The sequence below is a fragment of the Aedes aegypti genome, chromosome 1 (genome assembly GCF_002204515.2).
Source record: "Aedes aegypti strain LVP_AGWG chromosome 1, AaegL5.0 Primary Assembly, whole genome shotgun sequence".
Taxonomy (NCBI): domain Eukaryota; kingdom Metazoa; phylum Arthropoda; class Insecta; order Diptera; family Culicidae; genus Aedes; species Aedes aegypti.
Window position 1 is genome coordinate 145,046,719 of NC_035107.1, and position 144,179 is coordinate 145,190,897.

The 144,179-nt window shown below is 37.8% G+C and overlaps 4 protein-coding genes across 4 annotated transcripts in view; 1 reads left to right on the top strand and 3 right to left on the bottom strand.

The window, feature by feature from the left end:
* Nucleotides 1–1,968, bottom strand: part of LOC5565038 — a 3,067-nt gene extending 1,099 nt beyond the window's left edge. The window contains exons 1-3 of the mRNA XM_001649337.2: nucleotides 1,209–1,968; nucleotides 470–535; nucleotides 28–74 (exon numbers count right to left, since the gene is read on the bottom strand). Of these exons, the coding sequence (XP_001649387.2) occupies nucleotides 28–74; nucleotides 470–535; nucleotides 1,209–1,535 (440 nt within the window). The 5' untranslated portion in view covers nucleotides 1,536–1,968. The remainder of the gene's footprint in view (nucleotides 1–27; nucleotides 75–469; nucleotides 536–1,208) is intronic.
* Nucleotides 1,969–6,511: 4,543 nt separating this feature from the next.
* On the bottom strand, nucleotides 6,512–21,131 carry LOC5565072 (putative inositol monophosphatase 3). Its single transcript, XM_001649336.2, has 4 exons — nucleotides 20,441–21,131; nucleotides 8,744–8,892; nucleotides 8,514–8,631; nucleotides 6,512–7,036 (listed from the first exon to the last, which is right to left on the bottom strand). Exons 1-4 carry the CDS (start codon nucleotides 20,949–20,951, stop codon nucleotides 6,777–6,779), a joined length of 1,038 nt encoding a protein of 345 aa, XP_001649386.2. The 5' UTR covers nucleotides 20,952–21,131; the 3' UTR covers nucleotides 6,512–6,776.
* Nucleotides 21,132–27,610: 6,479 nt separating this feature from the next.
* On the top strand, nucleotides 27,611–35,023 carry LOC5565047 (putative zinc metalloproteinase C607.06c). The gene is made up of 2 exons (XM_001649335.2): nucleotides 27,611–28,685; nucleotides 34,136–35,023. The coding sequence occupies exons 1-2, from the start codon at nucleotides 27,841–27,843 to the stop codon at nucleotides 34,713–34,715; spliced, it is 1,425 nt and encodes a 474-aa protein (XP_001649385.2). The 5' UTR covers nucleotides 27,611–27,840; the 3' UTR covers nucleotides 34,716–35,023.
* Nucleotides 35,024–53,968: 18,945 nt separating this feature from the next.
* On the bottom strand, nucleotides 53,969–107,655 carry LOC5565049 (trypsin-1). The gene is made up of 3 exons (XM_021838569.1): nucleotides 107,649–107,655; nucleotides 107,374–107,548; nucleotides 53,969–54,688 (listed from the first exon to the last, which is right to left on the bottom strand). The coding sequence occupies exons 1-3, from the start codon at nucleotides 107,653–107,655 to the stop codon at nucleotides 54,064–54,066; spliced, it is 807 nt and encodes a 268-aa protein (XP_021694261.1). The 3' UTR covers nucleotides 53,969–54,063.
* Between the last annotated feature and the right edge of the window lie 36,524 nt (nucleotides 107,656–144,179).

Sequence of the window (144,179 nt, forward strand, 5' to 3'; positions counted from 1 at the left end):
TTGTTATTGAACTGTTTCAATACTTACTTTATACCACTATCCTCAACAAATGACGAATAAGCATGAGTTATTTCCTAAGAAATAAAAAAAATAAATGATTTAATTATTACTTTTTCTCTTTTAAACAACATTGCTTTGGTAGTGGTCTTATTTTCGGCATCCATCGAGACTACCCAGAAATATCTACAGTAAAACAATAAGTATTTTCCAATGTTGATGATGATTGTCTTTATGCCGCGAAGCATGTATTAATGAATCATATATTAGAGTGAAATTGATCAATTTCAATGAATTTTTTAAATATATAAACATCAGAGTATAGCTCGGTCAATAAATCAAAATTTTGTAACTTATTGATCGATTTCACCCAGAACATCTTTGAAAGAAATATGCCAAAAGAATTATAGAGGAATGTTGGGTTGGATGCGAAAATATGCGATGCTGTTGATGATATTCATATCATATTTACCATATCAGTCAGAGAATAATCGTCTGTTTCAATCCACGAATCGTCGTAGTACATATCGTTCATATTCTGAAATTGTAAATAATCTATGTTAATACGTTGAATATGTTATTAATTTAAAAAAGTAATGTATCTTAAAACTACATTATTATATAATTATATAGTTTATAATTGGTAAAAGCAATTCCTATCCCTACCTCCTCGGAGTACGAACAACCTTGGGTAAGATCTTTCATAGGTACATAATAGTGAAATGGTGGCCGTGCAAGTTGAGAGGATCGAAGGCCGGTTGAAGAACCTTAGCGTAATTTGCTATAACATGCTACGAGGGGGAAGGGTGTGAAAATCAATGAAAAATGCTACGTCATTTATGGATGATCCTTTTCGTAAAAGATTCTGTTCCACCCGGGAATCAAACGCAGCTCTAGTTTTTTAGTCACAACGGTAACCGCAAGAAGGCTAGAGAAAGATCTTAGGTAGCATTCATTTGTTACGAGAATTACTTAAATTGGCAATCTGTGACAACCTTCCCCCTTCTGTGACGCTTTTTGTGTGAAAATTTTCAAACATTGTATTAATCAAATCCTCCTTCCCTTCTAGCGTTTCGTAATTCGTGGAAGCCGCTTTATGAACGGTTCGATTCTTTTTTCACAGCTTGTGTTTCATCAACCATGTATAGCTAAGTGATTGGATTTAACGGTCAATGGAAGCAATATTCGTAATAACTGGTGCGGGAACTTACCTCTTCTTTTTCGTCGTCTAATATCTCATCTTCACTGTCCTGGTCTGCATCGCCACAGGACACTTCTGGCAGTTCATCTCGGGTGTGATAACTTCTCTTTAGATTACAACGTTGCACTGTTTCCAAAACCATTAGATACTGCCATAGAGCACCTCGAAACAAATTGTAGCAGATGTAGCAAAGGAATCGGAAGATCATCAACAGAAGATCAGCTCGTCGAGAGCAGTTGCAAGTGCGAGCACTATTATCGAGATCATCTAACGGAAATTTAATACCTTCAAAAACCAAATTATTAACAGTTGATCTTAGCACTTTTGTCGTCGACATAATTGGTTTTCAATTATTCTTTTCGATAAAAGACAAAAAACTAGCCGTTGTTATCTTATCGCTAGTCCGATGAGAACTGATCTCTTCTGCATCCGGCAAGCTATATTGTTTGGACCTTTTCCCTTTCTGCAGATTATCTTTTTGTTCCTTTTCAAAGCAGTTGGGGTGGTGTGTGGAGCAGGTACTGTAGGTAAGTTGTTGGTTTAACTCAGGAGCGATCGCGCCTACAACCACCACGCACGTGCTGTGTATAACAAGCAAGCTTTTTTTCATAATGCTTGTACTAAGGACACGATCTGTCCGGTCTTCGATTCAAAAATACAGATTCTTCCCTGGTGGCGCATATTACCTGCTTCCTGCAACATAGAAGCAGCACGTCAGAAAGTGATAGTAGGGGAAAGTGGTTCAAAATGCTACTTCAAGGATTTGATCCGGTTTCTCTTAATAAAATCCACATTATTTTTCTTGGCATTACTTCCCCACTGCGAAAGAACATGCTTATCAGCTCAGTGTTCTTATAAGCACCTACACGGTCAATAACTGACAGCTTTCTTTGTCTAAAGTGCCATTTGTGCATTCGTGTATCGTGTGGCAAGTACGATAATACTTTATTCGAGGGAATTCAAGGAAATACCCATTACGAAAAGATCTTGGACCGATAGAGAATCAAACCCTAGACGCTTCAGAATGGCTTTGCTCTGTAACTGCGAACGTTACCTCTAGGATAGAAGGAAAGCCCCACAATTCCTATTTGACTGGTGTAAATTTCGAACTTTCCCCTACGCTAAATTGATTGTCTATTATGGTAATTATCATCTTCCCAAAGCTTGACATCATTTGGAGGATATTTGGCTGAGCTCTGTAATGGAAACATTATGCTAAAGATTATGCCAGCATTTTAAAAATTCCTTTTTTGACAGGTGTTCTAACGATTCCTTAGATGTTCCTTGGCGAACTATTGGCGGAATTGAAGAAGTTCAAAACTCTTCACTGTTTCTATTATTGGCGGAATTTGAACCTCAACAAAAATATTTTGTCAATTCACTCGGTTCATGGCCGCTTCTCTCCATCCTCAACTCGACCCCACGCTATTCATGTCCATGTAGTGCACCTGGTCAATCCTCCTAGCTCGCTGCGCCCCACGCCTTCTTATTACGACTGGATTTATAGCAAACACCAACTTTACAGGGCTGTTATCCGGCATTCTTGCAACATGCCCTGTCCAGCGTAGCCTTTCAGCTTCAGCTACCTTAATGGTACTGGGTTCGCCGTAGAGTTGAGCGAGCTCGTGATTCATCCTTCGCCGCCATACGCTGTTCTCTTGCATGATGCCGAAGATCGTCCTTAGCACGTGGCGTTCGAAAACCCCAAGAGCTTGCAAGTCCTCTTCGAGCACAGTCCACGTCAACATGCCCGTAGAGGACTACCGGTCTTATGAGCGTTTTGTACATCGTGCATTTGGTGAGGGGGTGATTCTTTCTTGAATGCAGTTTCTTCTGGAGCCCATAGTAGGCACGACTTCCATTGATGATGCGCCTTCGTATTTCCCGACTAACGTTGTTGTCAGCCGTCAACAAGGATCTGAGATAGACGAACTCGTCCACCACCTCGAAGATATCCCCGTCTATCGTAACACTGCTTCCTAGGCGGGCCCTGTCGCGCTCAGTTCCGCCTACCAGCATGTACTTTGTTTTCGACGCATTCACTATTAGCCCGACTCTTGTTGCTTCGCGTTGTAAATTTTCTCCCAATAATATCCATGTCGTCCGCGAAGCAAACCGGATCTCGTGCAAATCGTGCCTCGACTGTTAAGTCCGGTTCTCCGCATGATACCTTCAAGCACAATATTGAACAACAGGCACGAAAGTCCATCGCCCTGTCGTAGTCTTCGCCCAGACTCGAACGAACTGGAGTGTTCGCCCGAAATCTTCACGCAGTTTTGTACACCGTCCATCGTTGCTCTGATCAATCTGGTGAGCTTCCCGGGAAATCTGTTCTCGTCCATGATCTTCCATAGCTCTACACGGCTAATACTGTCATATGCCGCCTTAAAATCGATGAGTGAATGGTGCGTAGGGACCTGCTACTCACGGCATTTCTGGAGGATTTGCCGCACGAAAAAGATGTAGTCCGTTGTCGTGCGGCCTTTGATGAAACCTGCTTGATAACTTCCCCCGAACTCGTAGGCGGCGTTTAGGATAGTGCTTGCTCGATAATATTCACAGTCCAGTTTGTCGCCTCTTTTGTAGATAGGGCATATAACGTCTTGAGCTGTTGAATGGCATCCTTAACTTCCCCCACCGTGGGAGGAGCTAGTTTGTTTCCACTGCCCGACGTAGTCATCGCTTTCTCTGTCCTGACCTTCTGTGCCTGTATTCTCTGCGCCATTCAGGTGTTCATCGTAGTGCTGCTTCCACCTTTCGATCACCTCACGTCCGTCCGTCAAGATGCTCTCATACTTATCCCGGCACATCTCAGCTCACTGCACGAAGCCTTTGCGGGATGTGTTGAGCTTCTGATAAAACTTCCGCGTTTTTTAAGAACGGTACAGCAACTCCATCTCTCGGCATTCCTCCTCTTCCAGGCGGTGCTTTTTGTCCCGGAATAGGCGGGTTTGCTGTTTCCGCTTCAGTCTGTATCGCTCCACGTTTTACCGCGTACCATGCTTAGCATTGCAGCCCGCGCTGCATTCTTCTCCTCTAAAACCTTCTGGCAATCCTCGTCGAACCAATCGTTTCTTGAGCTCCGTTCCACATATCCGACAACGCTTTCGGCAGCGTCGTTAATGGCTGCTTTGACTGTCCTCCAGCAGTCTTAAAGAGGGGCCCTATCAAGCTCGCCCTCATCCGGCAACGCTGCCTCAAGATGCTGCGCGTACGCATTGGTGAAATCCGGTTGTTTCAGCAGCTCGAGATTGTACCGGGGCGGGCGTCGCTACCGCACATCATTGATGGCGGATAGTTTTCTGCGCAGTTTCACCACCACCAGGTAGTGGTCGGAGTCAATGTTAGCGTCACGATAGGTTTTGACGTCGGTTATGTCGGAGAAGTGCCGTCCATCGATCAAAACGTGGTCGATTTGCGATTCTGTTAGCTGATGTGAACTCCAGATGTACCGATTCGGGAGGCTGTGCTGGAAATAGGTGCTACGAATGGCCATGTTCTTGAAGGCGGCAAAATCTATCAGTCGTAGGCCGTTTTCGTTCGTCAGCCGGTGGGCGCTGAACTTTCCAATCATCGGTCTGAACTCCTCCTCCTGGCCAACCTGAGCGTTTAGATCTCCTATGATGATTTTGACGTCGTGGCTTGGGCAGCGGTCGTACTCGCGTTCGAGCTGCTCGTAAAATGCGTCCTTGTCAGTGCTTCCGGAGTGAGGGCTACGCACATTTATGATGCTAAAGTTGAAGAACCGGCCTTTGAGTTTCAACTTGCACATTCTCTCATTGATCGGCCACCACCAGATCAAGCGCCTCTGCATATCTTCTTCTTCTTTCTGGCGTTACGTCCCCACTGGAACAGAGCCTGCTTCTCAGCTTAGTGTTCTTATGGGCACTTCCACAGTTATTAAACTGAGAGCTTACTATGCCAATGACCATTTTTGCATGTGTATATCATGTGGCAGGTACGAAGATACTCTATGCCCTGGGAAGTCGAGAAAACTTCCAACCCGAAAAGATCCTCGGGATTCGAACCCACGACCCTCAGCTTGGTCTTGCTGAATATCTGTGCGTTTATCGCTACGGCTATCTGGGCCCTCTGCATATCACCCATGACAATAAAAGCTGTTCCCAGCTCATGTATGTTGCCGCTGCTCTGGTAGGATGGTATGGTCACCTCTAAACGTTCTCCCGATGGAGTTGAGAGATTTACAGCTCCATGTACCGAGCTTCCAATCGCTAGTCCCTTCACGTCGCTGTGGTCTTCACCGATTGTCCCGGTTCGTATTATTTCGTTGATTATTCGTTGCTTGATTTTTTTACGGCAGGCTTGCAGGGCCTGACACCAACCCCCTAGATTTCCGGAAGACCATTCCCCCTAAATGCTCGGAGGACCATAGTGCACAGTTTAGCCTGGAGTCCTTCTCTGGCACTCGGACGATGATCAGCCGCCTCTGGCATGGGGAACAGACGCTGTTGTGAGTTACTCCTAACATGGGGTACAGACGCTCAAGGTTTGCAGAAGCAAAAGCTAACTCCTCTTCCCTGTCAGCATACGACCAAAGTTCCCACCGGGATTGGTTACCCGATCTTCCCTAAGGTCCCAACTAGCGATTCAGAGCCACAAAAAAGCATGCATGTTTAATTATTGTTCAATAATGGTAATGACAGCTGAATAAAAATATTGCTCTATAAAGACCCTCCTTTATCCATATGATGTTGTTTCCCCTGGAAATTCATGCACTTGGCCCTGTTATGGTTTATGTCCGTTGGAGCCTATAGAATATATATTCATATCGTATATATATTCATAGGTATCGAGTTATAGAACACAAAACCAGTGCAACTGCGATCCAAGGGACCATCGAGTTAGCCATGAAAACCAACTTTTACTATGGTTCTCTAACTCGATATCGAGTAAGGGAGAGATAACTGTATATCCTTCCTCTATACGATGCCACTAAGTTTGCTATATGTTCAAAGGGAAAACCGGGACGACCACCCTTTAGTTTAACGATGGGTGCCGATGGCGGCCTGGTTTCAGTGAGAATTGCTAATCGTGCATATTGGACCATGCTCCCCTACTTTACCCAGATGCGATGTCGGAGTGAAACGACCTTGTTAGTGAAAAAAGCATGTGCCATATGCTAGTATTTGTTGATGCAATATAATAGAGTTCAATGCAATAAGTATAAGTAGTAAACTAATGTTAAGTAAGTAAAGCGATTTGTTTTCAACCTTTTCAACAATTTGCGATTTTTATAATAACTACTTCTAAAACTGCTTTCAGGAAATTTCGGACTCCATCAAAACTATTCAATTTAAATGTAATAATTGTTGAGAAATTTTATTCGATTTCAGGAATTATATCAATCACAATCTTACCATACATACAGTCAAACTACTATCTAATTCTGAATTAAAATTAAACTCGAGGAACTCGAAGGCGTGATCACAAATAAATCAGAACAAATACTAGGTAAGTTATATGTTATGAGTCTCACAGAAATCTTTCTAACCTGAACGCGCAATCCTTCTCTCGAACCAGTACGCGCGTGTGATGTATTTTGAGGAGTGATCGACCGTTAACGACTCATTTTCTGATGGTCAATCAGCTTTTTGATGTACATCTCGTGTATGCTCTCAACGGCCGTCGCCAAAAGGCCATTCTCGTTGAGGAACGAATCCTTATCACTGTAGGAAATATCCTCATTTTTCTGCGTCGTCATTTTGCCTCCAATGGCAGCGAGAATTGCATTCCCAGCGCAGATGTCCCACTTTTTGATGGCCGTTGAGTGGAGGTACGCCGTTGCATTGTTGTGCAGTACCTGCAAGACCTTGTATCCTGATGGTTTGGAATGAGAAGTAGAGAAAAAAGTGTGATTTTTAAAGAACAGGACACAACAAGAGATCCGTTACTGCGCAGGTACAATAGTTTTGTCGCAGTCAATCGGAAGAAACAATCAGAGATGTCAGTATCTCCCAACCTATATCCAATTTTAATTTTATAAAGCATAAAATGTTAGGGTTACATAATTGTAATAAATCGAATCATTTAGCATTAGTAGTTTACGCAACAAGTTGCAGAATGATGGTGACGAGTGCTGTAAAAATTGGGTTCTGCAACGAGTTGCGTACAACATTGTTTTTGCAATTTTGTAAAAGGCCGCTTGAGGGTATTAGAAATCATCACATCTCGGATCACCAAAATCCAAAAATTGTTGTGTTATGAATCATTACGCAACTTTGAATAGCTACGTAACGAAAAAGCGTTGAATAATGGTCATTATGAAAACTGCAAGCAGTTACGTAATTAATCTTACGACACAGCATAATTCAGTACAGGAAATGAAAAACAGACTATTACTATAAGAAATCGCAAAATAAATAGTAGTTTACGCAACAGGTACGGAAAGACGATTTTTACAGCACGAGTCGTAAATTTATCAAACGAGGATTGCCAAGTTGAATAATTACGACGAGACCTTTAAAAATCGAGTTCTGCAACGAGTTGCGTACAAAATTTATTGCAATTTCGTAGAAGACCACTGGAGGGTTTCAGAAATCGTATCGGTATGCACTCACCACTATTTTGCAATTTATGAAAATTGTTGGGTTATGATTCATTACGCAACAAAAACAGTTGTGTTATAAAAAAAGCGTTGCGTAATGACTATTGCAACACTGTATAATTCAGTGCAGCATAGTAGGCCGTTTCATAACAGATTGATGTGATGAAAAACAGCCTATTACGATGAGAAATTGCAAAAAGATATTTCTTTAAACCATGAAGAGGAAAATGGATTCAGCATTCCAACAAGCACTTTTGAACATTCTGCAAAATCAGCAGTGGATTCTTGATAAACTCATGACGGCAGACGGCTCCTCTGCGGACGGAAGTGAAAATAGCAGTGGAAATTGTTTACCATCAGCGACTCCCAGAAGCTCCAGGCGACAGCACCAAAGCAGTGATTTTATTATCGAATCTCTTTCAAACGGAAACAACAAATTTCTGTATAACCCGAATGATATATCATGGTTACAAATAATTTCTCATTGTTGCTAATATAATGTGAAATACTTGTTGACTTTATGTCGACACATTTTACAATAGTTTTCTCTGCGTGTAAATTATTCCAACTCATAAAATTGCTTGATTTGAACCTCAATGTTTCTGAGAATGTTACAAATTTTCTTTACATTCCTCATAGGATCCACCTTGGATGATCAGAGTAATCTAAAATGTTATGCGTTATTCGTTCGCCCATTATGGTTTAAGCGTCATTTGATAAAAAGCTGCTTTTGGGAACTGCTGAACTAACCTGCTCCTCCTGCTGGGATAATATGCAGATTTTCTCCAAACACCTCCTTGGCGAGGTTCTTCACATCACCACTGTGGGACCGGGAGACAATAACGACAGGATGCTTGACGTCTTCGTCCTACAGGTAACCGAAAGAAAAAAAATATGATCATAAAACAGAAACCCAATTTGAATAGCGCCCATTTTTCTAAATATTTAGCTTACCGCCCTAATCATTTTTGGACACCTACCCTCTTGATATAACTCAGTGGTTCCGAGACGGCCTTGTTCGTCCAGGCCCAAACGGTTTTCTTCGTGAATGGGTTGTGAATTACTCCGATCGTCGGAACGCCCTTTATCGCCACGCACACCATAGTTGTCACATACTGGAACAGGTTCTCTGCAAATTGAAACAAGAGGTGACAAAGTTAGAATGGGTGCACTCAACCGATTTTACCTGTATGGTGTAAAAGTATTGATGAACTAGTTTAAATCAAATATCGTTATAGACTGGAACCTAAATTAACTAACTAGATCGTGGGAGACACTTTGATTCGAATTCCGGACAGCTCATTTAATTTATAAATATAAAAGTTAAATTACACAGCGTAACAAAAATGACATTATTGCGTGTCTCAAGAATCAAATTATGTGTCTCTAGTAGATTCGGGGTTGCTGAATCTGGTGCCATTCTCAGAAATGTTCCAGCACGTCACAATTTTTAGCTACAGGTCGCCAAAGTTGTATAAAAAACTGGTTTTGTTAATGTTTACATGAAATTTAAAGTACAATTTATCATACTTTTATGTAATCTAATCCACCAAACATGCCAAATAGAACTTGAACTTTCATATCAGACATAATTTGATTGAAATTGCGCGATTAAATTTCGATTAAACCGATTTTTTCAACATTCTTGCAGTCTCCATACAAAATTCTTCGTTTATTCTATATGGCAAAATACAACAATTCTCTAAACCATCAAAAAATAACTTTTCCGTATCGAAAGTAATACAAACTTCGATGATAAGTATTGTTATACATATAAAGTTTGAATTCTGTGGCAAATTAAGCCAATATATTACCTTACAAGCTGGCAAACTTGCATGCAAGTTGGCTGAAATAGTCATTTTTTGCATTTTCAACAGTCAATATCTCAAAAACTAGACGTGCTATGATATTTCTAAAAACGGCAATGGATTCAGCAACCCTTAATTGAGTGAATAGCGGTATTTTGGTGCTGGAGACAAAAACGTGTTCCGCAGTGTTATCAGTTGAAATCGTCAGATCACTAAAGTAACGTCTAATGCAGCTAAGCATCATATATTTTTTATAGATTTTCATGGAAAATGTTTATTAAAACGAGTCTCAAAAGTGAGAACTTTTGAATGGCAAAAATTGAAACATTTCGTGTGAAATGTTTTCCATTCAAAGTAGAGTATCCGGAATTCGAAGCTGTTCGTAATATGAATCAAAACGGTATTTCAGCTCAAAAAAAATATTTTTTTTTTGAAATACCTTAGGAAATAAGTAGGTATTTACAGGAAATCATACATTAATGCGTCATGAGATTTCCTCAGAAAATTGTCAAGTGAACCCTACATGAATTCTTCGACGGATTTCATCGAAAATCCTTTCAGAGAGTTTCTTCAGGAGTGAATATTCTGTACATGTGGATTAATTCAAAATTGATTACAGGAATTTCACCAGGACTTTTTCCAAAGATATAGTTCTTCTAAGGTTTCTCGAGGAATTTCGTAAGGTTCTATGGTCAAACCTCCATGAGTCGATATTGAAGGGACCATCGACTCATGGAGATATCGAGTCAGCTTTTCTTTGCTGTTTGAAGGGACCATCATAATAACCATAATTTTCTGTTTTTAGTATGGTTCCATGAGTCGATATCAAGTAATGGAACATCGACTCAAGGAGGGTTGACTGTATTTTTGGCGGTTCACCCAAGACTTCCTTAAACGTATGCTCCAAAAAATGTAAGTATTTGTAAAGGAATTTCTGCAGAAGCTACGCCAAACATTGTTCTATGAATTCCTCCGAGTTTCTATCCAGCATTTTTTTTCCAAGATGCTTGCTCCGATATGTTTTGTTACGATTCCTTCAACGGTTTCTTCATGAATTGCTCCAATAATATTTTGAAGAATTCTTCAGAGCGTTTCTCCAGAAAATCAAGGGTTTTTAAGTACTCCACCGCGAATTTTTCAAGGAATTCCTAATGAAATTGCTTCAGTTTTTTCTGGGATTCATGGATTATTATTGATATTCCTTCGTGTATTCTTGCGAAAATTTCCTACGAAACATTGCACAAATAATTCCTGAAAACGAAACAAACATGCATTAACTTTTCCAAAAACTCTCCAGGGATTTCTTCAAAAATATCTTTAGGATTTTCTGTATGTAATTATCCAATAACCACTCTGAGAGCTTCTCCAGATATTATTTCATACGTGCCTCTAGAGGTTCATCTAGAAGTCAAAGAATTCATCTTGATATTCCTTCAGAGATATTTTCAGTGGTTATGCCAAGGAAAACATCACTTCAATATTTGATACTTGAATTTCTTTAAGAAATTTACAGTCAGTGACATAAGTTAGTAACCAAATGCTGTTTTTCCATACAAAATGCCCATGTTTGGGGTGCTGTATCTCAGCTTCAAATTTTTGTGACTTCTGAAATTGAACAACTTTGTAGAACAGACCAACTTTCCACGACTTACCGTTTTCGAATTAAATTAAAAAGTCTCTCGGTTACTTACTTTTGTCTTTGAACAACCCTCTGAAACTCTGTGTGAAATGACTGCAATGTAATAATTCCCTTACAGGCAAAATTTCAAGTTATTTTTAGTTCGTCATCCAAATTTCAGCCAATTCGGACCACCAGAAGCTGAGATACAGCACCCCAAACTTGAGCATTTTGTATGGAAAAACAGCATTTGGTTACTAACTTATGACACTGACTGTATGTAGAAAAAAATCCTCGTTTAGCAATCTTCAGAAATTCCCCAAAAGATTATTCCAAAAGTTTCTTCACGGATACTAACAAATATTTCTTCAGGGATATCTCTAAGAAACAGTTAAAGTATTCGTTGGAATATTTCCGAGGATACCTCTTTGGCTCCCTCTTTGGTATCCCTCAGACACACACAACTTGTGTTTGGGCTATCGTGTGTACTTAATGTGTGCATGATTAATGGTTGAAGCTTTTAAGTAAATTTGGACTGAAATATTTCATCACAAATCAATTGTATTTGTGAGTTTGCAACCTGATGTGGGACTTTGATGGCATTTCGATTTGAGATGACCGTTCTTTTCATTTAAGACATCACCGATAGCTGATCGTACTACTATCAACCGCATCGTCATCATCGCTGATCAATACGACGGTACTACTGGTAGTTTGGAACAGCAGACTGGAGTTTCTTCAATCGCATCCTCCGGAAGAATCAGTTGGCGAAACTCAGAAAGCTGGAAATGACTTACCAAACGTAGGTACAATGTACAATCGTCTGCATCTGCTAAAAATGGAAATTCCGGGTCTGTCGGTAAAGGGAAAAAATTACCTTGAAAACTAGCGAAAGAAGCATAACCGCAAGGTGGCTGCATCTGTTAATAAATTAACCTATGATTCGACTTTCATTACGCTTGCAATAAATAAGACACGACAACGTATTGAAGGCCGAACTATTAAGGGACTTAAACATCATCCTTTATCAGACGCTTGCAAACTCTTTCATACCTTCTTTCTTCGTCTTCGGACTCAGGTTTAGCAGGATCTGGTTTTCGCCTGAAAACCAGGAAAGCCATGACTGGTTGAAGAACCAAAACCAAGATGGCATCAAAATCCAAGATGGCCGCCAGATTTTATCAAAAATAATGTTTGCATTGATTGCACTCGCCATATACGTCAAAATCATGGGACATGATACAGAAAATAGTTCATTTCATAGGGTAGATACCATTGCTCGCCTAGTTTTTGTAGCCTATCTTCAGGTATCAGGTATCATGTATCAGAAGGCTGGCTCCAAAGGCACGTTCCCATTAGTTGGGAGATTTGTGCCATCGCCATATTTGAGCCTATTTCATCATCTACCCGATGGGAGAGGAAAGGGAAGGGAAAGATGGGAGGAAATAGGAGTGTGGTCCCTTGAAGAGGAAACATCGCATAAGCGAAATGAGAGCATGTAGCTCCATACCATAATGGGTTCAGACAGCGCCCTAAGAAGGGCACTGCAAAACGCCTGAGTGTAAATAGAGCCTATAGCTCATTACCACAGCGGGTTAAGAATAACAGAATGTCCTGAAGATTCAGGCTTCTGCATTCAGTTTCACTTAATAACCCAAGTAACCACTAAGCCGTAAAAACTGGCACCAACTCGGTTCTATAGCCGAATAAAAGGCATAGGTAGCCAACAGGGCTAACAGGAACTATATCATAATTAAGGGCTGTTAAAAAGCCACTTTTGGCGAATTATTCGGCTGATAAACATCCTATCATACCGAGTCACTGAAATGAGAGATGTCAAAATTTTATAGCAAGCAGCAAAAAAGAAAAATAAGTTTTGTTTATCGTTTATTGTTTTTTTTTTCCTTTTCTCATGCTCTCTTCTGTGATACCGTCGTTGGGGGTGACAATGGGTCAAAAAGGGATATGTGCGATTTATTTTTTGAATAACTATAGTAATTTAACTCAAATAGACTTCAAATTTGGTGTGTATGTACTTTGATGGTACATTAACAACTGTTCAAAAAATTAAAGACAAATATTTATTCACAACGGCACCACAAGTGAATGAAAAATGACCCAATCTCACCCCATAGGGGGTTGACATTGGGTCACTATAATTGAAATAACTAGTTTTTGAGAATATGATTTCAAAACCATTCACAACTGAAAAATATTGACAAAAAACGATGCAAACAAGACAAAAAGATAACTAAGATGTTTCACAAGTATGATAAACCCACTTAAAAGAAAGATTATACTGAAAATTGAAGAGCTATGAGAAAAAATATGTAAACCCAACATTTATCGTCAAGTTTACATAAATTTTCCCTCAAATTGTCTTCAAAGTCTCATCCCCATTGCTATAAAGCCCATTCAGTTTCCCCAAAGATGTACTGAAACAGTGATTAGTTTAAACCTTCACAAATAGTTAAATTTCGGTGCGACATTCCACGATCAACAAATTTCAGGCAGAAGTTGACGTCATAATCCCAGTATTTCAGCGATCCAACTCATTTGTACTTCCGTGAGATGTTTCTTTAATACGGAAACACTGATAAATAATCAAATTTAGAGAAAAAAAACATCCTTTTGATAAAAATTTACGATGTTGCTGCGCACGAAACACAGTTGCTGGTTTGAGAAGTTGTCAAAGAGCGTTGTATTGTTATTCAATGCACGGAATACTCAAGTAGACTTGTTTGATGTTTCAGAGATGCTGTGTTTAGAAAGAATAAACACATCTTAATGAAAAAAAGAGAACACCCGGCACCGTAAAATGTCAAAAAAGTGGACTTGGAATTTCATTTACTATCGTTCTTGCTTGACCCAATCTCACCCCCATTTTCAATGTTTTAGACATCGTACCGTAAAAAATGATTTTTTGTGGGAAAATCAAACAGATTCCGGAAAATACCTGTAATGTGTAATGAAAAGACTTTCAACATTCTACTAATACGGGACGGACCTGGTGTAGTGGTTAGAACACTCGCCTCTCACGCCGAGGACCTGGGATCGAATCCCATCCCCGACATAGTCACTTATGACGTAAAAAGTTATAGTGACGACTTCCTTCGGAAGGGAAGTAAAGCCGTTAGTCCCGAGATGAACTAGCCCAGGGCTAAAAATCTCGTTAATAAAGTCAAATCAATCAATCAATTCTACTAATACAACGATAGAGGCTAGAGTACATGCGTGATACTTTATACAGGAGAAATTTTATGTTGTAAATTTTATCTAGTTTCAACATGCAAGTTTATTGATGTAGTACACAAAAACTACTATTTCTAAAAATTTATATTGTTCTGAATTATGTGTAATAATATGTTCCCTAACATATGAATTATATATTTTAGTAATATCAGCGTTATTAGCTGAAATATTTCACAAAACATATTTTTCCATTTTGACCCAATCTCACCCCCTAGACCCATTGTCACCCCCATCGACGGTATTGTTTTTTTTGCTGCGTGATCCAGGCTCAAACTGCAGTTGTCGGTGTTTTTATCGATAATGCTCGTCGTTTTCCCATCTGCTCCATTGCTGCACAAGTGGATTAGTAGGTTTAACATCGTATTTGAAAGAGATAATTTTGCAGCGGCATGTGTATATTTTCCCAGCTAAATCATGAGCAATGCTGGTTTTGCCGGCGAGGTTCTGATGGAATGTGTCTAGAGATATTTATTACCACATAGCAGCGCAGCGAAAGCAAAATCCACAGAAAAACTAACCGCTTATCAACCAACACTCCCCCCTTCCCCTTTCCAAACCTTTACAATCGATTTAGTATATATTTTGTTTCATAACTAAAAATCTCCAGCATCATAAAAGTGCAGCAATGCAGCATATATCGAAGCATTCATGGCAACGTCTTCCGCCGCAGATTCGTTCTGAAAGATTTTCGGGACTTCGAAGGTCTTGATACATTCGAGGATACATTATTTGCATTGGGTGTGCGAAAAAGAGGCAGATAAATGTGTTTCACTTTATTCTCTCATGCGTTGTCAGTTGCTTACGATATTTTTCGTAGGTGCAAGCGTGATATGAAATCTCTTTTGGCTGCAAAAGGCAAACGTCATGACACGAGGCCGTTGAACAGCATTGACGGCCGATGTGAACTGCTTATTGGCACAGGGCTTACAAGCACTAAAATAAAGCGTTATATACCCATATAGGGCTAATATCAGTGCCTGAGGGTCACAGTGCCTATTAACATTTGAAAATGTTCTATGTAGCTAGTAGGCACTGAAAAGCCGTTAAATGGCTCATATGCCGCTTATAACAGTACTTAATGGTTACCTGGGAAGTGTTTACCAAATAAAGTTAGATAATTATTCATCATCTGAAACTTGTGACTGATTCTGTTCGAGCAGAGCATTCTGTCCAAAACTTATTCTCTAGCAGATTCCATGAAGGTTGGGCGATTGCCTGTAATAAGTAATCCAAGATATGTACTACTTAAGTATTCGATCAGACTGGATTGATTCTCAAATTGAGCTGATCCAGGTGATATGATGAGACGACAACTCGTTTGAAATCATCCGTTGGGGATGGTTCATCATGTGATGAATACACCGAACCTGGGGGGTGCGGACATTTAGGTCGTTCAAATTGAACACAACTTTTTCCACGAGTGTTAACCGCTGTTTGTTTGTTTGTCTCGCAGGAAACCACATACAAAGTGCACACTTAAATTACTTCATACAAAGCTTCATCAGTTCAATGCAGGCAATTAACCTAATAAAAATAATAATACAGGCCAGACTCGATTATCCGGTGATTCGATTATCCGGGACTCGATTATCCGAAATTTTAGACTTGATTATACGGAATATATTTTTTGATATTCTTGTTTTTAGTTTTTATGCATAATTTTGAGATAATATAGCATTGTAATAGAGAATATGAATGGTTTAGAGGTTTGGACGTACGGAGGTTCAAAGAGGGGTTTTTTTGTGTATGCCGGTCAAAAAATTATTATTCTTCTCAAGACCCCCAATGTTCCCCTAGAAATAATTTCTGGCTACGCCACTGCATCATATAAATAAAACAACAAAAAAAAAGATAATGTTTAAGTTCTTTTACAGATTTTAATTTTTATTTTAGTGATTCGATTATCCGGAGGATTCGATTATCCGGAGTGAAAAAAAATCGATAGACCGGATAATCGAGTAACACCTACACACTTAGATTTTATTTCGTTGTTCGGTAAAATTTGTTACCGAAAACGAACTGTAAATGAATATTTAACTGATGTTTCGGTATTCCAAACAACCTGTACCGAAAAAACGTACACAATTAGGAAAATTCAACGAATATTTGTTTGTTTTCACCGAAATCGTCAATTCATTTACCGAAGAACTTGTGAACCGTTCAGAATCACCGTAGCCAGTAAAAGTTTACCGTACACTTCGGTACCTAGTGCTACAGTGCTTTACCGAACAAATGGTAATTTGAGATTTTTACACCGCCATATTTATTTGTGCAAGCAAGAACTGCTAGAAGGGAAAATGCACTGTCGAGAATCGTTCAAGGTAAAATAATCGAATAACTGGTCCCACAGAATAATCCAAATCGTTATTTTTCTAGACGGAAGTTGACCCATCCAAGACGGAATCGGCGGCACCAACTTTGTCCACTATAATGGGCGACTAGCTGCAAACGTCCAGCTGGGATGTTTCATTAGGTGGGTGTTCAATGGCGCTGAACTTGCAGCTTGCTTTTAGTTTGATGGTGGCCTCCAGTGAAATTATATTGACATAAAAATTAAACATGTCAAACCGAATAAATAAAGTTCTCGAAATAAATTAGATTATTTCATTAAACATCAGAAAGAACTGTCATTCTTATTTTGTTTATAATCATCCTATCTCATTCTGACGGCCTGCAAATATGAACAATGCGTTCGGTAATAATTTTAACAAATCGTTCGGTAACCATTCACGAACGATTTGTAATATTTTGACAGCTGCGCTTTGATTCAAATTACGGATTGTTCGGTTATTCTTAACTTTACCGGAAGCATTACCGAGCGCTCAGCGGTTTATATTTCGGTAAAAAAATTACCGGAGTCGGTGATATTTTCTAAGTGTGTATAGACATCTTTTCTTTAAAAATTGATGGTCCTTGTGTTACATAAATTATTTAACATTTTTTTTAACGTGACGAAATCATGACCGTACATTTCTAGGCATACTCAGACTATTTTTAGGAAAATTTCAGTTTGACAGTAGCCTGGCTGCTTCTTCTTCTTCTTCTTGACATAACGTCCTCACTGAGACAGAGCCTGCTTCTCAGCTTAGTGTTCTTATGAGCACTTCCACAGTTATTAACTGAGAGCTTTCTTTGCCAAAATTGCCATTTCGCATTCGTATATCGTGTGGCAGGTACGATTATACACTATGCCCAGGGAAGTCAAGGAAATTACCATTACGAAAAGATCCTGGACCGACCGGGATTCGAACCCAGACACCTTCAGCATGGCTTTGCATTGTAGCCGCGGACTCTAACCACTCGGCTAAGGAAGGTTGATTTTCAATTCACATCCCCCAGCACCTAACAATAGACGTATTTCCTATTGAGGTCATCAACAGGAACATCAATTGTGACATCACATACATTTCTGGTTATTAGATCAGAAATGAGTGTAGCAAGGATTGCTACACTCAACAAGCACGTATGCTCGAGGTATGACACGCGAGTTCGTAATTTCATGTTTACTGAAAGTAGCTGAAACTGTGTCCACAAGGTTACCAAAATAGAGTCACAAGGTTACCAAAATATGAGTCTGCAAAGATTGATCGTTGCTGTTCCTTTTTTTTCTGAAGATTGATCTGAGCTATTGTAACCGTAGCCACTACCCAAACTACAAACTAGGCAGGATTAAGCTTTTTGCAATCTCGACGGGAACAAGACCAGCAGCGGAAAACCAGATCGGTATCTCTTAAAAAGCACTGAATATACACTGTGTCGAACGCATAATGCAAATCCATAAGGATGAAATTCAAAGTAAATTACAACATTTATAAAATCCCACCCTTTTTTTTTAATTTCGGAACATAAACCACTGCGACCAATATTTGATCTATTGTAGTATATCCCGTGTCCTTTGTGTAGTGCATGTCGTTTTACTTTGTCACTATCGAGAAGTGATAAAGCATTCGGTTTTCTTACAAATGTAATTCCTAACTGGATTCTAACTGAAAGGTTCCTACCCTTCGAAGAGTGTGGTGCATGCACCCTCCACAGGCGCGCCCCTTTATCAGGCAAAAGCGGATCCCTCAATAAAGCCAAGAAATTACACCGATATTGTCCATGCATCAGAATCCTAGTCCTTACTTCTTCAAACTAGAGAACGAAATAAATAAAAGATTAGAAAACAAATTGTTGAATTCGACTCATTTTTTTTCCTTGTCTCAAGATCATTCTCGGCAACTGGGAAAACCGAGACTTGTCACTTTCAACAAGGTTTAAAATATAACAAGGACTAAAAGTGTTCCTTTGATTACTATAACATTCTGTTCTCTTCGTTTGAAGCAGTCAGGACTGTTAGATCTTTACCCCATAACGCACCACGAAATGGTGATCTACCCGTGTTATGCACACTCCGAAAAAATCACGCGATTTTACGTCTTTTGGATGCACATAAAAGAAGCGAGACAAATGACATGTGAATGAATTTGTGACACATTTTAAATACGATGGTGTCTGATTCGGGAAATGCCAATCATATTGGCATCGTTGTCATGTCCTTCGTCATGTAAAATTACATTTTTCTTCCAATACATCTTTCAGAACCCATTTTTACGTCATTTAATCACTTACATCATGTGTCATTCAGTCATAATGTGAATTACGTCCGGAGTGATTTTCATTATTTTTAAGAGTGTGGGTAATCCCACCCTTAGTTAGCCTCAGGATTGATACTGAAGATGGGCAGACGATTATCTCGGAGAAACACAAGGCCACCTGCACAATACTGTGGAGGGAGCCCTGGTACTCCACAGGCTCCGTTGGCGGTAAAATTACATTTAGACCCCCCTAACCATTCATTTAATAGGCACGATAAGCTAGAATCTGCATGAATTAGGGGTCACCTGTGAGGTGGACTTTTACCACCGGAACAGGCAGTGCGTAGTGTTAATTGGGTTGTTTAGTGATGAAAAATTCCCAGTTTTTTGTAGTTTGATCGAAAGAATACATTTTCCTATATGTTACACGACTTTATTGCGATTTAAGATCTTAATTTTGATATTGTAAATGATTGAAAAAGATTTCATTCCGTCGACTCAATGGCATTTCATTTTACATAATGACAGCTCGTCCTGATGAAAAATTTGCCGAGGGGAGATTCAAACGCGATTTCCATACTTAATTGAAACGTGTTTAAAAAATAGTTCCAGAGCACAGAAAAATATGAAACTTTGGTTTCTGGCTCAGTTTTGAACGTAGAATTAGAATATGTATAAAACAGAATACCCCTAAACAAGCCAATTCTCAGCCAATTGAAACTATCGCTACCGACACTACGCGGATATCTAGGCTGCTCGGGAAAAGGAGGCTAATATTGATGATTAACTCCTGACGTGCCCAAGCATCCTGCAAAACATGAAGTTTTTATCCCACCTGACATATTTTTGGAATCATAGTCTAGATAAACCTTTTTCATCACCATTAAGATGTTCATCAAAGTGCAGCTTCCACCTTCCTATCGCATCACCTTTACTAGCTGTTAGCTTTACTGTAAATGTGTGGTTTCAATTACGAAAAAGAAGATGAAATATTTTCTCCGTTTTCAAAGTAAAAATGTCTACAAGTTTCATCATATTCTGAAAATTTTTAATAATTTAGGTGAAACGAGCTCACCAACTATTTTATCCACGTCTTGTGCGCCATTCTCTGAAGTGGGCCATCAGTGAAGTGGACTTAACATACTCATTCAAAAGAGAAAACATTCCCTCAATGCGTAAATTAAAACTACTGCAACATCGTGGACTATATTTGATTGTGTTAATTAACGTAACCGATCAGCTAGACCAAAAACCACTAATGAATAAAATCATTCTTACTGACGTTATGTTTTGCTAGGGTTGCTGTTACTTATTACTATCAATTTTGGGTAAACGAATTCGTTTGATCTTTCAATTAGCTTTAAGAAAAATACGCCATAAAATTTAGTTTTATTCTAGGAATACAGTTTAATGTCAACTTACCAGTGTACTCCTGTGTTGCATCCAGTGGATCGATCCACACTGTGACATCTTCAATTCCTACAATTTCATCCGGCACGTTGGAATTTTCGTGTATCACCGTAGGATCCAGATCGAACAGCTTCGAATCCGGACAGGGTTTATTCCCCCCGTCCTCTTCGGAGATGATTTTCAGCTTTGGAAAAATTCGGTGCAGCCCGCTGGCCATGACACAATGTGAGCGAAAGTCCGCATCCGTCACCGGATCGTTGGCCCCTTCTTTGGTTTTGCCCTTGCTGTGAACATTGAAGTCGGGACTTTTGGAAACCTCTACCACCTCGAAGCCTCCACGCTGGGCGGCCTGTATCGACCCGATCAAAAGTTTCCGCAGGTTCACTTCATTGGGATTTTTGTTCAATGCGTAGTTTGAGCTTCGAGACTTTCCGGTCGATATGTAGTAAACCAGAAAGACCAACAGTATTGCGATTATGAGAACGCCAAATTTATTGATTCGAATTGAGCCACCTAAATTCATGTTGCACTACTTGGTTCTTAAATCAAATCTAAAACAATGGATCATTTCATTCAAGATGAATCAAATTTGTTACTAATTGATAAGATTTCCTATTGCGTTTATCTTCTGAGAACTACTCCAACGTAGACATTTTTCACAAGGTTTGTTTTCATAACTCCTATCCTGTGGCTGACATTCGTACATATTATAATAAAGCAAACGGGACGATGTGTAATCAGTAATGGAGGTACAGCCACATTGTAGCGAGAGGATGATAGTATGTACTTTCCCATGAAGTGCTATGAACATAAATCCGATTGGAATCGAAGCATGGCATTGTCGCACAAATGAGTCTGATTCAAATAAGAAATATGATTCTATGCTACATAAACTAGCATGGTCAAATGTCGTATCGGGAAATATGATTGCTTTTAAATTCTTCAAGGTTCTAGAAACTACATCATACAAAATGATTAAATTTGGAGCACTTGATCTAAGTTATTCTTCAATTATCTTTATATAAATAAAAATGGAATGGTGTTTGCATGTCACGAATTGGCTTGAGAATGGGTTATTGGATTTGCCTAATTCTTTCACACTTGCATTCGTCCAGGATTCCGACGTGTTTGTTAGTAGAGAAACTTTGGAAAAGACTGGAAAAATCGGAAAAACAAGAGTAAACTAATCTGTCATTTTGTATGGGAGAATACATGTCCTTTTTCGACAGACTACTTGATGTCAAGACTAAGTTTGTGAGGACCACTAGTTTTGAATCAAGTTTAAAAATACTGTGAGTTCTAAACGGGTTTAATTTCGAAAAAGTTTCAAAACATAAAAATATAAAAGAACATCTATCCCACAGGAATTTCGGAAAGATTTTTGAATTATATGAACACCTATCTGCTCTGTGTATATAAATTTGACATTATTTTCGACAAATATATTCAAAAAGCGTCTTTCAAGGCATCCATCAAGGATTTTACAATGAATCTAGTCAAGAACTAAACAGAAATCTGCCCAAGAATATTTAAAGGACCTATAATCTCGCTTTTTCTTCAAAGACGTTACCATGAACTCATAAATGATCTTACAAGTAATTTGATGGGAATCATTGGAAAAGTTCGCTGTAATTCCTTAGGGGCCTCATAAGGACTAGTCAAACTATTCCCAAGACAATTATTAGGTAAGATTTTGACTAATTTCGACTTTATTTTATAAAACACTTGATTCTTCAATGAAAATATATGCTACTTTGGTTCAACAAGCAGCTTAATTTCAGGCTTAAATTGCGAATATTCAGTACTCAATTGACGTCATTTTTGATTTGAAGCCAACTCTCACAATACAAGGTAATTAAATTGAAAATTGTTATCTTCTCAAAATTGTATGACTTTTGCTTTTAGTTTGAACAACAGAGTGGGTGTTTGATAGTTAAATATTCAAATAATTTTGTCTATAAATTACAAAAATCTGTGTTCTATCATCCATATCCATAATGATGTGACAAACATCTTAAGGAAAAAATTAATTCAATTACCCTTCAGGGTTTCAAATAACAAATCCAGATAACTCAACAGAATTGAAAATTCGATTAATTATCCACTGTTAACGATTTTCCAGTGTGCATAATTTTGTTCTAAAGATAAGTGTTCTTAAACATTCAGTGAGCAAGACGTTGATATTAGCGTTGGGCGATTTTGAATCGATGTTGCGAAAATCGATGTTTGCTTTCCGATTAATCTATTTTTTGAATCGATGTTTGGAGCACCTTAAATCGAGTGAATCGTTTCTCTTCATTCGATTCTTTGATTCGATTCATTTTGTTGAAATAGTTAAAGATTTCTTAATGAGTTTGTGGAATAGAAACCATATTTTGAACTAATCTTGATGTAGTAAATTTGTTCGATTGATTTTCGAAACTGATTTGATTGAAAGCTGTTGAAATCGAATGCAAATGCATTTGGTGTCACTTCAAGCTTCATGAATGTCAATTTTTATCCGATTCAAATCAATTCGAAAACATCGATTCAAAGGATTCGATGAAATCGGTGAATCGATTCGGCAGTTCAGATGTGAATCGATTCAGTAACATCGATGTTCTAGACAAATTTGCCCAACGCTAGTTGATATGCGAAACGCTGATTTAGGGAATTAAAAAAAATCAAAAAAGCATTTTCCAGCCCCAAAAAAATTAAAAACGCACACTTCGGTAGGAAAAACGTAGCGTTCATTTAAGATGTTTATCAGAAAAGTTCGTACTGGTTGTTCCATCAGGAAGTTCCTCCGGAAGTTCTTCCGTTTAGTTTCTCCAGCAGTTTCTTCTAGTTGTGTATCCATGAAATTCCTCCAAAAGCTCTTAAAGGAAATTCATCCTGGAAGTTTTTGCAGGAAGTTCCATCTGAAAGTTCTTTCGATATGTTCCTTCGGAATTGTGACTTCCTTTGCGATTTCATTCGGAGTTCCCTGTGGAATTCCTTCCGGAGTTTCCTTTTAGACATTCGTTCGGAATTCCCTGTGGAATTAATTTCAGAATTTCATTTGGAATTCCATTCGAAATATCCTTTGAAACTTTCTTCGGAGTTTCCTTAAGAATTTTCTTCGGAATTGCCTTAAGAATTTTCTTTGAAATTTCCTCAGAATTTTCATTGGAATTTCCTTCAGGAATTTTCTTGGAGTTGCCTTAACAATTTTGTTTTTTTTTAGTTTACTTCAGAATTCGGAATTCCTTGTGGATTTTTTTTTCAGAATTGTCTTTGGATATGCCTTTGGAATTTTCAGTCGGATTTTCCTTCTGCATTTGCATTGTAATTTCCACTGAACATTTTGTTGAATTAGGGATTTCCTTCTGAATTTGTTCTGATTTTCCTTTGGAATTTCCTTCGGAATTTAGTTTGCCTTTGGAATTTTCTTTGTAGTTTCCTTCAGAATTCAGAATTCCCTGATTTTACTTCGGCATTTCCATTGGATTTTCCTTTCCTTTGCATTCGAAATTTTTAACCTAAATTTCCTTCTGAATTTTCTATGGAGCTTCTTTGGCCTTTGGAATTGCCTTCGGAACTTCCTTCTGAATTTCCTTTAGAATTTTCTTTGAAATATCCTTTGGAACTGACATAGGAAATTCATTCTATTTTTTTTTTAATTTTCTTCAGAATTTTCTTTGATATTTGTTTTGGGATTTCCTTCGGCATTTCAATCGAAATTCTATAGGAATATCCATGGACAATTTCATCGGAATTACCTTTGAAATTTTCTCCGGATTTCCCTTCGGTATTTTTAACGGAATTTTCTTTTTTTTATGAATATCCTTTGGATTTTCCTTCGGCATTTCCATCTGAATTTCCTTTGGAACATCCTTCACAATTTCATTTGGAATTTTCTTCAGAATTTGCTTAGGCATTTCCATCGGAATTTACATAGAAACATTTTTGGGCATTTCCTTTTAAATTTTCCTCGGAGTTTCTTTTGGAATATTCTTCGGAATTTCCTTTCTATTTTCCTTCACCATTTCCATCAGAATTTCTTTGGAACTTCCTTCAGAATTAAAATTTCTTTTTCCTTTGGAACATCCTGTGGAATTTCTTTCGGAATTTTCTTCGGAATTTTCTTTGGATATTCCTTCGGCATTTCCATTAAAATTTCTGTCGTGATTAATAACTTCTTTGCAACTTCCATCGGAACTCCCATGATTTCCTTCGGAAATTTCTTTGAATTTCCCTTTGAAATTTCTATAAGTTTTTTTTTTCGTAATTAGGAATATCATTTAGAGTTTCTCGAAGGTACTTTCTTTGGAAATTTTCTTGGAAGATTTTCCAAAACGGTTGAAAAAATTCACTGCGATATTCTAGGAGATGTTCTTGGAGGAATTCCCTGTGAAAATCCTGGAGAAGTATTTACGGAGCGATTCGTAGTGGATTTTTTGAGGAATTACTAAGGTATTCTTGGAGGAATTTCCGGAATAATTCCTGTAGAAATTCTTTGAAGAATGGCGGAGGGATTTCTGGAGGAAAGTTGAAAGGAATCCCTAGAGTAATTCATGAAACAATTTACGCAAGAACCCATGAAAAAATATCTGGAGAAAATCCTAAGCATTTTCCTAGAACATTCAGATAAATTTGTGGAGGAACTTCAAGTGGAATGCCATGAGTGGATATCCCGAATAAATTCTGAAGGAATACCAGAAAAATTCCTGAATTTGAAGGAACTTCCTTAATGGACTCTCTGGAGGAACTTCCGAAAGAAACTACAAAGGAAATTACGAAAAAAAATCCAAACAAGGTTCCTAAATAAATTCTAATAGAAATTCCAGAGTAAATTTTGAATGAAAATTTGAAAGCAAATTTCAAAAGGGAGCTTCGAATGCAATTCCAAAGTAACTTCCGAACTAAAATTCCGATGGATCCGATGGAAATTAAAAAAAAAACCAAACGAAATTTCAAAGGAAATTCCTTTGTTAATTTCAAAGGAAATTCCACAATAAATTCTGAACGAAATTTCAAAGGATATTCCGAACAAAATAGAAGAAATACCTAAGGAAATTTCAATGGAAATTCAAAAGGAATACCAACCAATACCAATTCCAAAGGAATACCAACATTCCAAGAAATTCCGAAGGTAAGAGATATCCTCAAAAAAAATTCCAAAGAAAATTCCGAACGAAATTCCACACGAATTTTCGAAGGAAATTCCTATGTTAATTTCAAAGGAAATTCAAGAGAAAATTCTGAAATAAATTCCAGACCAAATTCCAGTAGAAAAAAAAACAAAAGGAAATTCAGAGGGCAATTTCAAAGGAAATTCCGAAAGAAAGCCCAAAGGAAATTTCCAAAAAGTTAAAGGAAATTCGTAAGAAAATCCAAAAGAAATTCCGAAGGAAATTCTGAAGAGAATTACAAAGAAAGTTCCAAGGTAACTATCGAAGCAAATTTCAAAGGAAATTCCGAATAAAGCTCTAAAAAGGAAATCCAAAGAAAATTCCGAAGGAATTTTTGAGGGTAATTCCAAAATATTCCGATGAAAATTCCAAATGAAATTCCATATGAAATTCCGAACGAAATTTCAAAGTAATTTCCGAACAAAATTTCAAAGGAATTTCCGAACAAAATTTCAAAGGAAATTTCCATATTTATTTCAAAGGAAACTTCGAAAGAAATTCCAGAGAAAATTCCGGAGGAAATTCCAGAAGGAAATTCAGGAGGAAATTTCAAGGGAAATTCCAAAAGGAAATTTCAATGGAAATTCGTAAGAAAATTCCTCAGGAAATTTAAATGGGAATTCTCCAGGAATTAGCTAGCTTAGCTTAGCTTAGACTGACTACACACATCAATGGTTGCTATTCCGTAATTGACCGAAGTCAGTGAAAATGCACAAAGAATCAACTAGAAGTTCGGCTGGGATTGGCCACAATCTTCTTCAGTTTGCATAATTCAGTGCCTCTATTTATACATGGTTAATAACGGCGCCGGCCACGTCCTTGCAGTCAGATGGGATTGGGGGAAGGAATGTTAGTGTGTAACCTTTGCTATTTGGAGACCGTGTTTGCTCTGTGATCGTAAACGATTGCATTGCTTTGATTTAGTGTTGGTTGATGTTTGAATGTTGAAGAATGTTTATTGATGTTCATAAATCATAATTCAAATTGAAAAAAAATATTAGGACAAAAAAAAAGTTACGTTATATCGAGGTTACGTTACATCGAGGTATGACTGTATTACAAAATGCAAAAATAAAATAAATAAAAAATATATTACCGTTTTGATTCATATTATGGACATTTAAGGCTTCAAAAAAAAAATACAACTAAATAAAGAAAAACAAATAAATTCAACCGTTCTGTATGAAACCTTAGCATAATCAAGCCTTGCAAACACTTAATTTTCGATATAATTTTCCACATCTTGAATCCAGATTAATAAACATAAATGTTCAGCCTCTGCATGATTCTTATTCTGGACACAACCACACTTTTGCCTCACATTCCGAAAAGCTCTTGAAAAACACAATTATAATAGTCAAATCAATAATTAAACACACTAAACCATTAGAAAGACGTGAAAGTTAGTTTAGTACTGTAAATTTCCATGGATTGCTATAGAAAAGATTCATTAAAATCATCTTTCAAATTGGGAACATTTTACCGCAAATTTTGAATGAAGAATAATAAATAAACAAACTTCAGTTCAAGTTTCCAAATCCTAGTAACCTTTGATGATGTTCATATCGACATGTAGAGGGAAAGTTGGAAACAAAAAATCAACAGGCATACATCGAGATATGGAGATATCGAGATAAGGAGGATATCGAGATATGGAGAGAAAAATCGTATGCAGAATGAAGGGACCGAAGCAATCATCGACATAGAGAGAGATATCGAGATGTAGAACATCGAGATGTGGAGAGTCGGCTGTAGTACCACCCACTAATCTCCCACCGCATTTTCTCAGTTATATTGGATCATTAACTCCAATTTTCACGCAGTTAGGGGCTAGATAGCATGAGAAAACGACTGAGATACGGCGGTGGGAGCTACAGTCCTACATAAAAGGATAGCTGTAATAAAAAAATGTCATGCCTTTCATGCGATACATTAGTCCATTTGCAACGTGACATCTTTTGTTGCACGTCTGCTTCAATTCTACGGAGCATCACTTTCTGGCAGGCTGGTCCAACATATGATTTTGACATTCTTCTTCTTGCGATTTTATGCTACCTACCCACCTGCTTGTTGTGCTCAGAAGTGGGTGGTGGCACAGGATTCAATTCCATGTAATACGCAGGCCGATCAAACCCTTCATTCAGTTACATTCCACCCACGGTCAGCAGCAATTTGGTGTTCAATTGAGTAAAAATTAAGTACGAAAAACCGGCTGTTAATACCCATATCAAGGTCCATACACAGTTTAGCCTGCCGAAAATGTGCAACTTGAGCCATTCCATCGAGTCGATTAACGTTACGGACAACGAAAAATTCACGTATCCAATTGTACTGTTAAAGGGTGTGATAGTCAATCGATGTCCGGAAGGAGAGCTGAAATTGCAAATCGATAATTGCGACTGGCCAGCATCCAAAGATGTAAGATTCATCAATGACAAACGAGGTCAATTTAAAGTGATATTTAGGTTGAAGCATGGAGAAAATCGTGTTTTAATTGAGTACTGCAATCATTCGATGGAAGTTCACTTGTTCTACGAAGGCTCCGAGAACCCATATTCCATTACACCCCTCTACATAATATGCAGCGGTCACGATGGACGTTACCAGTCGGACACGGATGAAAATGATATTGGAAACGCGTGTCATAAAATTTCCCTTGGGATTGAATTGGTGCAAAGTCTTTACGCGGAAAAGCTTTCAGAGAAAGGTTGGGGAAGAAAGACGTTCACCATCAGCGGGAGATGCGTACCTTTTCATAGCTCTTTGCCGGTTGAAGACTCGAAACGCATGTCGGATCAGCAATTGTGGAACTTCTTCGCCAAGGAAATACTCCAGTCGGACTTCTTCTTAACAGACAAACAAAAATTCATAGGCTTCATCAGCAGTACATACTACGAAGGAATATCGGACAACGACTTCTCGTACGAGAATATCAAACGAAGAACCACGGGAAATGCTGCTCTCGGTGGAGGTGGACTGGCACTTTTCGGAACAGGGTGTCTTTATACGTGGCCCAACAGATTGGAAGACATTGTACCTGCTTTTTTGAACATCAAACAAGTCGATCGCGCTCTGATGATGGACGACAGTAATTATAGATACACGTAAGTGAACTAATTCGTATCAAATGGTTTTCTCGATTATGTTTTGAATTGTTCTTATTCCTTATGGCATTATGTCCCCATGGGGACAAAGTCTGCTTCTCAGCTTAGTGTGCAATGCGCACCTGCACAGTTATTAACTGAGAGCTTTCTTTGCCAAAGTTGCCATTTTCGCATTCGTCTATCGTGTGGCAGGTACGATGATACTTTATGTCCAGGGAAATCAAGGAAATTTCCATTGCGAAAAGATCCTGAACCAACCGGGAATCGAACCCAGACACCTTCAGCATGGCTTTGCTTTGTAGCCGTGGACTCTAACCGGACTGTATTGAATGCTATTAAGGCTCAGATAAGATTTAGGATTAACCTTGGGGTGCTTTATTCTGTAAATTTACAATCTTTATTAATGTTGCTTGCGCATTTATTGAAAAAGGTAATTGTATATACGAAAAATATTTCTTTTTTAAACACAAATTTACAGGATTGTGAATGGCATTACCGAGGATTTATGAGTCCCATGGAAACAATGAAGTTATTATTTTCGTAAAAATGGATTAGCTGAAAAGATTCTACAGTCATGATGTTTATGCTCTGTACGTGTTGTACAGCATACACACTAGACTGGTCCTTAAACAAAAGAGTTGTAAAACTCAACGGGGCACCCCTAGATATATGCCTTAGGTTTAGAAAAAAGCTCTCTTAAAATTTCAACTCGATTAGACTCCACCAGCTGGCGCATTTAATTTGAAGTTTGTATGGGATATACGTTTCAAATATATTGAAAATTGACCGTATGTCACTGTTTCGTTATGTGTACTAGTTGATCGCGTTCAATTGAACCCTGAATGACAAATACGCTAGTTGATACCCTAATGAACATAATTGCAGAAGGTTGTATCTAGATTTAAGCTCATTTTAGATAACATTCTAGTTGTTGAAAGTTAAGCTTAGATTAGCACTCCGTACAACTAGATATGTGCATGCGCCTTGTGTAGCAGCTCGCCTAACGTCATAGTTGGCTATGATGCGCTCAGTGACTATGTTGAAGAAATACAAAGCAGTAGGGGAAGTGGTGGTAAATTGAACAGGGGTGGTAAAATAAACACCGTGCCTTTTGAAGAGAAAAAAACAAATTTCAATGAATTTTTATCACGTACGAATGACCTAGAGTGTAAATCGGAGTGTTCGGGTCGATACGGAGGTCAATTGAAGTGGAAATATCAACGAAAACTAAAATTTTAGAAAATTACTTTCGAAAATTAGAACTGACGTAACTTTTGGCTCGTAGGTCTTGAAGTTTTTTAGTGAGGTGAATATCGTTATGATATAATGTCAAATCTGATACATTCAAATTTCTTTTTGAATGGGTTACAATCATTATGGATATATTTTCGGGAACGCAATGAAAATTTTTCAAAAATATTTGTTTTGCTCACGTTTTTTGCATGATGTTCATTTTACCACCAACAGCTGTTCATTTTACCCACATAGTGCAGGTAAAATTAACATTTCCATCGCTTTTGCTCGCGATAAAAATATGAGAAAATTTAGCTATTTCAGTCTGAATTCGTGTCGCTGCTTTAGATAATATCCTTGTTTTTGATTATGTGTGACAGAACTATACAAATTCCTTGTTTTTCTATCAGAAACAAGATGATATCCTTAAGGTGTTCATTTAACCACCCCTTCCCCTATTACATGAGCATAAAAAATCTGCTGCAGTGCCGTCGGGATGCAGTAACAACATAATGCTCATCTTGTAGATCCCTTGCGAAGACATCAATTTCATATAGCTTATTTCCTATTTAGCCTATTTCTTCGCTTTCTGATCTGGGAAATAGGCTACATGACAACCACAGGGATTAAGTCGAAATCTAGAAACGTAGCTCAATCTTGAGCAATTCCACATACCCGAAGATTGGCAGCTTTTCAGATCAGCCGATAATGAGGCTTTTTGATGCTGCGATTATCACGAAGAGCTCTTACTAGCTCGAAAGTTTAAATGAAATGATCCGAACCAGTTGAAAGTAGTATGTTTTACACAATTTGAATAGCAGGCGATGTTCCTCCCTTTCGTATTCTTCGCCTTCTTCTGATCGACCAATCTGGGACATAAGGTATATGAAGTTGATGTCTTGGTTAGGGATTTACAAATCTTTGAAAATTCGTGGACGCGTTCGGATGGACAATAAAACATTATTTCAACAGTTTACAATAAATGAAAAAATACGAATGTTTTGCCTTCGAGCAAATTTTAAATATTTCTGATCAATGTGCCTAAAAGTTAAGGAAATCGGAATTCGGGACCCAGTACAAGCGTTAATATGAATGCTCTGCTTTATATAATGTGACATTTGCAATGGATTTCTTCATTGAAACTAACATGTAGAAAAATTTCAGAACAATAGGTGCTTATTACAACTGGTCAAGAAACAGTTTAGTGAACAGTATTTAAAATCTGTTGCAATTTTAATACATTTAATACATAATGCATGCTGTTAAAAATGCCATACAATGCTGAGTATAATGATGTTATTACGGTCCGACGGCGCTGCAGCGGCGTCAACGAGTAAATTAAGTTTTGTACAATACGGCTAGATTAAGATCATGATAGATAAATCAGGAAATATAATTCCATAAACCCTTTTAAGAACGTTTGATGGCCCTCAAAAGGGCCGATTGAGCTTGTATGCTGTCACAGATGAATAGTACTACGAGATGTTATCAGTTGATTGACATTGTTAAACAGGGAAACCCCATCGAAAGTGTATATGTGAATTAGTTCTCTTCATACGACAAACCAGCTGAATATTCCATGGTGCACAACGTAGCGGATCACAGGGATTTATTTGAAATCTGGAAACGTTGCTCAATCTTGAAATCTAGAGCGATTTCACAACCAGACGCTCGATAAGCAGCTCCTCGGATCAGCCACTCAGGGGGCTCTGGTATTGGTGCCTAGCGGGCTTGTTTCTTGACTGCACTACCGATGCTGAGTTTATCACGAGTCGAAATCTTGAGCGATTTCGCAAACCAGATGCTGGATTGACAACTTTAAGATTAACAGCTCAGCAGGTTTCTAGCAGCAAGGTACTTCTCGCTAAGCAAGTTCGGAGGAGCTCTTACCAGCTCGAAGGCGGAAATGGAATGAAACTGAATCCAACGAAGGAAGCATGTTTTATAACCTTAGAATAGCAAATGATGCTCCTCTCTTTTGTGCTTTTCGCTTTCTGATCGACCAATCTGGGAAATGGGTATGTGCCAATAATATGTTGGGCTTAGAATTACTTGAAAATTGCGGAGAATGCTAATGCGTGAGAAATTGGTCGAACATGAATTGTTGGAAGGGTTGACATAAACTAAACATTCAATACGAGCTATTGATAATCAATAGTTTTCTTTATTATGAAGGTAAATTTCTTATTCATGGGTGCCAAAATGATTACAATTGTTCAATGAGAATATCTTTTCAAAAGCATTCTAAATATGTCGCAATTTTGTTACATGTGATAATTTTCCTAATCAAAGTGTTCCCAATAAAATATGGAACATCAAAGACGCTGTTGGAAATGCCACTCTATTTTACAATCGTTGTGAAATGCTGAGCACTCACCCCGACGACACTGCAGCAGCGTCCGCAAATACAGTCTCAAATTGTTAAGTCATAAATTATTCATGACAAATTAAATTTTGTATGAAGCTGTGAAATTGATTTACGAATATAAGAAGTCATAAATAAAGTCGGAAATATTTCTCTTTTAACTCTATTCCACTAATTTGATGGCCCTGAAAAGGGCCGATGGCTTTGTTGGTTTTGATGCTCTTACAGATAAATAACACTGCGGGATGTTATCAGTTGATTGCCATGGTGAAACTGGAAAGGGAATCCTTAACTCAAATGTATGAATTTGAGCAAGTTATTTGCTTATACGTCAAACCAGCTGAATGTTTCGTGGCGTGGATGGCTCACAACAGCAACGGGTAGTGGATCACTGGGCTTAAGTCGAAATCTGGAAACGTTGCTCTCTCTTGAAATCTTGAGCGATTTCACAACGCTCGATTAGCAGCTCCTCGCACCAGCTACTCAGGGGGCTTCTGGTATTTGTTCCTCCAATGCTGATTTTATCACGAGTCGAAATCTTGAAGCGCGGGTCAACAGCTCCTCGGCCGATGACGATGGTTGGGTGAACGCAAACAAGCGGTGAACCGCAAAGCGAGAATGACTCGCCCGACCGTGTTCACAGTTCGACCGCCAATTCTTCTGTGGACTGCTTCCTCTTCTTCTTCTTCTTCTTCATGGCGGCGGCAGCGGTGATGGCTTTGGCTTCGGACTACATCTTCTCTCGCTCGCATGACAGTTTGATTTGAGCGAAGCAAGACAAACGGGGGGAGTCCTTCGCTATCGATGTCTGTGCCTGAGAAGCACGCCCGGTCAGAGCAAGCCGACCTGTTGCCTGCTGAGAAGCGATCCAATCGGAGAATGAAAAGCAAATGACGTCAACTTTTCTCTAGCACCCCTATTTATAGATTTGCTTGAAATCAACGTTCTCTTTTAAAACAGTTTTTAAACTTTTTGGATGAGTATGTGGGATTCAGTAAGTGAACGACATGAATCTCTGATGACTTGTCTATCGATTGAGCTGCTAATCAAGGAATTTCGTTAAACCAGCAAAAAGTTACAAACGTTTAAAATATGTCATGCCAACGTAACGCTCTTGGTCTTGAAATTCCAATTTCACTCCTGTATAGAGAAGAACGACGTAGTTCTACGTCAAAAGTAAATCTACTCTGAACGCTATCCAGTCGGTCGTTCAGACAGCTAAGGTGGCAATCGAGCATAAAAGGAGCGGCATCCGTTACTGCGCGCACTCTGGATGTTAATAATGAATTCAACAGCGCAAGCTGAGAAGCGTTCAGGAGTTTACAGGGCACTCTTGAAACCCATTGTTATATGGAGCTGCATGCTCTCATTTTTCTTATGTGATTTTTCTCTTTTCCTCAGTCTACTTTATGTGATTTTTTACATTTCCCTCAATTATCTTATGATTAAAGATTATGTAAGCTTAAATCGAAAACATCAAAAAAGTTTTGATTTTTTTTATGTAGTTGAATTATATTAAGTACTAGTGGGCCCGGCAAACTTCGTCTTGCCATCAAGTAGGCTGTTGTTAACGCTATGGATCGTCCCATACAAAATGACAGTTCCATGCACTCTCGTTTTTCAACTTTCCCGGTGAATATCCTGGGATTTTTATACACATAAACACGTCGGAGCCCTTGACGAACAAATCGGAGAAAGAACCATTCAAATCCATTGACCCGTTCGTAAGCCATTTCGTGACATACAAACACCATTCCATTTTTATTTATATAGATAGACTAGGAGATGAAGTTGCTTTTATATGAACCGCACCTTTTCCATTAAAATAATATGATATCCCGTCTTATTTCAGCTATGGGGGTTGTTACGCCACCACCATCGGATCAGTTTGCCACGAAATGGGCCATATTTTCGATCTTGGTCATACGAAGGACGGCATCATGGGCCCAGACTTGGATCACATCAACCGTGTATTCACACTGATCTCCAACACCGAAGATCTTCCGGATCGGATCGTTGGTCGTCACGCGCCGGATCGAAAACCGCTAAACAGAAAACTGACTCAAATCAAGCGTCCGGGCGAATTTCTGCGAAAGTATCAACAGCAGAAGGAAAGTGACGTGACGTTTTTCGCGGATAATTGTGCTATAACTTTACAATTGCACAAATGGTTCAATTATGGGCTCAGCACTAACGAAAATAATTGTGATACTAGGCTAAGCTTCAACTTCGTAACGCGACACGTGACTAGTGTTAATTCGACACTGAAACTGATTGAACTTCGTGATAGAGAGGACGGGATGCTAAGAAATTATTGGTCATTTTTAGACAGTGATACCGAATGCTTTCAGGTTCCAGACCAAATCCGTCTGGAGGGACTGACTTTGTTTGTGATCGACAATTTCGGCAACATTTTGAAGCAGGACCTTTAAAGAACAAAACAAATGAAAACTTGTTCTCGGTACCTACCAGAATCTCATAGAAATAGTTTTAGAAAACCAGACCAAAAATAAAATTGTATTGCTAGAACGTTGCGAAGCAATCTGAAATTAGAATAGTCATCGGTTTATATATATTTGAGAGCTCCTTTAGAAAAGGCATTCCAAAATAAGTGTGTTCCAAAACCTGCTTCAATGATCAAATCGGTCTAGTCTTAGTAGATAACAAAAATATCCATTTAGTTGGATTGTATTTACTCTCGTTTTTTGCATGAATAATAAACGAATAGAACAGCATTGAACAAATATGTTTCATTATATGATTTCAAAAGTATGGGCTCAACCCCCAAAAACATACAAAAATGTTTTGTCATATCAATGAGTTTATACGTTGTCTTTTTGGCTCACTTGAGAGGCAAGCTTCATTTTATCACTACAAAAAAAATATTCAAACAGTGATATTTTTTTAGTTTTTCGATGTTTTTGCACCATTTTTTCACAAGCTCTCAAAAAACTCTTCTATTTTGAGAATCCGTGTCGGTATTGATCATTGGTCATCTGGGTGCAGGTCGTTAGGCCGAAAGGGTCGTTAGGTCGAAATGACATTTGATTATTTACTACTATGTCAAATGACTAACACATTCATCAGTGTTTTTTCCTTCTTTTAATCGAAGGCTGTTCTTTCTAGTTGTATTTCGCAGCGGTTGTTGTGGGCTTCTAGGTTCATTAGAACTATCGGCCATTTTCGGCTAAACGATCCTTTCGGCCTAACGACCCTTTCGGCCTAACGGCATTCGGTCTAACGGCATTCGGCCTAACAGGATAGAATCCAGAATCTTACAGAATGTTTATCATGATCGATCACTCGCTTTTCGAAACAATACTTTAATGAGAGTCTGTTGTGAAAAAATGAATCAAATTGGTGGCACCGTTTTGGAGTAATGAAAATGTATAAATCTGATACCTACCTGGCCGTATGAAGATCTGAAAAACTTCAAAAAACATAATTTTGTAATTGTCAGATTTCTTGAAGACAACTCAACCGATTTACATGATTCTTTCAGAGAAGCTCCTTTTAACCTGACATTGTATAGCTCACATTTTAGGTTTTTCATAAATTGACTAAAAACAAAACGACGGCCAATGAATTTTTGTAAGGGAAATGTCGGTACTCGAAGGAACATCTAAATATCTTCAAAACCATGTGACCGATGATCAAGATTGACGCAGATTCTTAAAATAGAAGAGGCGATGTCAATAACATTTTTTTTAAGGAATTGATGTTTATCTTCATCCGGGAATTCCAGGAATTGATTTTTTTTAACGAAATGCATTTAAACTATTCTTGTAAAATTTCTATAATTTGAAATGAACGATTTTAGGGGACTCTACGTTATTTATCAGGAGACATTTTTTAAATATTCTGATGGAGTTTCTCAATGACATAGTCCATTATTTTTACTGGAAGTATCATCTTGCCAGTTTTTGCAAAGAAATCTCCGAGCAATTGTTTTTGTTCTTTTGTTCTGGGGCAGATTCTCACCGCTCAGATAACGAGATAGAATGAATAAATTAGAATTTTTAAAAATCTTCCACAAATTTGTATAAGAAAAAACCTGAAGGTCGTAGACACAAAAGTCAATTTGGACAAATTGAGATGTAAGATTCTTACATCTCAATTTGTCCAAATTGACTTTTGTGTCTACGACCTTCAGGTTTTTTCAAAACACCGTCGGCTGGTTAAGCCGTAATAGACATGACAATCCTAGTTGAGTCTTTAGAAGCTTGAAGAGCTTGTCTTGTAGAAGATCGAAGAACTTCTTATCCATACGCTAGAAAGGTTCTCTTCCAGAAATGCTTTTCATCCAGAAACTTTAAAATAATCTACTCCTCTTATTAGTGAATATTTTCATGTTCCCAAGAGTCCTGCTAATGAAGTTAGAATATTCACTCTTGGAGTAGCGAAAATCCATTTCAATCAAACCCAACCCCTCGATTTCCACTCCAACCTTCCCACCAACCGTGGCCAATTCATATCGATTTTCATCCATTAGATTTCCCCCCAGATTGCAGGCAGCAAAAATCCATCAGTAAACAATTCACTGCCCGAATAGTGTGCTGGGCAGCGTTTGTTTTAAAACGAACGCTTCGAATTACATTCCCTGTCAGGGCTGCATTAGTCAGATTACTCCCGGCGGCGGAAGACTTGGCCGATGGGAGCTTCGGGCACTGCCATTGGGCGTTTTTCCTTCTAGAACATGGACGTGGGAGATGTGGAAAGCTAGCGCCATCCATCACCACCGGTGGCGAGGGGTGGCCTAATGAAAAGGCACCATGACACTATTGGCGATCTGGTGGCCAAAATCTTGTTCCAAGCTGTCCTTGACAATTTTTTTATTCGATGATTGAGAACAATTTAGCTGCACATATCTGGTTTTTTTCATTTATGATTAATCTACTTTTCTAAATATTTTTTTTAACTATTTTTCTGTGATAACACTGTGTTCACAGCTAAAGATAGCTCCAGAGATTATTTAACTACCACAATATGACTCATATCAATAACTTTGTAAGTTCTAATGCATATGATTGTGTAAGCTAGGGTCATCGCAAAAGTGACCTATAGGCATCATTATTAACAAACTTTATTATTCAATTATTGGCTCTATTTATAAGTTTGTTCCGAAAACTTGCATTTTGAAAACCAAACATCGAACCAGTATAACAAAACTCAAACAAACGGCAATTTTGGAAGCCAAAATACATGGATATTGCTGTTTGCTTTTGAGATGCAAATCTTGACTAAAGGTGCTCCAAATGCGGTAACACAAAACAATCAAAGGACACATAGCAACGATCTTCAAAATCACCGCCTACCTGACAAGAAAAATCTTTCTTTGATATCGCATTTCTTGTAGAAAATCTTACCGCGTTTGGTGTTCCCGCATTTGATATTTGCGTTTCAAATGCACACGGCAATACTACCCATAGTGCACAATCAGCAGCAGAAAGACGACGACGATCGAAGTCTATTACTAACATCACAGCCATGTAGACGACGACGACGACAATGGCCGATAATTAGGACTGCTTCTCCAGTGATTTTAAAATGGACGATGGAAATCTCAGATACTGGCATGAAAAAAAGTGGATTTTCCGTTTTCCAATGGGATTTAGAGCAAGATAATGAATTTTGCATGTGGTTTCATTTGAAATTAAAATTAATGGAAAGCTCCGTGGGGTGGTAAGCTACGGATATGGCAGAATGAAATCTGTCACAGAAAAATTATCATGAATAAATATAAACATGGATTTTGAACTGAAAATATTTCGATCTGTGTGGCAAATGAAAACTGCGAGGATTCTAATGATAATCCGGATAGGATACTGGAGGGAATCCTGAAAAGATTCTTAAGGGAATCCAGAGAGGATTTTGGAGAGAATCCCGAGAAGATTCTGGAGATAATTCTCAGAGGATTTTTAAGAGAATCCCGAGAGGATTCTGGAGATAATCCTGAGAGGACTCTGGCGAGAACCCTGAGCGGCTTCTGTAGAGAACCCGAAGAGGATTCTGGAGTAAGTCCTGTGATAATTCTGGAGAGAATCTTGGGAGGACTCTGGAGAGAATCCTAAGAGGATTCTGAAGAGAATCCTGAAAGGTTTCTTGAGAGAATTCGGAGAGGATTCCGACGAGAAATCTGAGAGGATCCTGGTGAGAATCCTTAGAGGATTTTGGAGATAATCCTGAGAGCATTCTAGAGAGAATCCTGAGAGGATTCTAAAGAAAATCCTGAGAGGATTCAGCAGATAATGCTGATAGAGAATCCTGAGAGGATTCTGGAGAGAATCCTAAGAGGATTTCGGAGAGAACTTTTAGAGAATCCTGGTGAGAATCATGAGAAGATTACGGAGAGAACCCTGAGAGGATTCTGGAGATAATCCTGAGAGGATTCCGGAGAGAATCCTGAGAAGATTGCAGAGAGAATCCTTAGACGATTCCGGACAGAATCCTGAGAGGATTCCGGAGAGAATTATGAGAGGATTCCGGAGAGAATCCTGAGAGAATTTTGGAGAGAATCCTGAGATGACTTTCAAGAGAACCCTGAGAGGATTCTGGAGAGAATCTTGAGAGGATTCTAGAGAGAATCCTGAGAGGATTCCGGAGAGAATCCTGAGAGGATTCCGGAAAAAAATCCTGAGAGGATTCTGGAGAGAATCCTGAGAAGATTCCAGAGAGAATCCTAAGACGATTCCGGACAGAATCCTGAGAGGATTCCGGAGAGAATCATGGGAGGATTCCGGAGAGAATCCTGAGTGGATTCCGAAGAGAATCCTGAGAGGATTCCGGAGAGAATCCTGAGGGGATTCCGGAGAGAAGCCTGAGAGGATTCCGGAGAGAATCCTGAGAGGATTCTGGAGAAAATCCTGAGAGGATTCCGGAGAGATTCCTGAGAGGATTCCGGAGAGAATCCTAAGAAGTTTCTGGAGAGAATCCTGAGAGGATTCCGGAGAGAATTCTGAGAGGATTCAGGAGAGAATCCAGAGAGGATTCTGGAGAGAACGCTGAGAGGATTCTGGAGAGAATCATAAGAGGATTAGGAAGAGATTACTTAACGGATTCTGGAAAGAATCTTGAGAGGAGTCTTAAGAGAGTTTTGAGAAGATTCTGGAGAAAATCTTGAGAGGGTTCTTGAGGAAATCGTTAACTTATTCTGGAGAGAATCCTGAGGGATTCTGATGAGAAATCTAAAAGGATTCTGGGAAAAATCCCCGGAAAAATCTGATCAGTGAAAATACATTGTTTTCCAAAGATATCTACGGGATACCGTAATTTATAGCTGGTCTTAGAGAGGAAAAAAATAGTCAAGTCTTGTCAGAATTGTTCAAGTATTTCTATCTATCTTCGAAATGATTTGCGTCTTTGATCAAAGAGCTAATTTAGAGATTCTCTATACAAAAAAAAAAAATGCAGCATAGAAGTAATTTCAAAAGTGCATATAAAATGTACTGGATATCTTGATGACATCTATCTATTTCCGAAAAGCAAATCAATAAATCGGTTCAATGGTACTTATTCGACAAAAAAATGAGTATTTTTTTAAAGAATAAAGAAATCACTATATGTCGAAAATCCAGTTAATTTGATGAAATTAATGTTACTGATTTGTTGAAAGAAGAATGAGTTATGAGGTACGGCGAAAGAAAGCTTATCATATTTCTCATCTTCAATCGGTCTTATGCATTAACAGGCTTGTTTTAACTTGTGTTATAATTCTCATCACTTCAGCAATTAAGTGTAGCCATAAGAATGTCACCTTACCTCCTTGAACATATTGCTGTTTGCATTTGGGATGCAAATCTTGACTAAACATCCTCCAAATGCGGTAAAACAAATCAATCGAAGGACACCTAGCAACGATTATAGAAATCACCGCCGCCCTAGCAAGAAAAATCTGAGGGATTCCACGGAGGCATGCAAGTCGATTCTGATCGACCATTTCAAAAATATCTGAAACTTTGCACAGTTTTTCAGTTCCATCTAAATCGTCATTTTCCGATATCAAATCTTCAAGTTGAGTCACGACTAACTTTTCAAAAGGGTGTATGTGAAAATGGTTCAAAATTATTCAAAAAGCTGCACAGCAAAAACGGTTCGTTCGATTGTTAGACAACTAAAGAAACAAAGTTAGACAACTAAATAAAGATTCCAAAAAAAATACACACAGTAAAAAAAAATTTTTTTTGCATTAAAAAACATCATTTTTGTCACAAAAACTCAAATATCTCAAAACCCTATCGGAATACCAACGTAATTTTTTGAGGGAAAACGGTCAATTATATTAGCTATATACCATAAAAATTTGGTGATGGTAAGCCAATAAACAAAAAAGTTATGACATTTCAAATATTTCACAAATTTGACACTTAGTGAAAACAATTTTTTTTTTCATTGTTATTTTTTTTTAGGACCGCAGTTTGTTGCTGAATTTTTTGTTAAGGGTACCACATGAGGTTAACAAGTTGTTTTCACGATATTTTATTTAATTATTCATAACTATTATAGCATCTATTAGAAAGTTAGACGCGATCCAGTGTTGTGATCTAAAGTCTTGATAGTGTCATATTTTTTATTGTACGTAACTGAAGAAAAATTCTCTCAATAGTGTTGAAACCTTTTGATAAAAGAACCCTATAAGAAATCTAATATTGAAGACAAAAGCTACAAAAAAAGTTTTCTATACAGGTATACGACTAGTTTACCTGCAAAAAGTTTACCTCGTAGAGAACAAGGCGGGTCTAGTACCCAGGTGATCTAGTATACGTAAAGCAGGTCGGTTTTCTCGGCGCTGGTTTTCTCCACAAAGTTAAAATCTGATTACACCTGGGTATAGACCCGCCTTGGTAGAGAATAGACTTTGTTAATCATATTTGGGAGAAAGCGAGTAACTTCAACAACATCAAAAACATGATAGGTACATACCATGAACATACTCACGAAAAAGCTAAAAATATACTACCACTATGGTTATAAAAGATTTAATTGTAAAATTTTTCTTCAGTCAAGCAAACGACACCAAGCTAGTCAGTAAAAACTTAAAAGTGATTTTGTTTATTAAAATCTAACGAGCAACATGAGTAGTCGCTTTCGCACCATAGATAAACTGAAAGCGGCTGGTTATGCTCCAATGTCTACATTGAATACAAATTTACGCATTTGTACCTCCTGCCGTTTAAACGTTGACAAACGGGCAATCTGTACATCATCGGTGGATCAGGTTGCAGGAAGTTCGAAAACAACAACAACTGAGGAATTACTAGATGCACCGACAACAACTGAGGAGTTACCAGAAGTACCAAGTGCAGATAGTCTTGCCACGGTACCATCAGCGACATCTGTTTCAACAAATCAATCAGAAGATGAGTGCATCCAGAAGGTCAACATCGAACGCTTCAACGAAGGGATAGCTGGAATAAAAGTGACTCCGATTAAATGGAGGGACGGACCTGGTGTAGTGGTTAGAACACTCGCCTCTCACGCCGAGGACCTGGGATCAAATCCCATCCCCGACATAGTCACTTATGACGTAAAAAGTTATAGTGACGACTTCCTTCGGAAGGGAAGTAAAGCCGTTGGTCCCGAGATGAACTAGCCCAGGGCTAAAAATCTCGTTAATAAAGTCAAACCAACCAACCATCCGATTAAATGGACGAAGATGGGTTACGTCAATTATCCCGAGAAAAAATACCGTGAAATCAACGAAGCTGTACGAAGAAACCTCTTCAAATTAGGACCTGAGGATGTGGAAAATACAGACTACGATGAGGTAATTATGAATATGAAGGAAAGGTTCTCGAATCTAGCCACGACAAGGAAAGAAAAATTATTGATTTTGTCGATGCTGCCAAGCTCGTGGTCTATTCAAGACGCCATTGATGAGTTCAAAACCAATAGAAATACAGCAAAAGAGGCAAAACAATTCAAAAATAACTGTCTTGCAACCAAAAATGCTAGGTCGAGTACTTCATTAACAGATGAGACAAAAGAAAAAATAATTCAATATTTTGAAGACGATGAAGTAAGTAGAGCTATGCCTGGCCAAAAAGATTATGTATCTGTAAAAAAAGATGGAAAGCGTCAAGCAATCCAAAAACGATTAATGATGACTACTTTGAAAGAAGCGTATACACGCTTCAAGGAAATTAACGAAAATATTAAGGTAGGTTTTTCCTCATTTGCAAGCCTTCGTCCAAGGCAATGCAAGCTTCTATCCAATTCAGGAACACATAATGTTTGTGTGTGCACAACACACGAAAATATTAACCTAATCTTACATAGTTTGAAAAGAATCAATTTATCAAAGGATATTAAAATGTTAACTGGTAGTCTTTTGTGTGAAAATACAACATCAAATTGCTATCTACGATCTTGTTCGGATTGTCCAGATTCTTCATCATTGGAAAATACTTTATTCGCTGAGTTTGAAGAAAATTATATTGATCAGTTATCATTTGAGCAATTGGTGACCACGGATAGGTGTGACCTAGAAACTATTGTAAAACCTGTAGATGAGTTTGTGTCATTTTTTTGCTTGAAATTAGAAAGTTTAATTCCTCACGACTTTATTAAAACAGAGCAATCCCGCTTTTTAAAAAATACGAAAAATACATTACAAGATGGTGAATTTTTAGTCATTTGTGATTTTTCTCAAAACTATAGCTTTGTATTGCAAGATGAAGTGCAGTCCCATCACTGGAACGTACAACAAGCTACAATTCATCCATTCGTTATTTATTTCAATGGAAGTACGCAAAATGAACATTTTAGTTTTATTGTAATTTCCGAAGATTTAAGACACGACTCAGTATCTGTAAATTTGTTCATTGCCAAAATGATTAACTTTTTACGCGTTGATAAGGATAAAGAAATCAGAAAGATATATTTCATGTCTGATGGAGCAGCATCGCAGTACAAAAACCGTAAGAATTTTTCGAGCCTATGTCAATTAAAATCAAAGTACGGAATTGATGCAGAATGGCATTTCTTTGCTACGTCACATGGCAAAGGTCCTTGTGATGCTATTGGAGGAACCATAAAGCGCATGGCCACAAGAGCAAGTTTAGCCAAAGAACGTGAGCATCCAATTAAAACTGCAAAAGAACTATTTGATTGGGCGAATCGCAGAAAAGAAGAAGATTTAACAAAATTATCATTTTGTTTTACTACTACTGAAGAGTACTGTGACATGTTTGAAATGTCATAACTTTTTTGTTTATTGGCTTACCATCACCAAATTTTTATGGTAGATAGCTAATATAATGGACCGTTTTCCCTCAAAAAATTACGTTGGTATTCCGATAGGGTTTTGAGATATTTGAGTTTTTGTGTCAAAAATTATGTTTTTTAATGCCAAAAAAAAAAAAAAAAATTTTTTTACTGTGTGTATTTTTTTTGGAATCTTTATTAAGTTGTCTAACTTTGTTTCTTTAGTTGTCTAACAATCGAACGAACCGTTTTTGCTGTGCAGCTTTTTGAATAATTTTGAACCATTTTCACATACACCCTTTTGAAAAGTTAGTCGTGACTCAACTTGAAGATTTGATATCGAAAAATGACGATTTAGATGGAACTGGAAAACTGTGCAAAGTTTCAGCTCAATAGAAAAAAATGAATTTAAAAATTTACCAAATTTTGGTGCTGTTGCTTGGAATCACTCATCTATCTTAGACATCGCATTTCTTGTGAAAAATCTTACCGTATTTGTTGTTCCCGCATTTGATATTTGCATTTCAAACGCACACAGCAATATATTCATTATTGAACATCCTCTCAGGCCTCCATTTCAGTTTCCTTCTCAAAGTGCTTCACTGCTTCATTTTTCGCCAGAAATTAAATTTTTCTGAAAAATTTGTCCTACGATTACTTTGATGAAAATTGTAAAGTTTCGTTTTTCAGGCCGCGCCGTTCGCATCGCAACCATTTTTTCCTTAGAAACGCTTGCCAATAACATTCGCTAGAAAAATGCTGCTTTCGACTTTTTGTCCCTTCGACGTTTTGTCCGACGTTTTGTGTTTTGGAATTTGACGTTTTGGCATTCGACGTTTTGGGTTTCGACGTTTTGTCTTTTGACATTTTGTCCCTAAACCGGAGAGGCGACTGTATAAAATATTAAATTACTATAAGTAATTACTTCTTGAATTCTATCAAAATATTTGTAAAAAAATCCTCATTGATATTCTGGATTCTCTATGGATGCAAAAAATAATGCACTAGAACGTTATACCACTAAGTTAATTAAAAATATTGAATATTATTCCAATTAAACTTGTTCTAATAATAACTGAAACATGATTCTACCAAGAAATGTACTAATATTTCTCCAGATATATCTCAAAAATGACGCAAAAGATACAAACAAAATGTCTTTTAGAGTCCAGTAAAAATTCAGTTTTTTTTTTTTTATTATTTTGCCAAAGATTCCTCCATTCATTTACTTTTACCAATGCATGGGAAATAAAAATAATAAGTATTTTAAGACAATTTTTCCCACTAAGATTTTTTGGAGATTACTCAAATATTTCTTCATAGTTTGGTCATCTTTAAATTTGTATCGAAAAGGTATCGGAGTGATAAGGAATTTGTGAAAGTTTCACTGAGAATCAAACATGTTCAAACCTTCTGGAATTTTTTTGAATACATGTAAGGCGTGGGCTTCGAGGCCTTGCGGTTAGCAGCGTCAGTCAACTAGGCGTATTGTGCCACGAGGTGTGGGTTCGATTCCCGCTCCAGTCGGTGGAAACTTTTCGTCAAACGATAAATTCATCGCTGGGCTACTGGGTGTTTTGTGTTGTCCGTTGCCTAATGTTAGTGATCGTTCAGTCTGTGCAGTCAATGTGCTGAAGACGGTGTAAATTGTCTTTTTAAGAAAATGAGTTTGTAAACTTTACAGTTACTACACTTTTTTATATTAAACTTTGGGAGGGATTATTAGAGTATGTTTAAAACTACAAATGAACTTTAACACTTCACTTTTTGTAAAAAAAAAATAAAATACTAAAATCACTAAGGTGAGCAAATACCTTTAAACTCTAATATGTGTTGCTTATCTTGACAGATAGGCCTATTTCGTCTGCGACTTACAGACTTCTTCAGTGTCGAGTGCTCGACTTGAAGAGAACATCGCATGGATCTATTATTTATACTAGAAAAAGTGTGTGGGTATGTTAGAACTAGATTCTACCTGTAATCGTATACAGGAGGTCATTTTTTTAATTGTGTACCTAATCAAATGAAAGGATTGTCAAAATTACAAATTCCTGCTTGTTTGGCAGGTGGTCAATCAATGTGTTTATGTATTGTGTGTGTAAAGGTTAGGTATAAGTCTAAACAGCCAAGAGTACCCATTTCCTTGATCTTTGTTTAGTAATTTATTGTGGTTTTGTTTGAAAATTTCTATGCTTTCCGCTACGTCAAGCTTCCAAGGATTTGAAATATGTCGTAAGAGTTTGATATTTTTTGTGTTAAGGAAATGTTGTTCATTGTAAATATGTTCTGCAACTTTTGATTTGAAATGGTGTACATGTCCTTTTTCTGTGTCTTTGTGTGCTTTAGTAACTTCTGCTACGTGTTCTTTAAAACGTGTATTGAGAGTCCGTTTTGTTTGTCCTATGTAAATTTTATTGCAGTGGTCGCATGTAATTTGGTAAACGCCTGATTTATATAAACTGTCAATTGGGTCTTTTGTTGAACCTAGGAGAGTTTGGAGTTGGTTGTTTCTACTGGTAAAAACTAACTCGAAACCAAACTTTCGTAGGATTGGGCGTAGCTTTTTTGTTTCATCGTTGTAATTGACGGCTATATGTTTGAGTGTTGGTTGTTCTTGTGTCAGAGTAGTAAGTGAACGTTTGTATTGTTCTCGTGTTCTTTTGTCGATGAGTTGTTGTATTGTTTGTCTTGTGTAACCGTTTAATTGTCATTGTCCTGTTTCAAAAATGTAGTTAAGTTCCTTTCTTCTACCAGTTTCACTGAAGGGGATTGTTAGCATTCGATGTATCATGTGATTGAAGGAAGACATTTTGTGTTGGTGTGAGTGATTTGATGTGTTTGGAATAATACGTTGCGTGTTAGTTGGTTTTCTATAGATTTCAAATGTAAGTGATGAGTGTTCCTTTACAATAAGTAAGTCCAAGAAAGGCAATTTGTTATCCTGTTCCACTTCGTAAGTAAATTCAATGTTTTTGTGAGCCTTATTAATTGTTTCTAAAGTTTGGGGTAAGATGTGTTTTTTAACTATGCTGAAAACATCATCAACGTAACGCCACCAGATTTCAGGGAGCTGGTTTTTATCTTCTAATCGTTTCTCTAAATTTGCCATAAAAATCTCACTTAAAAATGGAGAAAGAGGGTTTCCCATTCCTGTTAAAGAGGCCATAAGCCTATTAGAAGATTGGCTACTTAGTCAATATGAAGGCACAGATTGGATAAAACAAGTACGTACATACATTAAATTAACTAAACTTTGCATGGAAGAAAACTATTTTTCCTTTAGAGATGAAACATATAAACAGTTAAATGGAGCCCCAATGGGAAACCCTCTTTCTCCATTTTTAAGTGAGATTTTTATGGCAAATTTAGAGAAACGATTAGAAGATAAAAACCAGCTCCCTGAAATCTGGTGGCGTTACGTTGATGATGTTTTCAGCATAGTTAAAAAACACATCTTACCCCAAACTTTAGAAACAATTAATAAGGCTCACAAAAACATTGAATTTACTTACGAAGTGGAACAGGATAACAAATTGCCTTTCTTGGACTTACTTATTGTAAAGGAACACTCATCACTTACATTTGAAATCTATAGAAAACCAACTAACACGCAACGTATTATTCCAAACACATCAAATCACTCACACCAACACAAAATGTCTTCCTTCAATCACATGATACATCGAATGCTAACAATCCCCCTCAGTGAAACTGGTAGAAGAAAGGAACTTAACTACATTTTTGAAACAGGACAATTAAACGGTTACACAAGACAAACAATACAACAACTCATCGACAAAAGAACACGAGAACAATACAAACGTTCACTTACTACTCTGACACAAGAACAACCAACACTCAAACATATAGCCGTCAATTACAACGATGAAACAAAAAAGCTACGCCCAATCCTACGAAAGTTTGGTTTCGAGTTAGTTTTTACCAGTAGAAACAACCAACTCCAAACTCTCCTAGGTTCAACAAAAGACCCAATTGACAGTTTATATAAATCAGGCGTTTACCAAATTACATGCGACCACTGCAATAAAATTTACATAGGACAAACAAAACGGACTCTCAATACACGTTTTAAAGAACACGTAGCAGAAGTTACTAAAGCACACAAAGACACAGAAAAAGGACATGTACACCATTTCAAATCAAAAGTTGCAGAACATATTTACAATGAACAACATTTCCTTAACACAAAAAATATCAAACTCTTACGACATATTTCAAATCCTTGGAAGCTTGACGTAGCGGAAAGCATAGAAATTTTCAAACAAAACCACAATAAATTACTAAACAAAGATCAAGGAAATGGGTACTCTTGGCTGTTTAGACTTATACCTAACCTTTACACACACAATACATAAACACATTGATTGACCACCTGCCAAACAAGCAGGAATTTGTAATTTTGACAATCCTTTCATTTGATTAGGTACACAATTAAAAAAATGACCTCCTGTATACGATTACAGGTAGAATCTAGTTCTAACATACCCACACACTTTTTCTAGTATAAATAATAGATCCATGCGATGTTCTCTTCAAGTCGAGCACTCGACACTGAAGAAGTCTGTAAGTCGCAGACGAAATAGGCCTATCTGTCAAGATAAGCAACACATATTAGAGTTTAAAGGTATTTGCTCACCTTAGTGATTTTAGTATTTTATTTTTTTGCAAAAAGTGAAGTGTTAAAGTTCATTTGTAGTCTTTACAGTTAATTTTCTCAATGCCTACTAGATAGTACTGAATTTCGATTCACGGCATTATATTCCCTGAAAATTCAAGAGTGTACTAGGAATTTACAGGAAAAAGATGTCAAATTTCTAAGGGAACTGCTAAAAGTCATTTGGGGAATTCGGGATCATTCCTAAAACAATTTTGAAACAAAATTGTAAAAACGGTTGTAGAAACTGTTAATTTCCCGGAGGAACTTAATAATGGATTTTCAAGATGAATTTCCAGTACATTTTTTAAAAACGCTGTAGGTAAAAAAAAAACAAATATTTGTATGTGGTTAGTAATATACCATTGAAATATGAAAATTGTGGGTTGAAATCTTGCCATCATCTTCGCAAAAATTAACAGCCACCATAACAACAATGAGAGCTCAAATTTGTTCGTCGAGTAAAGTAACATTGAATTCTGTTAGCACTGAGTATAAGTTAAAAACAAACCCCTTCCCCCCAAATTACGCTCACTGCGATTTCTCACCTGTCGTTCAATTGATTCTAGTGAAATTTGGTAAGTATACTATGCCCATACTATGCTTCAGTCACAAACGAAAAATCAGCTTCACCTGATTGGAAACAGCTAGGAAATTGCGGTGGGAGGCAAATTGGGTGGAGACCTGGCTGTTTTTATTCATTCATTTAGTTAAAATCTAAACAGATAACACTAAAACAACAATTTCACGTTACAATACTCGGTTCGTGGCCGCATCTCTCCATCCTCGGTTCTGCCCCACGCTCGCCAAATCAATACACATTTGATCCGCTCCACGCCTTCTTGTACAAGTCAGATCCAAAACGAACACCATCTTTGCAGGGTTGCAGTCCGGCATTCTTGCCGCAAATCGTATTCTTACAGCCTTGGCCACCTTTTGGATAGTTGGCCGAGGTCGTGATTCATCTTCTAGCGCAATATTGAACAACAGGCACGAATGTTCATCACCTTGTTGTAGTCCCCGGCGGGATCCAAATGAACTGAAGTGCTCGCCTGAAACCTTCATACAATTTTGAACACCTTCCATCGTCGCTCTTGTCAGCCTCGTGAGCTTCCCAAGAAAGCTGTTCTCGTCCATGATTCTCAATAGCTTTACGCGGTCTATACTATCGTATGCCGCCTTGAAATCGATGAAAAGGTGATGCGTTGGAACCTGGTATTCACGACATTTTTGGAGGATTTGCCGTACAGTGAAGATCTGGTCCGTTGTTGATCGGCCGTCAACAAAGCCGGCTTAATAACTTCCAACGAACTCGTTTACTACGGAAGATGATCTGGGATAATATTTTGTAGGCCGCATTTAGAATGGTGACCGCTCGAAGGTTTTTACAATCTAATTTGTCGCCTTTCTTGTAGATGGGGCATATCACCCATTTCTTCCACTCCTCCGGTAACTCTTATGTTTCCCAGATTGTGCCTATCCGCTGGTGCAGACAAATGGATTCTCCGGGCCCACCTATATGAGTTCAGCTCCGATACCATCCTTACCAGCAGCATCATCGTTCTTTAGCTGGTGAATGGCTTCCTTAGCCACCCTCAAAGTGGGGGTTGGTTGGTTTCCATCGTCCGCAGTACTGACGAAGGCATTTGCTCCGTTGTCCCGTCCTTCATTGCCTGTGCTCTCAGCGCCATTCAGGTGTTCGTCGAAGCAGTGATGCATTTGAACGCGTTCAGTTCGCGTTCCAGTTCAATTTGTTGAACGCAGCGATCAAGTAGGCTTGAACATTGTTCAGAGCAAAAATATGAACCCGTGCGAGCCAAAAATTGAACCCAAGAAATGCTGACTGATTCACGACAAACATCTATGACAAAGCTATGTTTTTGATTTGCATAGTATCAAGAACTGTATGTTTTTGCCTTCATAAAAGTTTACGACGACTCATTCCTTTATTTTCCAAGCGAGAGCTCCGATCATAATCGCCAACTGAACGGGCCGTTCTTGAGCAACGGCAGGCTCTTGCTCACAAGTTCATTGACTACTGCGTTCTCGTGCAAATTTGGCTCGGGATACGTTCACTTTTGGCTCGCGTTCAGTTCAAAATGCATCACTGCGTCGAAGTGCTGCTTCCACTTTTCGATCACCTCACGCTCATCCGTCAAAATGCTCCCATCTTTATCCTTGCACATCTCGTCTCGCGGCACGAAGCCGTTGCGGGATGCGTTGAGCTTCTGATAGAACTTACGTGTTTCTTGAAACCGGCACAGCTGTTCCATCTCCTCGCACTCCGTCTCCTTCAGGCGGCGTTTTTTCTCCCAAAAGAGGCGGGTCTGCTGTTGCCGTTTCCGTCTATAACGTTCCACGTTCTGTCGGGTCCCTTGCTGCAGCATAATCGCCCGCGCTGCATTCTTCTCCTCAAGAATCGTTCCGTCGACTCCGTCCCACGTTTCTGACGTTCCTCTCAGCTGCATAGTGGATGGCTGCTTTCACTGTTCTCCAGCAGTCCTCAAGAGGGGCTTCATCCAGCTCTCCATCTTCTGGTAATGCAGCCTCGAGGTACTGCGCGTACTCAGTTGCGACACCCGGCTGCTTAAGCCGCTCTAGGTCATACCGGGGTGGCCGTCAGTACCGTATGTTGTTAACGACGGAGAGTTTTGGGCGCAGTTTAATCATCACCCAATAGTGGTCAGAGTCGATGTTGGCGCCACGATAGGTTCCAGACAACTAGAATGTCCATATAATGAAATCAGCTTTTGCGTTATGCGAATCTTTTATGTGCAAAGATTCCGCATATGATGTCGTCAAAAGACCTTATGCGTACAAAAGTGGAGGCGATATATGTGCATAATTTATATGATACAATGCGAGTGTACAGATTTTATTACGAATCTGTAACATTATACGACTTAGTTTATGATGTCAAAGTTGATTTGACAGCTGCTACGGATTGATTCGACTTCCTTGGTACGTTTATACGGAACGATACAACATGCACTGATGAACTCAGAAAATATGCGAGAACATTCATAAATCCAACGGAATCATTCACAATGTTGTGCGGGTGTGATGTAATTCGCACAAGTAAACGACTTTTTACGTAAATTGTTATGCGACTTCTAGTTGTCTGGGGCCCTGACGTCGATAAAGTCGGAGAAGAGCTGTCCATCAATCAGAACGTGGCCGATTTGTTATTCTGTTCACAGCGGTGATCTCCAGGTGTATCGGTATGGAAGGCTGTGCTGGAAGTATGTGCTACGAATGGCCATTTTCTTGGAGGCGGCGAAATCAATTAGTTGTAAGCCGTTTTCGTTCGTCAGCCGGTGGGCGCTGAACTTTCCAATAGTCGGTCTTAATTCCTCCTCCTGGCTAACCTGGGCGTTTAGATATCTTATGATGATTTTGACGTCGTGGCTTGGGCAGCTGTCGTACTCGCGTTCGAGCTGCGCATAAAATGCGTCTTTATCATCATCAGTGCTTCCGGAGTGAGTGCGGTGCACGATTATTATGCTAAAGTTGAAGAACCGGCCTTTGAGCCTCAACGTGCATATTCTCTCATTGATCAGCCACCATCCGATCACGCGCCTCGGCATATCACCCATCACTATAAAAGCTGTTCCCAGCTCGTGTGTGTCCCGCAGCTCTGGTAGATGGTATGATTACCTCTAAACGTTCGCACCATTGATCCCTTCCAACGCACGGATGCCGAATCTGCGGTCCTTCAGAACATCGACGAGTATGCGTGTGCTCCCGATGAAGTTGAGAGATTTACAGTTCCACGTACCGAGCTTCCAATCGCTAGTTCATTTACATCGCTGTGGTCTTCGCCAATTGTCCCGGTTCGTATTCTCTCGTTGATTATTCGTTGCTTATTTTTTACGGCTGGCTTGCAGGGCCTGACACCAACCCCCTAGATTTCCCGAGGTCCAATTCCTCCTAAATGTTCGGAGAACCATACCGCACAGTTTAGCTTAGAGTCCTTCTTTGGCACTCGGGCGAAGCTGCCCCTGACATGGGAACAGACGCTGATATGAGCCGCTCCTAACATGGAGTACATACGCCCCAGGTTTGCAGAAGCAAAAGCAAAAAAGTAAAGTAAACAAATGCCGATTGTCATACAAACTTGTCATGCTTAGAGGCATGTAACTCTGTGTCTAATGATCCGAATGACATGAAATTTTGGCGGCGATCTAAAATTAACGAAACCTCTAACACCTACGAGAGGTCGTAGCGTTCTTTACATCTTTCATAAATAGGTGTTCAATAAATCATCCTTTCAAATTTCCCAGCTTTCGCAAGGGCACACGAGAAATTCCAAAGAGGAAAAGTATTCCGTTTCGAAAAGAAGTATTGGAATGTTTGAAAGAACCAGATGTTTCTCACAACGATTGGTCAAATTCCTCCGACGATGAAGATTGGGAAGAAAATGATTTAAATGAGCTTTAATTATAACTCCAGCAGAAGAAAATATTAGAATTCGATGAATTTGTTGAACAAATATGAACTAAATTTGGAAGAAGGAAACATCTCCGAAAATAAATCAATATTCTAACATGAGTTAAAAAAGGTACTCCAATATTGAAACCAATTGCTTACTATTGTTTTGCAATACATATGAACCTCAAAAGCAATATAAAATTATTCAGAAGCATAATATGTCCATCATAATTGTTGAAAACTGCAATATTATGTTATAACATCAAGATCGTTAAACTTAAAAAACATTATTGATCCCATTGGATCCCGCTCTGGTTCATATATGTTTTGAAAGTGTGTAAGTTACTGAACAGTATAACGTCAAAATTAACTGCTACTATCTGCAACTTTGCAAGCTGTTAACCCTTAAAGGTGACGTATAAAAAAGAAGAAATAGATCATAGCTCTTTCAAAATAAGAGATAGCGCTTTAGTCTCTTCAGCAAAAATGTGTATTTTTGGAGTATCTACAACATTGTAGAACATTGTAAAAATTAAAAAAATCATATAAAAAAGATATTGTAAAAAAATAATTTTTAAGGGGGTTAACATCATTTTTACCATATAATTTAGTAAGTATGAGAGCTAGAATTTTTTCGTCTTCGACAAAGTTTCTTCAAATGTCGTTACCTACAATACTTCCTTAGGTAGTTTTCAATTTTGAGAAAAAATAAAAAAGTTAATTTTTTTTTCTCAGTGTATACAATTGAAAACGATTTTTTTTTATTTCTATAATAAAGTACTCTTAAAAAGAAGAAACATTGCAGAAGACACCAAAACGCTAAAACCGATAGTTTTGGCGCAAACCCACATGTCCCACTTTTTTTGATTCCGTCCCACTGTGGGGCATGGCAGGACAGCTTTCGACTATAGGAGCGCCAATCTTATCTAAGAGTTAGTCCCAAATTTCTGACTTTGGTATCGGGCGGGAAGGAGGCAATCCTCATACAATTGTTTAGGACTGTACCACCAACGAATTTGTGCGAAATGCTTAATGCTAATGCTTATATGTGCACGGCGACTGGTGACTTGACGGTACATGCATGAAATAGATCCTTGAATCTGATTTCGTCTTCAAAAATTGCACGAAAATTTTTGCTTCAGACGAAATTGTCTAAGGTTATTAGAATAATATGTGATGAGACTGTTCAGTTTTGGAGTACATTTTACCAATAATTCATGTAGTTTAACACAATATACATCTATATTAGTTTAAAGAAGTATCCTGATGGAAATATTATACTGCGTAGAGTGTCAACTGAATCATTTCAAAAACTTACCTGAATATAGATGACAATATTTATGATTTTCGAAGTATTACTTTTCAGATCATTCCACATTATTAACATATGAATTTGTACTCAACATAAAATACTATCACATTTCGCTCGTATGAACTAATGACTAGATATTCACTGACAGGACATGAATCGATCACTTTCGTACTACTTCGCTAATCCAGCTGGTATATTCACTAACTCTCGTGTATATTCCCGGAAATCCTGGCCTCGCACATCCTATTCCGGTGGAAACAATTCCAATCAGCACGTCGTTACCGGTCACCAGCGGACCTCCGGAATCTGCCCAGCAGGAATCGACGCCACCCGTGCGCTTTCCCGCACATAATTGGGTTTTAGCGATGGCTCGAGGTCGGTTTCCATCCCGATAGAAACTCTCGCAGTCTTCGTTTCGGAACACGTCCACTATGGCTCGTTGAAGTGTGTCTGATTTGTCGCCATCCTGTTGACTCTCCTGGTTCCAGCCCCAGCCAGAAACAATAGCAGTCTTTCCTTCTACAAATGCTGAGGAATCGTGATTGCTAGCAATGCAAATTGGGCGGACATGCTGATCGAAGTAAATATATTTGGACGCTTCAAGCAGCGCAATATCGTTGTAGGGCTGATTGCATGCATAATCTGGGTGGAAAATTATGGCTTGGATTGTTACTTCGTATGAATTAGCATCAGCATTTTCTATTTGGTTTCGATTGAATTCGGAAATTTTGTACAAACCAACTATTGCTTTTATCTGGCTGGGGCGAACTGGTTTCTTTAGACCGCTAAAAAATTGTGAAAATTATTGAACCGTTTATTTGAGAAACCACATAAATCCGTGTAGAAATTTCATATATTTTCTGGAGATGCATATAGAAAGTTAGAATAAATGGATTTTCAGTGGCTTCTCAAATATAGTATTCGATGACTACTTAGGACAAATATCGGACACAAATGATGTTAATATGTAGGTAATGCAAATAACAATATCCATGTGATTAACAGGTACAGGGGGTGATTCCCTAGTAATGGACATGGATCTTCTTCTTATTCTCTTCTACCTCTCTTCTTCTTCTTGGAATTACGTCCTCACTGGGACAGAGTCTGCTTCTCAGCTCAGTGTTCCATGAGCACTTCCACAGTTATTAGCTAAGAGCTTTTCTTCGACAAAGTTGCCATTTTCGCATTCGTATATCGTGTGGCAAGTACCGTTTTGATTCATATTACGGACACTTAAGGACTCAGTGAACTATAACCCAACATAGAGCATACAAAATAAATCATTCTGTTTGATTCCTTACCGCTATCGAGCGTAGGAAGTCCTTATCTTTCGAATGGTGGGTAAGGAATACGCTTCCGCAACTTGAATAATTTTAAATAAATCAAAATGTGTGGCCTTTTCATGATTCTTATTCCGGACGCTTCCTCACTTTTGCCTCATATTCCGGACACTTTGATTCGAATTCCGGACAGCTCATGATAATCATTAATGGAACAGGCAAATCATCATTTGAAATCGTCAAACCACTAAAGAGACATCTAAGGTAGTTGGGCATTATAAATTTTCGAAGATATTTATGGAAAAAGCTTACTAAAACGAGCCTCGAAATTGAGAACTTTTGAACGGCAAAAATTGAAACATTTCGTGTGAAATGTTTCCCATACAAAGTAGAGTGTCCGAAATTTGAAGCTGTCCGTAATATGAATCAAAACGGTACAATGATACTCTATGCCCAGGGAAGTCAAGGAAATTTCCTTTACGAAAATATCCTGGACCGACCGGGAATTGAACCCTTCAGCATGGCTTGGCTTTGTAGTCTCCATTCGGCTAAGGAAGGTCCCAATAAAAAAAAATAATGCGAAATCACAGTCCAATTATGATGGTGTATTAGAAGGAAAGCTATTTTAAAGGAACAGTTTTTGTGAAGAATAGGTACCGTTTTGATTCATATTACGGACACTTAAGGACTTAGTGAAGTATAACCCAGCATAGAGTATACAAAATAAATCATTCTGTATGATTCCTTAGCGCTATCGAGCGTAGGAAGCCCTTATCTTTCGAATGGTGGGTGAAGAATACGTTTCCACAACTTGAATAATTTTAAATAAATCAAAATGTGTGGCCTTTTAATGCCTCTTATTCCGGACGCTTCCTCACCTTTGTCTCATATTCCGGACACTTTGAATCGAATTCCGGACAGCTCATGATAGTCATTAATGGAACAGTCAAATCATGAATTGAAACCGTCAAACCACTAAAGAGACATCTAAGGTAGTTGGGCATTATAAATTTTTGAAGATATTTTTGGAAAAAGATTACTAAAACGAGCTTCGAAATTGTCACCTTTGTCTCATATTCCGGACACTTTGAATCGAATTCCGGACAGCTCATGATAGTCATTAACCCGTATAGGCCTGAGTGAAAGCAAAATTTCTAGAACTCTCACTGCTCAGCGAATATTTGACGGATTTCAATTATTTTTTGTCAGTATACTGGTACACATATCTAGCTTCTAAAAGTGGTCAAAGAATCCAGGGAATGTTCTTGTGGCCGGAGTTATTGCGGTGGATCACTGGGTCAGGTCGGGTGACAAGGGTTTTGTGCTTCTGTGCCCCTGGAGGTAGGCAAATTTCAAGTCACATATAATTTCTAGAATCTGCTATAGTGTGGCTACTATATCAAGGAGTTTTAAGAAAAACGCATCAGCGTAAACCATCTGATAATCGATTAAATTGAAAAATTATGCCAACTGCATTAAATTAATCCTACAAATGACCATTTTCGGGTCTCCAGGATGCCTCAAATCTATGATAAAATGCACAATTTGTATCTTAACATCTGTGTCAAGCTTATGGGAACGCATTTTAGTGAACTATTATGTTCGATCTATACTTTTAGAGATTTAAAACGGTTTAACACCTAACAAACCTAGAGGCGGTTCTTCAGGACATTAAGCCCGAGTGGCCGCATCTGGTACACTCTAAACGGTGCAAAACTATTAATTTACAATTTTGAATATCATATCTAAATGATTTATGCAAGATAAAATGAATGCCATTGGAAATAAATATAAATAACTTGTGATGTCCCAAAAAATCGCATTTTTCTACCCGACTTGACCCAGTGACCCACCACAATTACTCTGACTACAGGAGTATTCCCGAGTTCTTTCGGCCATTTCTTGAAACTAGATATGTGGGCCAGTATACTGACAAAAAATTATTTGAATCCGTTAAGTATTTGCTGAGTGGTAAGGGTTTTGGTATTTTTGCTTCCACTCAGGCCTATACGGGTTAATGGAACAGTCAAATCATGAATTGAAACCGTCAAACCACTAAAGAGACATCTAAGGTAGTTGGGCATTATAAATTTTTGAAGATATTTTTGGAAAAAGATTACTAAAACGAGCTTCGAAATTGAGAACTTTTCAACGGCAAAAATTGAAACATTTCGTGTGAAATGTTTCCCATACAAAGTAGAGTGTCCGGAATTTAAAGCTGTCCGTAATATGAATCAAAACGGTATCACATCCTTGAAATATGCATACATTTTTGAATAACGGATAATTTTAGGAAAATGATAAAAAAACGACATTTCGCCACCCACCTTATAGGAATTATTAACATGAAATTTGTTTTTGGACCACACCAATACACAGACTCAAAAAAAAAAACCTAAATTTACAGGTCACATTAGCGCAAATCATGTATAGTCAGCTAACGTATTATTTAATTATAAATGATTATTAGAGTATGTTTAAAACTACAAATTGAACTTTAACACTTCACTTTGCCTTACAAGTGATTTTAGTATTTTATTTTTTTTTGCAAAAGTGAAGTGTTAAAGTTCAATTTGTAGTTTTTTTTATAAATCCTGCACAACTATTATATCCATCATTGCTAGCAAAATCTTCAATATTGAACGCAAAAATGTTCGTCTTTAAAAATGTTGCAAGTAAAACTACTCCTTTTACATGATTTTGTACTGAAAATTTAATTAGTGGGCTTCGTGGCCGAGTGGTTAGTGTCGCCAGGCAGTAATCGCTTCGTGCCATGGGATGTGAGTTCGATTCCCGCTTCAGCCGTCGAAACTTTTCGTCAGGAATGTTTCTCGGCTGTGCCACTGGAGCATGGAGTTCTCCGTTCATGGGTCCTCCCGTTGCGTAGCGGTAACGCAAACTATCTAGCGCATTGGGAGTCGTGAGTTCGATTTTTTACTGAAAAGACGTGTAACTTTTCCGCAAATTTCACTTCAATTAGTCCATTTAATAAAATTGCAATAGGTTTACAACTGTGTAACATAACCTACTGTTACACATGTCATACAATGTTATTTTAATAAACTTGGGTCAAACTTGGCACGGTAAATGGCTGGACATAGCGTACGATTGGTACATCGCGTACCTGAAACAATAAAATAGACCCCTCTGTGCGGTCCTTAGCCTCTTGCCCAGCAACTCCTATCCCTTCCTCCTCGCGGTACTGGCCGGGGTACGAGTAACCTCAAGGAAGGTCGGGTAACCAACCCCGGTGGGAACTTTGCTCGTATGCAGACAGGGCACTATGGGCGGTTTTCATACAGACTGACGGCCAAAAATATTTTTTCCATTTCATGTCTTATTTATGACTTTTGTGATACAAATTTGATATTTTATTTTCAAAAAAACGTTTTCGAGACTAACTCTTAAAAAGGGCCTATAGAGAAATAATAAGTTTTGTTACTAATGATGCATATAAGCCATTTATGCGATTAACGTTGTGCAAACCATTATAAATGTTAGAACTTACATAGAAATGATGATATGAATGATTTAGCGATATTCATTTATTCTTTGAATTAGTTTTAGCTGTTTTTAATAGAAAATGGTTAAAAATTTAGGAAAAATAAAAAAGCTCTAAATTAAAAACGTGCGAATTTGTGCAGCTAAATTCTTCACGATCCGTTAGTTTACATTTCTAAGTACCCTAGGAAATAAATTTTAGCCTGGGACAACTTGGGACAAAAAAGTATGGAATGTGTTAAGTTTCGGTGTAAAATCAAATATATTTTTTTAAGTGCACTCCCCGCATTTTTCCGACCTAGAGTACGAATTTTTATTTCATTTCATAGATAGCTTTTTTAATAAGCTTTCGGACAGTGAATAAAGATCTGTATACAATATTACGATTATGCAGTATATTGTATTCAATTTGTACCTTGTGTTTGCACTGAATTCTTCATTTTTCTTAAAAACTCTAACTTTCACATACTGTATCAATTAAAATATAAAACATCTTGCCCTGATATTCCAGGAATAACTTAATAGAAGTGTTTACTATGGAATGATGTACAAGAAAAACCTATCAGAACAAGTCATTTTTTCGATTATTGGCCACCTGATCTGCCATAGTGCAGGGAAGGGGGGGGGGGGCTTTGCTTCCGCAAACCTTGAGCGTCTGTACCCCATGTTAGGAGCAGCTCACAACAGCATGTCAGGGGCGGCTGATCATCGCACACTGTAGCCGTCGCTGAAAAAACGTGATCGAAATTGTTTTGACCTTGAAAACATGATTTTAGTACTATAGTGTCTTCGGGAAAGTTTTTCCATAAAATAATCGCTATTTTATGAAAGTGTCAGTTTGGTGATTAATCCACCTATAAGTGAGAACGAAATTTTATTTTTCGTATTTATGAATTTAAAAATTAACTTTATTCGGGAAAGTTGAAGGTAATATTAGAAGAAACAACTTTGCTGAAGACACCGTATGCATATTTTTTGATTTTCATGTACATTTGTGGATTTTTTTGTGGAACGCCCCTAAAAATCACTTTTTTTATCATAACTTGGTTGGATGATTTTGTACAATTTTCAATTGTTCTAGTGTTATTTGTTACTTGCAAAAACGCATAACTTTCTCCAAAAGAGCATATTTTTATCTCTCATACTTTTCGAGTTATTGAAGGTTTTATATAAAATTTTGCACCTTTTTGACACTAAAAATCATTTGGTCGCGCACATTTCCGCAGTCTGAAACATGTTCATCCAATGGTTTGAAACTAATACTATGAAATGCAGAGAAAGCCGCTTTTAGCCTGCTTTAGCCTGACGGTCAAAAGAAAGTCTGAAAAAATGTTTACTTACATGCAGATATAATTTACACTTTTTCACTACACCCTATATTGGCTTAACTTGAATATCTGGCATCACTGTATCGAATTTTATGCAATCAAATCAACAATATAATCAATCAACAAAAGGTCGGAATAATCTGTTCAGACAAGTTTATCACAGACAAACAGACAACATATCCAACACACTTTTCGTCGCTCACCTTTCTAACGTTAGCTGTTTATTTTTTGCAGAAAAACACTTATTGCTATTTTTTCTGCAGGAAGTCTCAGTCCTTTCTTGAGAATTTTTCGGAGCTCGCAGCAAAAACTAAAATGTGTAATAAAACTATGAATCATTTATTTTTTCCTTTAAAATTCATATGCAATCCATAAATCAGTAAATATTAATGATTAAGATTATCATCATTATTTTTAGCTACGCTATCCCTGGTTTGTTCGTTATCTTTTTGAACCAAAAGATTTTCCCATCCTGATAAGGAAACACTTTTTTCTCGGGAATGCTCTAATAGATGTAATCACAGGATTTGATGTCGCCAACAAACAGTGTAATAATTCTTAGTCAGTATCAATTCTGGAGATCCTCCCTGCAATTCTTAATATCCTTGTTACATCCTCTTGAGCCTCTTCGGTCAACTGTCCAATAGAGACCAAGAAAGAAATTACCTCACTAGTATTAAAGGGACGAATGACCTTCGGGTTAAAGTCCCTCTCAAACAACAACAACAACAATTACCTCACTTCCTCGTATAAGGATTTAGTGTACAAAGCGTTGAGCGAATTTCTCCATAGCATCGATGTTACTGAATCGATTCACATTTGAACTGTCGGATCTATTTATCGATTTAATCGAATCCTTTGCATCTATATATTTGAATTGAAATTTATGAAGTTTGGGATGGGATCAAATGAATTAGCAGTCGACACCAACATCTTTCAATAAAATCAGTTTTCATATTCGATACAACAAATTCACTAATTAAAAATTTGGTTTCTCTCCCATCAATTCATTAAGAAACATTTATCGATTTCTACAAAATAAATGGAATCAAAAACTCGAATTAAGAAAATCAATTCATTCGATTCTAGATGCTCCAAACATCGATTCAAAATATCGATTAATCGTAATGACAACTTAAATATTCGAAATATCAATTTAAGCTCAGCCAAAGCTAGTACGGATGCTGATATTGGGTGCCACTCATATAAACCAAAAAGCAATTAAACAGTTTGAAATGCATACTTACCGATTTTCTCGCATTAAAACATATTTACACAATTATGAAGAAACAATCCACAATTGCCTTCGTGTACTGCCGTTCTACGCATATTTGGCTCGCAGCTCATAAGGTTTACATAGAAAATGGGACAAGTAGGTGTAGATGAGCAGTGTAAGCAGGTTGTAATTTATTAATGGTCCCTTTTATACATGGGTTCGATCACCACAAATGAACAAATTCAACAAAATGTTATCATAGAAAAATGTATGAACAAAATTTTGTTACATGATCTTTAATATGATCATCTTAAGATTTCAGTAATTCCGCTGTTTTATTTTGTATGATGCCGATAAATAACCTTCGCCAATCGTATCATCAATCAAGCGGTTCTGGTGATGGCAAATCACATGACACGAGGGTAAATATTTCCGATAACTATTACTAATATTCTAAAATATTTCAACAAATGTATATTTTTTCATTCTCCACAAATTATCAACTATTTATTGTAAAATGCATAAATGTTATAATTGTGAATAAAACTAAAATATAGGGATTTCTTATGAACAAACGAAAACTATAACATTTTTTATTGGTTTAGTGGGAAAAAATTTCATTATCGGTATTTTACTAGTACTACCGATGAATCTATGACAAAAGGTCGAAAGACAAAAGGTCGAAAAGACAAAAGGTCGAAGAGGAAAAATTTCTCACCAAGCAAATCATTTTCAACCTTTTGTCCTTTCGACTTTTTGTCTTTCGACCTTTTGTCCTTTCGACGTTTTGTCTTTCGACCTTTTGTCCATGAACCCTACCGATTCTGATCGATGTAGTACCGTTGAATCGGTATTCAGCAAAAGTAGTCGGAGCCGGAATCCCTAATTGACCACCTACTTCATATATGAAACTAACGTTAGAAAAGTGAACGATGAAAAGAGTGTATGATATTTAGTCTGTTTGTCTGTGGTAAACCTGTCTGAACAGATTATTATTGATTGATGTCATTGTTGATTTGATTGCATAAAATTCGATAGAGTGATGCCAGATATTCAAGTTAAGCCAATATAGGGGGTAGTGAATAAGTGTAAATTATATCTGCATGTAAGTAAACATTTTTTCAGACTTTCTTTTGACCGTCAGGCTAAAGCAGGCTAAAAGCGGCTTTCTCTGCATTTCATAGTATTAGTTTCAAACCATTGGATGAACATGTTTCAGACTGCGGAAATTTGCGCGACCAAATGATTTTTAGTGTCAAAGAGGTGCAAAATTTTATATAAAACCTTCAATAACTCTAAAAGTATGAGAGATAAAAATATGCTCTTTTGGAGAAAGTTATGCGTTTTTGCAAGTAACAAATGACACTAGAACAATTGAAAATTGTACAAAATCATCCAACCAAGTTATGATGAAAAAAGTGATTTTTAGGGGTGTTCCACAAAAATCTCCACAAATGTACATGAAAATCAAAAAATATGCATACGGTGTCTTCAGCAAAGTTGTTTCTTCTAATATTACCTACAACTTTCCCGAATAAAGTTAATTTTTAAATTCATAAATACGAAAAATAAAATTTCGTTCTCACTTATAGGTGGATTAATCACCAAACTGACACTTTCATAAAATAGCGATTATTTTATGGAAAAACTTTCCCGAAGACACTATAGTACTAAAATCATGTTTTCAAAGTCAAAACAATTTCGATCACGTTTTTTCAGCGACGGCTACAGTGTGCATCGTCCGAGTGCCAGAGAAGGACTCTACGCTAAACTGTGCATTATGGTCCTCCGAACATTCAGGGGGAATGGTTGGTGTCAAGCGCTGCAAGCCAGCCGTAGAAAATCAAGCAACGAATAATCAACGAGAGAATATGAACCGGGACAATCGGCGAAGACTACAGCGACGTAAATGAACTAGCGATTGGAAGCTCGGTACGTGGAACTGTAAATCTCTCAACTTCATCGGAAGCACACGCATACTCGCCGACGTACTGAAGGACCGTGGATTCGGCATCGTAGCGTTGCAGGAAGTGTTTTGGAAGGGATCAATGGTGCGAACGTTTAGAGGTAACCATACCATCCTACCAGAGCTGCGGCAACACACATGAGCTGGGAACAGCTTTTATAGTGATGGGTGATATGCAGAGGCGCGTGATCGGGTGGTGGCCTATGAATGAGAGAATGTGCAAGTTGAGGCTCAAAGGCCGGTTCTTCAACTTCAGCATAATAAACGTACACAGCCCTCACTCCGGAAGCACTGATGATGATAAAGACGCATTTTACGCGCAGATCCAACGCGAGTACGACAGCTGCCCAAGCCACGACGTCAAAAGCATCATAGGAGATCTAAACGCTCAGGTTGGTCAGGAGGAAGAGTTCAGACCGACGATTGGAAAGTTCAGCGCCCACCGGCTGACGAACGAAAACGGCCTACGACTAATTGATTTCGCCGCCTCCAAGAATATGGCCATTCGTAGCACCTACTTCCAGCACAGCCTTCCGATACACCTGGAGATCACCACAGCAGACAGAATCACAAATCGACCACGTTCTGATTGATGGACGGCACTTCTCCGACATTATCGACGTCAGGACCTATCGTGGCGCTAACATCGACTCTGACCACTATCTGGTGATGGTTAAACTGTGCCCAAATCTCTCCGTCGTTAACAACGTACGGTACCGACGGCCGCCCCGGTATGATCTAGAGCGGCTTTTTTTTTTGTTTTTTTTTACAAGGGGGAAATCAGCAAACAGATCCTCTGAGAAAGTAACTCAGGGAATATGGGGATGACGCACCAACGACGACCCAGCCTATGCACTGTGCTTTAGCAATTCTTTTAGAGTTATCATGCAAAATAACTTGGAATGGGACGGTCACGTAAATCAACAATGCAGCAAAATTTACAACGGACTTCGTAGTCTCAGACTCACTGCCAATATGCTATCAAGTGATGTCAAACTGAGAATATTTAAATCACTATTATTACCACATTTTTTATATGGATGCGAAATTATTTTGAATTTTGAAGAGCTTCTGACAGATTAAGAGTTGCTTTAAATTGCTGCATTCGATGGATTTTTAATCTTTCGAGATACGATAGAGTGACTCATCATCAGCAACAGCTTGTAGGCTGCTCATTTTATAACTTTTTGAAGCTACGGTCTTGGCTCGCATTATTAAGATCATCGAACTGACCGTCGACCGACCGAGACAAGATGCCGTCCGACGCCAAAGCCATCACCGCCTCCGCCAAGAAGAAGAAGAGGAAGCAGTCCACAGGAGAATAAGATGATTGTGGCCAATGAGCTACAGAACAGGTGGCACAGTTCCGTATAATAGTGTGTGTGAAAACTGCATAAAGTTGAGAATGACACTAACACCAATACATCGCTGATCTTGCCTACGTCACGATTTGTGTTAACAATTCTAAAATCCTTGACGCAAAAACAAAAAGTGCGCGAGTTCGGAAGGTTTTCTACTTTATTTCAACAATTTCCGGTAAATTTTGATAGAATGCCGCAGTGTGCAGTGTGCAAGATAACGACGAGATAACGAATAGTGATATTTGCATAAGTTTCCACACTTTCCCCAAAGATCCTAGCACGCGATCGAAATAGGTGAAATTTTGTGGGCTCATCAAAGATCCATGTACATCACTTTACGTGTGCCTCCAGCATTTTGTGTCCAATGCTTCAATCCGGAAATCGTTGACAGGTGCAGGTCGAAATAGTCAGGTCCGAGGCAGTAAGATAGGACTCCAATTTAATTTCTTTGTCCCGCAGCCTGCAAACAAAAACAAAACTCGCATTATACAAGACACTGATCCTTCCGGTTGTCCTATATGGCCATGAATCATGGACATTGAAGGAAGTCGACCGGAGAGCTTTCGGGGTGTTTGAATGTAAAGTGCTGCAAACAATACTCGGCGGTAAACTAGAAAACGGCATCTGGCGGCGTCGCGTGAATCACGAGTTGTACCAAGTGTATAAAGAGGTGGATATTGTCAAGCGCATAAAACACGGCCGTTGCCCGTATGCCGGAAGGACGACAAGCAAAGATAATATTCAACAGAGAACCCGGACGAAGCCGCCGACTTCGTGGTAGGCCGCGCACACGATGGCTTTTTACGGTTGAGGAGGGCCTAAGGGCACTTAACGTTCAGGGCGACTGGAAGCGATTGGCCCAGGACCGAGCCCAGTGGAGAAGACTCATCCATCGGCGCAGATTCATCGTAGCGAATTGTAGCCCATCTAGTATCAAGTGTCAAGTAGTATGCTTTTTTTTTTCTTTATTTCAATTCATGTTACGTTACAAACGGACAATCCTTTTTTAAATTTCAATATACATATTATTCTCTTTTTGACATTACTAAAACTTACTTTGAATGGTTCCACATTATGGATGTTGACGTATTTTTTAAACCTTCTACCAAAAACTTCTCGAGACAGAAATGCAAAACTAGCTTTAAGTATAAGTCGTATTTTCCCTTCTTATCCATGGTTCGCAGCACTGATCGAAGGTGACACCCAGATCTTTTCCTCCCTCACTAATAAAAACCCTTCTCGTGGTGATTGTGGAGATGCAGAGGTATTCTTGGTCTCTAGAAGCAACAATCATTACACCCTAATATTCCTTCCCCATCCCAAATGACTGTAAGGACTTGGTCGGCGCGATTATTGATCCATAATATGAGATTTGCTAAAATTACACTTCGATAGTAAGTGGAAATCCACATCCCTTATTCATTTGGATCGTGGTGCTGGTAAGAATTTCACTTCTGATCAATTACGGAGTAGCAATCATTGACATGTATAGTCAATAATAGAATAATAGACTTTGTTTGAAAAAGAGAGATTTAAATTTAGCCACGCCGATTCACGCCGCCGCCGAAATGATTTCGGCGTGACGCGTAATTACGTAAGACATGTTTTGGGAATTTTCAAAATCTCAAGAAGATGAAGCGAAAGATGAACCGACGAAAAAGATTGCCAGGTTGGAGGTCCGGATGGACACACTAACATACGTCTCTCCCTCTCATTGCCCCCCTCCCCCTCATTTATAGGGAAAGAGTCAAATATGACGTCCATTGTTTTTTGGAACTTTTAGACCACTCCTCCCCCTTTTCTCACGCTTTCTTCAATACCTGATACATGGACTGTCATACTTTTGTTGACCCCCTCCTTCCCCACATAATGGACGCCATTTTTGGATGACCCCTAACATCAATGTTTATAATGTCTCATGTAAAACATCGTAGAGATATTTTATTACAATTCAAATACATCACAGCGAGCGTAAATCGCTATAGCGCCATTATTTGACCGCCAATTGCACCAGCGCGATAAGAAATGTTTTACAAAAACGAACATAACTTTTGATAAAAAAAAAACATACACCTCTGACTTTTTAATATTTTGCGTAAAACTAGCTCGGCTTTCCAATGATGCAAAAACTTTTAAAATCGGTGGTTGCGAACACCATGAAAATTCACTTTTTCCGATAAAATCCAATATGGAGGCCAAATCCAATATTACCGCTAAATATTTTTATTTTTGCAAATTAAGCTCTTATGTTTTCTCTTTCCAAAATCATGTTATTGTGCAGGGTTTGTTGAAAAAATTTCCGAGTTATGGCAGTTTGAGTGAGCCAAGAATTGTCAAAAATCGAGGGGTCCTCAAAAAGTGTTTGAATCATAACTACCGAGGGGTTTTTCAATTTGATTAACCGAATGCAGTTTCTTTACTTACTCGGCAGGAGCTTTTGTATAAGCATAAATTTGAACATTTTGGAAGACCAAGTATAAATAGTGGGCCGGTCTCAGCGAGAATTGCTCATTACGAAAACTGCCCTACAAAAGTATGTTCAAAATAAGTAACAAACGAAGACCGAAACTGGATTGCCCAGCACGTTGGAACAGCACATACTTGATGCTAGAATCGCTGAAGGCTTTCATTGAAGCCTTGTTGGATGGGACCGGTCTGCCAATAATAGAGAATACCTTGTAGGACTTCATCGAACAGTATTTGGTGGCCTTGAAGCGTTTCTCAGTGCGCATCGTACCTTCGTGGCTGTGCATACACGAATTCTCTCTGCTCTTGGAAGTTTTCTTAAAAACTACTCAAAGCAATAAAACAGTACTTTTCAGTGCTAAAAAAACAGTACTTTTCAGTGCTAAAATTAAAAACGGTACTTTTCAGTGCTACTGAAACAGTACTATTTTTTCTACTTTTGATCCCTTTACGATCCTTGTTTGGACCCGTGCCTTCGATTTTTCGTTGGACCCGTTGGCGAAAGCTAGCCGTGGTAATACTTCTTGGACACCGTCTTGGGGAAAATAAATCTCTCGAAGGTCACGTCTTCTTTTGTTTATTAACTAAACATGGTATCAACAACAAACAAAAGGAAGGGTGAATCTCTGAATTCACAACTTTTTTTTTCCAAAAAAGTGGGTTTTAAAACTGTTACTAAACGTGGCAAGAATGAAAGAAAGGACGTTTCTTCGGAATGCGAACTTTCTTCCAAGGGTGAAATGAATAATAATGATAATTGTATCGAAATGAGCAATCAGTTCGATGCTCTAGATAAATTTTCCGAACACCAAATTGAAGCAGCCTCTAGCCCAGGCTCTTTGATTCAAGTGAGGAAGCAAAAAGTGCCGCCTATCGTGGTCAGTTGTTCCGAATTTGCGGGATTTAGGCAGGAGATCTTGAACTCCATTAGAGGAATCAAGGTTTCCTTCCAAATCGTAAAGAAAGGAGACTGTCGCGTTTTGCTGGAAACTCTTAAAGATCGCGAACTTCTTCTCAAACATCTTGAAGAGAAGAAGCAAAATTTTTTTACTTATGACGACAAAACTGAACGTTTGTTCAAAGTTGTCTTGAAAGGCCTCTCAAGTGACTATAAGTCTCCTGAAGAGATCAAAAATGGAATAAATGATTTATTTGGATTTTCCCCAGTCCAAATAATCATTATGAAAAAGATAACCAAATCTGGCATTGTTCGGAAAGGGCTTTCTCAAGAATTTTATTTAGTTCACTTTAACAAAAAAAAAAAAAACTAAATAATATTAAAGCTTTAGAAAAAGCAAAACTTATGTTCGATGTCCGTGTGACATGGGAACATTTCCAGAAACCTGGAGGAAATTACCAGAACCCCACTCAGTGCCGTCGGTGCCAAAAGTGGGGCCATGGTACAAAAAATTGTCGCATGGATGCTAAATGCATGATTTGCGGAGGTTCTTCTCACGCCAAGGACGTCTGTCCAGTGAACTAAGTTTATAATTGCGGGGCCAATCATAAGTCAATTTTTTGGAATTGCCCTTCACGCAAGAGAGTCATTGAGACTCGTGCAGGGCAGATGAAAGATAATATCCGTTACGATAACGGTCGTTTCCGGAATTTCCCTGATAGAGTATCGAACAATACTCATTTTTCAGTTAACGACCGCTTGATTAGGAATCATACCCATCAGGAAGATCTTATTCATGCTTATTCACAAACTAATTTTAATCCGTCGGGTAGCCGTTCAAATCTTTCAATTTCGAATGTATCTACCCACGGTAAATCCTTTGCCGATATCGTAGCAGGCAATTTGAACTCCTCCCCTATTCCCTATCGAATGATTGATGCAATGTTCAAAGCCACCACTATGACTGTAGCAGTTCTAGTTGGTGTAAAATTTACTAATCAAATTGTTATTGGATTACGTTTTTCTAATGGATCCAAATAAAAATTTAAATATTTTAAAATGGAATGCTCGTTCTTTGAATGGTAAAGAGGACGAGCTGTTTAATTTTCTTACAGCTAATAACGTGCATATAGCAGTTATTACTGAAACGTATTTGAAACCTGGATCTAAACTAAAGATCCTAACTTTTTTTGTTTATCGTAATGACCGACTTGATGGGGCATGTGGGGGAGTTGCAATCATCATTCATAGGAGTATAAAACATCAACTGTTTTCGTCACTTTAATGCCAAACATCGGTCATGGAATAATTCTCAATTCCAACGGCAGAATTTTATTGGACGAGTGCTCTTCAGAATATTTCTCAATTCAATACCCTGATAGCCATCTTTGTATCCAACTGATTACTCATGCTGATTTTGATTCTGATCTTGTCCCTGTTACATTTCAAATATCCCATGAAGCGATTCTCAATCCTATCAGCTCCACTTTCAATTATTTTCGAGCCGACTGGAATATATATGAAACATATATTGACTCTAATCTTCATGTTAACATTTCGTTACAAACAAAACTTGATATTGACAATGCTCTTGAAACTTTAACAAATTCCATTGTTGAAGCCAGGAGCATTGCAATTCCAAAATGTGAAGTAAAATTTGAATCCGTGATTATAGACGATGATCTTAAACTCTCGATCCGTCTTAAAAACGTGAGGAGAAGGCAATTTCAACGCACTCGCGATCCTGCTATGAAAATTATATGGCAGGATTTGCAGAAAGAAATCAAGAAACGTTTTGCACAATTAAGAAACAAAAATTTTGTAAATAAAATTTCTCCATTGGACCCTGGCTCTAAGCCCTTTTGGAAATTATCTAAAATCTTAAAAAAAAACCTTAGAAGCCAATTCCGGCATTGAAAGAGGAAAACAAATTATTACTAACTAATTGCGAAAAAGCTCAAAAACTTGCTATGCAGTTTGAAAGCGCGTACAATTTTAATATAGGACTTACTAGTCCAATTGAAAATCAAGTTACTAAGGACTTCGAAAATATTCTCAATCAAGAGAACGTTTTCGAAAATGCCTGTGAGACTGATTTGGAAGAAGTGAGAACTATTGCTAAAAAAATAAAAAATATGAAAGCTCCTGGCAATGATGGAATTTTCTACATCCTCATCAAGAAACTTCCAGAAAGTAGCTTATCATTATATTCAACAAATGTTTTCAATTAGCATATTTTCCTGACAAATGGAAAAATGCTAAGGTTGTTCCAATTTTAAAACCAGACAAAAATCCTGCAGAAGCTTCTAGCTATCGTCCAATCAGTTTGCTTTCCTCCATCAGTAAACTTTTTGAAAGGTCATTTTGAACATAATGATGGCCCACATTAACGAAAATTCAATTTTTGCCAATGAACAGTTCGGATTCCGCCATGGACATTCGACCACTCATCAACTTTAACGTGTAACATCCGTTGATCCGTTCCAACAAATCTGAAGGCTACTCTACTGGTCTTGCTCTTCTAGACATAGGAAAAGCATTCGACAGTGTTTGGCATGAAGGTTTGATCGTAAAATTAAAAAACTTTAATTTTACAACATACATTGTTAGAATAATTCAAAGTTATCTGTCAAATCGTACACTTCATGTTAATTATCAGAACTCCAGATCTGAAAGACTTCCTGTAAGAGCTGGTGTTTCCCAAGGCAGCATTCTGGGACCAATATTATACAATATTTTCACATCTGACTTACCTGAGTTACCTCAGGGATGCCAAAAATCCTTGTTTGCGGATGACACAGGCCTCTCCGCCAAAGAACGAAGCCTGCGTGTCATCTGTAGTCGATTGCAAAAAAGTTTGGATATTTTTTCTTCATACTTGCAAAAATGGAAGATTTCTCGTAATGCTTCCAAAGCTCAACTAATAATATTTCCACATAAACCAAAAGCTCTTTATTTGAAACCTTTAAGTAGACATGTTGTCTCGATAAGAGGGGTTCCAATAAATTGGTCAGATGAAGTTAAGTATCTAGGGCTCATGCTAGATAATAATTTAACTCTCAAAAATCACATTGAGGGCATTCAAGCCAAATGTAATAAATATATAAAAGGTCTCTATCCCCTTATTAATAGAAAATCTAAACTTTGTCTTAAGAACAACCTTTGATATTCAAAAAAAAATTCAGGCCAGCCTTGTTGTATGCTGTACCAATATGGACTAGCTGTTGTAATACCAGGAAGAAAGCTCTGCAGAGAATTCAAAATAAAATTTTGAAAATGATTCTGAAGCTTCCTCCCTGGTATAGTACCAATGAGTTACAATATCCAATGTTGAAACATTGGAACAAATGTCAAATAAAATAATTAATAATTTCAGGCAAAAATCGTTACAATCTTCTATTGCCACGATTAATGCGTTATATGTTTAGGTTAAGTTAGGTTAAGTATATTCAAAACGTTTTTTTTTCTTTTATAAGCAGGTGAAATCAACTCACCTGTAAAAAATCTGAACTGCTACGGCAAATGAAATGTAATATGTTGTTAACAAAATGTTAATAAAATCTTAAATTTGTTTTACCAAATTAGGGTGATAGAGTTGTCTAATAACACAGAACACCTAGATATAAGAAATGAATGTAATGTTTGGAATGATACTAATAAAGAAATAAAAAAAGAAGTGTTTCTTGGTGCTATATTTAAGGATTCTAGAATAAACTTCCGAAACAGCCCTTTTTTATGTCAAATGAGGAACGTAGTGTCGCATTGGTAAACAGTTCAAAATTAACCTTTTTTTCTAGAAATATATTTTTTACAATTTTACTGGAACATGGACTGCGAACAAGTCTGTTTCGGGTCAAAAAGTGGCATTCCAATCTGAAGCTCAATCAAATCATACAGATAGTGAAGATTCGTTCGAAGGGTACTTTGCCTCAATGGATGATTCCAATAATTTTTAGAAGACAATGAACTAATAGATGATTTGAATAATGTATCAAGAACGCCAAGACTGAAACTGGAGAAGGGTGAAACAATTTTAGACTGGTGGTGTTGTCAACGCGCAGTTCCACCGGACTGGCAACGCTTCTCCGAATACTATCACAAAGGGAAACTGTAGTATCTATATGGACTTATCAATACGGCAAACTGTCAAGGAGATGAGATGGCAAGGAATTACAATAACGAGGTGTGAACAAAGTCAAATTGGCACAATTCTTTAATCTAAAACAAACTTATGTCTAAAGTTAGTAAAATCTTAATTTATTGTTAGTAAATGATAAAAGATAATAAGCTATCTTCTATTAGTACGGTAAGAGTGAATTTGTTATGAGTTAAACATGCTAAATTTCTATTCTAAACTACTTATCCATTAGCTTAACCTAAATGAACGGCAGTTCTAAGATTACACAAGTGACAATTATTTAGTTGGTGAGTGATTCTTATTTTCATTTGTACAGTATAATTGAATCTACCATACAGGATATTAACTTACAATTAACTTTAGGTATCCATGCAACAATAACCGTCAAAGCATCAATTTTGTCTGACTTCGAGCGCGTAGTAAACGTGAGCAAAATTTGTAGGTGTATTGCTTTATGGAAATTCTTTATTATATAGCCACTCTCCTCTCATCCAGAAATTTTATAACCGCCCTCACATTGAACTCGAATAAACGGATTATAAAAACGGAATCTGCTTTTTTTTTGTGAAGAAGTCTTAAGAAATCTGGACATATTAAATGGTTTTTCTTGTTTTCCACAATTTTTTTTATTATTTTCCTTTTTTTTATTTATCACAGAAACAATACCTTAAAGATTCGCATAACTTCAGGGTAGCTCACAGAAACTTGTTTTTTTTTTCGTTCCGTTACCCAAATGTAACTTTAAAATGCATCTGACTCACGTAAAGCGCGAAGAAAAACGTCATGCAAGTTGGCTTCTCTGGACCGTTTTGTTGCATGGTGAGTCCTAACTTTTTTCAAAAGTTTATGCTGGAATGCGGCAGCTTCTTCAGCCAGTGCACTGCAGTGAAGCTAAAGGTGCAGGTGAGTTAATTATTTGTTCACCAGCATGAGTTAGAACTTTATGAACAGTTGCAGGAATTTTGTACCAACTATACAAATTGAAATATTGTTGGCAAGTAGCTTTACAATACTCATCAAATTATTCTGGGTTTATTGGATCTCGACAGTTGATTGCTATCAGAATATTATGCAACCTCTCAATAAAATTTTAATATGACACGCTTCTTTCCACTTTGCTACAAATTTACACTCCAAATGAAATAACTTATCTTTTAAGTTATCGTAAACATCGTCTGCTATTCCATAACTGGTATGTTTGAAAGCATTTACAACATTCTCCATATGATTTAATTTTACTTCGAAAAGAGAAGTAACAGCGGTAACATGATGCCAAGAAAAATAAGATGTTTACATTGTATTAGGTAGCATAAAAAAAGATAAAAATCAAGTAATTTACAAAACTATCCAAGTGCTTCACATTAATCTAACTTAATTACTCAAGTGACAATATTTGAACGATGCACCGATTGTCAAAGGTTTCCGGTTCGTTTTACTAGGTTCGTTTGAGGCGTTGAAATTACTCATAGAAGCAATAAATAAACTTTAGCTGACCGAGTAGTCTTCATGACACATAGGTACCGACTAGTTTCAATTACCTACAATTACAATTATCCGTAGCGATTTGGCTTCGATTCTTTTCACCTTAAATTAATGTGTTTGAAAAGTATCACATTGCCAAGTTCATGGATAATTTGGCTCGGTAATTGTAATTTGAATCAAATCTTATGGGTATTCTGATGCGCCAGAAGCAAACCTATATGAACACCACAATTTTTTTAATGAGTAGTAAACATTGCCTCATATAAAGCAAAATGCAGGCATACGTTGTGTGCTGAATACTCAGCTACAACCTATAAAATCAGCTGTTTAAATGTGGGTCAAGGTCAAACCCGCAGCTTCAGACAAAAAAGTAGGTGAATATTTGGGTGTTTCCTCAACCGATCGGTCTTCGACATAACCAAGCAGAAGAATCCTGTGTTGAGTTTTATATACTTCGCATTCTATCGGCATGCATATCATTGCCACATAGGTATGTTGTAAAGCTAACTTTACATTAACGTTACATTACATTACATGTCCAAGAATTTGGCACTTATCATTCGAAAGATATAGTATTCAAACATCTTCTCCGAGAATTTTAAAATATTCTAACGAGGGAATCGAAACTTATGATAAATTTAAGGTGTTGAATTTTATTGGAAGGAATATTCACATGATTCAAAATACTCCCCAACGGTGCAAATTTTTAAACCAGCTTTGAATTAGACACATTCCAGCGTAACGCGACACCACGAGGAATCGACTTTCATTAACAAAAAAAGCCTGTTTCGGAAATATGCCTTGTAACCATTGTGACCTTGTGACCATGTGATTAAACAGGTGTTATATTGTGCATATTAAGAGCCAGTTCGCGAGAGCCGCAACCCCCTTTCCAAGGGAAGTTGAATTGATGTTCTCCGATCAGGCTGAAATTTTCAGGGATTGTTTTTCTATATAAAAGATGATGTTTTGCTAAATTTTAGATTTTTATATTAGGGGGAAGTGGGACAAAATGACCCCCAATGATTTCATGTCACTAAACATGCAACATCACAAAAACTGATATAACTATAGTAAAGGTGCACGGATTATGTTGAAATTTGGCATGAATACTCTACGTTATATAAACTTTGAGATTGGCATGGTATATGGATTTTGAAAGTACTTCAAATCGAGAAAAATGAGTTTTTCATAAAAAATTTAGTGATTTTCAAATCGATTTTTTTCTTACCAACCGAACTAGGTCGAAAAACTAAATATGACGTTTTGTAGGGTAACTCATGGACTTTCATTTAAGGTGTAATCCAGATATGCCGTTTCAAAAATTTTCGAAAAAAAAATTTTTTTCGGGGTAGTGTTTGAACTTGAGCCATTTTGCGAGTACCGCAACCGCCTTGTCTAGAGAGGTTGTATTGATGTTCTCCGATCGAGCTGAAATTTACAGGAGTTGTTTTCCTATATAAAAGAATATATTCCGCAAAATTTTAGATTTTTATATTAGGGAGAAGTGGTACAAAATAACCACTAATGATTTAATATATAAAAACATACAAAATAAATTAAAGTAATAGCGATAGTAAAAATAAACGAATTTGCATGAAATTTGGCATGTTTAATTAACGTTATATGAACTTCAAAATGAAAATGGTATTTGGATTAGAAATGTGTTTCAAATTGATAAAAAAAATCTGTTTTATTTTTTTTTTCAAATCGACTTATATTTTGGTCAATCGAACTAGTTCAAACAACTAAATATAAAGTTTTGTAGGGAAACTCAGGAGCTTTCATTCGCGGTGTACCGTAGTGAATCAAAATTCAGACGGTACCAATATCCGGGCACTTACCAATAAAATGCTAAATTGACAACATTTATACAACTATATTGAATGAAAAAATAGCTGTTGATGTAGTTATTACGACGTATTGGCCTTTCGAAGGTCTGTTCAACAAACTGATCAATGTCCCCGATGAGATCAGCTCAAAGGTATAAATTTATTGGTTAGAGATAATCGTATTGCATATTTTTATTACTTACATTTGGTCTCTTACTAGGCAAACAAATTCAAATTTTTAAATGTAATATAGGGTAATTCAGGTCGCTATCTGTAATTATTCAGTTTTAATAAGCATATAGTAATAATATATAAATTATAATTCACTTAATAAACGATTTTGCATTCACATCGATCAATCAACAATGAGAAGTTATTTTTTTTAATTCTCATTCCCCCACTTGACATTTCCCCCATGCGTTCGAGGGGCGCTTAGATGGAGGCAATCGTCGCAGCAGTAGTGATTGTAACATAATAATACACAAAGTTATAGTTTAAAAGTTTAGTGAAACCACATTGAAAAAATATGCTGTAAATATGGTTTAAAAAAGTAAAAAGAGGCTGTCCGGAATTGGAGCTCAATGTTTTTGAATCTGGACATTGTATTGGAATTGTATGTTTCGATGCCGTAAGTACACAATTTTCAAATAAAACTGGAATAATACTTTGAACATCATCAAAACATGAGTAATAGGGTAAATGATGGCTTCGGCACCCTGAGGGTATTTTCGGCAGCACTAACTTATCGTCCTTGTCAACATTTATCTACGGAACAGGAGTTAACTTCAATGTACTCAACATATTCCTTGAACTATAATCTTCCTTGTGAATCTCATCTTTCACAAAAATATTATATAACATGGGTTTAATCATTAAATAAAATAAATGCATACGAAATTATCGTCATTCGTGAGCTGCCGAATAAAACAACACAAGAACTGCTTAAGAAAAACTCACCACTTTAAACGGTCCAATTCTCCGCTCCAATTCCAATTTTTTCACAAAAACTACGCACCGATCACTTATGCACTATTGAACTTTCGATTTGTATATAAAGTACTCTAAAATACTTAATTTCAATGCTTCAAATCACAAATTAAAATTAATGCACTTTGATTTCCTCGGCAATCACTTTTTATTACTGGACAAGGTTGCCAGGAAACCATATTCAATTGCTGTGTATTTATTATTCACAATTTAAATTCATAGAAAAAGTCAAACACAACTCATTAATATATCGGAATTAGGCAACAAAGCATGCATTGGTAATAATTGAGCCTTTCAATACATTCCTTATCTGCGTATTGTAGCGCATAAACATCAATATACTGAAAAACATATGAAACATACGTCTTTTAATAGGTTAACTATTTTGGCAACACTCCTGTTGTTCTACAGGCAATTCGCGACTGCAAAGCAAAAAGAGATTTCACAAAGCACTCGCACCAACGGAAAACCTCGCAAGGAACTGTGAAAAAAAGCAAAAAACATCTCTCCTTGTTTTTCTCACATAAAACCGAAGAAAACATCAGCAGCTTCGTAGTCGCGAATCAGAGGATGATGTTTATGCGTCAAGTCATAAGTGAATTGATTTGCAAAGGGTCTATTCTGATTGTCTCATACACTGAGAATAATATGAACGCAAATAAATTTTAATTGTAAAGTTTGGATTTTGATCCAAATAAGCCAATCGAACAATATTCGGAGAGTGCTAATCATAAACCAACAAAAAATCGTGAAACATCGCAACCGATTTTTTTTTTATGTTACCATTCACTCTCTCGGTAATAACATGGTGATAGAGCATTCAAGAGCAGCAATCTTTACATACCACAACCATATCGAGCCATTCAGCGAATAGTTCAATTCACGGTGAAATTATTTAACTTTTGCATTTAAGGTGATTATAAAACGAAGCCAAACTTTGAATTTTCAAGTGCACAAGACTGGAGAATCTGACAACAGTTCGCGTTGTAAATCAATCAAATTACTTGCTTGCTGGTGGTGACCAATGGGATAAATTTTCAACGCGGAACGCTGTTTGGTTCTCAAGTCTTGTGCTCTTGAAAATTTGAGTTGTGGCTTCGTTCTATAATCATCTTAAAGAAATTTAACTGCGCAAGTACCGTCGTTGGGGGTGACATTTGGCCAAAAATGTGTAAGTCCTCATTTATTTCTAAACAACGTTCGCAATTTGCATGATATGTTCGGCTAAATAAGAGAATACTTTGCTAATGCTGAACAAATGATTGAAATTTGATTATTTTCTTCTAAATAGGAAACGTACGAAAATTTGACCAAACTCACCCCTTCGAGGGAATGACATTTGGCCAAACAAACAACACTCAGGAAAGTGAACTATCGATAAACATAGGAACCACTTATGAAAATTCGCCACAAGACATCGGATTGAAATTCATTAATTTAAGTTATAAAACCGAAATTTTAAAACGACAATAGTTTTCGCGGCATCGTGGAATCGAGCCAAGAACCCCTTTTCTATCGACGCCTTAATGTGGGGTGATGCTAAAACGATACATACAGCTTTCGTTTTGCAATAATCGTTCCATCATTCTTAAGGCAAAATATATGAATTTATATAGTCCAGTTCGCTGCGTGTAGAATAGATACGCAAGAACAAATCAAGAGAATCGTGTTCCTTTCAAATTTTCTAGAGCTTTCCAATATGATGGATGATATGATGGACGGGAATGTGAGATTTCTAAATAGCTGGGTCTGGCTCAATATGTTTGTCAAGCGGGAGCCTGATTGTCGGAGCCAAACATTCCAGATTGTGGTTATGTTACTTGCGAGAGGGTAATTTGATCTCGTGAGAAAGTATTGTAATCTCAAAGATGGAAAATATATTATTTTTTGTTATTTTTTTTTATATTGCAACAAATTGTTTAATAGTACAACAGTGTACTTAATATACACACAAAGGATAAATACTTGACATTCCATGCGCAACATTTTGTCGGTTGAGTATTTCTTCTCCTTCTGGCTTTTGGCCACCCAAAAAATCTTCAAAATCAAAGCGTTCGTGATGATGATGCCATCGGTGTTTCCGAAATTGATTAATCAGAATCATCGTTTTCGATGTTATTAGGTTTGATGCTAGGAATCGAGTTTATACATCTTATTAGCCCACCTTCTTGATTGAGGGGGTATGCTACGGCCGAAATAATAAAACCATCGACATGATCCTTTCAATTGCTCCTCCCGCAACTTTTGAACGAACTCAGCGTTGTAATCCACAGGCACAGTCACATAAAAAAGGAATAGATCGACGGACTTCTAGCAGACCCACTATTGGCCGATTTCACAATGAGAACGTCATTAGAGCTAGGACACATTCAAGCTCTCCAGAGAGAAATCAGGGAGCGAAATTTCATAAACAGAGAGCTCAAAGTAACGTTTGAGGGACTAATACGACAAACACAATTCTTCACAAGAAGCATGTTTCAAGATTTGCTTGAAAATAAAAAGGAATTCAGTTCGCGACTCCCAGCTAAATAGTATTCGTCCACCTAAAAGCGAGATTTTCTGTGAAGCCTTAAAAGTGACAATTTAAAAAGGCCTTTTTCAAGCTTTTTTCGATGATTTATTAAAAATAAACTAATATTTCGATGGTACAGTCGACCTTCATTCGTTGCGCTAAACCTGTAGCCCACTTAGTGCAAGACTTTGACTAATCGGGCTGAGTTTCGAGTTGTCAAATAACATAAAACAAACAAACGAAGCTATAAACATTGATAAATTGCGTCTTATGTCAGAAAATGACGTTATTTCGACTGTAGTTGTAGATAATTTCAAGGATTACCACGGTTACTATATTGAGAAGGTGATATATTCCGAAAACTGACAGCTACTTGATAACGTCATTCCTATCCATCTCGAACAAATTTGTGAAAAAATAATCTAGTGATCCTGATGGTATATAGTACGAAAGAAGTGAAACCAGTGTGTAGCAAGTGGTGAGTTACAGTCGTCGGCACTAACCAGAGGACGGTGTGTCCATCTTTTTCTCTTTTGTGATTTCTTCCTTTTGTAACGACAAAAGTCATGCGTGTTATTTGAATGCGGACGGATGGTGTGGATCTGAGAGAGACTCGCGAAGAGGAAAAATATCAACGTCATATGCAGCCCAGATTCCCCTCTCACGAAACGTCAAATGCAGCCCACCGTTTTTATGGCTGAAAAAGTGAAAAGTATTGTGTTCAAAGTAAATTGTTATTGAAAACCTCAGTCAGCGGAGCAGTTTTTTCCAAAGTGGCTGATAAATCTAAGCAGGAGATTAATTATTTCTAATGTCTGCTACGTTTGCTGGCATGAAATTTCACTCAAACGGCTATTTATGATTCGATGTGATGCAAACTCAATCATTTTTTGCTGAGAGGTTCATGTGAGGATTTGAACGGCTTGCGCATAATTGGTATAAACACAAAGTGGAATAAGAAAAAAACTCAGCAATCCAGAAAAAGAAGACCGTCTTCGCGAGTCTCGTCTCAGGTGTGGATCAGGAGCGAATAAAAGGGATAATATTCCGGCGCTCATTTTATATCAACATCCAGCGATGGCAGTAACGCGCAGACAATATTACGCGCAATTCAAACGAAATTCTGAAATACAAATTGTCCAATAATTGCGTTCCGTAGATTTTCCTTGCGGAGCACAATATTATGAACCAATAGGACGATATTCAAAACTCAAAAGGCAATAGATGGCTCTTTTTCAATGGTAGTAAAAACGAAATCCTGATGCAAAGAAAGCACCACGGAAGATGAACTAAACACAAAAAGTTATGTATTCACTTTACACTTGATTTCTAATCACTACTTTTTTGATTCAGTTTCCTAATTGCAAGCAATTTACGATTTTAATTATTTTCCATACGTTTTGACAGTTCTCCGACTACCATTCTTCCATGAAAGTTGAAGGTTTGAGAAATTTGAGAATCCATCGTAGCGCGATCAGTGAGCGGAATACAAACATCAGTGTCGCCTCTCGGCGGCCGGTAAGAGAAACTGAATGTTCGAAAGGTTGTTGTCTGTAATTTTTGCCGCTGGCGCCAACTGTTAGCGTTTGAGAACAAAATAAACAGTCGTTACCCTATTAACAATGACGTCACGCTGCACGTTTTTGGTTGGTTGGTTGGTTCTTGGTTAGAATCGCACCTGCTGCAAGTTTACAACCATGGCATGTCAATTTTCACAGCCGAAATGCTGCCACAATAAGACTTGATACAAAAAATATTCGATGAAATAAATGAAAACGAAATTAGGCTGCGTCCATTTATGACGTAACGCTAAACTGTTCAATTTTCGACCCCCTTCCCCTCCGTAACGGTCTTTGTATGAAAAAAAAAATGTATGAGCTGCAACATTTGAGCTTACTTCCCACCCCGCTACAGCGTTACGTAATATGTGGACGGCGCCTTAGCCTGCACAAGTTAAGTGGCGTTGTGCATTCAATTTGATTCTTTGTTACTGTATTTATAACTGCAACACTGTTGTGTAGTCTGTATTTTTCTGCATTGGCCCTTTCAGCGAGTAGAACATAATGAGTGACGTTTAATTTCAGTCATTGTCAACACATGTGAAAAGTAACCAATACATAAGCTTGTTTTTGCACAGTTTTAGATTGCCGAAGTGAACATTTTTGTTGCCGACAATAGTAATTGCATTGCCGATAATAGAACAAGTGCCTCGTGACTTTGGCGAGGAAAAACAGATGATTTAGAGAATAAAATAGTGTTATGTGTATAATAACCAATGAATAAAGAGTGCTCAAGTGTATTTCAGGTGTCTCCTGCTAATTCCTGTGCTTAATGGTTGTGTATAATTACCTTTTTCAAAGTCCAGCTGCTTAGATTGCCGAGAATACGTAAGTTCCCCTATGTAATAAGAACAATACTGTGCGTCGTTCATTGAACCAATCAGTAATGATTGCAATTTAAACCACCAACATGTCTGTCCAAACAACTAAATCACAAACATTGCTTACACAATATGTGTTCATTACTATTCAAAATGAAACCCATTTGGCAGAACTACACTTTTTATAAGGGAAAAGTGGGTCAAAATGACCCCCAATATTTTGTGTCGGAAAACACACAAATTTTTTTGTAAAAAACACACAATTTTCCGTGGAAATATGCAATTTTTAACAATCTTCGTCTCTCTTTTACTCTTTCGAGAAATTTGCAAACATTAAAGCTAGTAAAAGTCAAAATTCCATTCAAGATATAAACAGTACAGTGTCTCATAGCAGGCATATGTGCAGTCAGTCTAAACTAAGCTAAACTCAATTATTTACAAATTGATCTCTAGCAAACATACACATACATGTGACCCTCCTAATCAAACCCATCAAACATTATCCAAATTAAAAAAAAATGCGGTAGTTGATACCCATCCAAACAGCGTGAGAAGAAACGACGCTTACTACTGAACTGCCGAAGGTGCTAACGAAAACATTGGTGCAATGACTTATTGTTATCCACATCATCACTTTTGCAAGAAAGTGACATTTCTTTCAGATACGGCAGCGGCAACACGGTATGATATAATCGGTATTACAACTACCGACAAGAGGCCTCCATACGCTGCTCATACCGCCCGGATTTTGATTTACCACGGTACACCGCGAATGAAAGCCCTTGAGTTGTCCTACAAAACTTCAACCTAGTTCGGTTGACCAAAAATAAGTCGATTTGAAAAAAACTAATTTTACAAAATAACAGGTTTTTCTCGATTTGAAACATTTTTTTAACCAAAATGATCATTCATATAACGTAAAGTAAACATGCCAAATTTCATACAAATTCGTGCATTTTTACTATCGCTATTCTTCTTCTTATTTCTGGCGTTACGTCCCAACTGGGACAAAACCTGCTTCTCAGCTTAGTGTTCTTATGAGCACTTCCACAGTTATTAAATGAGAGCTTTCTATGCCGATTGACCATTTTTGCATATGTATATCGTGTGGCAGGTACGAAGATACTCTATGCCCTGGGATGTCGAGAGAATTTCCAACCCGAAAAGATCCTTGACCGGTGGGATTCGAACCCACGACCCTCAGCTTGGTCTTACTGCATAGCTGCGCGTTTGCCGCTACGACTATCTGGGCCCCTACTATCACTATTACAGCAGTTTAATTAATTTTGTATTTTTTTATATATTAAATCATTAGTGGTTATTTTGTACCACTTCTCCCTAATATAAAAATGTGAAATTTTGCGAAATATATTCTTTTATATAGGAAAACAACTCCTGTAAATTTCAGCTCGATCGGAGAACATCAATACAACCTCTCTAGACAAGGCGGTTGCGGTACTCGCAAAATGGCTCAAATCCAAACACTACCCCGAAAAAAAAATTTTTTCGAAAATTTTTGAAACGGCATATCTAGATTACACCTTAAATGAAAGCCCATGAGTTACCCTACAAAACGTCATATTTAGTTTTTTGACCTAGTTCGGTTGGTAAGAAAAAAATCGATTTGAGAATCACTAAATTTTTTATGAAAAACTCATTTTTCTCAATTTGAAGTACTTTCAAAATCCATATACCATGCCAATCTCAAAGTTTATATAACGTAGAGTATTCATGCCAAATTTTAACATAATCCGTGCACTTTTACTATAGCTATATCAGTTTTTGTGATTTTGCATGTTTAGTGACATGAAATCATTGGGGGTCATTTTGTCCCACTTACCCCTAATATAAAAATCTAATATTTTGCAAAACATCATCTTTTATATAGAAAAACAATCCCTGAAAATTTCAGCCTGATCGGAGAACATCAATTCAACTTCCCTTGGAAAGGGGGTTGCGGCTCTCGCGAACTGGCTCTTAAATGTACTTGATGTTGTGACATTCATTTTGAAACTGAACACAGTATATATGGTAAAGAAAGGCGCTTTTCCAAACATCACTCTATAATCGCCAATAGCTACTCTGCTATAATTTTTAGAATACGGTTTTGTTCTAGGCAATCTATCTATGTATTGATTAAAACCAGAGTGTGACTTCTAACTGGAAGGAAATAATGAAAAATTTCAGATTCTCATTGATTTCATTTTATGAGCGCCGCGTTACGTCTATCTTTCATCATAGTTCTGCAAATGATGTCGCGTTACGCATTTTCAATTTTTATTGACAAAATCGGTAATGTTGCTTTCAGGTTTCGGAAAAAAGTATATCTAGTATTGTTTTTAGTTCATTGAAATAAAAATAAATTAACTGTTTCTGTGAAGCATTTTGAGGATATCATGCTTAGTAAAAGCGTAGATGGCGCTTGGGATCACCATAGAAATTTGATTTATTTCTTTGCAATCATATTTAGATGTTTCTGTGATTTTTTAAGAATGTTTCCGGTACAGTACGTTCAGGTAACGGAGTGAATTGTCTTGAATTTTGACACATGGTAGAGTGATTTAATTTGATTGTAAAATAAAATTATGTAAACCTTTCAACGATGTACTTTGAAAAGTATGCTTTCGGCGAAGTAGACAAGCAGACGTTTATGGTTGTCAGAACTAGCTAAAATTCAATAACACAGTGGAGTTAATGCATCTGATAAATGGACAAAATTGTTCAGAGTAGTGTTTGATCCTTCGACCTTGACGCTTGCTTCAGAGGGGGCGGGCAGTGATGGCAGGATCAAACATGTCGCGCGTCGGATGAGTAAAGTGAAAAAGTGCCGCGTTCGATTAGTACTTTTTAATCCTTCGACCTTGACGTCTGCTCCTGGGCAGTGCGCCAAGAAAACCCGAGCAGTCGTCAGTTGTTTTCCCTCTCGGGTCGCGCGCCTATTTTCTCTGAGTGCTTTAATATAACCGAGCAAACGAGTGAAGCTGAAAGTGCTCAGTCAAGGATGACGGATCAATTGGTGAGCTCGTTTCATGCTACTATTTCTAATCTATAAAATATGTATGACTGCACATTTAATCGTTACAACGGTGGGACGTAAATATGATTTTTCAACAAACTATGAAGGGTTCGTCACTGTGAGTGTCGACATAAACTGTGATTCATGAATTATTTATGTTTAACATTTTTTTGTCAAAATACCCCTTTCTTTTTACCTTTATTTTTGTAATTAAAAAAAAACTTTGAATGGTTCGACACTACAAGAGTAGACTTGCGAGAGGTTCACTTTATTCAACAAACTTTGGATGGTTCGCCACTGAGTAGTGTTTGATCCTTCGACCGAGGGCAGGATCAAACATGTCGCGCGTCGGTGGTACAGTAGTGAAAATGTGATGGGTTTTTTAGTTGTGTGATCCTTCGACCTTGACGCTTGCTCCTGTGGGGGTGGGCGACGAGGGCAGGATCAAACATGTCGCGCGTCGTTCGCGTACCACGGTCGAATAGTATCGTGGATCGCGTTAGTAGTGTTTGATCCTTTTATCTTGTTCCTGTGGGGCGGGCGACGAACACTTGTTCGGCGTTCAATGCTTTTATCTAGTAATATTGCGAATCCGGTTAGGCGCATTCATTTCAAATTATATATTTATCGTTTACCAAAACGAAAGGATTCCTTTCCCATAACCTAACTCCCAGTGTTTACTTGTGGAAGTGCAGAAGACGCCTCGACTTCCATAAAGCAAGTAACACGTCAACATTTCACTCATATCCCCTACATTTGGACGCAGCCGGCGCCGTTATTGTTCGTTATAATAATGAGAGCACCAGTACTTACACATTGAGGATGCTACTGATCCTGAGTAGTGTCTGTTGGTTACCTGTGTAAGTACAGCTGTTCTTGCAACAACGGAGTAGCATCTGCGGGCGGTCAATCATGCTCATGCTCTAACTTTGGATGGTTCGCCACTGTAAGTGTCGGCATAAGAATAAGAGTGTCCTATGATGTTCCAACCAATCGAGTTTTTTGTTTCTTTTCAAATAAGTAAAATATAATAACACATGCTTTCGTCTGACAGCAGTAGGAATGTTACATTTAGGTATTTGTTCAACAAACATTGAATGGTTCGTCATCCCAAGTGTCGACATTATTTTCCTCTACATAGAAATTGTTCATATCAAATGAAAATATTATAATTACATATAAGCATGTCTATATTTATTTATTTATTCCCCCAGGCAATTGAAACATGTGAATACATCTCACAAATAACTATTTATCATGGTCTAATCGCTTATCAAAGTGAATCCTGTGACCCAATGATCCTCCCCATTAACAAACATCCCTCTCAGTAACCTTTGTGGAGATGCAGAGGCAAACACGATCTCCAAATAGCAAAGGATACACACTAACATTCCTTTCCACAATCCCACCTGATTGCAAGGACGTACACTGAAAAAGATCATGGCCAATCATCCCAGCCGAACTTCTAGTTGATTCTTTGTGCATTTTCACTGACTTATGTCAATCACGGAATAGCAACCATTAATATGTGTAGTCAGTCTAAACTAAGCTAAGCTAAGCTAAGCTAAGCTGATAAATGGACAACATTGTTCAAAAGTTTCAATGAATACTGTTTTGACCCATTTTCCGAACACTTATATGTGAATTTTAATTTCTCCTCAAAGTCTAAGCTGTTAGTTGTTCGGTGTGCCGATAAAATTGTTTGTTCAAACTTGTTTAGTATTGTTTTTACGTTAAAGTATGGAACAACATTTTGATTCAAATGCCGAACACTGCGTTCATTCTGGCTCATATCCCGAACACCTTGATTCAAATTCCGAACAGCACGAATAAATCGTATTCAAATGAATAATCTCACAAATAAATTTACCCAAACTGGTTCCATACTGGTCTCTCGGGCTACTCCCGAAGTATAAAATAGATTAGAAGACGATAAAATTGAATTGCAATTGACTACTATTTCCTCGTAATTTGATGACATATTTCAGCGAAATGTTCAACCAAACCGAAATACAAAAACCGAGTGTTCGGAATATGAGTCTGAATTTGAGACAAAACGGTAATTTAAGAATATTGTTTCAGAAATTTGTAGAAGACCATAATAGCTTACTAATGGTGGACCGAAAAATCTGTAGAGCTATTATACAGCGGGGTTATGCACTTAGTTTTTGAATTAAATTTGTTAACCGTCCCTTTGATCTTTTTTTGAAGATTATGTTTCCTACTACGTTATAGAGGACATTTGGTCGGTATTCAGACAGACCTGACTAGATGATATTTTAGCGTTCTAAAGATGCATTAAGGACTCCATCAATTCTGATTTTTCCAAAGCTATTTTGATACAGATATATCATCGAGTAGATAAGTTTAATTATTCCAGCAAATGATGCAAATTGTCTAATGTTTCATTTGCCTGGGGTTTGTTTTCCTAAAACCATCGAAAAGCACTTGGTCCAGTTTGTCTGAACGCCAAACATTTAGGGTTGCGTTTAGGGTGTAGGTGTTTAGGATTTACTAATGGTGCTCTGAAGGATACGGAATTGTGTCGCACATGGGTGTTTATGAACCTGATATTAGGCCAGATAAATAAAAGGATACTTTCCTTAAAATACAAATCACGAAACTTCGGAAAAATCGTATAAAAATAAATAATTTCAAAATAATCGCATTAAAATATAGCTTAAAAATCATCCATTTACAGAGAGGCGTAATTTGATTTTTTTTTTACAATCAATCCGTCGAGACGAACACTTTCGAATGTTTTTTCTATGTATAGAAGAGTAAGACCAGTTGAATAGCGATCAGAGTTTTGGGACGAGTGAAACTCGTTACACGTACTAACTTCTCTATAGAGTTCACTGATAGAGGCAAGCAAGCTGATTGGACGATAGGCAGAAGCTTCGGTAAGATTTTTGTCCGATTTTAAAGACAGTACAGTCTTGGCATTTTTACCTTTGTAAGGAAAATTCAATCGGGTCTCCTATTACAACCATGATTGCGGAGCGTTATAGGTTATCGAATAAATTTCATGTAATAATCCAAAGAGAAAATCGACTGCAGTTACGCTTGTTTGATAAACGCGAGATATATATTTCTAGACCTGTGGATTTTGAAGGTTGGCGTCTTCATCAAAGTTGATCAGTAAGTCAAGGTCTTATAGAAAGGTCTTATAGAAAGCTTTCTCGGAAAAGTTGTTCAGCAGGCCAAAGGCTGTCATGTTTAAGAATATGTAGAAGATTTGAAATTGTGCCACTAGACGGCACTAGTGACGATGTAATTTTCAATTCACAGATATCTCAGACCAGTGTTGCATTTGAACGCGTTCAGTTTGCACGCTATGTCTGAACCAGACGATTATAAAAATCGAATGTACATCAGATTTTTTCTCGCTAGAGTTTAGTATTTGGGTTATATTTTCATAATCGGAAAGTCTTAAAATATTTGGGTTATATTTTCATAATCGGAAAGTCTTAAAATATTCCATCGGTGAAATTTTGATTTATTCCACTTTTTAGCCATTTTTCATACTAAATACCATGAAAATCACGTTTTCGACGCATTTCAGCCCATACAAAATGTATGGAAAAAAAAATCACCGATAGAATATTTTAAAACCTTCCAATTATGAAAATATAGACCAAGTACTGATCCCTAGCGGGAAAAAATCCGATGTACTTTCGATTTTTATAATCGTCTGGTTTAGACGTAGCGTGTTTGCGTTCCAGTTCAAACCTTTGAACGAGGGATCAAGCAGGCTTCAACATTGAGCAGTTCAAAAATGTAAACCCGTGCGAGCTGAAAATTGAACGTGAAATGAAAACTGTCGTCATGGCAGATACACGACATATTTTAATACGGAAGTTTTGCAAAGATGTTAGGAAACATTTATGGTTCCATACATTTATAATGATATGAATGCAATATGCTCTGATAGTTTTTTTTTCTAGTTTTCAGCTTCATTGTGCATTTTGAAATGAACGAGCCGTTCATTAGCAGGTGCAGAATCTTGCACGAGAATTCAATGCTTAGGGGGGCTGGGGGCAAGAAGGACACCTTAAGATATATAGGTTCAAATCATGGTTGATTAGCACAATTTTTGAAGATTATTCCAGTGTAGGGGCAAGCTCACCTCTTGTTGTAAATGATGTTATCGATAGATTTCGAAAATATAAAAAGCATATGCTGATTGAGGGGCCCAGATAGCCGTAGCGGTAAACGCGCAGCTATTCAGCAAGACCAAGCTGAGGGTCGTGGGTTCGAATCCCACCGGTCGAGGATCTTTTCGGGTTGGAAATTTTCTCGACTTCCTAGGGCATAGAGTATCTTCGTACCTGCCACACGATATACACATGCAAAAATGGTCAATTGGCATAGAAAGCTCTCAGTTAATAACTGTGGAAGTGCTCATAAGAACACTAATCTGAGAAGCAGGCTTTGTCCCAGTTGGGACGTAACGCCAGAAAGAAGAAGAATGTTGATTTTAGATTTTTGAAAATGTCCCTTCTTATGAGGTTAAAGTTATTCAGTGCGGTTGGCCAGGTTGGCAGCCGCCAAGGGCGCCAGTCCTTGAGGGTGCCAAAACGCATGACATACTTGTTTGTGGGGTCTAACTAGTCAAAATAGAGAATCTTTTCGGGTACGAAATTTTCTCGATTCACCAGAGAAAAGTGGGCCTTTGTGCTTGTCACAGTTACTAAATTGCTCTTAAAAAATATATTGGGAGCTTCTTCGAAAATTATGAAAAATTAGTAAGGTAATTTAAATCTCCTATAAAAAATCTCAGACCCACCAATTCGAAGTTTCACCTTAACAGCTTAGAATACATTCTAAATATTGTATCAATACTTTGAAGGTACGAATCTTCAGATATAAGCTACAAATATTAATATTTTTTAAAGCACTTTGGGAACTAGCATGAAGCATAAAATAAAAAAAAAGATCGGTAATCTACTATTTATTCAGTTATATGCTTTTAAAGCGGTGACTTAGGTAGATGTTGGCCATATTTGGATTTGGAGATGAGTCGCATCAAAACTGCAGAATTTTCCAGAATTATAAGTAATAATTTCACACAAATTGTTGTTTATTTATCACTAGAAATTTTTGGTCAAAATTTTCACATATTTATACTACAGACTGAATTTTAAGAACGATATTTGTCAGTTCTGGACGGTGTCATCACGTGACTTTCGACGGTGTCACGTGGTGAATTTTTATAAAACCTTAATAAATATTCTGTTTAAATCTAGAGAGCAATTCGAACAAAACTTCCTTGCTAGGTTATTAAAGAACCATTAACATTAAAATAAATACAGGAAGCGACAATACTAAAAAATAAACGTCGACCTCTCAATAACATTCAAAGAAAGCTTTTATTAATCATAATGAAATTTTCCGCAATTTTTTTTTTCAATTTTCAACATAATTTGTTTCTTAACGGAACGACATTTGAACAAGTTTTTTGACGAAATTGTTAAAATATTCATTAAAATTATCTGCAGTTGTTCTCGCATTTTTTTTTTATCTAAAATGTAAAATTATATCGATGGATTTTTTTTTAAATCTTGAACAAGATTTAAAAAAAAAGTAACTAATTCACTATAAACGGTTTCCATACAGACTGGCGGCCAAAATTTTTTTCCATCTCATGTCGTATTTATGAGTTTTATGATACAAATTTGATGTTTTATCTTCAAAAACAAGTTTTCGAGACTAATTTTTGAATAGGGTCTATAGCGAAATAATAAATGTTGTTACTAATGATGCATATGAGCCATTTATGCGAATAACGTTGTGCAAACCATTATAAAAATTAGAAATTACATAAAAAATATGATATGAATGGTTTAGCGAAATTAAGTTATTTTCTGAATTAGTTTTTAGCTGTTTTCAAAAAGCTCTAAATTAAAAAAGTGCAGATTTATGCAGCTAAATTCTTCACGATTCTATAGTTTATATCTCAAAGTACTCTCATAAATAAATTTTAGCCTGAGACAACTTGGGACAAAAAAGTATGGGACGTGTAAAGTTTCGATGTAAAATCAAATATATTTTTCTCAGTGCACTCCCCGCATTCTTCTGACCTAAAGTACGAATTTTTATTTCATTTCAATTTTCTAAGATAGCTTTTTGAATAAGCTTTCGGACAGTGTATAAAGATCTGTATAAAATATTACGATTATGCAGTATATTGTACTCAATGTGTACCTTGTGTTTGCACTGAATTCTTTATTTTTCTTAAAAACTCTAACTTTGACATACTGTATCAATTAAATTTTAAAATATCTTGCTCTGATATTCCAGGAATATCTTAATAGAAGTGTTTACTATGGAATGATGTACAAGAAAAACCTGTCAGAACAAGTCATTTTTTTCGATTATTGGCCACCTGTTTGCCCATAGTGCATTATGTGGTCTACTAGCATTCCTTTAAGAATATGCATTACAGGGTGTCTGCAAATTATCCGTACAAACTTTGAAGACATGGCTCTATACAATCGTGCATAATAAATTCAATATTCTTGCATAGTTTTAAACATTGGCTTATTATATTCTTAAGAAGTAAGTTTGACACATTTCCGATTTGAAATAATTGCACAACCAACCCAAATGTATTGAGGTGTCTTAAAGGTACAATTTTCTATTTCCAGTCTAACTTGAAGCCACTAACCTGTAGATTACTTCAAATAATAATAGGACATTTGGATTCATCTCTTTTAGGTTTTACGGATAACACATCTCCAATATGACTAGTGGCCCTCAGGAAAAACGTCTCCGAAAAATTTAAATTTGCCTATCTCATTAACAAGCAATTATTTCGAATTTTTTTAAAGTTGTATTTTGTGTTAACATATAGATATATTATAAAAGGTACACGGACATTGATTTTTCATTGTTTTCAATACGAGATCATCTTTTCAATATTTTGCTGTTCGGATAATTTGCGGACACCCTGTACACAGATATTAAAAAAATGTTTCATAGATTTCAGTAACTTCACAGAAAGAAAAATCCATAAATATTTCAGCGTTAAATCGTGCACATGAAGGGAATGCCAGACGTGTCGCAAATTTACACGTCACATCGTGTAAAATTTACTAGAACATCTTGTAAGTTTCCGCTATACATCGTGTAATCTAAGATGAATTCTCACTGATTACGCGACAAATCGCATAAATTTACATGATATTGATGTAATTTTACACGATGTGTCATGTAAATTTGCGACACGTCTGGCATTCCCTTCATGTGCATGATTGACGCTGTGGTTAGGGCTGTGCAAATATCGATATTATCGATAATATCGATATTATCGGATCAATTTTATCGATATGATATCCGATATCCATCAGCCCGATATTTTCCGATATCGATAAACTATTGTCGATCCGATAACAAATCCGATAATCAGAACAATATTTTTTGATTATATTACATAAATAATTCCGTTTCAATGGAATTTTAGAAATCCGTTGAATATGGCAAAGTATCTCTACAAAATTCATGTTATGAACTCCATAATGCATTAGTTAAGGTTAAATATCGCCAAAATAGGCAGTTTTGAGTTTAATCATCTCTCGTAAGAATTAACGAATATCGGTTCGATACCGATAATGTAAAATCCGATATATCACGACACCGATATTGAATCAACTCGATATCACCGATACCGATAAATCCTCAAAGTGCTCAGCCTTAGCTGTAATTTACATAGAGTTTTCCTTCTGTGTTCTACATACAAAGTTCAAAGATTTTTTTTTTTGAAAAAATACATACGAACTAAGAATAACTCTTTGCCTTTCGAATGCGGCTTAAAGAGTTTCAATTGGACGTGTAATCATAGAGATATGGACAGAACACTTTTGTATGTTTTTGAGGGGGTGAACCCAAATCTTTGCACGGGAGTGTATTTTCGGTAATGCAATAAAAATTATCAGAAATTTTTGTTTTGCTCACGTATTTTGCATGATGTTCATTTTAATTCTATGACATTTCCCGGAAAACCAGTTCCCGGAATGCCATTTCCCGGAATGACCCATTTCCCGGAAACCCATTTCCCGGAATGAACCAAAAATAATCTTTGTTTTTTTTTTTGCAATGTGAATGTCAGAACGCGATTCAAGCGAAACTATACAGCGAGGATCTTTTCGGGTCGGAAAATTCTTCTACCTTTGAGGGCATAGAATTTCTTTGTCAATTAAGGTGAAACAGCTTGGAATCAAAATTCAATAATGTACTAAAACTTTAAAGGCACAAATCTCGCGAAAGAAGCATCAAACTACACTGCCATTTCTATTTTAGCTTTGTGCACTAGCAGAAAGCTTAAAATAATAAGATCGACTTTGTATTCTCATTATTTCAGAAGATTAGTGCCTTTGAAATCGTTAGTAGGGGCACAAGCCGGCCATTGTGCCTGCCATGTTTGGATTCCGAGATGTGTCACCTTAATTGTCGAAGAAGATAGTAAATTAATCAATGTGGGAGTACTAATTCGAACATTGAGCCTGCTTTTCGACTCTGTCCTAGTTGCAATGTCTTGCCAGAATAAAAAAGAATAATATTGATTTAAAAAAACCCTTATAACAGCATACAGTTCATGCTAATGTCTCATTCCGAAGGAGGAGAAGGAGTTGTGGAAGCGTCACAAGTCTTACAAAATTGACAAGGTGGGAGTTGATCAAATATGTGAAATTTTTAGGTGAAATTATTTGTGTGTGATCCGATGATTCAATAGAATAACCTAAGTTTGAAAGAAGGGAAAATTAATGGTATTTAATATAGCAGCCTTCTCGCCAAAACATTTTTCTTTCGGAATAATTTGAAAGAACGGCAAATGTTCAAAAGAAGGCTGATTATACAACGTAACAAAAATGATATTTTGCATGTCTCAAGGATCAAATTATGTGTAGATTTGGGGCTGCTGAATCTGATGCCGTTCTCAGAAATACTCCAGCACGTCACAATTTTTAGCTACAGGTCGCCAAAGTTACATAAAACACTGGCTTCATTGATGTTTACATAAAATTTAAACAATGATTTATCAAAAATGTTTGTGATCTAATCCACCAAGCATGCAAAATAGGACTTCAACTTTCATTTAAAATACAATTTGGCTGAAATTGCACGATTAAATATAGATTAAATCGATTTTCCAAACATAATTGCAGTCTCCATACAAAATTCTTCGTTTCTCTTATATATAAAAATACAATACATTTCTAAACCAACAAAAAATAACTTTTGAGCATCGAAAGTATTATGAACTTTGTTGATAAGTATTGTTATACTTATGAAGTTTGATTTCTGAGGCAAATTAAGCATATAATTTGCCATACAAGCTGGCAAACTTGCATGCAATTTGGCTCAAATAGCTAAATTTAGCATTTTCAACAGCCAATGTCTCAAAAACTAGACGTACTATGATATTTCTGGAAATGGTAATGGATTCAGCAACCCTTAATTAAGGTAATATCGGTATTTTGGTACTTGAGATAAAATCGTGTTCCGCAGTGTTATCTATGAAAATGACAGAAGCTATAATTGAAATCCATATTGATCGATTTGTTTATCAGTTTGAACGTTATTATTTGTTCTTATGGCATAACTTGAAAGAACAGCATATGTATGAAAGAAGGGCAATTAGCTAATGAATATATATATATACAGTATGAACAATAATAGCTCTATCAGCCGAATGGTTCCTCACAGACTGCACATAGTACCATGGTAGAGGTTTTGAATGTCTTCAGATTATTTAATCTTAAAGTAAGTCTACAGTTAGAAACCTTTCGAAGGGATATGAGATCTAGAAATTTTGTCTACATGATACATAAATAGACTAAACTGAATCTAAACTAAACTAAAAAAGGAGTGTTTGAAAAAAAATCCTACCCGTAAAAAATCTCGATCTTCAAAAAAATATATTCCAACACTTAGCCTCGCTTACTAACAGAAAATATGACGGATAGAACTAACTACAAATATTTTTTCAGATGATTCACTGGAATGTCTCATTCATGTGCTACCGAATTATCCGGTGAGACTGCTTTTCAAAACAGAATATCTACAATTTTCTTCAATTTGTTCAGCCAGAGTGAACTGAGAGCTTACATGGAAAATATGTGATTGTTTTCTTGAATATTCTATCTTGACTTGTTTATTTGGTCGGTGTTCAGACAGACTGGACCAGGTGATATTTCGGTGTTCTAAAGATGCGTTAAGAACTCCATAGGTTCTGATTTTTGCGATGCAACTTTGGCATAGATGTATCATCAAATAAATAGGTAGGATTATTTACCTATCACATTATCACACAAAATAAACATTATCACAACATATAATGCAAATATTTTGACATTTTGAATGCTAGGGGTACGTTTTTCTAAAATCATTAAAAAACACTTGGTCCGGTCTTTCTAAACACCGACCATTTGACCCTGTTAGTCATTTGTAAACGGTAAAAATTTCATTCGCGATGTACTCGCAGATGAGTGGACTTTAAAGTTTAATATCTCAAAATAATAGTTTAGGTGATTCAGCAGAACCCCGACCCAGGACCCAGGACAAAAATTAAAATCACGTTGCCTGTTGCTAAATTGATAATTGTTTAAATATCTTAATTCCACATAAAAAGTGAGGATGCAATTCAGCATGGATTTTCTAAACGATACATCAATAAAGTATAACCGGCGTGCGGGTGACATTAGGCCTAGGGGGTGACTACCTGTTTGATGCATCTCATGGCTAGTATAAATGTCAAAAAACTTATCTATGACAATCTAAAACATTCTTGTAACCTTCTATAAAAATATTGGTCCAAAGTCATCTCAAACGACGGTACATTAGGGCCACCAAGAGTACTTTTTCAGGGCCATTAAGAGTTTGCATATGAGTTGTTTTGAATAATATATGTTATAATGAATATCACAATCAATCACTATCACTATCAATATCAATCAATTTCGGTATAATCGAAATATGGTATGTGAAACTAAACTATGTGTACTATTGCTCCAAAACAATTGATCCTTTAAAAAAAATATTTTCAGAACAATTTTCAACCAGCCAAGTTGTATCTTGCGCACAACCCCTACAACTTTTTTGACGTCGATTATTTCAATTATTCTTGAATGTCTTTCTGGGAAAAGGGGTATTCCGGGAAATGGTTTTCCGGGAAATGAGTCATTCCGGGAAATGCCTTTCCGGGAAATGGGGTATCCGGGAAATGATTTCCGGGAAATGTCTTTCCGGGAAAGGGCATAGAATCGTTCATTTTACCACCAACATGTGTTCATTTTACCCACATAGTGCAGGTAAAATGAACATTTGCATCGTTTTTTGCTAGCGATAAAAATATGTAAAAATTCAGATATTTTAGTCTGAATTCGTGTCGCTTCTATAGATAGCATCCTTATTTTTGATGTTGTGTGATAAAACTATACAAATTCCTCATTTTTCTACCAGAAACATGCTTAAGGTAATATGAACATTACCATCCCTTCCCCCAACTCGGATTTTTCCTATAAAGTTCAGTAATTGGGTTATATTTTCATAATCAGAAGGTTTTAAAATATTCCATAGGCGAAATTTTGATTTTTTCCACTTTTAAGCTATTTTTATTGTTTTTCTACACATTTTAGTCCATACAAAATGTATGGGAAAATTTCACCGATAGAATATTTTGTAACCTTCCGATTATGGAATTGTAGACCAAATAGGGGCAATGGGGGCAATATGAACATACGGGGCAATATGAGCCAAAAACCGGGGTTGATCTCAAAAACAGCGTTTTAATGTCTAGTGTCATTATGATCTGCTTAAGGATGCCTCAAATAGCCACCACAATAAAAACCGTAAGAATATTCGTTTGAACACTCAAGATATTTACAAAAATGTACAAATTTGTCCTTCGTCATGAAAAGCTTATAATTTTGGCAGTTTTTAATTAAGCCTATAAGACAATTATATTAATAATTCTGGTAAATTTTACCTTTGAAACTTCTAATCATAATGAACAGTTCGTGAGCGAAATTAGATTTGTTCGTAAACAAAATTTTTGAAAAACAATACATTATTTTCAAGATGAAGGGGCGGGGCAAAATGAGCCACCTAGATATAAGCAAAACAAACGATGTTTTGAACATAAAAATGCATTGCCTAAATATACCAGATTATATTTTACTGCATAGCCATCTTTATGCACCTTTACAAGTGGAACACTTTGCTAGAAAATACGTTGAACCAAGTTTCGCAATTTAGTACTAGTATAACATGGTCTGTTTACTATGTATTATGCATCTTTAAAAAATACCCCGCTAGAATCAATTATTTCAAGCAAAGCTAATACAATTTCCTTTCCAATAATGTACTTTTCACCACTAACTCTTCTCTATACTGTTTTAAATAAAAATCATTCGATTGAATGAGGTGGCTCATACTGCCCCGTAGGGTGGCTCATAATGCCCCATATGGTTGGTGACCACGTAGAAAAACATGGTTTTCCAAAAAGTTCCTGACATAATTTGCAAGTTGATGTTAACATTAATTATCGACGTAACATGGAAGATAACATTTTATAGTACAACTCACTTGCATTTAAACAATAACTTTTGCTGTTTTTCTATGCATTTCATGAAGTTTTCCTTAGGCGGCCCACATTGCCCCGATCACCCCTACTGATATCTGGCGGGAAAAAATCCGAGCTACATTCGATCTTTCTAATTTGCTGGTTTAGATATAACTTGCGGGTGTCCCAGAAAGTATGGGCACGACTTTGATAACAAAAATCACAATGTTTTTTCAAAGGAATAAATATTTTTATATATTTGTATTTTTCCTTGGCGCATTGTAAATGCTGCCTGTGAAAACTTTGTTTTATAAAATAACTTTTCACAATGAAATTTTTGATTTTAAAATAGTTATTTATGCAACAAGTTGCAAAATGATGATTTTTTCTGCACGAGTCGTACATTTATCCAACGAGGCTCGCCGAGTTGGATAAATACGACGAGTGCTGAAAAAATCGAGTTTTGCAACGAGTTGCATACAACATTTTTTGCAATAACGAAAAATGCCGGTAAAGTTGGATTTTTGGCGATATTTCAAGAAAATCCACATGGCCATCCATGCGTTTTAGCAACTCAGTGTTTCTCAATCAGGTAGGCTGTGAAATGACTGTCACAAATTTTCACACTTCCATTGCTGATTCTACTTTCAACGACAGACCAGGTAAAGACGCCCCGCTTAGAATTTTCAACCATATTGTATATGCTGAATTGCCAAGTTTACAAGAACCGCCCCATAACGCTCCCGTCCTTTCATATAGTGAACCCATAAATCCTCTACTTTCGCAAGACTCAGAATCCCCATGGTCAACCAGCTTCTGAATCTAGGATCCAAATCCGATTTGATTCGGTTCGTCAAATGGATGAAGAATCAACTTAAGTTCTGATCCTACATCCATTTGACGAACCGAATTGAATCGGATTCGGATCCTCGAATCAGAAACTGGTTTGAGAAAATCACAGCATTTCAAAAAATGACGTATGGAGGTGATCCGACGCCGATTCGGTAACTTCCAAAACAGAACTGAAAAGTGCTACTTTTCGATACTGTTATCAGTGCTGAAAAGTAACACTTTTCAGCACTGTTTGTATCGGTAGGAAAAGTAGGCTGTTATGTAGGTCATTTCCTTGATAAAAAGTAAGCCGATACGCAATCGAATTGCAAAAAAATCATTTCTTATCCAGCCAGCACAGCCCCTAATGTTTTGTTTTGTTAGAAGTTATAAATGTTTTTGTCAAATTCCTTCTATGCGGTGAGTTCATGTATATTGTATCCAGGATGTTCCACAAGAATTTTTACTTATTTGGCTTTGCTAGAATATATTAAAAAAAAGAAATCATAGCTTTTCTGGTAATTTCAATATAGGTAACAATATTTTATTTCAAATTTAATTATGTCAACTATCAATACTTGTGGATAGACAACAAAAATATTAGGTTTTTACATGTTTTAAAGGATTTACAAGGACTTTGTTTTGACTCTTTTAAAAATCGACCACAGCTGAAATCGGATTTTTGGTTTCTATTCAACTTTTACAAACTGAAGTTTATAATTTCCTATAAAATCAGTGATGGTCTTGTTCGGGATAATCGTTGCACCAGAGTTCAACCCTGTCAGGAAAAGTTTCAAGAAAATTGGAGCAAGAGAGAAAATATCAAGAGCAGGAACTTTACCTGTCTCCCTAACATGTGTACTCTTTGACAATATCAGTTTTCATTATTCTTTCGTCTGTAATAAAGCGAGTTAGAGCAGACATTTTGTTCTTGTGAAAGTTTTATTTCAATTCGGTGACGGAAATTCGGTTTAAGTCCGTTTTTTTCGTTATAGAACTTCGCGTCAGTTCTCGGTCGTCGTGTTTTGTCCACTTCCGCATCATTTTGGTCGCCATACATATTGGTCCTTCGCCACCGGATCGGCGTGAATCGGCGACAATGGAGGATCTCGTCAAGAAGAGAAACGTGGCCTTCGAGAGGCTGAGAAGAATACATGCGAGTGTGAAGCAGTTGGCGGAGCGAGAACCGCCGGCGTTCGAAGTTCACGATCGGCTCCGGAAGCTAGCCGACATGGAGGAAAGTTTCGACAGGATTCAGGCTGAAATCGAGGAAGAGGTTCCGGCGGAGGAACTTTCATCTGTACTCAGCGTACGTTCGGACTACGAACAACTCTTCTACATAACGAAGGGGATGATCACGAAGTTGCTGCAAATCCCGGACGACCATTCAATCGGTGCAAACAGTGAAAAAACAGTGGTGGAACCCAAGAGCGAGCTGAAGGAGGCGGTCCGTGTACTGCTCGAAACGCAACGAACCCTCCTTTCCAGCCAGGCGACAGCATCGAGTAACATGAAAGAATTGGCAGAGCAGCTTCGTCAACAGAAAACAGAACCCTTGGATACGCAATTGCCATCGTACAACTTGCCCGTATTCCGAGGTGACAGGAAGCAGTGGGCTTCTTTTAGAGATCTGTTCGTCAGCAGTGTCAACAACAAGAACCTAACCAGTGCTCTAAAGCTGCAAATACTGATGTCCCACCTGGAAGGAGACGCTAAAAGCCTGGTAAGCAGTTACTCTATCACCGATGCAAACTATACGCAGGTTTGGGATACACTCGTTGAGCATTTTGACAAACCAAAGTTCACGGTTGCCGCCTTGGTTCAAGAGTTCTGCGACCAACCAGCGGTAAAGGGTTCGAATCTCGCCAGTTTGCGTAAACTAGTGTCCACATCGGATGAAGTGATTCGTCAACTCAGCGCTTTGGGTCCAAACTTCGAAACGAGAGATCCTTGGCTGAACTACATCGTTTTGAAAAAGTTGGATGAAGGTCTACGATCACAGTGGTCACAGCACATTGTGGATAACGACGATCCGACGTTCGACGATCTGCTCAAGTTCTTAAAAAGGAAGTGTGAAGCATTGGAGACTTGTGCAGCGTTCGGAGGAAAACCCTTGGATTACGGTAAGAAGGATTTTCAACGAGATGATCGGAAGCAAAACGTCATCAAAAAGGAAATCAAGTCATTCAACGCAGTACAACAGCAGTCGTGTCCGATTTGTGCTGCCAATTACAGGATTTATGAGTGCACCGTTTTCAAGGAGGCTACCATCAACGAAAGGCGAGAACGAGTGCAACAAGCGAAGCTGTGTTTCAATTGTTTGAGACCGAATCATTGCGTCAAATCCTGCCCGTCAAAATCGGTGTGCCGAACGCCAAACTGTCAACAACGTCACCATACGATGCTGTGCAGAGCAAGTTGTGAGTCGCCGGCAATCGCACCGCAGGAAAAACAAGTTTTGTCTTCGCTGGCACAGAAGCCGGATTCTGCAGCAGTTGAAATCAAGCCAGCTCTGTCATGCACAACGAATGTCAACAACAAGAGTTCTTCGGTTGTCATCGGGCTGCTACCGACGGCTTTGGTGCGAGTGAAGGGAAATAACGGCCAATGGAACGAAGTGAGAATGATGATTGATAGTGGTTCCCAAGCCTCCTTAATCACGGAACACTGCGTGACCAGCATCGGACTGCAACGAAGCAACGCCAATCTGATTGTCACCGGCATCGCAAGTTGTTCATCGGAAACCACTAGAGGAGCCGTTGAGTTAGAAATTTCTTCTCGTTTTTGCTACAATCCAGTGGTCAGAGTAAAAGCATATGTGCTCTCCAAGTTTCCTCGAATTGTTCCAAACCAACGATTGGATCGGGAACGCCTGAAGTGTTTGGAACCGCTACAGCTGGCGGATCCTGATTTCGATAAGCCCGGTCAAGTGGAATTGATTCTTGGAGCTGATGTTTTCTTGGCTATATTGGAGGACGGCAAGGTGAAAGATGAAACTGGACTTCCTGTGGCGATCAACTCTTCGTTCGGATGGTTCGTCACCGGTCAAGTTTTCGACGCTAGCGAAGTGAATTGCAACACAGCCATCATCAGTCTCAGCATGGATATGGATATCGACAAGGCGCTCCAAAAATTTTGGGAAGTAGAAGAGGTCAACCGACCGAAACCTTTGACACAGGAGGAGCAGCAAGCTGTGGATTTCTTCAACTCAACGCATCAACGAGATGAACACGGGCGTTTCAACGTACGTCTACCGTTCGTCGAAGGCAAGCCTCCTCTGGGCGAATCACTGCCACCTGCAGTGCAACGATTGAAGGCAATGGAACGAAGATTCGCAAGAGATCCAGATTTCAAGCAATTGTATGGGGACTTCATGGCTGAGTACTTGAGTCTTGGCCACATGAAGCGGGTTCCAGACGACGAGGTGAACATTGAACCGAAGAAGCGGTTCTATCTTCCACATCATGGAGTCATGCGGCAGGATAGTGTCACAACCAAATTGAGGGTCGTGTTTGACGGCTCTTGCCAATCGTCGAGTGGAATTTCATTAAATGAAAAACTATTGATCGGACCGAAGGTCACCGAGGACCTGCCAATCGTACTCACCCGTTTCCGCAGTTACGCCTTCGCCTTCATGGCGGATGCGGAAAAAATGTACCGACAGGTGAGGATTCATCGGGACGACGTCGACTACCAGCGTATTGTATGGAGAACGGACCCGGACAAGCCTATCGAACATTATCGGTTGCTGACGGTAACCTACGGGACATCTTGCGCCCCCTTCCTGGCCATCGAATCGCTACGACAAGCAGCTCGGGATTCGTGTGCGCAGTATCCAATTGCTTCTGGACGCGTACAGAAAAACTTTTATGTGGATGATTTTTTATCTGGCGCTGCGACATTGGAAGAAGCACTTACGTTGAAGAAGGACATCGTTCGGATTACATCTGAGGCCGGTTTCCATCTCCGGAAATGGTCAGCAAATGATCCACGACTGTTGGAGGAAAACGCAAGCGCTGCCGATATATCAGTTCCCGTTCATCTTCATCCAGATGCGGATTCGGTAAAAGCACTGGGTATACATTGGTACCCAGCCACAGATTCGTTTGGATATCGGTTGAATTTCAACATCGACAAGCCCAACACGAAGCGTCAACTTCTATCCGATTCGGCCCGGCTCTTCGATCCGTTGGGTTGGATTTCACCAATAATAGTGCGCATCAAGATTCTGTACCAAACATTGTGGTTGCAGGACCTGCAATGGGACGACCCACTCCCAGCAGCTGTGAATCAGGAGTGGAACAAAATCAAGCAAAGTTTGGCAACAATCGAGGATATCCGTATTCCAAGGTGGATCGCGAATCATCACGGAGCATTACAACTGCATGGATTTGCTGACGCGTCTGAAGCAGCTTATGCAGCAGTCGTGTACGTTAGAACCGTGGACGATGAAGGTAATGTGTGCATTTCGCTGGTTGCAAGCAAAACCAAAGTTGCCCCTATTCAGCAAGTTTCGCTTCCCCGTCTCGAGTTGAACGCCGCCGTTCTTCTAGTGGAGCTTATGAAACAGATTCTCGAGGCTATGGACAACTTGGATGTTACATGCTATGCATGGACAGATTCTACCGTTGTGCTTGGATGGCTGACATCGCACCCGAAGAAATGGAAGACGTTTGTCGCCAATCGGACGTCGGCGATACTGGATTTCTTGCCACGAAGCTCTTGGAACCACATTTCATCGGGCGAGAATCCAGCCGACTGTGCATCTAGAGGTTTGCTGCCAACTGAATTGGTTGACCACGAATTGTGGTGGACTGGTCCATCGCTTTTGCACGACCATGAAGATATCTGGAAGGTAAGAGCAGAAGCAGTACAATATGAAGAAGACACCACGGAACAGAGGAAAGTTGCTGCTGCTGCTGCTTCGGTAGCTGTCAAGCCCGTATCGGACTACGAAATCGAAGAATGTCTCCTGAAACGAAACACGTCGTTGAAGTTTTCCCAACGAGAGGTGGCGTGGATCAACAGATTCAAGGTCAACTTACTAGCAAAGCTGCGAGGAACCGAAAAGATTTCTGGACCACTGACGACATCAGAAGTTTACGCTGCCAATCTACAATTGGCACGTTTTGCTCAGCACGAGGTGTTCGGAAAGGACATGGAACTGCTTCGAAAAGGGCAACCACTTTCACCGAAAAGCCAAATCAAATCGCTTTTCCCGTTTATCCATGGAGATGGAACATTGCGTGTTGGAGGTAGGTTGCAGAACTCCGATCAGCCTTTTCACATGAAGCATCCGGTTGTACTTCCCAAGTCACATCGCTATACGTATCTGTTGATTTCGATGTTGCACCATCAAAATTTGCACGCTGGTCCAACTTTGCTTATCGCGATGCTGAACCAACACTACTGGGTAATTGGCTGCCAATCCGTGGTGCGATCGGTGGTGAATAGCTGTGTCCGCTGTACACGTTGGAAAGCCAAAACTTCGAATCAACTGATGGGGAGTTTGCCTGCAGTGCGAACCGTTAGCAGCCGAGCTTTTGAAAACGTTGGCATCGACTATGCTGGACCACGGCATAAAAATTAACAAGGCAGGCTCTTTACTGATGTAAATATCAAGTTTCACTGCAAATATGTAACGTCACTCCTATCGTACCATATACCTTCCGGACCACTAGATCATTTTTTTCGCAAATTTGTTCGAGGTGGATATGAATGACGTCGTCAAGTAGCTGTCAGTTTTCGGAGTATATCACCTTCTTAATTTTAGTACACCGTGTGCTGGACCTGTCACAATTAAAGCTAGCTTACTACGATCCACAAAAACCGTAAAAGGCTACATTGCAGTTTTTGTGTGTCTAGCAACAAAAGCTGTCCATTTGGAGGCGGCTACGGATCTGTCAGCAAACACATTCATCTCAGCTTTGAAACGTTTCTGCGCCCGCCGTGGTTTGCCCAATCAATTGTGGTCTGACAACGGCACAAATTTTGTTGGCGCCGACCGCCAACTCAAGGAGCTTCTAGCATCAGCTGCGTTCAACTCCGAAGTGGATCAGTACCTGAACAGTTTGGGAATACAATGGAACTTTATTACGCCATCCGCCCCCCACATAGGCGGTCTTTGGGAAGGCGCGGTAAAGAGCATGAAGAAGCATCTACGCGTGGTGCTAGGAACCACCGTGTTGAACTTCGAAGAACTCACGACTGTTTTAACGCAAATTGAAGCATGCTTGAATTCACGACCGTTGTGCACACTATCGAGCTCTGTGGATTCCTGCGAAGCTTTGACCCCCGGACACTTCATCATCGGCCAGCCGTTGAATCTAGTGCCAGAACCGGATGCATCCGGTATACCTATGAATCGCCTCGATAGATATCGCCTGCTACGGAAGATCACCGAAGATTTTTGGGAACGCTTCAGGACGGAATACATCGCTACGCTTCAACATCGGACAAAATGGCAAAACATCGAGAGCAATCTTAAAGACGGAAACCTTGTTCTGGTGAAGAATGAAAACACACCACCGGCCTACTGGGAACTTGCACGAGTGGTAGCTACGCATCCCGATCGAAGCGGAATTGTTCGGAACGTTAGCCTTAAGCGAGGCCAAACCATCTACCAACGACCAATACACAAGTTGGTGATTCTTCCTACTGATTGAGGCATGCGCCTCAAGGCCGGGAGGATGTTCGGGATAATCGTTGCACCAGAGTTCAACCCTGTCAGGAAAAGTTTCAAGAAAATTGGAGCAAGAGAGAAAATATCAAGAGCAGGAACTTTACCTGTCTCCCTAACATGTGTACTCTTTGACAATATCAGTTTTCATTATTCTTTCGTCTGTAATAAAGCGAGTTAGAGCAGACATTTTGTTCTTGTGAAAGTTTTATTTCAATTCGGTGACGGAAATTCGGTTTAAGTCCGGTTTTTTCGTTATAGAACTTCGCGTCAGTTCTCGGTCGTCGTGTTTTGTCCACTTCCGCATCATTTTGGTCGCCATACAGTCTGATCACTTATCATATCGGCAATAATAAATATATTTTTTCAGATATTTTTTGTACGTACTTTATGACCTAGCACAAATTTTGTACAACAAAGTCTCTCAAATATAACGCGATTTGTGCAAAACCGATAAGAGGAATTTCCAGAAATATAACACCATCAACAAACAGGTAGCGAAAAAATTGCTGAAAATTCAAAATCTGCTCTTGATAAGTACAAGAATAAAATGTGTTAAATTCAGATATTAATCTGCACTAGTCTCGAAATGGCAGTATGGTTAAGTCGTGCCCATACTTTAAGGAATACCCTTTACTGGAGTGAATCGCAAGTCTGTCCCATCTGTAAAAAGTAGGCATTGAGAAAATGGGCTTTGAAGTTTCCAAACTCGTTTTCTATACGAATATTAAAAAAATTCCACAGGAATGGAAAATGTTCAAATCTTAATGAGAGTTACACAAATTGCTTTTCACTATGATATCTCTCGGAGAAAAATATAAAGATGATCAGAACATTGTTCATTTTTGTGTTACACTGTGCGGAAATCTGTAGTGGGACTGATATGCGGTTACTTTTCATCATGGGATAATTTGACTTGCTGTTTTTTCCTATTTTTTAAGGCAACTGAAAGAGTATTGGAAGATATGTTAAAAACTGTACTCAACTCAATTTTGACAAAAATGCAGATGGAACTGACTTGCGATTCACGGCAGTTTAGTACTCGCAACTTTTAAATTCAAATTGCCTTTAAAGTTATCAAACTTTATAATGGTGAAAGTGATAGACTTGATTTTTTTCCAGCATTTGATTTTACAGTTCATGCAGCATGAAAATGTTGGATTTGAACCATAATAAGGGTAGCAATAGAGCAAGTTTTGATTAGCCTGGTAACGGCAAAGCTGTTGGCGATTCTCTATATGTGTATAATCCTGTTGCGTCCGGAATCATCTGATTTCTTTGCATTAGATGTCGAAATTTGCGATTCGCAAATATGCCGCTACTAGCATAACAGTCCCGTTTTCTATGGGATTTCCTATACAAATGAGACTGTTATGCGAGTATGGGCAGAAATTCTTAGGTTAACGTTGACTATGGAAACCCTGTTGACAATGCCAGTAGATATGTGCGCTAGTTTCAAAAATCTTAATTTCCATGCTATTGAAATATGAGCCTGAAGGAGAATTCGTTGGCAATTGACCAGAGAACGGTTTAGTGATAGCCGTAACATTGATTCAGGGTAAGTTATTTTGCTAATTTTTGTTTAGAGGTTGTGGCTCTACCAGTTATTGCAACTGATGGGAAAACTTTCATGTCGAGCAATAAACATGGTTTGAAACACTGTAATTTGTATTCTTATCTTTTCAATTAATTAAAAATCACGATGCAAGACAACATAGATTATAATAGGAACAGGTTTCCTTCAATTTGCCTGTAATTAACGAATGGCACTGTTATGTGAGTACTTTCAATATGGGACGCACATGGTTTGGTATTTTTTTCGCATTGTGTCCATACAAAGACACAAATTTGAGCATAATTTAATAAAGTACTCTAAAAATAAACATCATTCATGAAGCAAACTCAAAAGTAGTGAAAATTCACATGGGACTGTTATGCAAGTATGGGCAGTGTAGTAGATTGCAAAAAAGTTTGAATATTTTTTCTTCATACTTGCAAAACTCAACTCAATTTGAAACCTTCTAACAAATTGGTTAGTCACACATTGTTCTGCTAGAACAAAATTGTAACAATTTCCCTGTGTGGTGTATGCAGCACAATGAGTAACCTTCCTTTAGCAGTAGGCACGTCTCTGCCTCTTTCTCCCACTGGACGGCACACACGGCGGACGCACATTAGGAGCACTTGCATAGCGAGGCTCCGGGCAACTTATTATAGAAAACCAAAGCACGCACACCCCCCGTTACCAAGTATGAGTTTTCTTTGCCAAAGTTGACTTATTGATCATCTTACGTTTTTTAGAGTCCGGCGGCGGTCGTACGCCCGCAGCCGTTACAGCGAACTGACACCCGCAAGGTCAAATGAATGGAAAAACTTTCCCGCCTAAAATGAAAGCACGTAGTTTACGCAAAATAACAGCAGTACATCTATGTATTAGTGATAGATATTAGGAGTCACTGAATACGATGAGTAAACTTGCTGTCTAGTTCATGTACTCTGCTTCGAAGTTGAAAGTTCTGTATGATCTGTGACCGCTGCGCTCATATTTGGAGACATGGGCAGATAATCGCCAGAATTAGATTTATCTTGAGACAGACAATATAATAATTGCTCAAAAATGATCCATCTCCTTTCCTACGGATTTGTTCCTATAAATTCGTTCTGTCAAAATGTCGTTTCTAAAAAAACTGCTTGCACAAATAAGCTTAATTATTCAAAATCACATATGAAAAAAATGAATAATCAATAGTTGATTGTTTTACAATAGTTTTACTTATAGGTCACTCATTTCGTTGTTTAGTAAGATAAATGTGCGATAAATTTATTCCAATGATTATTGTGCTAAACGCGTCAATTTGATTTAGCTTGCATTCATCGAAAATCGATGCATTACCTGTGCTACTATGGGGAAAATGGGGTTGAAAATTCGAACTACATATTTTGAAAATAATGCAGTCATTTGAACAGGAACATGACATCATTTTCGATGAATTTGATCCATTTGTGTCGATATTGATCAAAAGTAGACTTACTTGCATGCACAATGCCCAGCCGTAAGAAACCATTTCTCGTTGAGAATAGATGCACCACAAAAATGGCCACCACGTCTCATGAGACTAGCAATGTAAGTTGTTTGGCCACGAATTGAATCTTGACCACCAACAATTCTCTGTTGTCGACTGGTACTGGTGCAAGGAACTGACGAAACTGTTGAAGAGAACGAAAAACAAAAATAATGTTTAGTAAAACTTAGAAACAAATGCAAAGAAATAATTAGTGAGAATGTTTGTTTAGTAGATCAGTTTACAATCCATGTTATCATGAGATTAGCTAGGAAACTAAAATGAAGATGATATAGCAAATTTGTCCAAAAATCGTTGTAAAAAAAATGGAATTGCTTTGTTAACGTATCGTAGGATTTGCACAATTATCGCTGTCCGTGTTAACCAAAACCTGAGGAATGCAATGAGTTCATTGAATGAACATTAAATTGATATCTTTTTAATAATATGAGTATATACACCCATTCCATGAAAACCGATCTAACACCCTGTATATACAGCCATTCCATGAAAAACCGATCTAGTGGGCCCCGAATTACGTGGAAATTTGCTATTTTGTCCCTTATCCGAAGTACACGTGTTTTTGGATGTTTTGATTAGGGTGAAGAAAAATCGCGATGCAGCAACATTTTTTATTTTTTTTTTATAAATTATAACTTTAATACCGCTTGACAGATTTTCAATTTACTTGGACGGAATGATAGTTATAGATTTTGACTTTTCAAGGATAATATAAAATTTCACCAATATTAGTTTTTTACATGAAAAAATATCCAAAATTTCCGTTTTTTAGTGTTTTAAAGGCCTTGCAACAAAAGAGGCTATTGCTGTTCTCATTTCTTCTTGAAAGTTTAACAAAATTTAAGTTTTACTGTCATTTTTAGCAATGTATGTATTTTTAGTTTTTGAGATATATTTTTTTGAAAATTTAAAATCAGTCATTTTACATCGGCACACACTGTAGGTCTCAGCGCATTAGATTTTTCATTTTTGTAATAGCCCTTTTTGTCAAGAGGCCTTTAAAACACGAAAAAACAGAATTTTTAGATTTTTTCCATGTAAATACCAAATTTTTATGAAACTTTTTCATGAAAAGTTAAAATCTTTAGCTTTCATTTCGTCCAAGAAAATTGAAAATCGGTCAAGCGATTCAAAATTTATAATTTAAAACAAATAAATATTTTGCAGTATCGCGATTTTTTTGGTCACCCTATTTCGGATATGGTCACCCCAATAAAAAAAATCCAAAAACACGTGTATTTCGGATAAGGAACAAAATAGCAAATTTTCACGGAATTCGGGGCCCACTAGATCGGTTTTTTATGGAATGGCTGTATAGTGTATATACAGGGTGTTTGGTTCCGGACTTTTAAGAATTTTGAGGGTAGATAGATCTCCACGAGTTATGAAAAAGTGCCCAAAGAACATAGGGTCGCAAGTCACTGCTAAGTGAATTAATCACAATTTAAAGTTTTTCAATTTTCTCATCTTTGACGCTCCATATCTAAATAACTATTAATAGTACATTCAATCTCTGCGCACGAATCGAAAGCTTATGACCTCATCTTTCTTAGCGTCTCTGACATGAATTATGTAGAAAATGGTTAACATGCATAAATAATGAAAAGTTTGCTAAAAGTGACGAAAAAATCAGCATTTTTTCAGGTATTTTATCATGAAAGTTCTTTTGAAAAAGTTCCTTTACAAAATATGCATTATCTTGTTAGCTGCCAAAGTTGCTCTGAGAGCAACATTGTATGTTTTGTAGATTCGTCACAATATCACTTTGAATGTTGTGCACCAAACAGTAATAAATCAATCAAATAATTGCTGGTTACCCTATTCGTTCGTATGTTCGTTGATTGCTGCCTTCGCGTGGGAATAAAGTGGACGGTGATGACGGATGTTGGTCGTACCGAAGCGGAGGGAAAATGAGTTCGCTTTGCAATTTGCGCCATGTCATCTTCGCTGCGGCGTTTGGTTTGTAAACAGTAGCGCAAACTGATTCAATGCGTGCGCCGCATGACTGTCGTAGTAGCGAAAGTGTGTTTATTGACTGTTTAACGATAAACTTGCGACGATCGACGCGTCACCATATTTCATATAACGGAGGTTATTAGAACTTAGGGTTTCAATGCTACACTCAAAATAATCCAAACGTCATTGTTACGTGAAAACGTACGTGGTTTTTTTCCATCCCACTTTTCCCGTAGCACTTACGTGGATCATAAGTAGCACTGAATGAACGCATGAACAAATGGACCTCATCAGATCCATCGAAGTTTCACGTCACAGCTACATGAATTTCCACGTAGCTTTTACGAAGCGTCTCAATAAATCGTAAATGGTTATTCATTAAATGATATCAGAATAATTGCATAGAAGCCAATTCTGTTTTGCATTGGCTTATGCAATGCAGTAGCTCCTCAAACCAAAAAAAAAAGTACTCAACAGATTAAACTGTTTATTATATTATATCATTATTTCCAATAAAATATTCAGCAACACACTGACTGACACGGTGACATTCCATCAAAACAAAGGTACGTTCTTCTCAAGATTGTCCAGTTCTCCTTCCGTTAAAAAATGTCGGTTGGCTTCAAGGTTGGCTGGACTTGCTGTTCAACGTTGCGTAATCTGTAATTGATATTACATAAGGTATAAAAATTTATGATTCTCCAGTATTTATCACATAATTACCTTGAAATCAATTATTTTGAAGTCCAGCAGCTCCTGGAGAAACTTGCGACCACCATCTTTAAATTTAAACTCAAGAGAGAATGAACACGAAATGCAGATGCCCAAATGAATTCATGGGCCTACGTGAATTTCACGTAAGTGCGATTGGTAGCCACAGTAACAATCATCGGGTCAGCATTTGGTAACTATACATGCTCCAGTAAGCATTACCTTAGACAGGTGAATAGGAACCAAACGAATTTGAAATGATGTACGTGATTTTCCACGTACCAATAACGTTTGGATTTTTTTGAGTGTAGTAATGGACCCCTTAGTAGCCGAAATTCATTCTAGACGCTTTCCCGCAATGATATCTCAGACGCATATACGTTTTGTGGAACCTAACAACAAATTCAATGTCTTTACTTCATAGTACGTCTATGAAACATTCAAAATCATTCGATTTTTTCAGCGAAATATGCATTTAAAAAACTGTTGTCCGAATGCCTATTATGGACCCTTCCGGGGTCCATAATAGGATTGTTTACAAATTTGACGTTGCGTATTATGGACCCTCCATTTGATTCCCATGTAATCCGGCTCGTTGCCGACGAGCCTATTATGGACCCACCTGGAAATGCGTATTATGGACCCTCTTGTGTGGTTTCATTTACAAAACTGTTCAAATATCTGTATTTATGCGTCTCAAACCAAATATTTTGCCTGAAACTACTGACTAACAATGTAATCGAAGTTCCCCCGGTGGATTTTCATAGGAATAAAGTTGCTTTGAGTGTTAATTTTATGTTTTTCTGTAGGGGGTCCATAATACGCAAAGGGTCCATAATCGGCATCGACTCCCTACTTGGAGGTAATGATTTGGAGGTTATTTGGCAATTTGGAGGTTAAAATCCCCTCCAAATACTAGCGATTTTGCGGTGGGATGTTGACGTTTGATGACGAATAACGACTTATCCCTTTAAATTCTTCGCACTAGTAGCTGAGCTACGGTGCAGAGCGGATGGGGGGTGAGCATACGCGTGCAGCGTTATGCTATTATGGGCCATTTATACTTGAATTACATGTGGGATAGAGGGATTAATAATCTTGATCCATATAGTAAGCGATGGGGGAAGAGAGATGTCGCCAATGAACACGGTACAAACAAATTTTATTTTATGTTTTTGTATAAATCACGTGATTCATGGACAACCTCTTTTCACGCACTACGCGCGTCGTTGTAATGTTGTAGGTACTTGTAATCTAACCTCGTAAACCTCGCTCGTGATACACAGCACGAGCGAGGAGAAGTCTTAGGTCAATTTCTCAATGCGGAGGAAATTCGAGAAAATGTCTAATCCTAAACGACCTTCAATAGGCGGGATTCGAACCCACGATCAACAGCATGGTTCGCGGAATTACCGCTACGCCTGGCATATGATACGATATGTAGGAATATTATAATCGCGTAGAACATACCCAAGTAACCACGAAGCTGTATATGAATACTTTATGTTTGCTCTATAGTGTGCTATCAGATTTTGTTTTAAAGTGACAAAACCTTTAAGAGCTTTATAAAGCATAATTAAAGTGGGAAAGGGCCCCACAACAACCAAATTAATGCAATACTTGGTAAAGCAGTTTTAATGCACAAACCCTACTAAAGCATTTATGTTTGTATATTTAGGGTTCATGATGTATATTAGCTAAAATAATGTATGTTTAGGGCTTGCGCTAAAAATAAACAAAACAATAAATCCATTGGCTACTTTTGGATTTCTTTACCATTACAGCGATTTTTTTTTGTTGGAATCAGGATTCGAATCCGCAACTAGGATGATGGTGTACTGGATGCCTGGCGTGTTGGTGTCCTGTGCTAAAGCTGCTGATGTGATAAGGTAAGATAAAAGTTCCTTATTAACGAAGCCACTGTGTGTGTGTTAACATTACTATTCGCCCAGTTATTAAGAATAGAAAGAATTCTCTTCGACGATTGTTTTCCTTTCCTCAATAGAAAGAATTTGATCACCATTCTTTTTCGTAGAGGAAATAACAGAACTTAACCCACAAAACAAAGCCCTAGCGCATTAAACAGATTTCAGGGGAGAGAAATTGATCGACATTTTCTCTCGCTCCTTATGAATAAAAGAGTCACATAGATAAAATACAACAATATTGAATGAATACATATATCCTTAGATCATGAAATGGGGGTTCGAGATGAAAGAAAGTCATTTTATTATTCTTCCATATCCCACAAAACGTAATGAGCGAGTGCAAATGTGCTCGTTCGTCTTACTTATTTATTACAGATTCGAGTGCGTTTAATGAGGTTATGTAATCTTGTATGACAGCATAACTGTATATTCACTCTAAATGCTTAGCATAATGCTATATAAAAATAATGCTAGAAAGCATTTACAATGTTGATCAAATGCATCATTGCTTGACAGTTATTGAATAAATGCATGATATCATTATTAACCCCTCTACCGGCAGCTTCATTTTTTACCGCAAAATTCAAATTCAAATCGTTATACCTTTTTTGTTTTTCAATATTTTTGCACCATTTTTTCACAAGCTTTCAAAAAACTCTTCTAGTTTTAGGATCTGTGTCGATATTGATCATTGGTCATCTGGTTTTGAAGATATTCCAAAATTCCTTGGGGGACCGACCCTTAACTAGAACCCCCCGTTAATTTCTCAGGCTACAGAATTTTAATCGTATTCGGATATTCACTCTTCGGAACAATACATTAATGAGAGTATGTTGTGAAAAAATGAAGCAATTTGGTGCAGCCGTTTTTAAGTAATGGCCATTTAGGTTTATGGAACCACGCAGGCCAAATAAAGATCTAAAAAACTTCAAAAAACATCATATCGTAATTTTCAGATATCTCCAAGAATACTGAACCGATTTGTATGATTTTTTCAGAGAAGCTCCTTATTTGCTGGCATTATATAGCCCATATTTTACTTTTTTGATAAATTGATCAAAAACAAAATGGCCGCCAAAGACATTTTACATGGAAAATGTCGGTCCCCCAAGGAACATCGGAATAACTTTAAAACCAGATCACCAATAATGAATATCGACACGGATTCCTAAACTAAAAGAGTTGTTTGAGAACTTGTGAAAAAATGGTGCAAAAATATTGAAAAACAAAAAAGTTATAACGATTTGAATTTGAATTTTGCGGTTAAAAAATGAAGCTGCCGGTAGAGGGGTTAATGCAAAAAATGTTGACTTTCGACCAAATTAATGCAATGGTATAATGCTTGTGGTTACTTGGATAGTTTTGCAGTCTATGAAACGAAATTTCTTCCTCTAGATAAACCTCATATTTAAAAAAAAAAAAATTTTTCTAGTGTTACGTTTCAACAGGAACCTGCTCCTCAGCTAAGGGTAAGTACTTCCACTGTTATTAACCGAGTGGTTTTCTTTCCAATTGATCATTATGCGCATTTCTAAGTCGTAAAGGTTCCTTTCAAAATCACAAGCAACATTTCCAGAACTTTCAATAGAGACTGCTAAAGCAATTTCTCTCCTCTTTTTCAAGAAGAAAATTACAAGGAATTATACTGGAGATAACTCAAAACAACAACATAGTAATTCGTTTGAGGATTGCTTCAGGAATGATTTCAAGAATTATTCAAGGAACTTCAACGAAGGTTTTTTCAATAATTAATCTGGGAGTTTCTTGATCTCCCAATTTTTATTTCTGGAATGCTAGAGATAGTCAGGTCTCGGGCTTCCAACCCGACGGGTTCGCGTTCAAAAAACAAATTTGAGTTCAGGTTCGGGTCGAGTTTAAAAGATTTAGGTCGGGGTTCAGCTTGGAAAATGTCAGGTTTCGGTCGGGTTTGAGTCGTCTTTGGTGATCATTATGGACAGAGCAACAATCGCCAACGAACATTTCTGCTAAATAAGAATTGAAAAAAAAAATACACTCGTATTCCAACGTATGTCAGAAAAGTTTAATTTACTAGTAATTTCGAACTGGGGTTTTAAAAAGGATTTTCTCAAAAATTGCTTCCGGGTTTATAAACAGAAAATGTTGGGTTTGAGTTTGGAAACGAATTATTATTTCGGGTTTGGGTCGGGCCCGGGTTCCAAAAAAAAAAAAAATATGTCGGGTAAGGGTCGGGTTTGGGTTTATGAAATTTCTAACTAATTGTTTGCACCTTAATACTAGTCCTTATCTCTTCAGGATACTTTACATTTTTCCAAGAAGATTTTTGAACAAACTCAAAATCTCGGAGATTACCCTTATTTATTTTCCTGTATACATCATTAACTTAGCCCCTACTCCGCCTTCAATATATTCTAATACACTTTTTATTCTCTTGATATTATTTTTCTTGGTTAAGGTTTTATTTGTTTGGTATTGCAAGATATTCCAGTGACTGAAAACAAGCCATTTCTGATTATACGACTCTGAAAAACAGACAAGTTACACCATCGTGACCTTTCCTACTCAGAGAAAATATATTAAGAGAAAGAATATATTTAAGGCTATTTAGGAGAAATGTAAACAAGGAAAAAAACGATCGCCGAATTGCGGAAGTTAGGGCCCATTCACAAATTTCATAACACTGAAGGAGATGGGTGGATGTCCTTAAGATGTTACAAATCATAGAAATTTCGAAAAAAATATTCATACAAAATGTGTTACGTGGGGGTGAGTTGGTGTTATAAATTAACAATTTTGGCGTTATGAAATTTGTGAAATTTTGTTAGTATTAGAGTGTTGTAAACATCATGTATTTTAGAACTGTCTCTACTTTAGTTAGAATCATGAATAATTGAAACCTGAGAGAAACTCGCGAAGAGGAAAAATATCAACGTCATATGCAGCCCAGATTCCCCTCTCACGAAACGTCAAATGCAGCCTACCGTTTTTATGGCTGAAAAAGTGAAAAGCATTGTGTTCAATGTAAACTGTTATTTAAAACCTCAGCCGGCGGAGCAGTTTGCTGAGTTGCTGATAAATCTAAGCAGAAGATTAATTGTTTCTATTGTCTGCTACGTTTGCTGGCATGAAATTTCACTCAAACGGCTATTTATGATTCGATGTGATGCAAATTCAATCATTTCTTGTTGAGAGGTTCATGTGAGGGTTTGAACAGCATGCGCATAATTGGTATAAAAACAAAGTGGAATAAGAAAAAAAAACTCAGCAATCACAGAAAAAGAAGACCGTCTTCGCGAGTCTCGTCTCAGATTGAAACATACATTCATCAATATACAGGGGATATGCAAAATGATTGAGATAGGCAACATTTTGCCAAAATTCAAATGCTTATAGCTTTATTTGGTCCAGTTTTAGGAACATTCTTGGCCACGCATATTGGCCACTGGACACCAGAGATGTTCCGGATTTTCTGAGGTCATGTCCAAATGTCATTTTCTCTGTCGCTTGTATTTTTGTGCGGTGTAAAGTTAGATAGATGTTTACAATTTTCCTAGAAACTAGAACTAATAGGGAGTGGACGCATTAAGATTAGTTGGAAATCTTCAGAAACATGACCATTTCCATAAAACTGGTTCCGGAAAGCATGGTCAGTCATGTTTGTATTTCCAATCATGTAAATATTATCCGGAGCTATATTCAAGTGGACATCAACCTTACAAATGATGTTTCCTACAGTATATTCAGAACCATTAGATGCACCGACCACTCTATAGAAGGTTCCAGGTGCCCTGGGGAAGAGGTCAATTAGGAACATATCTGGAACCATATCAATATGGACATCAAACTTCATGATTTTCAAAGGTTATGGTTTCCGAAGCATTTCCAGCACCACCGGTTGCCATGACCACTTTATAGTAGATTCTAGGTGCCCCGGGGGATGTGGCCAATTCAAAACATACCCGAAAACACATCAATATGGGTATAAACATCAAGATTTTTGAAGGTGATGCTAATAAAAGTATTCACAGTGCAACTTATTTATACGACCACTGTATAGTACGGTTCCATGGGCCCTGGGGGATGAGGTCATGTTTCGAATTGGCCACATCTCTAGGAGCCCCTGGAATCTACTATAGAGTGGTTATTGCATCTTGTGGTTCTGAAAATGCTCGCCATTTTCCAAGTCACATGGATCTTACTGTTTATGGTAGAATGTGATTCTAAACAGATGAACGGACATGTTCCGGATTGGCCACGTCCCCCGGGGCACCTGGAATCTATGGTCATATTTCTGAAGATTTCCAACCAATCTTAATGCGTCCGGTGGCATTCAACTTCCTATTAGTTCTAGTTTCTAGGAAAATTGCAAACATCTATCTAACTTTACACCGCACAAAATACAAGCGACAGAAAAAATTACATTTGGACATGACCTCAAAAAATCCGGAACATCTCCGATGTCCAGTGGCCAATATGCATGGCCAAGGAAGTTCCTAAAACTGGACCAAATTTGGCGTCGACTGCTTCCAGATGCATCCAATTTCATTCATTTTTCATAAAGTTATAAGCATTTGAATTTGGGCAAAATTTTGCCTATCTCAATCATTTTGCCTATCCCCTGTATTTGGAGAATTTGAAAATAATCTGAAATAGGAATTCCCAAACTTGTTTACATTTATGCCCTTTCTGGATACACTACTGGTTCGTATCCCAACAAGCTATGCAATTTAACACGTATTTGAAATCTGGATCCCCATTTATATCCTCGGAGGTTTTCCTTGGCAGCATTTATTGTCAATACTATTTGTATCTCCATATCTTCTACATTATTCAACCAGCCCCTTCTCACTACACTATTGAAATAAAACATTAAGATTATGTCGGGTTCTATGATAGATATTAGAAAACTATGAAGTGAACGGAATATTGACACTAAAATAAGCTTGATTTTATTGGAATACTATGGCAAGAAGAATCCATTCTAGTTATGCCTATGGCATAAAAAATACATTATAAACATAGATTAATGTCAACTCTCTTCATTGCTATCACAATAAATACTGAAAAAACCTCGTTTGTCAAATTTTCAATTAGCTCAAAAATATGTACGTACAAGATTGCCACTTTCAGAGCCCCCTTTGGCTACACCACTGGTCCATCACCCAAAAGGCTTAGGGGTTTTTCATATTTCGACATGTAGAATGTAACGAAAATAGTCTGGTTGAAAACCCCGTCAAACACCATCGTGACCTTCCTTTGTAAGCACGACATACTCAATTTGAACGCGTTCAGTTCGCGTTCCAGTTCAATTTGTTGAACGGAGTGATCAAGTAGGCTTGCTCATTGTTCAGTTCAGAACTTTAAACTCTAGTGAGCAGAAAATCGAACGCAGATTGTTCTGACAGAATTCACGGCATCTTACCGTGCTAAAGTTGTTTGTAAGTTGCATAAAACAAGACATGATAAATATATTCATAACTGAATTGGGTTTACTATACATTTAGGGAATATTTCCCTGGTAAAAACCTAAACCTATGCTTTGATTACCATTGTAGTGCCTTGCGATCTGAACCGGGCGTTCGTGAGCAGCGGTACTGCGTTCTCGAGCAAAATTTGAAATTGCTCCGTTCAGTTTTGACTTGCGTTCAGTTCAAAATGCATCAGTGATACTCAGAACGCTTCCTAATTAATTTTGGCCAGTATCGAATCAAATTACTCCACGGTGAGGCAGAATGTTGAATGTATTAACCTTCTAATACCCAACCCCGCCTTTAGACGGGGTACACTTTGGAATTTTGTGTATTTTTTCTTAGCTCGAAAATCAAAATGATTTTATTTTTGGTTTAAACCTTGACTCATATTACGCATATAAGAAAAGTTTTTTATGACTTTTGAAACTTTTTTGTATTTTTGAAAATTGTTTGAAAAATTGTATTCTTATATAACCTACAAATGCCTGGGGTTCATTTAACGTGTAATATAAAAAATCGTACGTTTTATATTTTTTCACGATCAACCTATCACAGAAGAAGAGCTTGTTGGTATTAAAATAATTTCAAACCTGTTTTTCCGTTAATTACACGGAAAATAAAAAAATCCCAGGAAAAAAAATAATATTTTTTAAAGTACTGTGAAAACTTGAATTTTTACTATTGCCAAAAATCAGTAACTAGAAAAGGCTTCAAGAAAAAATGGAAAAGAATAGGGATGTTCAAAAATAAAAATTATAAAAATCAAAAATTAAAATTCATTGATTTGCGAATAAAAATAAATCATTGCCCAAAACGTGTTTAGAACGATTTTAGATAACTAAAAATAATATTTAAATTTAAATAAAAATTTGGGTATTAGAGGGTTAAACAAAAAAACTACTAGATATATATTTCTCCCGAAACCTGACAGCAACATTACTGATGTTGTCATTAAGGGGAAAATAACCGTCATCGTTTTATAAATTTTAGACCAGTTTTTTTTGCCCAAAATTGAAGCAATTCCCAAGAAAATCTATCATTGCATTGCACTTGCTATCTGAAATATGATGATAGATTTTCATAATCCTTGAAATTTGAAAGAGAAAACTGGTTTTTAATGTTTGATTATTGCTGATGATTGAATGATGGATTCTTGAACCTTAAAAATATTGCGCATTTCTTTCACCACTGGACTATCGCAGAAGTTTTTACAAGTGGGGAAACGTTAATAAAAGTGCGCAATTGCATCAAATCGGGTAGGTGTCTTCGGGGGACTTATTCTTTGTAAATCAAAGAATAAGTGCTCTGAAGACACCAACAGGATTGAATGCAATCTCGCACTTTTATTCGCACTTTTATTCGCACTTTCGCACTTATTGTAGCGGCCTAAAGGCGGCTCGGAGTCTGCTACTGACTTCCGGACTGGATTTTAAACGAGTGGCTTGAGCGCCACCTCCGAGGAGGACCACTCGTCGTGTTTACGGTGCCCGGCTAGGTACTGAAGAGTCAGCTTTCAAATACTTAACAGTGTTCGGGAACAAGTGAGCAGACTCTTGCTTCAACCTGGCCTCGACGGAATCTAACATTTCAAAAACTGAGACCACACAAACCTAACCAACAAATCCCGACAGACAACCGAATCCTAGAACTCGACCTGACCCTTTTTCTCATCACGGGCAGAGATCTCCCAACCACTTCGACTCCATAACGCTTTGGAAGGCGGATTCCTCAACAAAAAACGGGAAAACTCAAGACAAAACGAAACGTGAAACGTACTTCAACTTTCTCAACTATCACTAACTAACACATGGCTTTTAGGGAAACAAGTACTTCAAAAAAAAACATTTATTAACATTTAACTAACCTACATTTTCGTTTTCAGTATTCTCGGCCGACCTTTCTTCGTCTCCTACTATCCCCCTTCCTAGCTAACGTGTGCGGTTCTAATCTCTACTCTTCTCTAGCGCTTTTTGTGTGTCCGTGCTAAATGTATTGCATGCAATTTGCTTCCTACTCACGGTTTCGAAGCTCACTCTCCGAACTTACGGCATGATGGCGTTGCCGATGACGTAGACTACCTCAGGATGACGCTCTGATGGCTTACGTTGCTCCTACGAAATCACGCTCATTCACGAGGGCGTTGAGGCGTTTACAAGAATCTGGTCCCAACGAGATGACGGTAGGCGAATGGTATTCTGCCTGGAGTGCGTTGGTGACGTTCGCAACTCCTTTCCGGCCTCAGGGCGCCGGCGAACTTTGGCACCAGAACGTGGAGGACGCGCGACGTGATGTGGTGCAGCGGGACGTTTTCGCTCGTTGCTTTGTGCGAAGTACGTGAGCTCTATTTTTAGAAAATAACAGCCGAAGCTTGCGCTTGGCTAGACGGATTATTAGCACAGCTAGACGAATTAGCACATATAGGACACACAATAAATGTCATTTACCTTTGAACTGGTCAACTCGAGTTCAACATGCATAACGAATTACCGCACAATCTAGCTGACTATTTCAGGCCTAAACGGGGATATGGGGACAATTAATACTGGTTAAAGAACACTTCACGTTTTAAATAAACTCACGAAATCACACCACAGGAGAAACTACACTACGCGATCCTACTTCTACCACGATCTGGAACAAAGTGGACGAGAATATTTCTGTTCTTCCTCAGATAGGATCTCACGGTATGGCTCCCGGAAACAGAAACCCGACGGTCTCCGTTAATTATGTTTGTGTGATCTGAGTTATTGAAATCTCCGTCGCGATTGAATAGCCTTTTCTTGTCATTCCGTTACAAAGCCAAGTATTCAAAAGCTGACTACTTCGGGGTTCTCTAACACGGTAACGAAAACACGAACAGTGATTCTCGGTCTTGCGCATCTACGCTGCGTATCGGATAACCTATCTACGCTTGAAGCAGTTGTATGCAATTTTCTGAATTGTTCGTGTCATTTTGGTTTTGATCATGTCCATGTAACTTTTGTTGATTAATTTAAATGTCTTTCAATTTAATTGACTAAGTTTTAATAGAAAATAATAAATAAATAAACAATTAACAAATAAACAAATAACAAAAAGGGCTACCGTTACATTATAAGCGCGGCCGCAGTCCATTAGTGAAAGAAATACACAATAAAAATGCTTTTTGCGTAACGCGACACCATTTGCAGAACCCTGTTGGAAGATAAACGTAACGCGGCGTTCATAAAATGAAATCAATGAGATTCTGCAATTATTCAATATTTCCATCCAGTTTGAAGTCACACTACACAGCAAAAAATTCTCAAACTTACATGGCACGTAATTTTTTGTGATAATCATGTAAAACGAATTATAACTGATTATTCAACGATAAATAATAAACACTCTCATTGCATTCGAAAATGCTTGCAATTTTGAATGATACTGAAACATTTCATGATCTTACATCCAACATTCGCCAATGTTGCATGCTTTCTTGTATCTTGAAAGTAAAATTGCAAACAAGAATGCTTGGTTTACATGTTTCTACGCTGAATATTCTGTCAAAAATAATGCACATGGATGGATCGACGGCTTGTGCATTATTTATGATTGAAATTTCAGCGTGAAAATCATGTAAACCGAGCCGTTTTGCATGCAACATTCTTTGAGAGAAGACGTTTCGCGTTCAATATTAAGGATTTTGGTAACAATGTTTGATAGAATAGAATATGCTCGAGGAGACTATGCTCTTGAGGTTTTCGAACGCCGGGTGCTTAGGACGATCTTCGGCGGCGTGCATGAAAATGGTATGTGGCGGCGAAGGATGAACCACGAGCTCGCCCAGCTCAACGGCGAACCCAGTATCCAGAAATTGGCCAAAGCTGCAAGGATGCACTGGGTAGGGCATGTTGCCAGAATGCTGGACAACAGCCCTGTAAAGATGGTGTCGTTCCGTCCAGTCGGAACAAGAAGGCGTAGGGCGCATCGAGCTAGATGGATTGACCAGGTGCACCTGGACCTGAAGAGTTTAGGTCGAAGACGAGGATGGAGAGAGCAGGCATGCGAACTGTTAACACTTTCTACCGCCGTTCATCGATTCAGCCAGCCAACCATACACAAAGCAGCAGCAGCACCAATACCATCAGGTGCTACGCTGCCCACTCATACACTGTTTGAATGTTTTTTTCCTCCTAGATGATCATTTTCGGAAAGCTAACATCAAGAGAAAAATAACAGCGTGTAGAAATGTGAATGTAGAGGTGGTTAATGTTTGCTACAGTACTTTTCGCATCCCTGGGAGAGAGGCGGCCATGAACCGAGTGAATTGGCGAAATATTGTTGGCGAGGTTTTATCAAGTTTATTCATGTAGAACCCATTAATAAAAATTGTCAATAAAAAGTGCAGAAACCGATTTCTGTTTATTAGGCATATTTTAAGTGCTATTTAGATTTTTCTTTGAACATTTCTAATGTTTTAGTGCTTATTTTCAGTTTTTTTTCTTTAAAAATATTTATTTTTAACTAGTGGTCCCGGCAAGCTTCGTCTTGCCATCATGTAGGCTGTTGAAAACCTCTATGAATCCTCATCCCATCCTCGTCCCATACAAAATGACAGTTCCGTTCACTCTCGTTTTTTCCGACTTTCCCGGTGAACATTTTGGAACTTTTATACACACAAACACGTCGGATTCCTTGACGAACAAAATGGAGAACAAATCATCCAAATCCATTGCCCCGTTCGTGAGCCATTTCGTGACATACAAACACCATTCCATTTTTATTTATATAGATAGATAGGGTAACCAATATATTTTGGACCCCTATATATTTTGGACCCCCTGGGCCATTTTCCTGCAAATTTCCCAGTTTAAATCGAAAGACCAACTCAATTCGCATGCCATTTGGAAAGATAGGACTATTCCACACTTGCATCAACCGTTTGTACATAGAAAATGTTTTTATTTTATCTGAAATTAATTTAATTTGAACGGTTCATTCATGCAACCGTTACAACACGTTACACACAGAAATTGAAGCCGTCAGAATTTTTTCAAATGTAAACAAAAACTTTTTTCAAATTTCTGAACTAAAAGCGTATAATTTCTTCGGTTTTCCATTGTCAATCGATTGATTAGACTATGAGCAAGCATATTATACATATACAACTAGTGTCGTGGACTTTGTCGCCAAACGACGAAAAATGCCGGGGGTCCAAAATATATACTTTGAGGATCCAAAATGTATTGGTGTGTCCAAAATAATGAAAAGCATTGCTTCACAATTCAATTATTTTCGACGGTTTATGGATCCTGCATGACCGTATGGGCAATTTTATCTCGTAGAGGAAGTTTTTCTCTACATTTTGGCATGTGCTTTGACTTGATTACGTTGTGCAATTAATTAATCGGGACAAAAAACTAAAATTACTTCCTTAGGGGGTCCAAAATACGACCGTTACCCTAGATTCTTGATTTTCAATTTTTTCTCCTTGATGTATATAAGAGCTGACTGGAACACATAGAAAAAAATACATCGATAGTAATCTTGACGTTAACATTTTTTTGCAAACAAAACTTGATCAATTTTCTCGAAACTTCAAAAAAATCTATTGTTAAAGCAGAGTGTATTGCAATTCTAAAATATGAAGTGAAATTTGAAGCAATGTCGCTTCAAATCCATCTTCAAAGTAAATCCACAATTAAATTTGAACTGCTACGTTCAAAATATTGATTTAACTTTAATAAAATTACTACTACTGCATACGAAAATGTCGCAGAACCTCGTCAATCAAAAAACGTGCATTTCTGGCCCAAAAGTACCACTGTGTGTTGTGCATAGTTGAATGACTTACCGGGTACCTACCCGTATGATGCATGATAGCCTACGTTTATCTGTAAAGAGGCTTGGTATATTTGCATACGGTTTGGCACGACGTCACAAGTGGTATACCGTTAAATCTTATGCAAATCGTGGGAAAAAACATTCGATACATATTTAAACAGAAAATGCTAATGATATTCATGACGAAGTATTTACTATTTATGGGACTGACATGCTGACGCTCTATAGATAGATGGTGAGATGGTGGACATGAAATGGTACAGACTGATTTCGTTAAAATGGATAGCACTCTCAGTAATAACTGTGGAAGTGCTCATAAGAACACTAAGCTGAGAAGCAGGCTCTGTCCCAGAGGGGACGTAATGCCAAGATGAAGAAGAACAAGATCAATCCAAAATGAACGGAGTCATAAAATCATACTGTAAATATTTGATTAATATTAAGGGTACATACCTTCTGTTACTCTCTAGAAAACTCGACACTTTTGGTCCACGAAAAACGTTTCGACAATGTCTCAAAGCTTGAATAAGAAAATATGATATAGTGTCGGAATCAAATTCGTTCAACAGTGCCAAGTCAATAAATACGACTCCCTTCCCAACGCTTCCGAAAATTTAGAATACCTTCAACAGTCACTTATATGGTTTTCGGTGATTTTAATCTTATTGTGGTGTTGCAATACTGGAAGGAGGCCTTCCTTAGCCGAGTGGTTAGAGTCCGCGGCTACAAAGAAAAGCCATGCTGAAGATGTCTGGGTTCGATTCTCGGTCGGTCCAGGATCTTTTCGTAATGGAAATTTCCTTCACTACCCGGGGCATAGGATATCATCGTACCTGCCACACAATAGACGAATGCAAAAAGGGTAATTTTGGCAAAGAAAGCTCTCGGTTAATAACTGTGGTAGTGCTCATAAGAACACTAAGCTGAGAAGCAGGCACTGTCTCAGTGAGGATGTAATGCTAAGAAGAATAAGAAGAACACTAGAAGGGATACTCGGTGAAGCGATTCCACACTTTAAGGAAAGACGTCTTTTGCGTGGGAAGAACCTCCACATATCATGCATTTAGCATCAATGCGATAATGTTTGGTTCCATAACCCAAATATTGGCACCGGCGGCAGTGGGGTTCTGGAAACTACCTCAAGACTTCCGGAAATATTCCTATAACACGTGGAACATTCAACATAACTTTTCCAAAGCATTCAAATTATTTAGATCATTCTTGATGAAGAGAACTGAAGAACATTTTTGAGAATGACTTCACCAACGTATGCTACATTGGTGTAAGGAAGTAATAAGGTAATTGTGCACTATCTACCATTTTTTTTTAATCCTGTGAGAATATTGTATATCCACTTGAGTGTTGGATTATTCCGGCTGTTTAGGAGACTGTTCGAAACAGTCGTCGGGAATCGAGGGGGATCTTAATGTATTCCATCCAGATCAAGTAATGTTGCCAATGTTGTTGAAACACATGCTTATGACAACTATACATACTTTACGCGTTATTAACTATTGCCACTTATTGAAGTGTTTCATTGAACCTGAGTTTTGACCATTAGAAACATTTATAACAAGCTACTGGATTCGGCACTGCAGTCTTGGGAGGAATCAAAACGATGTTTTTAGATTTTTCCCGACGTTTCGACTCAGAATCGAGTCTTCTTCTGGGGATAAATTAGTAGGATAATTAGTAGAATTAGTAGAATTATCCCCAGAAGAAGACTCGATTCTGAGTCGAAACGTCGGGAAAAATCTAAAAACATCGTTTTGATTCCTCCCAAGACTGCAGTGCCGAATCCAGTAGCTATAAAATTCACATCAGTCGAACCTCTTTCTGCTTCTTTATAACAAGCTGAATTTTGTTTAGTAAAAGATACTTTTATAAACATTCCATCCAACCGCCCCTCATTTTTCGAGCCGTGCAGCCGGCAGCTGAGTGTCAACAACAGCTGTTTTGGAAATCTGATCCGACGCCCACTCTGCTGTCCTTGTTGCTCTACTTGAAAGAGTAACAGTGCTCGTTTGCGCGCGAAAACTTTCTCGCTCATTGTTGCTGCCAAATCTGACAGCGACTGTTTCACCGACCGTTTAAGGTGAAACATCTCGGAATCCAAAGATGGCCGTCACAATGGCCGACTTGTGCCCCTACTCACGTTTTCAAAGGCACAAAAACTGGAGAAATAGTTGGTAAACGTTTCTGATCTTCTTATTTTAAGCTTTCTGCTAGTGCACAAAGCTAAAATAAAAAGTTCACTGTTATTGGATGCTTCTTTCGCGTGATTTGTGCCTTTGAAGTTTCAGTGTAATCTTAGAAATTGATTCCAAACTGTTTCACCTTAAGGCAACGACTGTTTCAAACGGTCGTGAACAGTTAGGAACTGAACGGTCAATAATGCCCAGGATTTAAAAAAAATCATGCTCAGAATTCTGCCACCTAGTATTATTCGAAATCCTGCATATGGCATAGCATAGCATCATGAACCGGAATGTGTGAAAACCCTGATCAAGCTTATGCGAAAATCTAGGCCAAAATTTTTAAAAATAATTCTGTTCGGGCCTAAGATTCCTTCTAAATTTTAGCCAATATTCATTTCAAAATCCTACATTGAAATGTTTGAGAATGCTGTTCAAGATTTCAAACGAAACCTGCTCATAATTATGTAATAAAATCATCTAAGATTCTATCAAAATCTTACCTAGGGTTATAATGTAACCTTGCCCAAGATTTTTAAAAATTACGTATTGAATCCGATGAAAATCCTGAGTAGAATACTATTGAAGGTTAATGTGAGAATCCTGACTATGTTATCCCTGAATGTCGTGTCCACAATTCTTTGAGAATTCTGCTCAAGATTTTGTAATAAATAGTCTATTTTCTATAATACCGCCAAAAATTCTTAACAAATCACTCTCAGTGTTCTTATGAGCACTTCCACAGTTATTAACTGAGAGCTTACTGCGCCAATGACCATTTTTGCATGCGTACCCAAGTAACCAAGTAGCTTCTTAATTCGCCTTATTGGCCTTATAGGGCTATAATACAACTGACATGTCCTATATTAGCCGTATAATAGCCCTATAAGGCCAAAAAGGCGAATTAGCGGGCTAGTGGTTACTTGGGTATATCGTGTGGCAGGTACGATGATACTTTATGCCCTGGGAAGTCGAGAACATTTCCAACCCGAAAAGATCCTCGACCGGTGGGATTCGAACCCACGACCCTCAGCTTGGTCTTGCTAAATAACTGTGCGTTTACCGCTACGGCTATCTGGGCCCCACAAAAAAAAACATTATCTAGCTAACTTAAATTTATTAAATTAAATTAAAAATTAAGCATCGATAACTTCAAATTTCCAGTTGGTAGAATTATCATCGGGCCGCATATGAGAAGAATCTTTAATCCCTCGGGCCGCATACATTGAGGGCGCGGGCCGCATGTTGGGCAGAACTTGACCAACTGCATTAACCCGTATAGACCTGAGTGGAAGCAAAAATGCTAAAACCCTCAACGCTCAGCGAATACCTAACGAATTCAAATATTTTTTGTCAGTGTGCCGGTACACATATCTAGTTTCTAGAAGTGACCAAAGGAAGTCAAGAATATTGCTGTGGGCGTAGTTATTCCGGTAGGTCACTGGGACTATTTTTGGGACATGCCAAGTTATCTTTATTTATTTGCAATGATAATCATTTTAATTCGCCTAAATTATTAAGATCTGATATTCAACATTATAATTGAAAATGTTTGCACAATTTAGAATGAACCGGATGTGGAAATGCCCTGAAGAAACGACTACAGTTCTGAAGGATACTAAGCCGTTTCATTACTCGAAAACCAGAGATCAAACATAATAGTTCACTACAATGCGTTCCAATAAGCTTGGCACATATGTTATTCTACAAATTGTCCACTTTACCGTAAATTTGAGGTGTCCGGGAGACCCGAAAATGATCATTTGTAGGATTAATCAAATGCAGGACACATGGTTATCTAATTCAATAGTTTCTCAAAAGGTTTTATGCCAATGCGTTTTTCATAAAATTTCATGATATAGTGGCCATCATAGCCGATTCCGGAAATTATCTGCGACTTGAAATTTGCCTACATACTGTGGCACAGAAGTACAGTACCGTCAAACGGGGTAACTTGCAACAGGGGTGAAACTTGCAACACTTTGACATGTAACCGAATTAACGTTTGGTTTAGCATTAAGTTAAATTATTGTAATTTATTTCGCCGTTTATTGACCTAAGGTATAAAACAGAAGATTTTGGCGAGTGTTTGGGTATTGTTTCTTTTATGGTTGGTTTGCTGGAGGTGAAAATCATATTTCACGTTGGATTGTATGAAAATAATGCTAAAAATCGTTCCTCGTGCCACACAAACGGTAGAAATACGTGGCATTTGCTATCAGTTACAGTACTTAGTAGTGTACAAATTGACAATATAAAAGTTTTGATAATTTGATGCTTAAACACTATAAAAATTCAAAAACGTTTTTGACTATCCTTGTGGGGTAACTTGCAACAGCAATTTTAATCTCAATTGTTCGATATTTCTTGCCGCACGTCATCAAAAACACATGATATAGCAAAGTTTAACATATATCTGTTCAATAACATTAAAATTTGTGTACCTCAATCAATTCAATACACGTTTGGTACAAAATATTTCAAAATTTACAATACGGTTCATTATAATTATAATTATTTTTATTCTCGTCATGAAAATTGTGAATAATTTTGAAAATCTGTATTAATCTGTATTATAAGTTAATTTTAACTAGTAGATCTGCCATTAGGAACTTTTTGCATGAAATATGGTGATAATTATGTCAAAACACCAAAAGAGACTATTTCAAGGCATACATATCAATATGTGATATGTTGCGTTGATTGAAATATGTATAAAAATATAAGTTATGCGAAGTATAACTTAAAATTCCATTATATTTGTAGAAAAGTTGGCTTTCCAACTTTAGAGACTTATGATGTGCTAGAATTTCCCCGTGTAAACATCCAATAGAGTTTTCAATCGAATTGGTTTAATACTCCTAATTCAAACAATAATAATTAGTTTACTAAGAGTAGATTACTCTGTTTTTGATTATTGACATGCTTTTACTGCAGAAAATTATTATATATTCATAATAACACGATATAGGTTAACTTTTTAACATTATGTGTTGCATGTTACCCCACATCAGGGGGAGCTTGAAAAATGTATATTTTTCGTCAGTACAGTTCGGGACATTGTTGTTATTACTAGCAACCGCGTACGCGCTCAACATACTGCCCAATTTTCGAGGTTTTAGTGATTTTTTTCTCCCAATAAGTCACTCTACACTAAGTGACTAGTGTATACTAGTGACTATACTAAAAGTTCGATCGATATCGGTTAAGTTGTGGGAAAAAACCAGCGAAATTAGTTAGTCCGCGTGCAAAAAACATTCACCGTCACTGCATTGTTCGACCGGCACACGGTATCATTAATTGAAATTCTGCAGTTGTGTGTGGCTTGGTGACCCGAGCAAGAAGAGGTGTCACAAAGTGAACAAACTGTTTTTTTTTTCTCTCTGTGTTTCAACAAAAGTGATTTTTCCGTGGTGGTAAAGTGGTAAAGTCACCTTCCTCACCGTTTCGCCGGCATGGAGCCGGCGAACGGCACCCCCCTCCGCCCAGGGGACCCAGGGGGCCCTGGAGGGGGTCGTGCCCACCCAAATAATTGGAAAGATGGTGAATACTTGGGTGCTCGCCTTCCAAGTTTTATGGACCGAGATGGTACGGCAGGTCCTCTGCAGTACCTGAAGATGACTGCCAAGAACGGATCCATACCTCAGGACCCTTTTCTTCTGCGTCTTTCCGTGGAAAAATACATCGGCGCGGCAATAGATGGAGCATATAAAGAGAACCGGGGAGTCTCCTACGTTTTGAAGGTACGTAGCAACTCACAGTTCAACCGTTTACTTCGAATGCAAAAATTGAATGACGGGACAGAAATCTCAATTACCGAGCACCCTCAGCTGAATCAGCGAAAGTGTGTAGTGTCTAACGTCGACTCAACGGACCTAACTGATCAGTACATCAAAGAACAGCTCGCCAGTCAAGGTGTGAAGGACATCCGCCGGATTCGACGTCGACAACCGGATGGCTCCTTCATAAATACACCGACCATAATCCTTACCATCGGTGGTACCGTCATCCCGGACCACATAGACTTCGGATGGTCCCGTTGCCGAACCCGCAATTACTATCCTACGCCAATGCAGTGTTACCGCTGTTGGCGTTTTGGTCATACCAACTCCACCAATAAGTGCCCTGAACCGTTCCGCATTTGCGGAAAATGCTGCAAGGTTCATCCAGAGGACAAGGTACCAAAGACAGCTGACCCAGTTATGGGTTATTCCGCTACCACTGCCACTGATAATGAAATTCCGCGAGAACCTGCTACTACCAGCTTGATTCAAACGCGTTCGGAATGCGTCGACCCAATCTTTTGTTGGAATTGCAACACCAATGATCACCCAGCCTCCAGCAAAAAGTGCCCGATTTATGTGAAGGAACTGGCTATTCAGCATATCCGTGTGGACCACAACCTCTCTTATCCCCAGGCCCGTCGCGAGTACGAAGCACAGAACGGAATAGGTAATCGCACGGACACTTTCGCTGGAGCAGTCAACCTGAGCAAGGACGTCGAAGTTGAAGGGCTTAAGACCACCGTCAAACAACTCCTTGAGGACTCTAAGAGAAAAGACGAAAGGATTGCTGAGATGGAGCGCGCTCTGGGAAATCGTAGTAACGTCAACGACCGCCTGGATAAAATTCGTGAACACGGCACAATCGAAGAGTTGGTTCGCCAAGTTGCTGCACTCACTGCTACGGTTGAGAAACTCCAGAAGGACCTAGTGAAAAAAGATGCAATCATCAAGAAGCTTCGAGATGGAAAGGAAACCGAAACCATACCCACCCCCTTGGTGAAGTCTACCGCTGAATCCGAGAAGGAGAGCGCTTTCACTCTTTCCTCTAACGAAGATATTTCCTTGAAAGAGTCTATCACTCAGAAAGTGTCCCTATGGATCGAAGAAATGAAAAGTGAGATGGACGAGGAAGCGAGCGCAGAAACGAAAAAGGAAATTTGCAAGAAGAAGAAGCGGAAACAAAAAAAAGCCAAGAAACCCAAAACTACCGAAAACGACATAAGTGACTCAAGTATGAGGTCCACCCACTCCCACAAATTGGATAAAACCGCAAACTCAAGCATCACCGAACAACCCAATTCATCCAAAAGGACCCACGATATCGAATCCATTAGCGACTCGACCGATACATCCCTCAAGGCCAAGAGGAACTCCAAAATCCAGAAGGCTGATGAGGATGTTATGATCGAATAAGCTCTTCTCCATTATGCTCAGTCCTCCCATACGACCGACAGCAGTCTGTACGAATTATTCATCAACCCCATATCTTCATGCCAATCATCAACCTCGATGACGATATCACCACGGAGTCGACTGAGCCACAACACAACACTCCACTCATCAATGAACATACAGCGGAGGTCTCGGGTAGCCGGGGCCCCGCCAGTGCGGAAGCTACACCCCCACCGGAACTGCCGGACCACCCCCGACACCCGAGTTCACCTCCAGCTGTCGGGACGCACAAAGGTTTAACCACCTGTACCCCGAATACCCCAGAGGACGATCGAGACCGGCAAGGCCCCGTTAGTGCGGAAGCCAAGGTCGTACCGGAACTGGCGGACAACCCTTGCCATCTCGATCGGTCTGGAAGAGGGACGCACAAGGGTTCTACCCGTTCCCCTTTGGACGCCGAGGGAGTGAAGAAACCAGCACGACCACTGATGGCCCCAGTATTTATTCCATACCACCGGAAGAGTACCCGATCAACTATCAGTAAACCTTCGGTAGAGCTAAAGATCAACAAGAATAATACACCGAAGGATGACGAGGAGCCTAAATTAGACACTAGGAGATACCCCAAAAGGATCCGATCAGCACCTGACCGGTACTGTCCGTGTTTACCACGTACCAAAAACGCGAACCGCTTACACCGCGCTCTCACGGAGGCAGAAGCGACTAATGCTGATGTTTATGACCGGATGGTACAAAAACGTGACGGCCGGAGCTCTATACCAGTAGCTGGTACCTCCCACCTGCGACCGCGAAGATTGGCACACGTCCCGCATCAAAGAGCAGCTGATTGTGTAAAGGACCTCTCGGGACATTCCAGATCATCAAATTTGGGAGTCGGGTTATATCTGCCTTTGGCAAGTGACAAGCTGACAATTGCGTCTAGTGGAGCCTTATCTTGTCCATTTTCGGAAGATTCCAGTAAAGATGTTACTCGAGGACATACAGTTTTCGCTGTGCAATGGAACATGAATGGTTACCTAAACAACCTTCCCGACCTGGAGATGCTGGTGAACCGTCACCACCCTGTAGTAATTGCATTACAGGAGATCCATCGTACAAATGTCGCCACAATGAACAATACTCTCCGCCGCCAGTATCGATGGTATACAAAAACTGGAGCCAATATATACCAATCTGCCGGCCGGCATTCCGAGTAGCTGAAGCTGTTGTCAATAGCCGTCTGCTGTACGGGATAGAAATATCTGGAAGATCTTTCGATGACCTTGTTAAAACCTTATCACCCACGTATAATAATTGTGTTCGTGCGCTATCCGGCCTTCTCCCCTCAACTCCTGCAGTTTCCGCATGCGTAGAAGCTGGAATCCTCCCCTTTCAGTACAAGGCAACCATGGCATTGTGTTGTCGCGCAGTTGGCTACCTGGAAAGAACCGTAGGTAGAGGGCAGGACTGTTTCCTCGCGGAGCAGGCAAACCGTGCCCTTAGAGAAGTGGCCAACGCCACGCTTCCCTCGGTGGTGGAACTCCATCGTGTAGGACCTAGAAGCTGGTCGGCCAAGGAGATCACGGTAGACAAAACAATCAAAAACCATTTCCGTAGAAACGCCAATCCGGTAGCCGTTCAAGGTTTCTTTTTGGAACGATTATCTGAAGCCTACTCGAATGCCGAGGTTTATTATACAGATGGCTCCAAATTGGCCAACCGTGTGGGAGTCGGAGTTTTTGGCTCTGATACAGAAATATCTCTCCGCCTACCAAGTCAGTGCACCGTCTTCACCGCGGAGTCAGCAGCAATCTATCTGGCTGCAAAGAAACAGACCGACAGAATGAAGCTGATCGTTAGTGACTCAGCTAGTGCGATTACCGCTATATGCTCTGACACGAATAAACATCCTTTCATCCAGGCCGCTCAGAATCTTCTTGCTGATACGAAAAAGCAAGCGACACTTATGTGGGTCCCCAGCCATTGCGGCATTTTGGGCAACGAGCATGCTGATAGATTGGCTGCTATGGGCCGCCAGGAAGCTCTTCTAACGCCCAAAGTTCCTGGGGATGACGTCAAGTCTTGGGTGAGGACAATGATCAAAAGTGCCTGGGCTCTGAAATGGGATAGGGATCGGTCATTGTTCTTGAGAAGAATCAAGGCTGACACAGCCCTTTGGACTGATATACCGAACTGGCGGGAGCAGAAAGTCCTTTCGCGACTCCGAACAGGGCACTCGCGGCTCTCTTACAACATGAGTGGAAGTGGTAGCTTCAGAAAGACATGCGATATATGCAAAGTACATAATACGACGGAACATATCATTAGCTGTTGTCCCAAATATGACCTACTTCGTAGACAGCACGACATAACATCGACCAGCCGAGCTTTACAAAACAACTCTGTCTACGAGAGAACTCTTATAAACTTCCTTCGGGAAGCCGGACTTTTCCTGGAAATCTAAAACCCTAAGAGACGGTCGAACGATTATGATAACCGCTGAGAACCAAGGACACGAATAGACAAAAATACGCTAGACAGTCTAAATTCATCATATAAAAACTCTGTAACTTACACTTGCTAGCTGGTTGCACCCTTAAGGTGCCTTCAGTATTTTCCTTCTTCTCGAGATGAACCAGCCTAGGGCTGAAAATCTCTTAAATAAAGACAATAATAATAATAATAAATATATTTTTCGTCTCTCCTTATCCCAGAAAACCAAATGCTGATAAATTTAATACCGCGTGGTATTCTTTACGTGGCGATTAGGATACCACATGGTTTTTGTTTCATCTGAATCCTTAAATTTTTTTTCTACATAGCTTTGAAGTTGAAAAGTGTTGCAAGTTACCCCGTTTGACGGTACCCTTTTCACCGACCTGGCCCAGTGACTTACCGGAATAACTCCGGCCACATGACATTCCCGAGGTCCATTGCCCACTTCTAGAAACTTTTTCTTTTTTCTTTCACTCAGGCCTATACGGGTTAAGTCCAACGGTCAGAACAGATATATCAGCTCTGACCGTTGGACTTAATTCAGTTGGTCAAGTTCAAGACACAGAAGATCTCGCATTAGCGATTGTTTTCATTGCGTGTTCATATATATACCAACAAAGATAAATCATTTATGAACATTTAACTGCTTTTAATAACAGTCAATACTGACCTGTGCAAACAATATCGATTGATATTAACCCCTCTACCGTCAGCTTCATTTTTTTCCAACAAAATATTCAAACAGTGATAACTTTTGAGTTTTTCAATAATATTGCACCATTCTTTCACAAGCCCTCAAAAAAACTTTTATTTTTAGAGTGTGCGTCAATATTGACCATTGCTCATATAGATATTCAGATGTTCCTTGGGGGACCGACATTCCCCATACAAAACATCTTTGGACGCTATTTTGTTTTTAGTCAATTTATCAAAAACCTAAAATTTGGGCTATACAATGTCAGGTTACAAGAAATCTGAAAATTACATAACGATGTTTTTGAAGTTTCAAGGATCATCATACGGCAAGGTTGGTACCAGACACATAAATGCTCATTACTGTAATCCGGGGTATCATTGATCAGCGGGGTAACATTGATCGGAATGGCTCATCTCGTAATAAGTTGGTATCATCATTTATTGATGAAACATTTCCAAAGCAAGAATGTTGCTTCTCTTTCTTATATTCATAAGCTACTGAAAACTAAGATTTTTGCAAAAATTGCGTTAAATTTATGCGTAAATTTGTCAAATTTGCGAAACAATGATTTCAATGGTTAAGGATGACACTATCGAAGATTCATGTCTCACATAAGTTCTGCAAGCGATATGAGCAAGGAAAATGCAGTTATCACTAAAAATGGCATCGCCAAAAACGATTCCGCTGTTAAAACTTTGTTCAATGTTCAATTAGGCAACATTACCGAATTACTGTTAGGAATGTAAAATTCCCTTAGGAAATTGCCTACCTTTAGGCGTATTCCGCTGTTCGAGGTATTTTTAATTTTAAAATAACTCAAAAAGTAAATGAGATGTAAGCGTTTGGACTTCATATTTGGCTTCAGGGGCCTTGATTTTAGTAAGTAACGACATTTTCAATATTAGCGAACGTTGTTTACATGGATGAACAATGTTACCCCATATCAGCTAAATGAAAAAATCACATTAAACATTTTTTTAAACATGCTTAAATCTTTCAAAAAACAAAATACAGTATATAATCACGAGCAATGGGTGGCAGTACTTGTTTTAAAAATATAAAACTCTCAACATTTGCATTTTTGAATGAAATATTTAAGAAATATCCTTAAAACTGATCAATGTTACCCCGGATTACGGTACTCGAAAAAAGGCTGTTGTTTAGAGATAGTTTTACACTGAGCAATTCTCGCTGAAACCAGGCCGCCATCGTTAGAATTCCAATTTTATGTCACTGATCGCTAGTATATGCTAAAACTAAAGAGTCCTTTCAGTTTGCAAAAAAGCCCATTTTTTGATAAATCTTAGGTATTTCTTCACGTGATATGTCTCATATTTCCCTTGGAACAAATAGCAAACTTAGTGGCAACGTCCAATGTATTAAAATATAACGCATTACAATTTTCAACAACATTTCAACAAATACCCCTATTGTATCTTCAACAACGTTACAAATCGTATAGCGAATTTCATATTTTTTAAACCCGCCATACAATTTGTAACTGTGGTGAAGATGACTTTGAAAAAAAGTGCGCATTCCAAAGAAACACTCTTTCTCACATTTTTTATGATAAAGTTGTGAATTCAGAAATCCACCCTTCCTTTTGTTCGGAGTAGTAAGAAGTCACCATCAAACAAGAGTGTAAGAGGTTTTTTCCCCAAAACGATGTCTAAGAAGGATTTCCAACGTTAAAAAAATGTTGCTTCCGCTAATGAGTTCAACAAAAAACCGCAAACACGAGTCCTAACAAGGATCTAAAATGAATTGATAGCGATCAAATTTAGCAAGAAAAATTACTATCTTATTGCTAGAATAAAAACTAGAATAAAAAACAATAGTTTAAAATGGATCAAAAAATAAAAATTAGAAAGAAAACAATGGAATGGAACAAATTTAAAATATCCGGATGAATTCTACACAGAAAGAAAATTCCATGTAAATTTCAGCGTAAAATCATGCACATAAAGGAAATGCTAAATTTGTGGTGTAAAATTACCTCAACATCATGTAAATTTATTTGAATTGTCGCGTAATCGGTTAGAGTACATGATGTATAGCGGAAACTTACACAGGGTGTCTACTGATTTACAGAAATGAAATTCCCTGATATTTCCAGGTTTTTCCAGGTTTGAAAAAATATTCCCAGATTTAAAAACTACTCCAAAATACATAAATGATTGACCAACGGCTACATTTAGGGCGCCCATATCAAATATAGGTAGTTTGGTATTAGTAGTATTTTTAGTTATTTTTAGTATTTTTCACTTCAATAAATAAATGTCTCAAATGTGTTAAGAACGTACAAGAAATAGATAAATTTAATAATTTTTATTTATTTTTGCGAAAAACAAGATTGTTTATAAAATGATGTGAAAGTGTCTTTAATAATCTAAATCAGATATGAAAAATATTCCATTTGATCTTTTAAAAACCCTTTCCCTTAAAATGGGATTCAGATATATGCATACCCAGAATATTTCTCTGGAGGGCGTTTTGTATTTGTTCCCTGATGATATCTTGGGAAAATCAGGGATGGTAGCAACTGATAGTCTTGGAAATAAGAACTTTAGAGAACCCTTGTTTAAAAAACAAACCTTAACCAAAACGAGAATGAATTATGAATACAAAAATAAACAGGAACCACGACATTAGAGTTTGATTCGTCATTTGAACAGACATTTCTATAAAAATCTTTCTAAGATTTTTTTTTTGAAATCCTCGTGACATTACAATAAGTATTACTACTTGTTTTGTAAATTTATATTTTATATGTAATTCTTCCCAGAATTGTTTATAACTTTTCAATAATTCAATCTAAGAAAGAAATGCTTTTTCATTAAAACTACACTTCTACATTTACCATGGATTGATTTCGACAGTTTTGTTTTCATTCATTGGTTTTAGCTCAAAAGATCATATGTTGTTTGGTTCTTTATCATGGCCAAGAAACTACTTCGAAGAATCCATTAGAAATTTCTCAACTTTTCAAAGAAGTCCCAAGATTTCCATAGGTATACCATTGATTCTTTCATTGATTGCCCTAGGACTTAATATATATTTTTTCGAAATTTTAAAGATTTGTTCCAGTTATTCATCCAGGCATGCTTCCAGGGAAATGCTAAGGAATATTTCTCAGAGTGTTTTGCAGAAAATTTTGGAAAATCAGCGAGGAATTTCAGTTCTAGAGTAATCTTCGAAGAAACTTGGATGAGATCTAAGTATGCCTTGACGAATTTCAACGAGGATCTCTGAAAGAACTCCTGGATTCATGATGAAATCCTTCCAAGGTTTTCTTGACAAATCGCTTTGAATAATGCCCTACAAGGCTTTTTGTAGCAATCCTAACGAAATGCCTGAAGAAATTTATCTATAAATGATCGGATCAATAACTGTAATAATTGCTGTAGTGGAACCTTGAACGAAGTTTTGAGGAATCCATGAAAATTGTATTTGAAAATAATATTAGCGAAATGTTTGAACGGCAGCAGTAATATATTGATGAAATGCAGGAGAAATTTCTAGAGGAATTTAATGAGGAATCCCAGGTGGATTGTATTGAGGAATTATTGGATAAGTTATAATTATAATTGATTTCATCGAATAATTAGATTCATTGTACTACTGGCGTGAGGTAAGAATTATTGTGGATGCATTTTAAAAGAATTCATATAAAAATGTTTGGATTAAATGAAAAAAAGACGTAGGAATTATTGTAGAAATTATTGTGAACTCAGGAATAAATCGTTGTAGAGGAATTTCTGTAGGACTTTTCCTAGAAGTAACACTTGTAGAAACCGGTGAAAGAATCAAAGGATAATGATTCTTGAGATTTTTTTCAGAGTAAACGAAAATAACTGGAGTGCTCTAGGGCTTTCTGGACTGAATTCTGAACAGACTCCTCTAAACATTTATTAAAAAAAATGCTGATTGCATCCATGGTAGAGTTCCTAAAAGTTTTCCAGGAGCAATCACTGGAGAAATATAGTCGCGTAATAGTCCCTGAAAGTTTTTCTAGAGCCTCTAGAATGTTGCACCAGGATTACCTGCAAGCAGAGTAGGGCAAAAAGTGGCTTTAGAGACCATTTTGATTAAAATGTCTTTGGAGACTTAAACCAAAATAAGATTTTTTAAGACGTGCATCAAAATAGTGACCAAGACTTTTGAAAGGGTCCTGCTTACCTGAAAATATCCTATTTCTCAAACCTATTGTAATTTTTACTCTTTCCCTAAAAAAAAGTAGGCTCATTAAAGACAACCAACTGGAACCGGGAGCATTAGTAACAGTCTTAAGTCCTGCTTCCTTGTTTAGACAAGTTTTATTCGGAATGAGGCGAAAAAATTTTCATTCTGAAGATTTTGTGTTACAAAAAGGACATATTCTACCACGTATTACTGTTTCGGAATAATTTCCCTGAGTGGAGCCGAAATTCCCTGAGATTTTCAGGTTTTTTCCAGGTTGAATGAAATTCCCTGATAATTCCAGGTTTTCCAGGTTTTTCCAGGTAGTAGACACCCTGTTACATGATGTTATTGTAGTTTTACATGATGTGACGTGTAAATTTGCGACACATCTGGCATTCCCTTCATGTGCATGATTTTACGCTGAAATTTACAAGAATTTTTCTTTCTGTGTACGATAATTTCTCAAGTACCTAATTTCTTTTTTTTTTTTTTTTTGGGAAGGTTAAGCCACTGCGTCCATTGGATTGAACTTTTGTGGCATTCCTTACTCTCCATACTAGTTGCAAAGAATGTTAAAAACATGCGACAAAATTCAGTGTTTAGCTACTCCGACAACTGTAACTTTCAACACTTGTTGTAATTGTTTTAATGCTTTGTATAGCTTACCTACTGTACCTACTTGTTTCCATACTATTTATAACACTTTTGGATACTTATTATCACCGAATAAAATAACTTGAAAATTGGTTTTCGTCTATGGAGCACTGTGCATTGGATCCACCAAAAATTTGAACCGTAATCTCATAATCTTACTTAACACACGAAAATTTTGTAAAAGCTTATACAAATTATTTACAATTAAATAAGCAATGAACTGTTCAATTCGGTTGAAAAATGGCAGAGATACTGACAATAATGATTTGCATGCGTAAGCCCAAACTATTGTACCGTTAAGCCACCAGTCACCGTGCGGCCTCCATTCACCGTGCACATTAGACTGATGCAAATTTTTAAGTTTTTGCTCCTCTATGCTTAAACGATGTCAATTATGATGAAAATGATCCTCTCGAAATTTGAAGTGATTCTGAAGAAATTTGGTTATGCAAATCAACTTTATGATGATGAATAACAACTTATCCTTACGTCCAATCAAAATGTGGTCTTCGGCAAAGTTGTAGCTGGGAAGATTTCACATGAGCAGAGTTCGTTCACTTTCCCATAAAATATTAGATTTTTTAATTGTGTTCCAGTCCAAACACAAAGGCACGGTGAATGGACCCTTTTAATTTTTGATGGTTCCTATTACCGTGCATTAGTGTAGAAGGCTTGAAATTATTGGGTAATATTGGATTTATCGTTATGTCGTGTTTTAACTATTCCATATTTAATTTTTGAGCGAATAGTCAAACCTCCTATACTGCCGTTCTACGCATATTTGTCCCGCGGTCCATATGGTTTACATACAACATGGGACAAGTAGGCGTAGAAGGGCAGTATAACGATTTTAATGAATAAATAATGATTTAGCCATTTTTTCAACTTTCTATGGCTTTCATTGTAAAATAAGATTTGAATAGGTACCTTAAAAATGAGTGCGCACACTACTAGCAACATAGTAGTTACTCCCCCAATAACTTTTTCAAGATACGAAATTAAATCATGACGAAAACTATACGCACGGCAAATGGTGCACCAGCGTGCACGGTAAATGGCGACATAGAACGGTACGAGGCGACCTTAAGGCTAAGTAGCCCGTCATTCGTTTTGGCATCAATGATGACTTTTCAGCTTGCATTTCAAAGTGATAAAACTCAGTCTTGACAGTTTATATTGACTTGAAAAAGTATCACTGAACGCGCTAATATGCATAAAGTATGCTGATACTTTTTCAGCTATGTCAGTGCCAAACCAACTGATTTTCTTTGATTCGAAATCGTGAGATGAATTAGCAACAATCATCAACATTGCGTACAAATTTCAATGACGGCCTACTTCGCCTTAACATGAAATTTGTAAACATCATTTTTGAGTATTTTTTGGTATGCATCACTAATTTTAGATTTTTCCGTGAATTATGATATGCTTTATAATGGTATTCTAGTTGCCTTTAAATAATTTGGAAAAATAATATAATTTTTTGAAGTGCAGTTTTTTTTAAATGCACGGTGAATGGTAGCTTGACGGTACGATGACTTGAAAGACTATTTAACTGGCTAATTTTGAATAACATTCGGATTTTCCACCAAAGTTTTGTAAGTGCTCTTCAAAGGATATAAGATTACGGTTCTAATGCCGTAGCGAGTAGTCGAGGAAGTCGAGTCAAGTACACGACACTGAAGACGGCCTTACAGTTGAGGTCGAAATACGCGTATCTGTCAAAGGATACAAACTCTAGTAGAATTAAATGGTATAGTACTAAATTCGTTTTTTTTTTTCATCTACATATAGGTATTCTACTAAACACCTCGAAGATTTATTATCAAAATTTTACTTGATCCAATGCTAAGAAAATTAGCAATGTTTTTCAGTGTAATTTTTAAAAATGTCACGACTTCAAGTAAAAGATTAGTAAACAAAATTCAAAAAATGTTTGGGTTTCAATAAGACGTGTATTTGCAAACACTTTTGTATGTTTTTATGGAGTGACCCTAAACTTTCGCATGGACGTGTATGCGAATACAATTCTGTTTTAAGCAACTAGAATTGATAATTTTTCATTGTTTTAGGACAAAAAAGCTGTTTCCATGTACCTAGAAGTTTGTAATATTTTTTATGAACGTAGAAGATACATTTAACTCAGATTTGGTGAAAATGCATATGGGACTGATAAGTTAGTATGGGCACTTGAATATGTACATCGATTGTGTGTATGTATATTAAGCATAATTTCTTACAGTTGATCTGACTTTCCGTTGGTTTTAGAAGAAACACGAGTACCACGACGAACCACAATATCCTGCTTTCGGAAAAACTCATTTTCGAAAAGGACTGAAAACTCGAAAGTCGAACGCGCTTCGCAAAAGAACATCGATCGACCGCCAAAACCGTTCCGCCCGTTAGCAGATCCGAGTGCAAGAAAATCCGACTTAAAGTAACGCGTAAGGCGGAAAACTTGTCGTTATTATATACCCATCGGAAGGTCATCCCGTACAAAAGAAATACCTACATGTTCTCTCTTTGAGAATTCTTTTGCTCGCTGAACGCTACGATTACTACCCTTTGCATGCTTCCTGGCTGGCTGCGTGTGATCGGAAGCTTGGGGATACGAAAAGCTTCCTCTCAACCCCTTTTGTTTCTAATTCCACAGTTCTCGCATCAAATTTAATGATCATCGTCATTACAATCATCACTATTGCTATCATCACCCACCCAAACCCAAACGCGCCGGTTTCGGCGTCAGCGTCATATGCTAATATATTTATCACCTGTGACGCACAGTTTGTTTACCATTCATTCATGCTTTTACTCACATACCTTTCGAGCAAGAATAGCATTCGAAATTTACTCTATCAGTAAACAGTCAAAAGCGTATGCGGTTTAAATTTTTTACAAGCCCATATTTGTTTGATAACAATGATCTAGGGGAAGTTGTATGTCTTCGGCCGTTGTTTCTCTTTGTCATTGGGGGTTTTGTTAGCCGAAACAAGATCTAGAAAGTTTAAAAAACATAATTCTGTAATTTTATAATTTCTTATTTGCGTAATTTCTAAGTGAAGCTCCTTAACACCTAACTTTGTGTAGCCCATATGTTTTGATAAATTGACTAAAACAAAATGGCGGGCACAGTGATTTCATATGCTTATAGAGATAGTCGATCCCTCAAGGAAAATCGCTGGAAAGAATGCCGCTATTTGCACATATCGCTAGAATTGTCGCTTTTCGCTAGAATATGCTAAAACTTCAGGAGGAGCGATTTGTTTGACTCAATCCCTTGATTACCCGGCAAGTTAAGCAATTTGCGAAAATGCCATTTTTCATAAATCTCAGGTATGGAAAACAAAAAGAAGTTTCTTTGATAATGCGGGTAACTTAGATATGCGGGTAAACATGGTAAACGAAATGACATAACTTGTGTTAACCAGTTAAGCAAAAGTATTATCATGACATAGCTATTTTTGTTGAATTCGAGAACATTTGAGGCTTTGTATTTAAATATTAGAAAATAATGAGAAATATAATATAATAATGGACAGCCCCAATAGAAATTGAATGCCGCCGGAAGCAATCATTGGAAAATTCCAAAATATGGTAATTTCTGTTAACTAATTCCTGAAAATGGGGGCCTTCCTTAGCCGAGTGGTTAGAGTCCGCGGCTACAAAGCAAAGCCATGCTGAAGGTGTCTGGGTTCAATTCCCGGTCCTCGGTCCAGGATCTTTTCGTAATGGAAATTTCCTTGACTTCCCTGGGCATAGAGTATCATCGTACCTGCCACACGATGTACGAATGCGAAAAAAGGCAACTAAGACAAAGAAAGCTCAGTTAATAACTGTAGAAGTGCTCATAAGAACACTAAGCTGAGTAGCCGGCTCTGTCTCAGTGAGAACGTTAATGCCAAGAAGAAGAAGAATTCCTGAAAATATGGTCAGTCATGTTTCTATTTCCATTCATATATATTATTCGAAACCATCAAGATGATGCTTCCGGGAGCATAGTCAGAACAATTAGATGCGCTGATCACTCTATAGTAGTAACCAGGAGCCTCGATGAAAGTGAGGTGAACAGATTACATATATTATTCATGTATCATTATAGTAGATAAAAACCTACAATTGCTTGCTAGGATCGACGGTCCCTTCAATAACGAGTTATGGAGTGTAAACTGTATTTATTTAGATGTTAGCAGTTAACTAAATAAATGAAAGGAACATTACTATTGAACATGGTCCAATGTGAGAACAAGTTCATCCTACAAACGCATTTCCTTCGAGTAAACTGTTGAAATTGTTGTAAAACAGTCTCTGAAAAAAATTGACGCCTAGATTCAACTCAAAATACGCGAAAGGCTATACAATTTCAGTACACATTTTTTTCTATATGCCCTCTTATTCATGTTTGGTTCCATGTATGCTAATGTTTACTACTCGTAGTTTTCCTATGCTGCGTAGGCGTTCCAGCCGATATGGGAAATAATGGGTGTGTTTAAAACCAGTTGATGCTACAATACTTCATGATAGCAGGCGCTAGTGAATAACTCACCTAGACGATTGTAAAAGCTCGATACTTTCTGAGGCCACTTGCCATTGCTTAAATCGGTATAACAAAAAGTACTAGACACCTTTAAAAAACTGAATCAGTAGTAAACTTTTGAATGTTGTCAACATGTCACTTGAAAGCTTTTAATCCACTTTTTACAAAATACATATCTTGTTGATTCGAATTGCCCAGACGCTTCGAATCCCGGACACCGGCCTTATTTTACCCTCAAATTATTATTCCGACAACTTCTTGCCTGGAGAATGGTCTTGTACATTCTCAATCATGGATTCTAGACGAAAACATCGGAATTAAGTTCAAAAACACCGTGCAAAATACCACTGTTCAGATTTTGAAGCGTCCGAATTCGACGCATCACGATACTTTGAATCGGGATTTTTCGATAAAGTTTTAATGGTTTGGTCAATGTACCAAACTCGATATGATAACTGAGTTGTGAATATTTTTCAGTTATGCAAAAAATCAATATTGGTTAATATATAGTATGGGTATAAGACTCCATTTCAGAGGAATTTTCAATGAAATAATTCGAAAATTGTTATTAATGTAGAATAGACTTAACCTGAATATATAAGCACTCCGAAGAAATTTGTGGCAAATTCCTGGAATACTTATCTGACGGAGGAATTCTCGATTTTAAGAATCTTTCTATAGAAAAATCCATCCAATCCGAAAAGTTCATTGATAAATCTATATATATATATATATATATATATATATATATATATATATATATATATATATATATATATATATATATATAATATATATATATATATATATATATATATATATATATATATATATATATATATATATATATATATATATATATATATATATATATATATATATATATATATATATATATATATATATATATATATATATTAATAAAAATGGAGTGGTGTTTGTATGTCACGAAATGGCTTGAGAACAGGAC

Excerpts from the sequence above, each read along its gene's own strand:
- LOC5565072 (XM_001649336.2), bottom strand. The coding sequence starts at position 20,951 with ATGAATTTAGGTGGCTCAATTCGAATCAATAAATTTGGCGTTCTCATA. Across the intron at positions 8,893-20,440 it reads TGCAACACAGGAGTACACTG|AGAACCTGTTCCAGTATGTG; the intron begins GTAAGTTGACAT and ends TTCAATTTGCAG. Across the intron at positions 7,037-8,513 it reads TATCCCAGCAGGAGGAGCAG|GATACAAGGTCTTGCAGGTA; the intron begins GTTAGTTCAGCA and ends CCAAACCATCAG.
- LOC5565047 (XM_001649335.2), top strand. The coding sequence starts at position 27,841 with ATGTGCAACTTGAGCCATTCCATCGAGTCGATTAACGTTACGGACAAC. Across the intron at positions 28,686-34,135 it reads GACAGTAATTATAGATACAC|CTATGGGGGTTGTTACGCCA; the intron begins GTAAGTGAACTA and ends GTCTTATTTCAG.
- LOC5565049 (XM_021838569.1), bottom strand. Across the intron at positions 54,689-107,373 it reads GCTGGGCATTGTGCATGCAA|CGGTCTAAAGAAACCAGTTC; the intron begins GTAAGTCTACTT and ends ACAATTTTTTAG.